Source organism: Phaethon aethereus (assembly GCF_964289735.1).
Source record: "Phaethon aethereus genome assembly, chromosome: 3".
Taxonomy (NCBI): domain Eukaryota; kingdom Metazoa; phylum Chordata; class Aves; order Phaethontiformes; family Phaethontidae; genus Phaethon; species Phaethon aethereus.
The window spans coordinates 103,299,180-103,429,018 of NC_138576.1; the positions used below are offsets into that span (position 1 = coordinate 103,299,180).

At 41.9% G+C, this 129,839-nt stretch overlaps 3 protein-coding genes across 3 annotated transcripts; all 3 read left to right on the forward strand.

Annotated features, from left to right (window-relative positions):
• Positions 1-61,360: 61,360 nt before the first annotated feature.
• Positions 61,361-81,605, forward strand: TRERF1 (transcriptional regulating factor 1; the record flags this gene model as incomplete). The annotated part of the gene is made up of 14 exons (XM_081998160.1): positions 61,361-62,737; positions 63,328-63,377; positions 64,118-64,268; positions 65,204-65,452; positions 68,874-69,240; positions 69,839-69,899; positions 70,669-70,808; positions 71,542-71,645; positions 72,845-72,920; positions 77,786-77,874; positions 78,696-78,809; positions 79,605-79,793; positions 80,282-80,490; positions 81,138-81,605. The coding sequence occupies 14 exons, from the start codon at positions 61,361-61,363 to the stop codon at positions 81,457-81,459; spliced, it is 3,498 nt and encodes a 1,165-aa protein (XP_081854286.1). The 3' UTR covers positions 81,460-81,605.
• A 3,769-nt stretch (positions 81,606-85,374) lies between these two features.
• Positions 85,375-92,285, forward strand: MRPS10 (mitochondrial ribosomal protein S10; the record flags this gene model as incomplete). The annotated part of the gene is made up of 7 exons (XM_081997141.1): positions 85,375-85,410; positions 88,910-88,968; positions 89,072-89,144; positions 90,147-90,286; positions 90,748-90,856; positions 91,834-91,923; positions 92,199-92,285. 7 exons carry the CDS (start codon positions 85,375-85,377, stop codon positions 92,283-92,285), a joined length of 594 nt encoding a protein of 197 aa, XP_081853267.1.
• A 10,125-nt stretch (positions 92,286-102,410) lies between these two features.
• UTP25 (UTP25 small subunit processome component) lies at positions 102,411-117,519 on the forward strand (the record flags this gene model as incomplete). Its single annotated transcript, XM_081997488.1, has 12 exons — positions 102,411-102,511; positions 103,657-103,696; positions 104,853-105,102; positions 105,876-106,091; positions 108,201-108,289; positions 109,672-110,082; positions 111,164-111,383; positions 113,414-113,616; positions 114,856-115,038; positions 115,671-115,790; positions 116,211-116,449; positions 117,273-117,519. 12 exons carry the CDS (start codon positions 102,411-102,413, stop codon positions 117,517-117,519), a joined length of 2,319 nt encoding a protein of 772 aa, XP_081853614.1.
• Positions 117,520-129,839: the final 12,320 nt, after the last annotated feature.

Below are 129,839 nucleotides of genomic sequence, written 5' to 3' on the forward strand. Positions count from 1 at the left end.
TCTAGGGAGAAGATTTTGTGTTTTCTTGTGTTGTGTGGTTTTTCTTTGGGATGTGTGTGTTTTTTTTAAAGAAGAATGCTAACTGAATAAAAATGCTTGTTTGAAGTATTGGTGACTTGGTAAGGTAAGGTCAGGTAGTTATTTATATTTTTTGTGTACTACTTGTTTAAAAACAATCATTCTAATATGAATTTTACATGTATTTTACAATATCTGCAGTTGTATATATAAAGCACAGAGTAGCACAACAAAAGTAAGCTTTAATTGTAGTAGATATACTGAATTAACGGAGATGCCTGGGGAAGCGAATTTAGAAAGATGGGAATTAAGACAGGTCCCTCCTTTATCTGAGCAGTTCAAAAGTCAGAAATCAGCTGGAAGTAAATTTTTAAGGCTAGTACAGTTTCAATATCTGAAAACCACTTTAACCAGATTTTGCATTTATTGGCGGAGCTATAAATAAATGCAGAATAATTTTACTGAGCTCCATGGAGTTTCTGCAGATCGGCATCAGCCCGACGTCTCTCAGAGTCTGGCCTCACTTCCTCCTTGGCTGGAAAAGCCAACCTAGTTCTTAAAAACTGTGGGGAAATTGGCTGGGCATTAATCTTAGATAACTGGGTTCTTGTTTTTTTGGTGTTGGTTTTTTTATTTGTTTTTATTTAAAAATATTTTTTTTCAGACAGATTGTTTCCTAGGAATGCTGTGAAAAATGGTTAACTAAGGAGTTTCCTGTTACCTGTCTTAGTCCCACTGTTTGACTCCAAAAAAGCAAAATACAGACACCCTCCCCAGCCTCTCAGAAGCCTGCCTAAGCCCTGCAGACAGCCTCTGCTCTCCTGTGGCCACCCCAGCCTAAGAACCCCTGAGGGGAGTTTGGAGCACAGAAAACTGAGCGGTTTGATAAACGAAGTAAAGGGGAAAGTAAAGTTCCCACTGGTTCAGTGTGGGAACCAAGAGAGAAGCAACAGGATTGGGTGTATGTTAGTCTGAAAACAGCATTAGGAACTTCCTTGGATGGTACACACTCAGCTTTTTTTGCAGGGAACTGCTTTTAGATTGCCTGGCTCTTTAGGCATTGATTGATATCATTTAATCTTGGGGAAGAGTGAGTCAGTTACCTAAAATAACATTTTTATTAAAGCCTTGCCCCAGTGTAAAATATTTGAAGTTTAAAAAAAACAACCAACACACACACACACAAACCCCACTTTTTTTTTTTTCCTGTTCTTCTTTAAAATTGTCTCAAGGGTCTGACAGCAAGCTGTGCAGTGGTTGTGACACTCACTATCTTGACTTAAGCCTGTATCAAGACTCCACTCCAGGGAGTGCAATCATGTGATAAGCAGAGTAGTTAAACACATCTTAATTGCTGCTTACTCGATTTAGATGCTTTCTGGGCCCTTCTCCTAGCTGGGTCTTGCAGGGTTGGGACCACGAATTGCCTTCTCCATACGTTGCTGGTGACCCTTGCCTGAACAGGGTAAAGAAAAAAATAGCATGCATGCTTGTAGAGACATAGCAAATTAGAGGGAAGTTCTCCTTCTTATTTTAACTCCTGGGAGTGCAGGTTTTATTGAATTCCTGTTAGAGGCTTGGTGAGATGTAAAGTGGACTTGTCCCGACTTCCTCCAATGATCCAAGCACTGAAGTGCTGCGGTGCCAGTCCTGTATTTCTTGGGTTAAGAAAAGTAAAGCGAGACAGCAGGAAGTGAGGATGTAAACTGTGCTTACTTCTCAGAAGCAGCAGGAAAATAATGACATCACCGTTTTTTCAATCTTTGAGCATTCTTAAACTTATGTAGATGTTTTCATCGTATTTATTTCATGAAGAAAACTGTATGTATTCCATAATGCTTGATGTGGTTGTATTCTTAACTTTTCACAGTGGTGGTTTATACAAACATCATAACTGCTTTGAAATGGTGTTTGTTTTATTACAGACCTGAATAGCTGGGAAGGAATGAGAATTACATATTTTGGTAACAGCAAGTACTGGCAGTATCTCTTCTCCGTCGTCCCGCCCCCCCCAGCGTATCTTCTCCTTTCTTTTATTTCTTATGTGAAGTCTGTGCATGTTATCAGCTGAAGTAGTAGGATATGAGGCAGTTGTAATTCAGCATTTTGTGTAGCAATCTATTTCAGAAAAAAAAGAGCTGTGAAACTTTATTAGAAGTTTAAAAAAAAAGTTGTAAAAGTTCTGGCTCTGGAATCCCACTTTTTTTCCTCTGAAATTTTTACTTGTTGGTGTAATTCTTTTCAAGAGGTTCTGCAGCTTTCAGAGGAAAAGTTATGCTCAATGAATATATACTGGGATAATACAGAAGCCTTTGTAGGATGTGCACTGACCGACCTGAGAGAGATAATTGCAACCTTTCTTAGTCTACATGTAAATGCACTTTGCAAACATTTTTCCATGCAAAGAATGTGAACCAGTTACATTTTGGAATCTACACCTATATGGAAAATGGACTGTAAAAGAGATGCCTATTTCAGGCGTTCTTTGACGAGTTCCAGATTTAAAAAAATTATAGCATATTAAATTATTAGGCATCTTTACTAGGGTGTAAGGAAGATTTATGCTGTAATGAAATACTGCTGCAACCCAATTTAGAACTTGACGAATCTGGTTTTATAGGGATGAATTGTAAGGAATACCTCGTTATTTGAGGGGAGAACTTTTTTTATTGTTATTTTTGGCACCCTGGTCTCCTCTTTGGTTGGGCTGTGCTCTGTAGGAGCTGCTTTGGGCAAGATGTTTCAGCTGAACCTTTTTCAAGGGAGCTGTGCAGGATGAAGTCATAATTAAGGATCATAGCCTGGCAAGCCTTTCTTACCACGTGTGGTCACTGATTTCATGTCAAATGCTTGCAGTCCTCATTGGTCCCCTGGGTCAGAAATGTAGGTCTTAAAAGTGCAGAGCTCTGCTTGATTGTCAGATACTCCTTACTGATAGTGTATATCTGATACTGTATATATATTAATAAGTAGCTACGCAAAATTTAGCTATACCAGAATTACATGTCTTTAAAAAAAGGAAAGCTTCTATTCTTTCCTTCTGTGTACAGAGCTCTTGATTGCCTCTTGTTTTAAACTCAAAGCATGCCCTTGTGCAATGTATTCAGAGTGTGACCTCTCCTTACATTGCAGCAAGCAATGGAGAACATCACAAAAAACCATCATTTGCTCAATTTATGAAGTCTACTCAAAATTTTGGGTAGCAAATGCCTCTTTGATCATCTTCTGAGACTGCATGTGGTATTCTTATGTTGCTGTTCACAGGTTCTCGTTTGGGAAACAAAACTGGAAACAAATTAAGTTTGTTTCATTTGACTAAAATGAAGAGCAAATTTTAGCTGGAAATAGCATTTCTTTATAGGGTAATGAGTTTCTTGTGTGCAGGGTTTGTGTTTCCCCTGCTGCCCTGGCATGCAAAGTGACTGATCTTAAGCAAATTACATACACTTGTAACTGCAACCATATATATGCATGCATGTGGGAGCATGTGACAAAGAAAAACAAAATGCAGGGTTTGAGCTCAGCCAGTAAATCTTTCAGGAACCTGTTCTCCTTCCTGGGAGAGAGAAGTCTCAACTTCTCCCGATGCTGTCAGTGTGTTACCTGGCCCTGTGGCTCCACAAGTGCTCTTTCTGGTGTGTTGTGCCTATCAAATTGGAGGAATAAGGCATTGCCAAACTGCTCATGTGGCCAGGTATGAGTAACAGAGTGTTTACATTTAGGAGAATCTTGTATTGAATACTTAAAATGACTCACTGATAAGCACAGCTTTAAAAGTTTAAGAAGAGTCGCAGTTTGTGTGGTGAATGTGCGCTACGTCGTGTGCTTGGCTTCAGCTATAAACCATTTGCTGAGTTTTAGAGAGACTGATGTTTAGTCTTTGCTCCCCACTCCCCGTTTAGACATCAGTAGCCAAGTGTTTTGCCTCTCTGTGTAGCCTCAAGTTGCACTTTTTTTCTGATGTAGTCATCAGATGAAATTATTTATAAAATGAGGACTTCCTTTTGGACTTTGTGTGTAAACAGTTTTAAATACGTGCACAGGCAGAGAGATTCTTGTCTGTTTATCCACAGTTGAAGCCCAAATACTAATAAATACTAACATTAAACAGTGGGTTCCCCCCTAGTCTTCATTTAAGTTCTCCCTTTAAGACTCAGATTTCTTCTCTGGATTACCTGGAGAAGAACTTTCACCTTGCCCGTGATCAAGTTACTCGTTGCAGTATGTCTCTGCTACCGTCGTTTATTGTGAGGGTAAGCGAGTGAACTCTTTCAGAGTCGTTCCTTCTCGGCAAGTATTAGCCTAATCAAAACCATGGCTGCCGTTGCTGGCACATGCTGTTGAGTGTAGGATCTGCCATCTTCGGACAATATGATGATTCCAGGTCTGTTAATTTTGGAATTAACGTTGAGAGCTGGAAGCCTGCTGCCAGCCTACCAAGGTGCCATTTAAAATTTGCTTGGAGCCAAGTTGGAGTTGGACTTTGATGCTTATTTGTAAGATGTCTCAATGGCATGCTTCTCTTGCAGCAGGGATTTGGGGGTGGTGGGGAGGCACTCTCCATCAGAGCTGGCTGGTGTTGCCTCGGGCCCCTGCAGGAGGGAGACACTCTTGTTGCTCTCTGCTGCATCTTTTTGTTGGAGACCGGGGAGGTGCCCATCTGAGCGGCTGCCTTCAGCTAGAGGGGAGCTGGGTAAGCAAGCAGGTGAATGCTGTAAAACAGGGACTGAGAGAGGTGCATCTTACATGGGTTTTAAAGGTATCGACTGCTACCAAGGCAACTTCATTTGTGTTTGTTTTACCTTTTGTGTGTGTGTTTGGCTTGTTAAACAAAACTTCAAACATCCTCTTGGCCAATGACAGCAAGGTTTGCAAATCAAAACCAAATCTGAGCATAGCACTACACTTGAGTGAGCTGTGCTAATCGAAGATGAGCTTCTGTTTCCTGCTTTCTAACTTCTCCCTCGTGCTCTCGTTTGGTGCATGTACAGTTCTGTGTGCTGACAGACATCTTTGAGACACAAATCAGTTAAAGAAGTGTGTGTGGTGGCACCTGCGCCAAGCTTGGTATTTCATGTGTTTGTTGGCTACCTACTCATGTTTAGGAAGTAGGTGTTTGGAGTCATGTAGGCTAGAGAGGATTCCTACATTTGTGAATCGACATCCGTAACGGCGTGGTCTTGGGCCCTTTTTGTGTGTTCCTATGATCAGACAAAAAATGTAATCTGCCAATAAAAGTAATCCCCATAAGAAGTTATACAGTGCAAGCAATGTGTGAGTAGAGTATTTTAGGTAGCAAATGTGTTGAACTGATATGATCCTAAATAGTCCAGCACTGCGGTTTGCATAAAAGCAGCCCCTTAAAGACCCTATGGTCTCATCTTCTGTCAGCAACTCAATGACTGACTTTCACTTTCCTTATGGTAAAAGAATCGATAGAGAAGATAATTTGCTATCAGTTCTCTCTCTCTCTACTTTTTTCCAGACAGTTTGGCCTCCACAAATTGTACATCCTCACTTTTTTCTCTGCGTGGGAGAGTACAGACTGCTGCTGGAGACAAGGAGGAGAGATTAACATTCATCTGTTCTCTCCTCACTCTCTTTTTCATAGTGTGGGTATAGGAGACTTACGAATGTGTGCTTATGAACGCTCCCTTTGGGGAGCGTTTCTAGTTATTGCCCTGATGAGAAGACCGCCGAGACTCTGGTAAGGTGGTGAGAGTTTCACGTTACTGATTAAACATGCACATGAAAAAGCAGAGTGCGGTGGCTCCCTAGAAGATGGAAGGACTGGCATAAACCTTAGGTCGCTCGCTTGGAGACATTTCCTTTTCCAGAGTCCATGCTCATTGAGGGCTTAATGCAAAGTCTGCCTCCTCGCTTGGGTCTCATGAAAAGTGGTACGAGTTTATTTTGCAAGAGCTCTGTTTTGAGCAGAGATATTTATTTCTTTGATTCTCACTCTGTGTTTTAATGTTGCCTGCATAGCCAGGAAATTTGATGTGGAATACAGGGAAACAAGTGGTTGTTTTTTGGAGTGGTTTTTTTTGTTTTTTTAAAAAAGTTTTTGTTGGTGTGAAAGCTAAAGCTGATATTGTACATGTGTGTACAGTCATACCAGTGGTTGATAACACTCAAGTGCAGGATCAGGAGATTTAGTTTTGCTTTGTGGCCTCGGCAGGGACAGGAAAGGTCCTGCAGACTCTTGTTTCTGAATTGCCCTGCTGCAAAGGGAGCTCTCTGCTGGTGCTGCCCTTCGGTATCTGGTCACCCTTCACAAGAGACAGGTACTGAGGTGGGCACGCACCATGAGGGGGTGATCTGTCTGCTTCCTTCTGTGTGAGCACTGGCCTCGGGCTGCCTGCACAGAAACAGCAGTTGCCCCAGTGTCTCCTGCTGCTACCAAATTAGAAGATCTCTTAATTAACAGCCAAGCATTCTTTCCCCACCTCCCCCCACCCTAATGGAGGAGTGGTTGATAGTTAGCATTTACTAATTTAGGACTGTGGAAGGTTTGTTCTCAATGAACTGCAATCAGGAGGTCCTGCTCTTCCTTCAATTAGTAGCCCCTATAGGACAGAGGGAAGTGGGCCTCTTCCCATGCTTTCCAGTGCTAGCCACTCTCTAGTGGGATGTGACGAGCCAAGTGCCACTGCCACGGTGGCCTGGAGGTGGTGGAGCTGCTGGTGTGGATGGTGGTTGCAAGAATCGCAGAATCTGGGAAACCTTAGAAGCATACAACCAACATCTTGCATGGGGCGGTCAGCGAGTACAAATGCAGTATTTTTTGAAAGATATGGTGAGGGTTTTACCTGGGGTAGCATACGTGTTGCTGACAGTGGCAGGGAATTTCTATGGAGCTGCTTGTTGAACTTCTGCAAGGATGTTCCTAACAGACATCAAGTGTGGTGAGGTCAGTACAAGAGGAACAAAACCTCCCATTCAGATGAAAGCAGGGGAAGGGAAACACTGCCACGTGTGGGACTGGTTCAGGCTAAACTGGTCTGTGCAGTAGTTTCTGCAACTCTTGATAAATATACTTTGGGGTTGAGCTTCCCAGCTCAGGCAGGTCTATGTTCACGTTCCAGTCAGGCTTTGGGAAAGCAGGAACAGCACCATCTGTGTCCCATTTCATTTGAAAAAGAAAACTTAAAAAAATCTTGAATGCCAGCCATCTGCTGATACTGCATCCAAACTCTATCCCTGTATCTGGGGGCAGAGGAGGGAGATGGTTTCTGTGGGGAGAAGCACCATTTGGAGTGGAAGAGCTGCCTGCTCCTGTGGGTGCCGCTGGATCCAGAAACCAGCGGAGGAGCATGTGCAGGATTGCTTGGCATCTCTGTCCAGCCACCTTCTGTAGAACTAAAACAGTTCTGCCCAGAGGGGAGAATCTGAATCCCATGCTGCTGCGGAGTCCACAGCACTTGGTTTATAGATCATTAAGGGGAGATTTGAATGTTTTGTGAAGTGGAGGCAGGGTGATGCGGTGGTTGGGAGTCACTATATTGATGGCTGAAGCAAAAAGATAGTCATCGCTTTTTCTTGTAGCCTGGTCATTGGGCATAATGTTGTTTTGGAAACAGATTCAGTTGTGGTTTTCTACAAGTTGACTGTTAAAAATAGGCCCGCTATCTTGATGGGAACTAATCTGAGCCCCCAGCCGGACGCAGGAAATGAGCAGACTCATTTTTCTTTCGTTTTTTTCATTCCAGATCTGTCCCAGTAAATGCCCAGTGAGTTTTGATTTGCTTATGAAGTGCTTTTTCTGAAGTCAACGTGTCATTTTTCTACGTTGTATTTCTCTCCTCCTCTCTACTATAGAAGTTGAGTGCTACTCCTGTCCTGATAGCTCTGTATGATTGTGAACACAAGGAAGGCAGTAGAGGGTTAAAAAAAAAAATCCATTAATTAAAATATTTACATTGGAAGCTGCAAAACATTTACTCTTTGAGTAAAACAAACTTCCCCATTGTTCTTGTATGATTGCTGCAGTTTCTCTGAAAATAGCCAGGAAGAGGTTGTGCTGTGAGGAATTTTACTGAGTTGGCAGGGGACGAGGAGGCTAGGGATATTCAAGTGGGCTCTTGGTCAGTGGCGCTCTCTTTCTCAAATCTTTCTGTCATATGGACAAAAGATCTCCTTTTCATAGAAAAACAAAGAAAAAACCCCCAAAACCCACAGTGGAAGTGTCTTGTTACAGTATTTCTAGTAATGCCAAAAAATAAATGATCATCAATAGAAGATGATAAAATGGTATTCACTGGATGAAATGTTTATTTTTTAGCACTTACTGTACACTAATGTACACTTAAAGGGGAGAAAGAGAAGCAACCTGGAGCAGGCAGTTTGGACCCTTGCTCTCAGGCAGCCCTGCTGACTGGTGACCCATCTGCCACTGTCCCTGTTTTGCTGGCGGGGAAATGGCAGCACAGTGTGGTGAAGGATGTCACCTTTTTGTGGTGCTGAGCACCTGTGGTTCCCACCAGAGTCTGTTGGCATCACGGCTGCTCTGTGTCCAAGGGAAGTGAAGCAAGGGTACAAATCAGCGACGTTAGACCCCTGAAGCCAAATATTTTCTTTGCATCTACAGACACTTTAGGCACAGAAAGCCTAGCATCACTACAGGAAAAGTAAGCAAACCTGAAAACTATTTGCTTCAGATCCTTCCATTCCTGCCATATCTTCCCCCAAATAACTGGATTGAAAAATAAGGGTTGGTTGTTTGGGTGGCTTATTCTTTTTGGGGTTGTTGGTTTTGTGTGTGTGGGGTTTTTTGTTGTTGTTTGTTTTTTTTAAATAGTACTCTCTCATACAGTATGTCATTTCACTTTTACACTTTTCTGGCCTTCTGCAGCCTGGCACTGGACTAACAGGCTTCTAGGGTTTGTGGGCAGGACTCTGGAAAGGCTCAAAGGGTGTGTGGAGGGGTTGGTTTGTTTGGTTTTTTAGATCCTTGCTTTTTTTTAGGTCCTTGATTTGCATTGTTCACTCTATGTGGACTCTTAACGCTTTTCGAAGTTGCCAGATGGAGGTCTCTTCTGCCCTAGTGACTCACAGACTGGCTGGATTGCAGGTCATGTCTCCTTTTCTTAATAGTGCCATGGAAAAAGTGTTTGTTCAAGCCTGAGTATATCATGACTGTAAATTTTATTGACAATTCCAAGGTTGCACTTCTGTTGGTTAGGTGCGCGGTACTCTTTCCTCTGATCCCAGGTATGCCAGACTGCGTAATGTTTACCTATATTATAGAAACATCTTTGCTGCATTGAAAGGTTGGTTTGTAAAGCTGTTAAGAAATTAAATGTACTTGTTCAGGGCAGGCGTCATTTAAACTCGTGCTTGTGAGCTTTGTTCCATCCATTTCTTGCATGCTTTACTGTACTTAAGAAAGGCTGCGTGCTGACAGTTTCTTGGCCTGGAGATAAAAGGTACTGCATACCCAGATTTGATACACTGATGAAAAATTGTCTCCACGATGTATAACGCTGCTGTGATTATTTCTAGCCATTACCACTGGTCTCATTTTACAACCATTCACATTATGTAATTTGATGCTCATTTAATTTAATGAGAGGATGCTGCAGACTTATTTATGACTCGGCAGGGCAACCTGTACGCTTTGGCCACCTCTGTTACCCTTTCCAAAGGAGGAAGAGCGTATTTCTTACAGAACACGTTACAAAATGTCTAATACCTTTATATGCAGGTTTCCCAGATTGCCGCAGGTGGAAGGGCGACTTGCCTGGGGTGTAGATTATACTGGAATGGCAGCAGAAGTTTAATTTATCTTTTTTAACTGCTTATTAGCCTTTTGTTGTAAGGTTATCAGGAGTTATTAATGGACTTTTCCTTTTGTTACAGATGGAATTTTATGACTTGCTGGATTCTGAATAGGACAAGGAGATGTGTCTGATAAGGTAAGAGAGAGGGTAAGATAAACATGTTCCTACACAAAACAGTCTCACTGGTTTGTTGTTTGGGTTGAAAACAACCATTTCTTTCCCTGACAGAACCCTGCAAATAGACATATTTAAGTTACATCTGCCTCAGACCCTCTGTTCTGTACAGCTTCTGTCCTATTCCTTTCTCCTTGTGAACTGATGTATAAAGTCAGAAGACAAAAATGGATGCTTCTCCAGGCATGGGGATTAGTAAGATAGTTCATATGTATCCTACTATTTTAGAGCTTTTTATAAAGTAACAGGTAAGGTGGAAGAGTTTTTGTTCAGTTTTGAGATATTGCCACCACCCCCCCCCCGCCCTCACATTTGAAAGGTAAAAAAGTCTTTGAGCTTTTAACTTATATGCTTTAAAACTTGTTTTTCCTGTTGCAGTATTTTAAAATTTGGACAGCTTTTATTAGGACAGTGTATATGAGTAGAAAACCTCTAGGTTTGAGTTTGAAATGAGTATTTGCTGTCACTAATGTGCTGAAGGAACCCGTAGGTTTGCTGATTTTTTTTTTTTCTTTTGATAGCAGCGTTTTTAAAAGGCAGTGTTTAGATACTTTTTCTTTCAGTTTCTGATTCAGAGGCTTCGCCTGGCAGAGAGCAGTAGATGTCTCAAACTCTTAGATGTTGGGATAACCATATTCAAACAACAGAGCCAAAAACAGTAGTAGTATTACATAGGGATTGTTGCTGTCTTGCAACCTACAATCCGTACTGTGAGTATCCAACTCTATCACTTAGGCGTTTCATTTTGTCTCTTCTGTCATTCTGAGCTCTGTGCCATTTACAGGCCTCGAAAACCCCTATTGTTCTTTTTGGCTGTTGGCTGGAAAATGTAGTGGAAACAGCAAAATGCATGATGTCATTGTATGAGGACCAGGACTAAATGATTTTTGTCCTTGGATTCAGAGATTTAGCTCTCATAGACACTCGAGAGGTTTGTTTGGTTTTTTTCCATTTAAGTTTTGTTTGCTAAGTAGGGTTACCCTTTGGAGGGTAGCTGCTCAAGCAAGAAACAAAAACTTTGGCTTTTGCACTGTGTGGAGTATGCAAGAATCAAAGGCTTGCTGCCTAGGTTTTTTTGCAAATGTTAGGCATTTTGTCCATTTAAACTATCCTCTTTCATGCCACTGCTGAATCGTGTTATGAGTATTTTACTTAATGGCTTACTCTCTACCTGAAGGTGGTCTTGTATGCATATAGTTGGTAGAATACAGCTCTTCAGGTGAGAGGTCTTGCAGTCTGCAGCACTGTTACACAAAGCACCTCACATGCATACCTTGCTTGTTATGTAAACGAGCTTCTTCACTTGCACGTGTTTGAACTGGTCTGCCTATGCTCCAAGAATGGGTAATTAAAATGGCTTTCAGGACTTCTTAGAGCATGTTCAGCCTGACCTCTCCCTGTGCCCCTCTGTGTGCAGGCGGTTGGCAGCCGTCCCATCGTGTGCCCGCCACCGATGTTGCTGCGGCTGGAGGCTGTGCGGTGCCCAACACGTCATTGCCGCTAGTGTGCATATACTCTCATTGAAAAGCAGCATGGCCAGGATGGGATAGGTAGAAATGCTGGTGTTCAGGCTGGTTTCAGCTAGTGAATTCAGTTGATTGAGAAACACTTCTAAAAATTAATTACTTCCGTGGCTGAATGTGTAGATAACTGTCAGTGCAATGCTGGGGACTTCTTTGGCATGCACATGGGATAGCACCTTAGTCATACTCACCCAGCTTGCCAGTGTTTTCCTAAGATGTTATGCCTCATGTATTATAGCATAATATACATTCTATATATGTATATAGTTTTAATTTTAAGTGCTGTTCTGCAAAGTGGGTGTTGATAAATCCGTGTGCTGTAACATGGGCAGCTCTTGTGGCACAGCTGGCTGCTGTTGTACTCTCTCTCCCCAGGTGTGCACGCTCTCCCCTTTCCTCATAAAATCACCACCAAGGAGGCTCTGTCTCTAGCAAGCTCTGCAGCTTGAGGCCATGACACCTTCTCTTGCCATGGCTTTATTGCCAGCCCCAGGCATGTACAAATCCTGAGCCAGATCCCTAGCAATTTGAGGACTGGCTTCAAAATGAAATTGTGGGAGGAACAAGTAGCACTTTCCCCTGGCTTTTGTCTTTTGTCTCTAGAAGAAAATATTCTGCCCTTGTTTTGTGTGATGCGTTCTCAGGGTTGAAATTGATCCTGAGCTATGAATGTATGTATCTCATTCTCCTTTCTCTGAGAGGGCTTCATTTATCCCTTCCCCAGTAGCCTGGGCTGGAGAAATGCCATTGTCCTACTCCTGGTCCTCCTGTGTGGCAAGAAGCGGCTGTCCTGGTCATGTTCCTTCTCAAGGCCACAGTTGTCGGGTGTTCCTCATTCTTTCAACTATCCCTTACTACTATGGCATCAGTGTTATTTTATTTATTTTATTTTTTTAATGTTCTGTTCCCTTCCTGTGTTCCCTCTCCCCATTTACATTTGGGTTTCTATCCTTCCAGACAGGCATCTGGATCCTGTGCCAAATGTGCCCTCAGGTCCTGTCTGTGCGTCCTGTCCACGCTTTCCCTTGGTTGCTTACACTTTTCATGGATATTTCCTGACCCATTCCCTGCTGTTTCTTTTTCTGGGGGAGTACTTCTGAAGCACTTCCGTGTTTCTTGCTGCCGTTGAAATTAAAAGGGTTGCTATCTTTTAGTCCCATTTAAAGCAATGAGAGATGGTCCAGTCTGTGCAGGGAGTAATCTTGTTTTAATCCTACCCGTGGTGACTTCTTTGTAATGGCTGGCTTTTGGCATCCATCCTATTGATTACATGGCGGGGTTGAATAAAAAAAGAGTAATAGCTCTTTTAATATGCCTGAAGCCTAATGATGAAATTATGAGACTTGGCGAGCTTGTAGTGATGTTGATAAGTGCCAGACCTCTCCTCCAATATTTTCTTTTCCTTCCCCCATATTTCCTTGTGCCTTTATCTTACTTCCTTCCAAGGAACCTGGGCCCTTTGTGAACTGCATGTCAAGTTTCACATGAGGTTTGCCTGATAGCTCGGATCATAAATATAAAATCATTCTATAAGGCCTAATCTATTTTCAGAGGTATGTTTAGGAGATAAAAATTACCCTGATCGCTGAAACAGCTTTGTGTCATTTTTGAAAGGAAATGCCAAGGCAGTAACTGTTATCAGGCCTATTTTCACCTGCCATTAGCTTAGACCTGACCAGTTGCAGTGCCAAGGTCACTTGCCTTAACAGTTCCAAATTACGTTGCCAATTAATACGGATAATCTGAAAAGCAGTAGGTTGATGTATATTCTATTATTAATAGCTGTTAATGCACTTTATAATAGCAATCTGTTTTGCAAACATTTTCTGCTTGCTCTTTTTTATGAGTCTTGGCAGTGAAAACCCTGGTTTAATACATGCAGAACTACAGTAACATGTTGAAGTATTTGTGATTTTTGCATTTTGGGTGTGTGTTTGCTGTTGTGTTTTCCTGGGAGTAACACTTGATTTTGATGAGACCAAATTGAGGCAAAGTCCAGGAATGATTTCTGTCTAAATTGGTACCTTGTGGTTTCTTTTTGTGTTAGTGCACATCAGTGCAAAGCTGTTGCTTAACTGTTCAGTCAGTTTTAATAATTTCCTTTGACATAGCATGTGAATATTTTTGTCTCCACAGAGTGATATTAGAAAAACTTTCAAAATAAGAAAGCTAATTTGAATAAAACAGTAACAGGTAATTCAAGTTCCTTTTCTTGTGTTATTTAGCTGTTTTGTCACAATATGTGGAAAGTACCTGGAAAGCACAGGGAGAAAAATGGGAAATCTCTCATGCATAAGGAAAAATCTCTAGATAACAAAAGTTTGCGGGGAGGAATATCTACATAAATGTAGACATCAAGGTAAATGCTTTTCCTTTTCTTTTTCTTCCAGAAAATTTGAATTTTTGCACAATCTGATGTTACAAGTTGTAAATGCTTAATTAACACTTCTAAAAATTAATTACTTCCGTGGCTGAATGTGTAGATAACTGTCAGCTTCAAAGGATCAAGTGAGTTGGAAGGAATGTCTAGAGAGCTCAGTATAGGCAGGTACCAGGCAGAATACAGAAAGCAGGGGAATACGTTCAACTACTGTAACAGAGGCCTAGACATAAATCTATATATAAATTAAGACTAATCATGTTACAAAAAGCGAATTGCTGTGCTTCTGCTTTTAAGGCAAAAGTGGAATACTCACTTCTCCCTCCCCATCTCTGTCACACTGGGTTTCCCAAGCTGCTTGTTATAAGAATTGTGCTGCTTCTGTAAAAATTGAGATGGAAAATTAACCTATTTAATACTTTTCAAATTAACCTTACAGAAGGCCACATTTTGCTGTAGAATGATATCCTCATTGTGAGCTGGCTGGTTCTGTAAGGTGTAAGTAACTTTGCACTCCTGACCAAGCAACTAAGAGAAACTGAAATCAGTACTGTAAAATGCACATTAAAACTACAGGGCTAAGATGGAAAGAGCCATTTCAGCTTTTGCTTGAGAAGCGAACCGATCTGAAGTTCCCCTTGGAGTACGTAAAGCACAAACAAGATGGGCTGTAGTTTAGCGTTGCAGGCTCTGGGGTACATGTTGCCTATCTTTCATCCACCCCACTCAGTGAGTCAGTGCAGGGTGCTAAACCTGGAAAAACTACTAGCTCGGACTTCTCCTTGGGGTTATTTTTCTGACCCGAATTCTCTGGGTTCCAATGGGCACGCAGGCACAAAGGGGAGCATCAGGGCAGACCCTGGGGGTTGCAGCTGTCCCTTCATGGTGGGCGCCTGCCGGAGCAGGTTGACAGGGTGGTGTGGGCATCACTGCTGCTCATCACTGAGCCCACCACCCTGGCTGGACGCGCCCTTCTTTCTTCCTTGTTTGGTGGTGGTGGTGTGACTGGAGCTCGGAGGCATGGTGTGGGGAGCAGGTGAACCCCCTACCTGGTGAGCATGTGGGGTACCAGCTCTGCGGCTGTGGGGCGGCCGCCAATTTCAGTGCTTGAAAATAGTGCTGGCAGCCAGGAACTTCTAACTGCAGCTCTGCTAATGACTACTGTTGTGGTTTTGGGCAACTCCCTTGGTCGTCTTTGAGTCAGCTCCCCTGTCAGTAAAAAGGGGATGATACTTATTTGTAACTTACTGTTGAAATGATTAATTATTGTGCTTCAGATGTCAAGGTCCTGCCATGTATTGTTACCATTGGTATGGAGTGGCCTCTCAGCTTTTGTTAAGAAATCTTGGCTCCAAAAACACAACAGGTTGTGGGGACTGTTTTGGGGTTTTTTCCTGTTAATTTATGAAACGGATTAGATTGACTCTCAATAACAAAATGCTAACTGCCACTACTGACTATTTGAATCTTGGCCACTATCCTCCCATTTTGCTTCCTCTGCCCAACTCCCTTCTTGACTGTCCACTCTTCGTATCGGACCTTTCCTAAATGCATTAAAGACAGGATGCCAGATGGAGTTAAAAGGGAAATTTTAATTGAGGCTGAAGGTGAAATCCTAGCAGCGAGGCTGAGGGTTTGCCGCTGGTGTAGCGAGGTAGAGAAATGTTCTGCTTTTTTCTCTGAAACCCATTCCACATGGAGGCTGTGTGGTTTCCAGGCTCTGGCTTGGTTGCCAACCTGAGATGTGCTTTTTTTTTTTTCTAAATCTAAAAATAATGTTGGGGGGAGACCAGTGAGTGAAAAGTAGCAAAATTCAGCTATGAGATTAAACTTAACTTAAAAACCCCTAGATATTTAAATTAAAGGAAAATATTAGTTAAGGTACCCAGACAGAGCTGTGAGAACAGCAGAAGCTTGTTTGCTGTTCATCTGCCACAAAAACTCTGCTTTCTTGGTTCCTGATTGACCCCCAGATGCAGGTGGTAGCCTCCTGCTGCTGTTGAAAGAGCTGATGTGTTCAGGAGCTGAGGGCTCTCCCTAGTCCACCCATTGGAATGGTGGGGTTGTATGGGGCAGGCAAGCTGTTGGTGTTCCTGCTGGGTGGGTGCCTGTCTGCAGCCCAAGATGCAAAGCCAACTGTGACTCTTACTCTGATTGCCCTCTTGATGCTCAGCCAATGCACCTTGAAATTAGAGGGGCTACTTGTGACTTGTGGACTTCATAAATTCTAAGGAATGGGCTTTAGTTTTAGAAAACATAGTCTGTGAAATACATTCATAGACTTCGGTCCCCAGAATGAGCCTCTGGTATCTGTGCATCCTGTCTTATTTGTGCAGATCATGAACTCTGACTGGGTAATTTCTACAGTGAGCCCATAACTTCTGTTGTTACTTTGAAGAGATGCCCACTCCTGACTATAAGTGACAGAAGGAGACACGTCCTAGTTGTTAATTACAATAATTTCCCTCTGGAAGAATTGTAGGCAATTCTGTTTTGTGCTATAGAAATTCTTATGTGCTTTGTTCACGGTTGTAGTAGTAGTAGTATGGCAAGCTTTTTTGTCACTCTTTATACATGGAGGGGTGCACTACAGTGCACTACAGTTCACATGTTCTTATTTAATGCAAGTTGCTATGAGTTAGAGGAAGATCTGGAATCATAAGCTTTAGTGCTCAGACCTGCTTGTTCTACTTGGAAATCACTTTATGTTCCTTGTTTAGCCACACAGAAATTTGAGTCTCTGACACCAATTAACATTAGCTAGAGCAGCAGAACAGTGGATCGCAGTCTGTCCTGGAGCTCTAGAAAAAGCCTTGAATACCCTGAACTGAGGCTGTGGAGCACTTTGAAGACAAATGCACTTTGATTTTAATATTCTAATGGTACGTAGGGAGCAGCCAGTGCTTCTGAAAAGGCGTGCTCCAAGAACTGTAGTGGTTGGAGTTACCTAAATGCAGAGGTCTGTATTTCTGAACGGATAACGTTGTTCCACAGAGGGGAAAATGTAAATGCCAGGGGAATTGTACAGGGTTTTAGTCAGCTGGGTAAGATAGAAAGTGGTTCTTGTGGATACTGCCTTTTGTAAGCTTGCTGTCAATGAGTTCCTGAGCATACTACACATCATATCAATTGACTGTAATTATGTACAGTCAGGCAGAAGAGATTAATTCTGAACTCTTAAAAACATTTTCCTCTGCCCAGCAGCATCTTTTTGGGGTCTAGTTTTGGCTAATGTATTCTTTATCTTCTGAGTAAATTTTGGCAGAGACGTTTAGACGTTTTGTTAGTAAGCCACTGATAACCATTATCCTCTTTGATAAGCCAAATACACAGACTTCTTAAACTCTCAATATAAGATGCATTTTCTGAATCTTTAGCTGTTCTTGTGTTATTTTCTTTTCTGAAGTGACTAGACCAGAAACGTATGTTGCCCTTGCTGTTATTGTTCTTGAGATAATACTCTCCCCCCACTGCTTTGCCTTATACAAAATAATGTTCTTATCCGTCCAGAGGCTGTTTCCTTGCTTAGCTGCAGATTTGTGCAGGAAGTTTAGCATCCAGATTGTGTCTGCTGTGACCCCCAGTCTTTTTTACAGGATCGTTGCCTTCCCAAACGCAGTTCCCCAAGGGTAGCTCTCACTGTTCTTTTTTTATTCCTAGGAGTTTGTAACTTTGTGTTATTGCTGTATTAAAACCAGCTGTTGTTCAGGTAAACTGCACCTAGCAAAAAAATATACTTTACTAGAAAGTAACCTGATTCAGTTTCTGCTTACTGTTGCTCCAGGTTTCTTGTTCTGTGCAGATGACAAGAAGTGATTTCATATTTTCTTTCAGATCCCTGGCAAGGGACAGCATCCCATCAGGCTCCCAAACTACCAAAGAAAAAAATGTGAGGGAAGTGGGGTACATGGTGTCATTAGAGATAACACTTACAGGATTTTTGAATCTCAGCAGAACTTCTTGTAGTTTGCAGTTTGGGTTTGTGTGAACATAATTACAGCTTTGAATTCTTTCTTTTAAATATCTCATGTATGTGGGGGAGTAGTTGTTTTGTTTTTGCTAAGTAGCATTTTTCTAGAGAATTGTATTCATACCACTTACGTTCTTTTTTTGATGGTAAAGTTTAATGTTGATACTTTTTTTTGGTCTAGTTCTTATGAGATTAAGTACCAGACAGTTGCACATTTACCATCAACTAATAGTCAAAAGGTACAGTCTCACAAAGACTTGGCTAAAACTAAATGAATGGCTCTCAATTTCCTGTGGGTGATTTATTTTTTTCTTCTGTGTGTATGTACTGCTTACCAATAAGGAATAGAGCAACTTTCCTCTTCTGAGATAGCTGTGTTGCCAACTTTTATACTGTTGAAGTAATTTTGTTGAACAGGAGGAAGAAGAAAGTTCGTAAATTGTCAAAAGGAATTCATTTACAAAGTGTGCCAACAGGGTTGGGTCTGTTTTTCCTCCTCCATTTTATCAGGAGAAAAAAAAGCTTGTTGCTTCAGTACTTCATTGGCCTTTTGCTTTCAAATGCTGAGCCTTAACAGTGTACTGTTTTCATGATTTATGATATCAGTTGCCTGTGAGTACAGTATTTGAACACACCTCTTGGAGATTAAAAAGGTCAAGACCTTTACTTCCGTAGGGATGTTATACATAGCCTCATTTTATGCATCTCCCTGCCCATTTCTGAAGTGACTGAACTTGGGGCAGTGTGGGAAGCCTGTGGGGACTGGAGTCATGGTTACCCCCCCACCAAAGCGATCTTATGGTGGCCAGGGAATACTTTGTTTGGTGTCTCTGTCATAGGCTCAGATGAATTTTGCCTCTAATAACTACTAGTAGTGTCACTTTGATCCTCTGCATTGCTAGTTTGAAAACTTGAGTGTTATTCGAACGATTGCATGCTTTTTCTTATACAAAGGGAAAGTGTACCCTCTGACCTTTATCCTTGCCTGTGCTATTAAAAACAGACAGGCAAATGAGTAGACTTGATTGTGTCCCACTTAAACTTCCTTTAGTTTTCTTGAATAGACAACTTGGAAGAACAAACTATCTCCTGTTCTTCTCCTCTCGGCTTTCTTCTGCTGGCTTCTCTAGAAGCATTCTCTGAAGTTGAACTAGTTACAGCATCAATCCACCTAACAAAACTCAGCTGAAGTAGAGCTTTTTGACACAATGCTAGGATGATATCCAACAAGCTTTTACTGATTGAAAAACATGAAAAATATGCTTGGGATGTACCTGTACAGCTTGCTGTGTAATTTTTTCCTTTGATCTTTTGGATGGACCATGCTGCCTAGAAAACTTCCCATTTCTACCAAGAGAGGCAGTTGGAAAACCCTTCAGGGGTGCCTGCGTTTCCTCTCTAGGAATAGATAAATGCGTGCTACATGTCACTTACTTGGACAGACCAGCTGTTGTTCCTCAGTTCTGGTCTAAGGGATGGAGCCAGACGAGGGTGTGTTCTTGTTTCTCCAGTTTCCAGACATGGTGTGAGGGAATGAAAGGGATGAGATGGCATGTTCTGAATACTCTAGTGAAGAGTGGAGGTTGAGGTGCTTTGTGGCTTGTGACTACTTGAGATAGAAAAGGGGTTGAAAACAATTGTTTAATTAATATTTCAACAGGTACTTAAGGGTCATCTGCAGGATAATCTGAAGTTCTGTCATTGGTTTCTGGTGAGACCTGTTACTGCATGAGGTTTGAGTAAAAGTAGCAATGGCCACCATTCAGCAGAACTGTAGCTGTCATTGGTTAATGACAAGGTATTCTCTTGCATTATTTGAGTACTTTTTTCAAAACAAGAGTGCTGTGTGTCCAGATGTCATGTTGATGGATCCTAGTGCGAGAATCAAAACAAGTAATGTTCTTTAAGCACTAGCGAGTCGCATGCAGTTAGGAGCTCCTGTGCTGGCTGTTATGCAAGACAAGTTCACGTTTACTTAGCATTCTGCCTTTTCATATGTGATACTGGTTTTCATTACTGATTAAAATTTAATTTATTTCCTTGTGTTTTCAGATGTTGCCATAATATTAAAGTGTTAATCCTTTTCTGGTTGCGTGTCCTCTTTCATGTATGTTTATGTTTACTTCTTATTAAAGAAATATTATGCAATTACATAAAAGTATATCTGAGGAGTAGTTGAAGGAGAGACAGACAGACTGACCTTCCCTGTTCTTTTTCTCCCATTTGAAACAAATTGAGACTTATGTGATATTTTACTAGCAGTCTCTTGCTTATTCAGGGAAATTATTCTTAAAGACCAGACCCTGAGAGTATTCTTTTCATTTGGAAGGTGTTAACATCAGCTTTACCCATTCAGCGAGCGTGGCTGGTACCTGGGACATTAGAGATGCAGCCATACAGGTGGTTGTTGGTGAGAATGTTAAGTAGTTTCTTTAGCAGGTGATGAACTTCCTTAATGATTTAATTACTTAATCTCAGGAAATCCTTAGGGAAAAAAAGATGTCTGGGAAGTTCTGCCAGAGACTTATGTAGGTGTGGTAATAGGGAAGGGAAGGCTTCGGAAGAAGTTAGGTGTGGGGCAGGAAGCGTTGGAGTGAGCGTTGGCCAGAAATGCTGAAACACACAATGAATTTGGGGAGGCAGGACGCGAGGAGTTCTGGTGGATAGACCCACAGCAAGTCACTTCAGCCAGAATGTGCCTCTGAGTTTCTACCTGTGTGAGATGAATTATAATACATGCCTTAGGAGTACTGTGAAGGTGCTAAATTAATGCTTGCAGTAGAAGATCACAAGATGCTTTTGAATAAAGCTTTACAAAGTGCACAGTGTTCTTACTATTAATACCAAATAGTTTGTGTGTATATTTTAAATGACAAGGAAAATGAAGTGTGCCAGATTTGTGGAGCTGGAGGAACGCTTGCTCATTGTTTTGGAAGAGATGGAAAGTGCAGATGGAGAAGGGAGGATTGGAATCTAAGGCTGGAGGAAAAAATCCCATGGACTGTCGTCATGGATGTGGTTTTGAAATCCTTCATCTTGTTGCCTTGTGTCTGTAAATCATCTTTGTAGGTGGCTGAGGATTTCTGAGCAAGGCAAGAGGGAAGAGAGTGTTCACTAATGCAGAGTAATGCACAGCAGAGGAAGCTGCTGCTGAAACACTTTATTTGAAGAAAATGTGACAAACCAGGAACTGGTATAGTCCTTTTCTTAAATAGGAAATACATGCAACCACAAAAGACAAGCACAGAGCTAAGTGACTGGCTGGAACCTATATTAGAAATCTGAAGTTACAAGAAACAGTCTCTCGGCCTATTTTGCCATTTGGATCATACTTCAAAAGCTGAAAAAAAGGCCAATATGCAACCCGCCAGCATAATAACAATTGGTGGCATTTTAAGCTGCATGTCCACAGTAGGGTCGTCCTTTCAAGTGATGCCTTTATCTGCTCTGCTTGGTGTCACTGAGATGTAGGCACTCCTCATAGTGCATGTGTGTGTGGGGGGGATCTTTGCTGTCCTGTCCGAGCTGTCTCTACCTGCCTTGCTCAGGCTTCACTTCTCTGCTGCAGGCTTGGTGTGGGCTTAGAAAAATAAGTTGGCTCACTTGAAGCCAGCTCACAGAGAATGGGAAAGATTCACGTTGTCTTCAGATGGCTGGAGGTTCTTGCTGTATTTCAGTTATTTTAGTTGGTAAGTGAGGTGTGAACTTCCTGTGAGCAGGTGAGAAGTGAAAGCCCTGCCTTTCCCACTTGGGATACTAGCATGCTTAGAAATGAGGAAACTGCTACCTTTAACTTTGTGATGGAGGTCAAAACACACACACACACAAAAAAAAAACCCCAAAAACAAAACAACAACAACAACCCCAAAACACACAAACACAACCCAACCCGCTCTTACTCAGAGAAGCAAGTCCTCAGCTTGGCTATTTAGGAACAGCTACGTGGTGTTCTTCTGATGGTCAAGTTGGCCGTCCTTTGTTAGTTCTGACCAATGAAACATTTTATTTTTAAATGAGTTCTGGTAGATATGTTCTTAGCTAACCAGTTAAATATCCTAGGGAAAGCTTTGTGGCTAGTAATTAATTCTAGTAATTAATTCTGCTGTTGAACTAGGGTTCAACAAATGGCTGCACGGGTTTTACTTAAGCAATGCTAACCTGAGGAGATGTGTTGAAATGTCTTTGACCTTTGTTAAAAAGTTAAAGCTCTATTAAACTTTAGCCTAGGAAAAGAACACCTGTAGGTCTGCATTATGGTGTTTCCGCTGCCTAAATAAATCCATGTGGGCAAAGTAGCACAGGGTACTTGGGTCTGGTGTCTAGACCCCTGCTTTTCAAGGGAGCCCTTTCATAGAGGCTGTAACATCAACTGACATCCAGCTTTGTTGTGACAGTGGGTTCAGACTCTTCTGCCCCTGCTCCTCTGTATGCATGCTACCTTTCCAGCACACCATTGCAGTGCTGGTGCCATTTGTGTGAAAGAGAAATTTCTCTTACTCTAGAAAAGTAAAAGTAGCACAACTATATCGGTACTTTAATAAATAGCAGTAATATTTATAGACAAATGATAGGAATTCTCCTTTTTGAGCTGCAAGCACAAGAAGGACTATATTGTGGCAAGTTGTTCTGACTCAGCTTCAACCATAGTTTTTAATAGTCATTAAATGCTTTATTGTATATGAAAAAACAAGAACATTTTTGTACTGGAAGAATGAGTATCTGATATGACAGCATAGAGCAAAAGTTTATTATGCATATACAGTTGAAATAAGTTAACTTGTTTAAACTGTATTGTAGACACAGTGATACTGCATTTGAAAAAGTTTCGTGACTCCATATAACCATATCAACATGCTTCCATAGTTAATTTCCAGCCTACAATTGTATTATCTTTTGTGTAATGGAACATCATCATATTAAGTAAACTAATGAACATAATGTTAATGTTGCTGATGCTTTATTAGATACTACATTTAAAAAAACCCACAACACAAAACAACAAATTGCAATCCTGCATTCACTTAATCAAGATATGTTTTAACTCGTGAAGCTTTTCTGTGAGGGGAAAGGCAAGGCAGCATTTAAAAATACTGGATGCACTGCTCAAAATGGAACAGTATACAACAATATGCCATACTGTTGCTTGTGAAGACATCAAATAAACACCCAATGCTCTTCAGCACTTCTCTGCAAAGAGGAACACCTGTTATACCAGGACTTCACCTTTATGTATGTGTATGAAGCAAATAGAGAAATCGTGGCAGTGAGTATAAATGGGTGATGAGGCAATGTAATTCTTTGGAAGGGAAACTGAGCAGTAACTACAAGTCTTTAGTTGGTAGAACTGAGATAATTTTACTTCAAGATCACCGATAATAATACTGAACAAAGTTATATCTTGTTACATTTGAAAATGCCACCAAAAATCAAGAGGTATGTCAAATAATGACTTGTGCTTGATCACCCAGGGGATTAATTTCCTTTTGGTGTGGACTTACCTGAGTAGTGTGAATGCTAGCACAGACCAGTCCGCCTCTGTACCTTACGCAGAGGGAAGGGCTTGAGACCTTCTGGATAGCAGTTATGTTGAAAGGAAGCTGGGGTGATGGTAAAAACCTAACAAAACACTGAGTCCTTGTAGCACTACTAAAAGAACAGATACAGTCTTTGGATGCAAAAGCCAAATATGTGTTCCAGGAGTATATAATATTACCAGTGTATGGTGGCGCAGAATCGCTACTGTAATACAGAATCCACTTCTAGCTTTAGGAAAAAATGCTTTAAAAAAAAAAAAGGTTTTAGGGAGCTGAGATATTAATTACAGTTGGAAAACCTGTTTGACTGTTAGAAATTTTTTTTTAAGTAAAAAGCCTAGCATGCTTACTTGAAGTGCCTGAGTTGTATTTTGCAAATATCTATAGAGCAGAGAAAGTACAAAGTTCTTCAGTTTAGTAGGAGGAGGTATAATGAGATTGAATAGCTGAAAGTTGAAACCAGATGAATCTGGGCTAGTTGTAACACACAGATTGTTAAGTAGGATAAATTACTCACTGAAACAACTCCCTTTGGATGTGGTGGATTCTTGATCACTTTCTTGTGAGTTAGAACTACGTGTTTTAGCAAGGGAAATTATTGCTGGTGTATATGTTCTGGACTTTAACAAGTAATCTATCTGCATGTAGGTCTGCAGTACATTTTGGGTGGAAGGTCAGAGGGGTGATCACAATGGTCTGGTATGCTTTCCGGGTCCGTGGGAGGTGGACAGAGACCACCTGAGGCTGTGAAAATGATGTACCAGCCAAGTCTGCTGTTTGTGCTCGTATCTGTTCCCAGTACCATCTCTAGTAGGCCGGTGAGGTTTTCTGTTTCGTTGTTCCTTTTCTCTCTTTGACAAATCTGCTGGGTTTTGGTTCATTACTCAAAAGGAAGGAAATGGACATTAAGTCTTACCTACCCATTCATGTGGAGAGGGGCATCTGTAGTTAGAGCAGGGAGAGTTCTGGGGGGCGTTTGTTTGTTTTGTTTTTTTTCAGTAGTTGAGTTTTTGGTTTGGATTTTTTTAGGAAGATAAAAGGAGTCACACAAATGAAGTTTTGCATCCATGCAGGTATCCTTCTGGACTAAAGAATGCTACAAGTAGAATAGAGAGGAAGATGAGCTTAGATCAAGGATTTTATGCAATATTTGCTTGATCTTTTGGGAAATACATGAATTTGCATGGGTCATGGAAAAGGAAAAGCTAATGTACCAGGGACCCTCCACTGTTAGGTGGGTTTTCTAGATTCCGTATCAGTAGCAACTGGATTTTTTTTCCTGGTGACTGTTTGTTTACACGTATAACCTAAAGTTTGTCTTAATCTAACCTCAAATGAAGGGGTGTTTCCATTGCTTTGTCGAACTTCTGGTACACTTTGTGCAGTAGGTGTTGCCCTGTGTTTCCATAGGGAGACACCAGTTGAATTACTTGCCTGCCTCCAGATTTGCCTCTTTGAATTGCAGCAGAGGACACAAGGCAGAGCTGCTGCACCTGGGCAGTAGATCCAAGTTGGCAATTTTATTTTCACCCTTGTAAATAATATCAAATTCGTATGTGTAACGTAATGTCTTAAAAACAAGCGAATCGCACTTCTTATCCCCACAGGGGCAATGCTTCTGTAGAAGTCTCTGTCTAAATTGTGTTGGTGGGGAGACCTTTTGTGGAGAAGAGTGTTATGTTTTTAATGAAAATTCAGTCTACTTGTTGCATTTGCGATGTCATGGCAGAGCTCTGTTTCACTGAGTATGCGGAGCTCGGTGAGGATGGTGGAGAAAATGCTACTGCCTTCACTTCTGACATGCATTGAGTGTGAATTATTTATGGTACTTCATTGCAAATGCAGTGTTCTGTAGTATATTTGTAAATAATGAATTCTTTATGACAGGACATCTATGTCTGTGGATCCTGTGTCACAGAACTGGTTTTATAAATACACTTGATGGTAAGTTACATACCTTTTTCCTAGGCTGCCCTGTAATAAAGTGCTTTTCTATTCCTGCTATATCTGTTATCCATTTTGACTCTGACTCATAAATGAACTACAGATAGATACATAGGTAAAAATTTGTGCTGTTTATTGTTAGTTGATACGGTGTTAAGTTCATTTTATAACAAGAAGAAGGTTTCTTTAAGCATTCTGATTTTTGTGCTGTATAAAATCAGGTTACTGGAAGACTTGTGTCATATAAATTAAGTTTGCTTCTTCTAACTTTCCTGAAGAGTACATATTTTTGTAAGACAGTACTCTTTTTTTTTAATTATTATTAATAATAACTAGTTTCTGTTTATGCCAGTGGTCTGTGGAGATAATGAAAATGTGAAGTGCAGTGTGCAATTCAGAATGGTCATACAAGAAATGTGGGATGATTCCCGGTTCGGCCCAGTATGTGACTTTGAGGCTGACCTCTTCCTTTGCTTGTCTGTGCAGTTTGAGTAGGACTCACTTGAAGGCTTGATTTGTGTAGGACCCTTCTGCAGCCTGTTCCCTAACAGGACACCAGCAAAACTTCTTTGGCTTTTTAGGACAGTGGCAAGACTCAGTGTAACTGTGTACCCTTTGCAAAGTGTTAATACTGCCCTTCAAGCATCCTGCCTAGTCACTCCTTCCTACAGGGTTGTGGAAGAGGCTGCTTTACGGGTTCCTGCTTGCAATCTCTCATGTGAGCATGGGGAGCATTTTGGTGGTGCAGGAGAAGCTGCCACCTTGGGGGACCGCAGATTTGCAGCCCACCAGTGGGTGGATGAAGGGGTCAACTTTGCCTGTCTTGACTGACCCACTTGCGTGGCCATCTGGTGAACCAAGCCACTGAAAAGATCCAAGTTGAAAAAATAATTTTCCATGAGGAAAAGGTTTGTTTGTCTCACAGTCTGTTTCAGTAACCTGTTTTTCTGTGGTCCACAGCCGAATCCTGTAAGCTCAGCGAGGAAGCAACTGGCTGGGGTCAAAGCTGGGAGCTCTGTAGGGTGGATGGGCAGCGGAGCCCCAGGCACAGTGGGTGGCTGGCTAGCCTGGTTGCTGGCCAGCATGGTCTGGAGGCATGTTAAGAGCGACTGGGGAGGGAGCAGCACCGTTACCATCTTAGCCAAGTTTGCTGAGCTGATGTGATGTGTTGGTTACAGTGCCACATGGATGAGATGTACCAAGAGGGGAAAAATGCTTTTGTTTTCATATGCTAAAAAACCCAAAGAAATGCTGTATTTTTCTTTTGTAAAGAGAATAGGAGGTCTTCCATTAAATTACCTCCTGCATAGCCTCCTTCACTGGTGCATGGTGCACAGGCAGCAGTGTGCTGGTCTGGTGCCCTGCCATCCTCCCCTCTCCCACCCATCACTTCTTCCCCCTGACCCTTACTCCCAGGAACTTAGTACCAGTTACCAGTTGTCAGTCACTCAGTTTTGCAGCTAATGTACTAGCAAGCCTTTTTAATTCCCTCCAAAAGAGAAGTTAATGCTGGATGCCCGCCTGCCCCTGCGTGGCTGCTGCAGTTGCTTAGCAGCCAGCGGGAGGCAAGGGGAGGTGTGGCTAGCCCCTCCTTGAATCATCTCTTGAGAGAAACGAGAAGACAGTTATTACTGGTTGGGTTCATTAACATTTTTTTTTCTTCTCGGTCTCTCACACGCGTGCGCACACACACACACTTACTTGCTTGCCTCTGCTCAGCACTTTCTCATGAGCTGTGAAATGGAGTCTTCTGCATTCAAGCAACCCTTGCTCCTCGCAGGCTCACACCAAGTAATGCAGTAACCGGTGTGGGTGACTGCAAGGTCTTGGTCCGTACTGTCGCAACTCTACTGCACACATGACTTACCATCTCTTGAAAGAATGGGGTTGGTTAGGTGCTTCAGCTGTTGAGCTCGTGGTTTTGCACATTGGCCTCTTTCTTAAGTTTTTCATTTTTAGTTGCAGGGTGCTTGGTGCTTCTCACCACTTTTCCTCGCAGGCTCTGACAGAGTAGCTCTGCTCAATCTTCCTTTGATAGCTGGAGACGTCTCCAAGGATGCATGCCCCTGCCTTGGCCAGGCTGGTGCAAGGTGGTTGAGATCTCAGGTGGAGGGTGGGTTGTGACTGGGGGAAGCTGAGGTGTGTTGGGTTCCTCTGAGGCTGCCCCAGGGAGTGAACACAGCCCGAAAACACAGCGGGTGGCTGAGGGTAACGCTGCCTGTTAAACTGCCAGAGCAGCTTTGGTGCACATGAGGGATGGAGGCACAGGTCTCCGAGAGAGGACTGGTACAAATATGTCACTTGTAGAATTTTGCTTTGTTCCAGGGGGGTTTCTGTAGATACAAGCTGGAGAAGAAAGGATGAAGAATGCCTCTATCACCTGGTATATCCAATTAGCTAACTCACTGCTTATCTTGCCATGGTTGTAAATGCCAGTGTAACGTACTCTTTTGGAGCAGGGACTGTCCACGAAGTGATACAGCTGCAGGATCCTTATATCCTTCTCCTCCAAGGATGTTTATTTCTGACAGGCGCCTCTGACTTCAGTGGAAGTGAATGATGCAAACAGAGAAGCTGCTGGCTCTAACAATCAAATATCAGCTGGTTTCATGTGTCATTATACTTTTCATTTTAAGGCAGGTTCCTAGACAGCCACGAACTTAGAGTTGGAGGAACAAGCACATGATTTATATGAAGAAATGTAGCAGGTAGTGCTTAGATTTTCTTTTTAAAAGGCTAATTGTGTTAATTTGCTTGAGACACAATTATCTCAATGGGATTGATTTGTTTAATTAACTCGGGATGCCTGCAGGTTAAATAGTGAGTATAAATAGAAGGACAGTGGGGAATGCATCATTACTGTTTGTATTGCAGAAGGATTGACTCATATGTAAATGAAGTGCTGCAAGCCTGCCAGGCTAACCTAGTTCTGGGGTGGTTTCTAGATACAAAAATCTCTCATGCTGTCATGCATAACACGGGGCTTGTACACTCAGGATTAAGTTGGTGAAGAGCGTACACTGTAGTACTAATGGTAAAAATACTTTGCGTATGAGCGCTTCTGTGAACGCGGCGAAGGGATAGTGTCTGAAGGAGGCGGTTTGCACCAGACCACTGCGATATGCTGCCCGCCCTGATGCAATCCAGCTGCTTCTTCAGTGTGTCGGCCCTCTCTTGAGAAATTGGTGCAGTTTCTTTTTCCAAACATTGCAAAGACCACTTCTGAAGAGAGAGCGCAGCTACCCTGTGTCTAGCATCCTTAGGCTGAAGCCTCGTGACAAAGCTTTCTATGTTCCCTTGTTCCCGGCTTCCTCTGCCTTACTGTGTGGACATACCGCTCTGCAATTCTGCAGAGGATTAGGTATCTTAGTGGACCAGTTCTGCAACCTGTGTGTGTGCTTTGCCTACTTTTTGTGAGGGCTGTACATGTCCTTTGTCTGAAGGTGGACTGTTATGCTCAAGTCCCAAAGGAGATGTTCTAAGCCTTTTCTGTTCGTTTGGTCCTGTTCCTGCTAATATAGAGAGGCCAGGTGGCTGTTTCTGATCTTTCCTCTACCTGAAGTAAATTACTTGTTGTCACGAGCTATATAAAACTGTAGTCTTTATCTGAACCTTTCAGAGGTCTTTGTCATAGCTTTTGGCAAAATATTGTGCAAACTGAGCACTGAATAAAAGTAAAATATAAAAAGAACAACAGAGCACTGCCACAGAACCAAACCAACTAAACAATCGCACGTTTCCTTTTAGCAGCTCTAAGTGTGGCGCAGTCTCAAAGATGCCCTTGCTTCTGCGTGAGTAGAGTGTATAGGAGCACTGTAGTCTCTTGCACAATTCGTTTTTTTATATCCTTGATAATTTATCTATCTCCTGTTAGTGTGGTTGCATTGAAGTTCTGTCTCTTTCTGCACAGAAATCTGTCTTTGTCCCAAACTGTTCTTGTCCCCGTTTTATGAACCTTTTACTACATCTGCTATCTCAAGAAGAGATCTGATGATAAGAGCTGAACACAATACTCTGATGGAGAGCACACTTCTGATTTATGCTGTGGTGCAACAGTGTTGCCAGTCTTTAGATAATCATGTGAATGCTTTCATCTTTAAAATGGAAAAAAAAAGTGTATTTCTAAGTTGTATCTTTGCATATCTAGCTGTTTTTCATTTGCTTGATGAAGACTTGATTCAAATATTGAGTTACTCCAGAACTGTTAAACCAAACGATCAGTTTTGAGTGCTTCACATTTTTCATTTAAATGCACTTTGCTTTTTATTGATTTGCAGTGGATTTAATTTGCCCCTTGGCCTGCCCTTGCATGGTTCATCTAGAATTCTTTCCAGTCTTCTCTGGTTTTGACCAACTGTAAATAATTTTGTCATCTGTGGATTTTAGCAGATCTGTTTTTTGGGGGGAGGGGAGAGGAGGTGTGGCCTTCATTCATGCCTTTCCAGGTGGATCTCAAGAATATGTGAAACATTGTTATCCCAGTATAGAGCTGAGGGCATCCCTCCCTTCATTTTTTTTTTTTTGGCCTTATTGAAAGTGGTTTCTTTTGTTCTCATGAATTTTTGTGTTTCTCTGCTGCTTTCTAATCTGCATAAATGCTAATAAACCTCAATTTTCTTAGTAGCGTAAAAGGATTTTGTTAAATATTGTTTGCAAGTCCAATTCCCAGCGTTTTAAAATCCATACTTATTTTGACGAGGCAAAAACACTCATGAATAGCAAAGAGAAAAGTATGGAAGTGTGTATCTGTTGGAGAAACGAGGCTTGGAAAATTGTATCCTGTTGGAAATACTGGAACTAAGTGTACCGAGTCTGTAGCTCTTCCACATTCAGGACACTGTTGCTCCAGTCTTTGTTTTCATTGTTCGTTGCTATATCCTAATCCTTCATTTAGGATCAGTCCATTTTGAATGCAGAGAACTCTATTTTTCTGTCTTTCAGACTATTTCCAGTGACAGTAATTGTCCTGCCTTATTATTTGCCTACCTGAAGGAGGGTTGTGGTTTGGGTTTGAGGGTGTTTTGGTTCTTGTAGGAGGTCCCTCAGCTTTTCCACCTATGCCTTCTGCTGAAAAGATTCCCTTTCCGTACCTTTCACTTGAAGCCGGGACATCTATATATGTTGTAGACTGCTTATGAAAATATTGGAGCCCTAGAAGAAATATCATACTACTTCCATCTTGCCATCAGCCCCACTGCGTGCTGTTGTTCTGTGGTCGAGGCAGAGACTTCAACCCTTCTGGTGTTTAACATAGATGCTGTTTTGTCCTAGTTTGTAAATATGTGTTTCCCTCCTGCCTGTAAAGTGAGGTGTATCAGGCCTTTGACTAGAACCAAGTTTACCAAGTAATGCCAGTTTATCTTTTTTTTTTTCAAATAAATACTACAAAGGCAAGTGATAGGGAGCTTTTGTAACTTGCATCAGTGATCTCCCAAGATCTGTGGTTGTTAGGAGGGGTTTGATTCCCCTTCGTAGCATCCTGTTCTGTTTGGGTTAGTGTAAGATGGTAATATCTGAGGGTGATTTGAGATCTGTCGAAGGAAACATTACAAAGAAACCTTCTTAAAGTTTCTTTGAAGCTGAGGAGTTGGGGAATAGCAACTTTTTTTCCCAAGACACAGTTTCTGACCCAGTTATGTAGATTTCAGTTAGAGGGCTTCATTGATGTAAACCAATTTTTTTCTGCCTTAAAACCACTGGAGGAAAAGGTCTTTGTACAAGGTTTGGATTTAGTTTGGTTTTTAATCTGCTACAGTATTGAGGTATTAAATAACTTAATACCGCAAGAGCTTATTCTTTCCAGTACGTGGCTTTCCCTGAGGAAAAAGTCTATGTGCCTCCTCAGAGGCACTTTGAAAATGATGCTACGCGGATACTCAGGGATGCACACACATGTGTGCGCACACACTCAAACAGCACTGAGTTTGACTTTGAAGGCTTGGGATGATGAGTGGGTAAGATTGTGGAGGAGACACTAAGCTGGTCTGGCTGGAGACTAACACTGTATTTAACTTGAGAAATCATGAAGTAGCATGCTTTTGTAATGTTCTTATTTTATGTGTTCAAAAGCGTACTCAGACATACATATTTTTCCAGTGGATGTTACTTATAAATTACAAATCCCTCACAGAGAAAAGATACAGCGTTCTCTTCTACAAAATTACAAGAAAGTTTCTTCCAAACTTTGCAGGACAGTTAGCTAGAGCAGTTATAGGCATTTTGTTCCTTTATATTATCTTAAATCAGGAAAGCATACTGCTGCAATTACAGCCTCACAGGTTTCTTAAAGGTAGGTTCAGAAATCTGTACAATACATTATAGCCAGATTAGCATAGGCCAGGTGAGGAAAACTGATTATGAAAGACAAATTAGGCACTTCAGAGGCAGTTAAATTGTAAGTGGAAGTTACTGTTTGTCTTAGAGTGGACCCATACAGGAATGCAAACTGAGTAACACAGCTGGATGGAGAAGCAGGTTGCATGTGGTGCAGGGCCTGCTTGGCATGAGGCAGTACCAAGATGACAAATAGCAAGAAGGCCTGGAGACGGACTAAGAAGTACATTGATTCGAATTCTGGGTTTATTTTTAAAAATAAAGTCCTTCAGGACGATGTTTGTGATGCTGTCAAGAACGCATCAGGAATGTGAATGAAAAACTAGAAAAGACATCTGGTAGAGAAAAAACATCAAGAGAACAAGGATGGTCTGGAAAAGGTTCAAGCAATGTGCTTTTGGTTTTTGATATAACAAAGGCTATATCTTGCTGCTCTCGAAGTAAGCCGTGCAAAGCCCCAACTGTCTTTTTATTGCAGAAATGCCCCTTTTCCTCTGTGGTATTTTAGAAAGCCACATCTTCAAGCAAAATTGAGTTTGACTTGCTTTTGTCTTTATATTGTTGACATTGAGTTACCTGCTTATTGGATACATGCTTGGCATGCAGGCCATCTAAGATGGCCATCTAAGATGCCACCAGGGGATGGCATCCTTGAAGGATATTTTCCATGTGGTCATAAAAATAATACGTTCTGAAATGGAAAATGTTGTTTCTCCATATTATTTTATAAGATCTAAGTATTTTTTTCCCCTGTTGCCCACACTGAAGTGTAAAAAATAGATTGACTGAAAGGCTATCAAATAAAATAACTATTCACTTCGAATCTCATGAGATTTTTATCCCTATATCTTCAGAAATGTCAGTGAAATTTATCTTAGTCCGGGATTCTAACAGGGTGAAATCTCAAAAATGTATGCTTTCATTCCCTTCATCCTTTTTTTTCCCCCCCCCCCCCCCAACCTCCAGTTCTATGCCAAGTTGTGCCTCTTCTCCCTTCCGTTGGGTATACCTTTGCCTAGTGCTACTTGTCCAGATGAGTTTGGGCTTGGGATACACAGGCACATCTGCTTCAATAAGCCAGCTGTTATGGTCCTATTTGTGTGTATGGATTTGTTTGCCATAAACCAGCTTGTTTATCGTGGCTGGTTTGTAGGGACTTGGAGGAGCTTCTTAGCACTACATAAGATTCTGTGCAAGAGGAGGTGGGTACAGTTAGGAATAACTAGTTCATAAAGTAGGACGAAGCTGTTTTTACAGGAAAACTTGCTCTATTTTGCGTCTGTTCCTTTTGAGTGATGGGGGGGGGAATCATGATTTTTGCTTTTAATTCTGTGAATTCCTGTAATGTTCAGAAAAAATGTGAATAGAATTTACAAGATTATTGCAAGATTATGCAATGGTCCTGTATCTGAGAGCAGCTTAGGGGAAAAAAAAGGCCCTGCTACTTTTACTGTCACTTAAATATGATATGAGAGAGAGACATTTCCCTCCCCTGCTTCCTGCCTCCTTTTATGTGCTTTGCAATGTGAATATACTAACATCTATTTGAAGGTTATTTTTGTCACCTAGGCCTTCTCCTTCGTATCTGCCTCAGAAGCAATGCATGCATCTCAGCAGTATGTGTTTGTTTAATCTAAGGAAGAGTGGAACTTGTTCAGATGGCTGCAAAAGCAGGAACAGTTGTTTGCCTGAGAAGATGATGGTGTGCATTTGTTTATCTCACCTTTAAGGTGTTTTGTAATCACTTTCTCCCAGATCCAAAACATAATTTCCTAGGAGATAGTAGTTAATAGATGCAAATACTGTGTGAATTATACTTGCATCAGTCATCTTGTGCTACAACAAAGGAAGACAAAGAAAATGGATAGTGGTCCTTGTTCTGCAGTGTGTTGAGGGCCCTTCACTTGCCCTGAGGTAAACAAAATGGATAGATACAATAGAGTAGAAATTCTTTTTTTTAGTTTTAATTTTATTTCCTCCCTCAGCTCCTCACCACTTCTGGTTTTGCATAGATGTGATGGAGCTGTTGTTTTTGAGTGTTAAATAATATACATACTTATATAAGAACAAGCTCTATCCTTTTTTTGTGGGAGTGGAACTGTGTGTTAGGATTTCTTTCAGACACACGACAGCAGCTTTAAGGGCTGCTGAGATTCTCACAAAATTTCTTCCTTACGGTGCTGTCCAGTGGAAGAGGTCAGCTGCTCGGTGGCTTGTATGTGGTGTGGGAGGTGCAGCTCGGGAATGTGCTATGTGCCATTCAGCTTTTGCTACCACGGTGGTCTAATAGGACATGCAGCACTTCGGTACGTTCAGCGGTCATTCTAATTTAGGTGGTTCTTATGGGTGGTTTGGTGTGGGTGGGCAGCTCTATGTGTTTGGGGAATTTTCAGCTGCGTAGGTGGGTTTGGTGTGTGTTAGTGTTAAATACAATTCCAGAGGTGGCTGTCTCGTGGTTCTCCAGTATAACAGCAGGAAAGTATTGGATCTTTGTTTGCATTGCAGAAAGTTTTCTCTCCTCTGTCTTGTACCATTGCGCCTGCCTAGTTGCAGCCTCCTTTCTTGTAACCTTGTATTCATGAGCAATGTGTTGTAGCCTGTCCACAAACAAAATGACACCAGGTCCCTGAAAAGCTGGTACTGGTTAGCTGTAAAAAAGGTTTAACTGAACTTACTGCAGTTGTCAGCAATATCAATAATGGGATGTTTTGAGTTGTCCTAAGTTCATGCTCCTGAGTTCATTAGGCCCCTTTGCAATCAGTAGAGACAGAGCATCTTTTCTTTAGCCCAGCTCAGCAGGAACTGAATTTCAGTGCTCTGGGTCACCTTCTTTTCTGGAAACGTTTTTCTTTTTTCTTTTTTTTTTATTGGCTGTATAGGAAACCTGGAGACTTGAGCCAACCAAGCTGGCATTGGTATCAGTTGCACCCACAGTTGTCAAGTAGAATATCTTCAGAGGGTGATAATGAAGGCATTGATCTGAAGTCCTGCTTAAATAGTTTGCCCACTGCAAAATACTTTTTACAGTCTTGAAGAAATGCTTACATCTTAAAGAAATCTACATACCTGCATTTCTTGCTCTTCTAAAAGCAGTAGGCCTTTGTGAATTGATAGAGATACAAGATAGATCCTGAATCTCCTCGCTGTTAAAAGCAGAATACAAATTGAAACTAACCGTAATCAAATGGGTTGCATGACAGTAACACACATCACTTACTCCTTTCAGTGAAGTGCTTACTAGTGTATGAGTGTCTGTATACAGACAGATCCCTCCTGTGCTGCTAAACAGCTGTTGGTAGGCATTTTCTATGATATTAGAAACTTTTCAAAACATTCTGCCAAACGGAAGCCCAAAATGTTCTTGTAGGTATTTCTTCCCTAAGTGAACTGACAAACCAGAGGAGAAGAGCATTTGAGAGAACATGCAAGTGTTTGATGCAACCTCGTGAATTTGAAAAGATAGCAAGTGTTTTATCTGGCACGATTTGGAGAAGTGCCGTTAAACCAGACAAAATTTGTTTTGTTTCCATTTTAAAAATGAAATAAATTGCTGTAGAAGTTTTTCCTCTATGAGGTTACACTTTTGAGTAAAAGCTCAACTTGGATAGTGGCTAGCTGGAAGACTAGTCTGTATGAGGCTGTCCTCAATAGGGAAATGTTGGGAGAAATAATGTGGCTGAAGTCTACGTGACCCTTTTTACTGAACAAGCAGGCCTGCTGTTTATTACTGGAGTTTGTCATTTGTGATTGTAAACTATAAACTGAGGAGGAGAAGGATGTAGGTGGTGTAACTCCAACCTGTGCTGTTGTCATCTGAGGAGGGTATGGCACTGTCTGCGGGGGGCTGTGCCTTAACCCTGTCACCAAACTGAATTTGGTGGCAAAGTTGAGGGGTTGCTGCTCAAACATGCAAAGCCAGTCCTTATGAACCTGCCCTGGTTTCAGGGAGATGTTCCAGCCGTTGTTGGGAAACCTTAATTGCACATTGCCTGCTTGCGTATGCTAGTTTCTCCCACCTGTGCATTTTTCCACTTGTCCTCTCCACTGCTCCCATTTACCTCCTGCATGCTGCTCTAGCTGCAAATTAGTGCAAAGGGGGCTGCCTGGGCAGACCCCAGTGTTGCCTCTTAGGGCTGCTTTTCACTGTGTCTGAAATCGGTAAATATAGATTTGCTGAGCAGGAAAGAAAGATTTATATCTCTAATGGTCATTTCTTGGTTTTGAGGGTGGAGAGAAAGTGTTTAGCTTATACATTCCAATCCAAATATAATTTAAATTACTATTAAAATGATATCTTAAGAGAAATGTTTATATATTTATGGAAAAGAGCTATTTCAGAGTTCTTTGAGGTAAATGTACTTGTCAAAGAATTTGAGTCATGTGGTCTTTCTGAATGCATTTGACATGATCGTTATTTATTTGTACTATTTGTTTCCTGTCTCGTTAGATATGTTAACAAACCACTCCAGGGTTACCTTTACTTTTATTTGCATTAGAAATTGCACCATGAAGAATGTTCTCATTGGATTGCCTGCTGCTGAGCCAAGAGCTGTAAATAAAGTGGTTTCTAACTGAAATACAGGAGAACCACAGAACGATTATAATTAATGCACCCTCTGGTTTTTCTTTCTTTCTTTTTTTTTATATTACCACACATCTGTCTTTATAAAGTGAACCAAGTTTCTCTTCCTCCTAGTTACACTTGAAACAGTCACTTCTTGCTGAACCAAGTGCTCCAGACCTCTGTTTGACATTTATAGCCTCCTGCCAGTTTATCTACCTCTATTAGTGTTTCTGTATGCTTTTCTGGGTAAGTGAACAGTGCTAGGAAGAATACCTGAGGCTGCTTGTTTGCCCCCCCTCCCCCCCTCTTTTTTAATTACAGAATCCACTGATGGAGAAGAACACTTTTAGACAGGTGTAAGGAAAAGGTATTTTGTGGGAAAGTATCTCTGTAGCATCGTGTGATCTGCAGGCAGATGTTACTGAGAAGTGGTTTGCCACTCGTGTTTTAATGCAATACTCCATCTGCTGTCTAGCCAGATCTCTTTCTGAACATGAAAGTTTTGTGCCAAATGTAACATCAAATCAAGAGAAAAGAGGTGGGCTGTTTTCTTCAGTACACCATAAATGTTAAAACCCAATGTGTCTGAGAGGGTGGGTAAATCCAGATCTCTTTGTGTATCTAGTTCTTTACTTATTTTAAAACAGCAAAGATGTGTAACTCCAATTGGTTGTTAATTTGGAAGCACATAGACAAGTATTCTTTTTATCTGTAAATGTCTGTTCTGTTGGTTTTTTAGTTAACTGATTGGGTATTATCTGCTTTGTCGGTGATGAGAACTCTAGGAATAGTCTAATGTGTTGGATTCTTGCCTCTTCTGATGAATGTTATTTTTACCCTTTTTGCAAAGGCTGGTGCTATGCCACTAAATAGATTTAATTTTTTTTTCCACTCAATGTTAAGGAGATGCAGTGAGTATGTCATCCATTCTTAAGATTCAGAATTCGCAACAGGCATGTGTTTTGCTCTAATCATCTACAGTTACAATTTTTAATTTTCTGATTCTGTTTATTGACATGGTACTTTTTTGTTCAGATATGACAGTCAATCATTCAGAAAGTTATTTGATTTACAGGGATGACTTTTTTCTTTTTTTTTTTTTTTTTGAAGCACCCAGGCAGCAGGGGGAGAACTCTTTTTCTTACTACTTAGCCAGATTTAGGAGTAGGAGCTATGAGGATCTTTCCTTCCCCCTGCTTTTTAAAAACAAAGCAGATGCTAACAGCCCTGTGAGACCAGAAATGGCAATCTGCGGTAGACAGGTAGTTGAGTCAAAACCTGAATTGTCAGGATTTTCCATCTTTTGGAAAGTCCTAAACTGAAGGACTTTATATAAGACATGAACCCCCTGGAAATTGACATTCTCAAGTCCAGAGCAAGTTCCCTTTGATATTAACCCAATACTCAGGAGACGGTTTGCCCATTTCAGGCTATGGCTCAAATGAAAACTGAAGTGAGCCTATTGTCTTGCTAAAGATTTTATTGAGCATCTTGTTGTTAAGGGCCTATAGAAGCTGAGAAGCAGAAGTGAGATCTGGAAGAAGTAGGTGATTGTAATTTAAAGTATCTGAAAATGTTTAGGTGATGTGAACCAGAAACCTTTTGCTGACTCACTTGGGGGCATATAAAATGTGCCAGGCTCTTGCTTGAGTGGAAGAGCTATACCCTGGACAGAAGACCACTAAAGTTATGTCCACAGAGTTATGCTACCATTTTTCCCCAAGTTAAATGGACTGTGTAACCCCCTAAAGAAGTAAAAATAATGATCAACCAGACTGCAGAATGAAGCTATATGTCTGTTACCAGGGAAGTTGCAGAGACTGCATTCACTGCTCTTTGTGCTTTGAAAAGGATGAAGACTTAAGAGAATTCCCAAATTTTATCTTTCTCAACAAACTCATCATAAGCCTCAAATTAGAGAGGTCTAAGATCTATCCATCTCAGGATTTCATGTCACAAGTAGTCCTATGTTGCCCAGAGAAAGTTACTAGTAATGTATGATTTACTATAAGAAATATTTTTTTGGTTCAGACTAGCGAATAAATTATCAGAATCTCATCTTCAGGTTCTCCTGACAGGAATGGGCATATCAATTGGAAATAAGGATATAATCATTTACCACATGGATCTCCAAGACCATGGTCTGTAATTGTATCCTAGTTTGCTGATGAACAGAGGGGCATCACCAGCTGCCTCAGCACTGCCAGTATTTAGCTGTGCACAGAGAACCAGAGAGACATTTTTCTTTTTATACAAACATGGAAAGATTGTCTCCATTCACCATCAGCTCCTGATGTATTTGTGGCCTGCAATAGGTCACGTCTGGAACGACAGCGCTCCAAAGAGCATCTGAATGGAAGAGCAGCCTCTGGGTTGCGGATTCTACTGGTACACCAGGGACAAAAAGAGAATTGGAACTGGCCAGAAGTAAAGCACACCAGGCTCGTGCTCCTCTGTTTTCAACAGTTGTTTGCATTGTGCAAAACCACTGTAACAGTATTTGAGAAAAGACGGTTTCTTATCTGCGTGTCAGTGGGCTGGCTCAAGAGAAGTCTCTGGGGAATGATGGCTCAGACTTGCAGGGCTTCAGAAAGTTTGATAATTCAATCATAGGTCTCCCTGTTATGGAAGACTACTTTATACCATCCCCCTTTCTGGTAAGGGCAGCAGATCTCAAAGGAACAGGGTGTTACAGATGGTCTATTCAAACCATTTCAGCCTTGCAGAATTCAGTGCCTGGAGTTAATGAGATTACAGCTGAAACTTTCAGTGTGCAAAGGAATTTCAGTCCATTATTGAATCTAGACCTGGGTAAAGCTCATATGCAGAAGGTGAAAAGAGATGCAGCTTTTGAGATGGCTAGGGACTACTGGAAAATACACCAGCAGGACAGTATGGGACCACATAGGCTTACCTGAGTCCGGCATTACCAGAGTTGTTAATGGAGGGGAAGATGAGGTAAAGAATGCCTTAAGTTTTTCTGTGAGATGGTCTTCCTCTAGGCCAGTGCCCAGTAGGAAAAGTGAAAAGAAAAATCTATAGCAAGGTTCTTAATATTTAAAAAAGAAAATGAAAAAATTTAAGCTCACTGCAACTCTTTACTTTTCAAGGATAATATAACAACATGAATGTCTAAAGATGAGCTGGTACAGCATCTGATACACAGACTCTTTTCTGTAGCTTGAATTTGCAGTCCAGGAATGCTAAGAACATGGCAGAAAACAGTACTCTCTAGATTATATTTTGTCTCATGCAGTTACTTCTTATCCAGAAGACTTGCCTCTGAATCTTCCATAAGGACAATTTGATTTTTAAAAACTGTTTTTAGGTAGGTCCTTTGCTTATTAAGAAAACAAGCATTGCTTTGCACAAGCCAAAATCACATTACTGTTGTTCTGGCCTGATTCTTGGCATCTGAAGGAAAACAAATGTTTTACATTAGGTATTTGGAGGTAACTTTAAATCATATATGCAGTACCTTCATTATATATTATCCACCTTCTTATCAGCTTTTAACTGCAGCATGTTAATAAGAAAGGAACAAATGTAAGGTGATACATACATTGGAGAAAATCTTTTAATAACACTGTAGCCCTCCCCATGAGGTCTCTGCTTGAGACCTTTGTCAGATGAGACTGCTATTTGAACATCTACCTTACACTCATGCAGGTTGATGCTTTCCTCCTTTGGATGAAGTCTTGGGGGAAGGCTCCTTTTGAACGCCGCAGCACTGTGCTGTGTTCAGTTGCCGTATGCCTGCTGGCAGTCTTGAGGTTGGTAAGGGTGAGTCCTGACTCCCAGGTAGCACAGTGCAGTACACGTGACCCATCTGCTTTTTTTTAAGGGAATTGTTTTCTTTTTCTTTTCAGTAATATTACATAAGTTTTCAGTAAAAGTAACATTATATCAAATTTCAATATCAATATTTAATAACAGCTATTCAATTGATTGAATAATTTCTACGAGATGACTTTTCTTGTGCTACTTACATCAGTCCTAAAAACCCCCAACCAAACCACAAACACACACCACCAACAGCCCCACTGCTCTAAAGAGGCAGTTTTGAAGCCTGCACCTAAGTTAGGGACCGTGAGGCTTGACCAAGAGGAATAATGGTGTTTCCTGAACATGGATGCTGGTGGTGTGCCATTTGAGCTAAGTGCAGGGGAACAAGGGCAAGGCTCAGCATCTCTTCAAGCACTTCGGGCTCCACAGTGGTAATGCCAGCCTTCACGCTAGAAGTGTGCCGCCATGCTTTCCGAGTGGGAATGTTTTTCATCATGGCAGGGGTTCTTGGAGACTTGTGCCCCTGCTCTACCTTGCCTTGTGCCTGGCTATGGTGAAGCTTGGGGAGATCTTTAGCTCCTGACTTGGGGTAAGAGAGGCTGAAGCACTGCCTGCTCAGGTTTATCTGGTATTGCATGAGCTGCTCTTGCTTCTGACTTGGCCAGCACATTTGTAATGCCTCTCACCTTTAATTTCTGCTGCAGTTGTGTTTGCCTCCTGTTTTAATTGTGTTTTTTAAAATCAACTCAGAATCCCTCCTCACTCCCCTTCTGTTGCCCCAAGTTATGTTTGCTGGTATTTGTGGTGATGAGGGTTGTTAGAAATGGCTTTATCGGTTGCATATTTCAGTTGTGAAGTCCACAGTTGGAACTAAAAATACCTGAGGTTTGTGTCATTACTTTTAAATCCTCTGGTCACGTTGCTTGTAGCCACTGTTTCTTGGGCAGTTCCCAAGGATGCATCAGTGGGGAGGTTAGCATCTATCCTGCTCAGAGTTACAAGTAGCTTTTCCAGTCAGATCTCTTGAGTAGATACTCCAGAGAGTCTTGAATCTGCTATAAGTGAAAAGCGAACAGAAGGGAAACCATGAGTGTGTCAGCAGCACCATCTTCTTTCCAGAATCCTGTGATAAATCAGATAACACTGTTCTGAGAATTGCTTGCTTAGTAATTATTGAAAAAACATTACCTCTTCTTTGTGTCTGTAATTAGCATTTCAGCTTGAGTCTAGGGCTTAATGATAAATGAGGCTTGTATGCCATAGGTTCAGTAAATGATGAAAAACTAAAGTCTGTTTGCTTACTCTCTTCCTCCATAAAACAAACAAAACTGAGCTGATCTCTAAATAGAAATGGTATCAGAAATGATGTGGTCTAACGTTTTTAGTTCTGTTTCTCCATTTCGGATGGCTCCATTGGGTGGCTCACAGTACATGAAAACAATGCAATAAATACACTAGGTCCAACCTTAGCTAAGATAACCATGGAAAATCCTTTTATGTGTTTGTAAATCAGAGGGTAAAAATGCATCTCCTACAAACTGGTAGGAAAATTACAGAGTAAGTCTTTTTAAAGCATAGTCTTGGAGCAGCTTAGATTTCCAGATAGCACACTCTGAAGCTTAATATCCACATAAAACAACTGATGAAAAATGTTGATGTAAAAATATCATGTATCCATTTGAGATAAGTCTTTCAGAGAGAGAGAGAGCGCGCGTGCGCAGGCTGAAAAGCTAAGGCAAGCTCTATGAAGTGGTACTGAGGTTCTGTCTGCTGTGCCAGCTTGTGGAGTTTGAGACTCAGAACTTGATACGTGGGCAATCTGAACAACACCATGTCTGAATACAAGACTTGCCTAGCATAAATTCTGCTCAGATGTGTTATCTAGTTTGTTTAAAGATATGAGCTTGTTCTAAAGATGTTGGAGGTCTTTTGCAGACTGTTCGGAGTCTATGTAATTCATAGAGGCTTCTCTAGATGACAGCAGATGGAAATCACAGACTTTAGCAGAAGTCTGATGCCTCAAGAAGAGACAGAGAAACCAGTGAGCAGACTGTGGAAGGTTATTCCAGAGGCTCAAACTCAATGGCTGGAGTAAACAGGACTTTCCTAATGTCCACTGCTACCTCCTAGCAACCAAAACTTTTATGAGGTTCAGTTGGTGCAGATCCACTTTCTTGGAAGGCAGTTATGCATAATGCATGCTAGATTCAGGTCACTGTGACCTCAGACAAAATTGGGACTTGAAATGAGAGATGATCCTTGGGCTCCCTGTTGCAGAGCTCCCAGTTCCTCTACCTTCGTGCAAAGCACCATGCCAGGATGGAGCTGGGTCATGGGGAAATGCAGGCAGAGCCTTGTGGTTCTTGAATTGTCTGGCACAGTAATTCAAGCGCTATGTGTGATAGTGCTGGAAATGGTATGAAATGGTCAGGCATCCATTTCCTTCAGCTGGAATTGTGACACTTAGTGACATTCCATTAATTTTGAAAGATGACTTGGTCAACCTGTATGCAAGGTAGAACCACAGATGACAAGCAAGTTTATAACCTTCTTCAAAGTGTGTCCTACTTAAAATTCATTCCCAGGAGAAGATCCTATGCTGTTATACTGTGCCTGCTATAGAGAACGCTTCCTTCCTGGTGCTTGTTAGGTGTTCTCTGGAAACTCCTCCCTATTGTTCTGCTAAGAAACAAGCTGGCAATTTTGTCAGAAATAAACCTTTAGCCACCAATTTATTTAAAAGGCCCTTTCCTTAGGTGCTCTTTTCTTTTTCCCTCAGTTGCCCACAAAAAAACCCAAAAAACCCCCAAAACAAACAATAAAAAAACCCCTCACCCAAAAAAAACCCCAAGCACCCCACCCCCCCACCAAGTAATTCTCCTTAGCCTACCTGGGAGGGGAGACATTACACTAATCTGTGTCTCTGTTTATATTTCTCTCAGGTAAATGTTAAGCAGGATGAACTTGCTCCTTCCAGGATGATATGTGTTTACTTTGTCACTTCTGTGTCAATAAGGTACTTCTGTAAGGTGTCTTGTGTGCTTTGTCACAAGTTGGCAAAATTGGAGAGAGTGGTGTGCTGTTGGACCTGTGTTTAGTGTGAGCGATACCTTGAAAGCGAAGTTAGCGGGGCTGGGAACATGCATGCTCCAAAAGCTAGGCGATCTTCTAAGAGAAGTTGTAGAAGCCAGCTCTCAAAGCTTCAGAGGCTGTGTATCTGTACCTGTAGGGTTATAGGGCAAAATATTCATAGCTCATAGGAGACCTTTTGGGAGTGTTGTTGTTATTCTTGCAAGTATTAAATGTGAAATCTGAATTTGTTACAAAAATGTGTCTGTAAGTTGTGCTTAGCCATTCTCCCTTGCCTGCAAGCTGAAGGCACCATGGTATTAAAAATCATCATCCCTTCCCCTTTTCTGTACTAATTCTGGTTATGTTCCTTTCTGGAACTAGAAAGGAAACTGAGGATCAGCAAATACTCTACAGAAAAGTCTGTACGAGGGAAAAGATTTCTATAGGGATGGCTAAGAGCTTTGAATGTAATGAAGAGGAAAATACTCAGCGGAGCTAATACTTGTGGGGAATAAATTCTTCACAGAAAGTTGAGAAAGCTGAGTGTCAATGTTCCTCTGAAAATGGTAAAAGTAATTGTAAAAGCTGAATGGTGTGGCATTTAATTATGTAAGGAACCAAAGGGGCTAAAAAAATAATAACCTGGTATATCAGAAAGCAATTTAAAATATAACCTAGGGAAAATGGAATATTTCTGTCACAGTAAGATGAATTCCACCACTGGCTGCATTGATTTCATGTCTCAAGTTTTGTTCCAAACAGGTCTTTAACTATGGGGGGAAGGCATGCTTTTGTTCCCTCCACCTCCCAAGCCAAACCATTCCTCTTCTCAGCAAGAATGGTGAGAAAAATTTGGATAAATATACAAACAGGACTTAAGAATTTAATTAGCTCTGTTGGTTGTTCAATCTCCAGTTGTCTGATTTAATTGTCCCTTTCAAAGAGATCATTTGAAGCAGAGCTCCATATGCTCTGTGAATGTCAGTAAACTAAGCTTGTTAGCGTACAGTGTGAAGGCCAAAGCTGAATTCTTGTGGGTATTCACAGCCTTTAATAAATAGCGCGGCAGTGCCGAGGAGGAATCGTTCCTTACACCCACTCGCCCTTAAGATGTTTCCCTTCAATTCAGAAATGAATATTCAGTTGAAAAGTTGTTATACATCTTATGTCTTTCAAAATATTCTTGGCACTGCATAGGAGTCTGTCTGCAGAGGGGTGGAATGGTTTTTTTGGTTTGTGTTTTTTTTTGTTAACTTGTACCTCCTCTCTTGAAGATCTGGAGCCAAGCACTAGCTGTAAGACTTACAGGTTTGTTTGGGGTGGGGATATATTTTTGGCGTGGCAGTGCTGTTTCCTGAGCTGAGGAACTCCTGCTCCATCTTCTTATGTTAGTGTGGCACAAGAGGTCCAAGCATTAGGTTGTCAGGCTCTTGACAGAAGATCTTGCTGTGAAGTGTTCTCAAGTCTGCCAAACTGAAACAATTAGGGCTAAAGCTTGTTATGGGGGAGTGCCTGCTCAAAGGTAGGTTTTTTTTTTTTGGAGTGTTTGGGGAATTTCATTTAGGATAGTGGCAGTTTTCCAGTAATTTTGCAAAGGGAAAGAATAGTTTGAGGGTTTTTCAAGGAAGCAGGGTTGTCTGACGTCACTTTTGGTGATGATTTTGTTTGAACAGTTTCAGTCACCTTATAGTTTAAAGAACTGAAATTTTGCAAGAGTGTAGGCTTAGGGTATTAAGAAGAATGACGAGAAGGGCTGGCTGAAATGTGTTGCAGGAGAACTCCTTGTACTGAATGACTGGATGATAAAATGCCAGAGGAAATTGCTTGTAGATAAATGAAAGCAATACTTGCGGGCTGGGGTGGTCGTGGTGTGTGTGTGTCACAACATGGGGTTTGCCCTGACAAATGCTGCACCAGGTGTTACTGCTCTGGAAGGAGACTTTGTGGTTGTCCTGTAAAAATGGCAGCATAATGATCAGTAAAACAAGTGTCAGTACTTACTAGTGAAGGAACAGAAAACAAAACAAAGCATGAATGTGCTGCTGCATAAACGTGCAGTTGCTCTCCTGTCTTCAATGTGTGCAGCTCTGGTCATCCCTGTCTTCTCTCTCTCTTCCCTCAGTCCACAAAATCTTGTAAAGGCGAAGAAAAATCTGAAGTATGGGGTGACAAAAAGCCACCAGAAGTCCTTGGTCTGGAAAGTACTTGACATGGAAAAGAACTGCAAAAATGATGAATGTCATGGAGGGGTTGGGGAGTGAGTGTCCACTGTCCTTCCTGGGAGATGTGCATGAAAGGAGTGTGAGAGCTGTAAAGGGGAAGATGATGGTTTCTCGAGCAGCTCAAGCTTGTACTGCTGGCCAGGATGCTACCCAATTTCAATAAGGAGAGGACAAGAAATGATTGTGTGGTAGGAGGTATAGGTTGTGGACCTGAGGGAAGAGAGATGAATAGAGGCAGAGGAAGGAGACTGGCTAGGTACTGGAGCAGTGATGCCTGGCATGACATAAGAGAAGAAAATGCATCTTGGAAAGGGAGTCAGTTTTGGAGAAAGGGCTGGCTTAGGGAAGGAAGAGGAAAGGAAAGAGGCAGATGCGTGCAGGAGTTGTAGGAACGGGCAGGCAAACCTTTGCCTACACAAACATGCTTGCTTACAAGGTGGGGATGGAGACAAGATTGTTGGAGTGAATATGAGGTTCTACTGTTGGCGAATACCTTGCCAACTCAGATGAGTGTCCTGCTAGTGTGCCTTCCCCTGGTGGGTGACAGCCTATTTCTGACATAATTTTACTTTATTCAACTTGACTGGTCTGTGTAGAGGCCACATTAGACTGACAGAAGAACCATTCCAGCTTTTAGACAATACTGTGTAATGAAATATCCTTTTTAACAGATAAGATATTGAGCCAACCTCTTTCAAATTAAACACCAGAATGGAAGTATACTTCCATAACTTCATTTTAGCCTCGTTTTATGAGAGAACTGTAAACTGCATTTATTTTTTCCCCTTCAACAAAACAGCTATCCAGCTTGGTGCATATGATGCATTTGCTGTGAACATAAATGAGACTCTTTTGAGGGAGGCTGTGTTGGATCCACAGGATCATTGGATTATCTGCAGCAGTTGTTTGAAGTTATGTAATGAAAGATGGGAGGAATTACAAGAAAGAGTATTTTCTCCTGGATGGGACAAGATGAGCCCTGTCCGAGGGAGCTGGATTATATTCTGGCCAGTGCTACAGAGCAGCTACCTGATGCAGTCACTCAAGGCATCACCAGTTACACCTGCGGTGGTCTCTTCTAGTGTGAGCACCCATTTGCTTTGTGTGACTGGTAGGCATCTGACCAGTAGCTCAAGCTAAAAGTGTTTTAAACACAATGTAACATTGTACAGTATCTGTTATCTGAAGCGTTGGACCCTACATCTGAAAAACTAATATATTTTGGAATTAATAATATATCTGTGCTATAGCATCTCATCTGTAAGATGTGCCATTTGTCTAAGATTTGCTGTGGCAAGAAATCTAATAAAGTATTCCTGAAGCATTTCGAAGATGTAGAAATGAGCATATAAAAATAATCTTGCATGAATCAAGAGTCTTGTCCCTAAGAGAATCTGAATTTCTAGAGTTTCTCTAAGAAATAAGGTACAACTAGAAACTGGAGCTGAACATGGACCAGGGAAGGTTGACAAAATCATGAAGTGGTGGTAAAAAGAGGACTTGCAGCATGTGGGAAGAGGCTGTGTTCTGATGTAGTTAGGTGAAGCAAATTAATGGTACATGATTGATAATAGTTCTGGTACTTTCAATTTTTTTGTTGCTGGTTTTACCAATTGATATTACAGTGTTTTGTTCGTATTGCTTGTTTAATATGTGTACTCTGTTCTTACGTTTCTGTTGTCGTTTAACCAGCAACTAAGCACTACGTAGCTGCTCGCTCACTCCCCCCTCAGTGGGATGGAAGAGTAAAAATGAGAAAACTCATGGTTTGAGATAAAGACAGTTTAATAGGTAAAGCAAAAGCCACGCATGCAAAGCAAAACAAGGAATTCATTCACGAATTCCCACCAGCAGACAGGTGTTCAGCCATCTCCAGGGAAGCAGGGCTCCATCACGTGTAATGGTTTCTTGGGAAGACAGACACCATCACTTCGAACGTCCCTCCACTCCTTCCTCCTTCTTCGTCCCAGCTTTATGTACCCACCATGATGTCATATGGTATGGAATATCTCTTTGGCCAGCCTGGGTCAGCTGTCCTGGCTGTGTCCCCTCCCAGCTTCCTGTGCACCCCCAGCCTTCTCACTGTCAGGCCAGCATGAAAAGCTGGACAGTCCTTGACTGCTCAGCAACAACCGAAAACATCAGTATGTTATCACCATTTTCTCATCCCAAATCCAAAACATGCCCTCACACTAGCTTCTATGAAGAAAATTAACTCTATCCCAACTGAAACCAGGACAGTTTTGTATCTTAAGGAGGCTTACTTTCTCCTTTTCTGCTCTAAAAATAACTAAATACTGTTTGATCACCACCAACCAATTTAAATAACAGGATGCTCTCTGTCATCCTTGTTGTAACAGAAATAATGACATATACAGTGGAGAAAACTCTTGTGTTTCATTGATTTAAAGTAGGTGGAGGTTTATTCCTTTCATGGGAAGGTTATCAGCTGGTGTCTGTATATGGTTAGGTAGGCAAGTGGCCACTGGGCAGGAAAAAAGAAATCATAAATAAACTTTCTTAAAATTTTATTTATTGTATTTTATTTTAGTATTGGATGCTCTGATGATGATCTATAGGAAGTCTGAGTTCCCAGTTTTAACACTTCAGTTAAGTTCTTAATGTCAAACGATATAAACATCTATCCCATTAAAGTAAATATAGCTATTCTGGAATGGTGTATGTCCAACATTTCACTTTGGTAGAGGATATGTGTATCCTTGTCTTTGATCTGTATTGTTATTTTAATATCCAAAATCTGCCATAACATTGTCGTTGGAAGTACATGGCCTGTGCCAGGCACACTTGACTTGCCCATGGAGCATGTGCATGGCCTTCCTTGGTGTCACTGCTCTTCATGGTGGTTGAGTGGGGCATCTTCATCGGCCAGACAAAGGTTCTCCTTGTTCCATTAGGCCTCAGAGCGGTAGCAGAAGTTCGGGAAGGGCATCAGCATCTTGGAGCACAATGTAGTCACAGTGGAGGCTGAAGGACCTCTAGGAAATGGCTCTTTATGTCAACCTGCAGCCACGGGGAGCTGAAACGTTGCAACAAAAATGCTGCCCCCACGCTGCAGCCGCAGTCTCATGCTGCAAGTAGCGTAACTGGTACTGATGGTTGTGTCATTGCTCCTAGAGCAGCACTGTGTCTTTCTTCCCCTTAAACTTGCTCTGTGAAGGCTACTGCAGGACTAATTCAGCCTTCATCTAGAAATCTTCCTCTTATGTGTTGCAGTAACTTGCAGCTAGGTGGAAACTTCAAGTTTCTGAACTGTAATGTGGCTGGAGAACATCCCTGTTCTTTGGTGTGTTGCCTAGAGTTTTACTGCCACCCTTCATTTTATCCCTAGAAAAATACCTAGTTTAACTTTCCGTGTGAAGCTTTGCTGATCAATATGTTACAAGCATAGTAAAGTTCAAGAAATTGCCTCCATTACTATCTTGAGATGAGAAATTGATTTAGCTGCATTTTTTCTGTGCTAACCTGTCTGTGCTTTACGTTCCCATGAAAGGTATTATATGCTCCTTATTTTCCAGCATCATCATCAATCCTAATGAAGAGAGAAGAATGAGAATTTATATTATGTGTATGGGATAGCTGATCTCTGACTTGGCTCTTAATTTGTAAATGCTGCTGTAGGCTTCACTTCCCAGCTTCTTACTGTGCTTCAGTTGTATGCAGAATCTAGGGGCTGGGATGGGAGCAAAACTGAAGAATATGGCGGAGGAATATAAAGTTAAATTGCTTTTTAATCTAAACAACAAATGAGATGCTGATTAAAATTTAATGAAAGGAATTAAAACCTCATTTGTGAATTTTATGTACTTTAGCAGTGTTTGGTCCTGCGTTAATTACATTGGGACTGTTTTCAGTATTTATCAGCCATCAGTTCACTACCTCTGGCTCTAAAATGCCCAAAGTTTTATTCTTCACCTCTGTATGAGCGCTTTACATGTATCTGCTAATTTATGTACAACTGCGTATGGGTGTAGCTCTAATGATGAAGGTAGTGTAGTGGGAAAAGCAGCTGAAACAAATAAGAAAAACAGGAAAGGGTTTTCTCGGGCATTCCTGTTGTTGCTTTTCTTAGTGTCCATCGGCCTGGCCTCTGTAGGAAGATGCAAGGGATGGTTTGTCTGCAGAATACTTTGGCATTTTTTACGTTTAATACTAGTGTTTGTTGCTCCAGAGCAGATGAAAAAACGAAAAAAAAAGCAGAACTATATACTGTGACTTTGGTCACTACTCATGATGTAGCAGGGTTTTTTTGGTGCAATTTAAACATCTTGGCAGGTTCTAAACAGCTGTGTTAAACTGTGGTGAAAAAAGTTTGCTCTTTTGGCTCTGCTCATGTTAACCTTAGGTTTTCTCTGTGTCTCTAAATATTTCCTGTTACTAACACAAAGCAATGGTATACACCTGTCAGTCATCTGGAAGATTCAGGATGCCTGTTACAGACCTAAAGGTGTTAAATACCAGTATAAAAATTGTTAGCTAAAGCATTGAGTACATGTGGGCTTATTAAAACCTGTCTTACTTCAATGAAGTTGAAATTTCATGGTTTTTGCTGAGAAAGGCCATCAGCAGGTAAGATGCAAGCAGGTAACGAACAGTTTGCTTTCAGGGATGTCCGTAGCTTTTCAGCTCACGTTTGTAGCAAGACATGGATGTGCACACGTTCTAGTTACTGGGACTCAATGCAATAATGTTGTAAGCAAAAACTTGGATCCAATAAAATCCGTGCATCCCTGTGCAATGCTACCAGCATTTACCATCAGCTGAGGTGTTCTGTCAAAGAAAGATGTTTTGGGCAGGTCAGGCTTTGTAAGGAGCTCTGCTGTCTCCCGTGGCATGTGTTTTGACGGAGAGGTTTGGTGTCTGGATTGTGCTGTGGACCTTTCTGTTTCCTCTGGGTTTGGGGGGAGGTGAAGGGGGAAGCAGAGGCTGGTGTTGGGCAGGGCAAGGGAGCTGCTTGGGTTTGTCTCCCCTACCTTGCTGGTGGGTTAAGGGAGGGCACCACTTCTGTGCAAGGAACTGCTAGGCTTGGGGGACAGCTGGTTGTATGTAGTAGTGTCACAGTGCTTGGGATCTTTACCAGGTATTTTTAAAGAATATTTCAAACAGGTGAATCTAGTGTGAAGGTGAGAGGAGGAAAATGCTGATCGAGGCCACTGAGGTTATCTGTGTCCTCCCACAAGTGGTTGTTTATACAGTTTCTTTTTAAGCATGGAATGACTTTCCAAAACCTGTCAGGACTTGATGTGAATCAGGAGTTTCCCATTGACATCAGTGAGCTGTGAATTGCACCTTAAGCTTCCAGGCTTGTTTCATAGAATCAGAATCATAGAATACCAGGATGGAAGGGACCTCAAGGATCATCTGGTCCAACCTTTCTTGGCAAAAGCATGGTCTAGACAAAATGGCCCAGCATCCTGTTCAGCTGAATCTTAGTCCCCAGTGTTGGGGCATCCACCACTTCCCTGTGAGATTATTCCTATGGCTGATTGTTCTTATTCTGAAAAATTTTCCTCTTGGTGTCCAAGTGGAATCTCCCCAGGAGTAACTTGTACCCATTATCCCTTGCCTTTTCCATATGACTCCTTGTAAAAAGGGAGTCATCATCTTCTTCGTAGACACCCTTTAAATACTGTAACATGGTGAGAAGGTATCCCCTAAGCCTTCTTTTCTCAAGGCTGAACAAGCCCAGTTCTCTTCGCCTTTTCTCATGTGGCAGGCTTCCCAGTCCTTTGGTCATCTTTCTGGCCCTTCTCTAGACCACCTCCAGTCTGTCCACATCTTTTTTTTGTATAGTGGGGACCAAAACTGAACACAGTATTCCAGGTGTGGCCTGACAAGTGCTGAGTAGAGTGGGATAATGACTACTTTCTCTGCTGGTGATGCCCTTGTTGATGCAACCCAGCATCCTGTAGGCTTTCTTTGCTTGCAGCAGCACACTGCTCACTCATGTTGAGCTTGTTGTCCATCAGGATGCCCAGGTCCCTTTCGACACAGCTGGTCCACAGACAGATAGATCCCAGCGTGTGCTGCACTCCTGGATTGTGTTTTCCCGGGTGCAAGACCTTATGTTTGTTTTTGTTGAAAGGTCATAAGGTTCTTTTTAGCCCACTCTTCCAGCCTACCCAGGTCTTCTGCAGGGTGACTCTCCCTTTTGAAGTGTTTGCTTCCCCATTCAATTTGGTGTAACTGGCAAACTTCATCAGGGTACACTTGATCCCATCATCCAGATCACTTGTGAAGATATTGGACCCAGTATCAATCCCAGGGGAACCCCACTTGTTACAGGTTGCCAGTTTGAAAAGGAGCTATTTTCCACCACCCCTGTCAGCTAGTTCCCCACGCACTACACAGACCACTTGTCTAGACCATAACACATTAGTTTCTCTAGGAGGAGGCTGTGGGAAACGATACTGAAAGCCTTGGAGAAATCCAGGTAGATAATGTCCACCACTTACCCCACATCAACCGAGCAGGTTACTTTGTAGGTGGCCATCAGGTTTGTCAAGCACCGTTTGCCTTTGATGAATCTATGCTGGCTTGTCCCCATCACATGCTTTATTTGACTTGTGATAGGCCTCAGGAGCATTTGTTCAATAACTTTCCCAGGGACTGAAGTGAGACTGATGGGCCTGTAATTTCCTGGATGCTCCTTTAAGCCCTTCTTGTAGATGGGGGTGATATTAGCTTTCTTCTGGGATGTTCCCTGATCTCCACAACTTCCCAAAGATGATGGAGAGCAGCCTTGCAATGCGTCAGCCAGCTCTCAACACCCTTAAGTGTTCAGGGCCTTCCCTAAAAGCCATCTTGGCAGCAGCACCTACAAAACCAAATGTGTTGTTTTCATTTAAATAATTTAAGATGCCTTGCCTAGATACCTCTTTTGCTCTGGGTGACAACCAGATTGTATCTCCTGCACCTTTGACTTTCATTAATCCCTCCCTTCCTGATTGCTATACCTTCTCTTGTTTGTGTGACATTCATCATGTAGATTGCAAGCTCTGGGCCAGCAAATCTCCTCTCCATAAGGGCATCCAGCCTGTCTTTGGGTTCTGTCAAAGCAGTGTAAGATGATGTGAAATCTTTATGGTTTCTGCAGCAGAGGCACAATCTTGTTTTATTTATTGCATCAATATGACCCATTCTTCATTTTGCAGTAGACACCAAGCTGAGTAAGAAGAAAAGACGAATTCACTCGTATTTCAGTCTGTAATTTGAAGGACTGTGGATGTATCAATCCCAGAGATTTGACAATGAAGCAGTCTCTCACTGTTGATATGGGAAGGAGGTTCTTGGTTGGTCTTTAATGGAGTTATAGTGCTGGTAGATGTCCTCTGCAATAGTGACTTGAAGAACGGAGTAGTATGGAGTTACTATATTGAACAGAAGTTAGTATTTGGTTGTGTTACAATAGGAAGCTCATTCTTGCAAGTCTGCTCATGGTTTGGGACAAGCTGGTGATATTTTATACGATATTTTATATCATGCGGGGGGAAAAACTAACTGCCATTATTTCACTTTATGTTTAGATACATCATTTTGAGACCACAGAATGAAAGCAGCATGAAATGTTATGGCGAAGACAGCACAGCAAGATATACAAGAGTCTCACAGATCCTCAAAAATCAGGTAACATTGCAGCATCATATGTCCACTTTCTATGAGGCTGGCTTTTTTAATGCTTTTTGACTGTTTTCCAAAATTTGGGCTTCTTGAGTCTCTGTGGCTTTATTGATGGACTTCTCAAATATGACTAGTTGTGTGTTGGCTTTGTGTCCTCTAAAACATTATTTTATGAACCACAGGATGGATGATACAGGAGATCTCCACACATTTAAGCCTTTCTTAAAGGACTACCTTGGCTGTATTGTCTCATACAGGCAAAATGGACATTACATTAATTTAAAAAAAAAAAAAGCAGCAGCCATGGTGGTCAGTTCTGCATAGCCATTAGATTTTACTTGGCTCCGTGGCTAGGTACCAACATGATGTATTTTACAGGGGTTGATTTTTCAGAGAGTCCTGCAGCTGCATTTCTGAAAATTGTCTCCTTTGGGTGAGAGACTGGGCTCAGTATAGCTGTTCCCTCCCAACTGAAAGCTTGGCTATATGCTATTTTCCACATACTACTACTTCTGCCTGTTGTTTTTTTTAATTGTTTATTTGTCTCAAGATGCTTCCTTCTTGCCTGCTTTTGCAAATCCTAGCATATGTTCTCCAAGTGTTTCACGGTATTTACAGTTAAAGAAAAAGGCAGTCATATTACAAGCTTCAGAGCGTGAACACTGTAGGGGTCAGGAAGAAACTGGTTAAGTGCATTGTAAGGATGCTTACCTTGTACTAAAACTGTATGCTTATCATGGCTGTGGTCACAACAATAGCCAATTGATGTTTGAGTGGAAAGGCATAAAAATTTTCCCTCCTCCCCCAAATCAACAGCAGTGACCAAATGCTGTAACGTAGCCATATATGATGTGGGCAAGGTCTAACCTATCTGTCCTAAGATCTTCATGCTGGGGTCTTGTGATATCTGCAGAACTAGGATCTTGCTGGGGAAAGACAAGTCATTCAGTTCAGTAATAGAAGTAAACTAAAATATGAAATTGAGGGCAACTTTGATAATAGCACATGTTCATTTTCCAGGAAGATTTGAGAGTATTGCCCTTGATCTAGGACGCAGCAGAATGTACTACAATTCATTTAATCTAAGCAGTCAGTAAACCCAGACTGGCTGAAGAGATTTCAAATCAAGTTTCATAGACAGATTCAGCCTTGATCCAAATACTCAGTAATGTGTTAGTGAATATTAAAAAAATCACTGTGCTTATCACAGGTGGTCAGCCTCTCTCATGCTGCTTTCTGTATGCTTTTAGTCAGTCATGGAATATGCAATTCAAGTGCTGTTCTGGCCTTAGTCAAGGTTTGTATTTTATTTTTATTTTTAATCAGTATTGTAAGGAGATCGCATCATTTTCTATCTGCCACTTTTATGAAGAAATGTGATACCTGCTTCAGTCACAGTTCTCTGAATCCTTCAGAGTACCTCGAAACTGTAATGCCAATTCACTGACAGCAGAGGTAATCAATTTTGTTGAGGCAACCTTCATTCCTTCAGGACTCATGGAACTGTGTCTCCCTTAAACTAAAATGAGTTAATGGCTTTATTTAGAAATCAGCCTCCTCTTCTTGAATAATCAGAATTCTGTTAGCTTTAGGAAAAAAGTTTTCATTACATTACCAGTGCCTCAGAATGCGTTTTCTACTTATAACTTAGATCAAAAGGAGTGGAAGATGTTTCTGCTTGTTTGTCTTCCTTTCTCCTCCCCCTTTTTTAGAGATTTTCCTGAGATGATAAACTGTTGGTTTTGCTGGTTTTGTTTTTTTGTTGCCTTTTTTCTTTAAACTTCATTGAAGTAGAAAAATTACACCATTCCTCTCCCAATGCTGTCATTGCTCTCCCCTCCCCCAAGCCCAGTGTGTTCTTTATTAAACTGAATTAGGCCATTCTAGTTTCTCTTAAGAGTGGAAATGGGAACAGCTTAAATGAGCAGCCACATGAGACTCAGCAGCCTTACCAACTGCACTGCAGAAGGAGCTCAGCTGCAAAGGGAATGATAATTTTTGAAGGATTTGTGCAACTGTTGAAGAATTACCAGCATCAATATTAAAAAGCAGCTAATCTGTTCTTTCCCCTTCCGTTTTAAGAGTGTATAGCTTTCTTACTATACTCAATATAAAATCAGCGTACTAGATATTTTGCATCCTTTCCATCCTCTTTTCACTTTTGCAATTATTGCTTATGTTCTCATATACTAAAGTGGGTTTTTTGTTGTTGGTTTTGCCTTGCCTTGGGGTTTGCATGCAAATACGGGCGCAAATTTGGGATCTCTGCCATTCAAAGAAAGCCAAAATTGAAGTGCAGTAGAAAACATAAGAGCAGTTGTATCCAGGATTGGGATGAGAAGGTTTTCAGACCTGTAAGGGTTTGTCCTTGAGATAACTGTGGAAAATTATTGTTGGTCCTTAAATCCATATTGCTATTTCGGTGTTTGTTCTAACCAAAATAGCCATGATCCTGATACATTTTGACCCTTGTTTTCAGTCTCTGCCTTGCTTTATTGCTATATCAGATGTCTTCGGGGTTTCTGTAGGTATTAAAAAGTCTTATCTTTGAGGTGTTATCTTCTCACCTCTCTTTCCACTCTTCTCTCTGCTAGTTCACCAAACCGCCTTGCTTGGCATTAGAAATTATTCATTCTGTTGCAGCACTGTGCTGCTTTTTTCATGTGCTTCTTTCCTGTGCCAAAAAAAACCCTGGAGCTGAGGCTTGAACTGTGGCTACAGGAGGAGTTAACAGAGACAAACCTGGTATCTAAACAGCCTGCCAGAGCACAGGAGTCTCTGAAATATGCCTCTCTCTCTGTCTCTCTCTCTCTCAATTCTGTGCTTCTCAGCCATCCAGCATCAATCCTGCAGCAATCACATCTAAAGATGTAGGGGTAGTGCCAGCTTAGCCTCTGGAGCTGGGTTTGAGTAACGCAGGTGCACCAGTTCTTAGGTACTCTCCCTTGGTTTTTAAAGCCACTCTTCTTGGTGGGTTCCTGGTGGTGGCTGTATGTTGGTAGTGCCCAGCTAAGATCATGCCTGTCTGTGCCTGTGCTGTCGCTTAAAGGCTGGATTACAGTCAGCCCATGTGGCAGGGGCTGCTGGTAGCATCAGTGTTAGCAGAAGGGAGGCTATCAGGGAAGGAACTGCTGTATATTCCCCTGTCTGTCCTAAAGAAAATCAGGGCGCAAGACGTGAATGATAGCTGTCTTGATTTAGGAAAAGCTTAGGAGAAGATCTCACAGTTTGTTTTTATTGGCCTGTTTTGTTATTCCATTCTCATAAAAAAAAGGCTAAAAATTGAGTAAGATAAATCCTGTTTTGTTTAAAGCTAAGTGGGGGGAAAAAATGAAAGGAAGGAGAGGAACAGAGAACTTACGGATTTGGATTTCATCTTACTGCAGTTAAAAATGAAGCTTATATTCTAATAGCTGGAATACAGCCACTTGAGAAAGTCCTGTCTCAGCCTGTGTGACTGAAGGGCGGTAAGGCATGATTAAAACGTGTCTGCAGTGTTGGGAGAACACATAGCAATGACACATTTCTGTAAGCAGGCATGCTTTCAATTAAGTGTTATAAAAACCAGTTTAGACTGTTAAGAGTGGTGATTAAACTTGCTTTAACTGACATGTTACTGTCCTGGAGGGAGGGACATGAGGAAGGATAGTGCCCCAGCAAATGAGCATCTGCTGATACTGTTGCTTGTGAGTAGCTGCAGGTGCTCTGTCTTGCAGAAGCTGATGGAACATGGAAGTCTTTTTTTGCATCTGCCATCTTATTCAGTCGTCTTTTTTTTTTTGGGCTAACTAGTAATTAATCTATAAAAGCATGTAGATTTTTGCTTAAAGTGACAGCTGAAAAACTTGAAATAAGTTGGACAAATGACAGGATCCAATTCCCTTTTGATATGCAGCCATGCAACCTACTGAGGCGGTTTAGATCAGTGCTATAATAACTTTATTGCCTTTTAATGAGTCTGCTTCCTCCAGCATCTGCTCTTCTACACTCTTTTGTCATCCCTTTCCATTAAATCAGTTCTGAAACTGGCACTGGGTGGCATTCAGTCCTGGCTTTGCAGCCCACACCCAGCCCAACTTTCATGCACTTGCTTATTTGGAATGGATGTCTTGCTCTGAAATTCATGGCGATTCGGGCAGTCCAGTAGTGTGACTGTGGTGTGATCTGTTGTTTACTAGAATGGAAAAATTCTTCAGGTTTCAGCTTGTGTGGTGTGTGATGGAGCTGGGAATGGGGGGGGGGGGGGTGTTGCTTTGTTTTTAAAATATAACTACTATCTCCTTGATATTTCACTGCCTGTCATCTTCTCTAAGTTCTTCTGACTCTCCAGTGATACAGTTTATGAAGGAGGAAATTCAGATCACCTTTATTGAAGACTGATAACATTGGCATATTCTTCCATTTCATGTTTACCAGACTTAAGTTATGGCATGCTTCCAGGAGAGACTACTACTTGTATTGCCTTACAGTTGCTTGTGTTTGAAGAGGGAGACAGTTGGAGTGTGTAAAGGCATTTCAGCCAGCTTGGCATGTCTCTGGCTTTCAGTCTGGATAATGGAGCTGTGCAAGTTGCAGGGGACCATGCTGAAATGGTGAGAAAAGAGTTGGAGTGAAACCTTGTCTCTGTTGAAATCAATGGAACTCCCATTAGTTTGAGTCCAGATTCCATCCATAAACTTAAGTAGGATACTTCTCATTCTAGGCAGTCTACTGAAATGCTTCTGTCCTTTTGCATTTGTTTTCATGTTTCTTTACGTAATGATAGCGTAATTGGGATATATCTGCAATGTCAGAAATGTAATAGGTTAAGTAGCATAAATGTCTGTTGGGAAGAGAAGAAACACAGAACTGCAGAACCATTGTTGCTTTAAAAATCCTGCTGGTTTTAGTTGTTTGATTTAACCATTTAGTAGCTAGAGCTATTGTTGTGGTAAATTGCAATGATGTTTAGTGTGAGTGCTAAACAAAAAGGAGAGAAAAAGCACCCTTTTCTTGCTATCGCTGAAAGAAATAGAAGTCATTCAGTATGCTGCCAATGGCTTCTCAGTTGGCCAAAGACTAACTCTGGTGCCCCTAAAGCCTTAATAATGTTGTGTGCAGCACTGAACTACTCTGTTAGATTTCAATCCAACAAGAAATGTATACTGTTAGCATTTTGTTAAAGCTGATGGCAAATGCTTAGTGTATACAGCATCGAGCCCTTGAATTTAAGCCTGTTTAAGTACTAAAAAAAAAAATAATCTAGTATCTAAGGCATGGGTATATTACTGATTATGCTTTTATCGATGTGCCTATCTGTCTTTTTTCTATGTGACCTGAAGGTAGAATAACAACGCTTTTTAAACATTTGCACTCTTCTCCCTCCAAATCAGTGATGCTTTTGAAAGGAATATTTTCATCTTTCTTCTTCCTTTTTTTGGGGGGGAAGGGTAAGGGGGGTGGGGTGGACAGATGTTGAAAGCAATGCAAAATTTTTCACATGTGATTGTCGTAGTGACTGAACTTTCCAGTCCTTTTGTGACTTGATTAGTATTTTAATATAATAATTATTTATTTATTATATTATAATAATATAATATTATAATTTCCCCACATTTTTACAAATGTTTCTGTGTAACTGTGATAACTCTGTAATCTATCTAACAGACAGCAGGATGTCCCAGCTCCCAAACTAGAGGTGAGTTGAGGATGCTGGAGAAGAAATCTGAGTGCTTTTTTTTTTTCCTTTTGAGAGAAGGGAAAAGAGGTTTTTGCTAATGCCTCAGATATAAAACCTTCTTGACTGTTTTCTAGTACTCTGAGAACTGTGACAGGTAACCCCCAGGTGAAAGGGTGTAGTAAGTGAAATTTGGTTCATGCCCAAGGGCTGACGTTTTCTCTGGTGACCACAAAACTAGCTGTGGCTGCTGGTGCAGGCGGTAGCATCTGCCACCGTGGTGCTCCTGCCTGTGGGAAGGGTAGGGGGTCAGGGGTCTGGCTGGCCACTTGGTTCATTTTTATGCTGAAATAATGTTGTTGGCTGCCTTAAAACAAAGTGTTCGTACTGTCCCCTGAAATTCGTGTGGTCTTTTAATTGTCTCTTGGAGACATTGATTCTTGCTCACTGGTTTGTATTGTTATTATTTCTGGTCTTTGACTAATATTTGTCACTTCAAACTTTAAAAAGAAGGACCAAAACCAAGAAACTTGGCATAAATAACACTGTTAATAGGTGAAACGGGACTTACATCCTATACAAAAGGCGTATCAATGGATTCATTAGTGCCCTGTTTTCATGGGAAGATGTGTTCAGAGCATCTCGGCTGAGCTTTCTTAACTTGGCAGGTATAAGAGGAGATGCATATTCCTGTGTAGGATCCCTCTCTTCCTCTAGAAGTTGATGGCCTTTCAGTGTGAAATATCACACAGTGTTTATTTTTATGCCCTTTGAATGTTCTGTGGAGGCTTTGTTTAGTTTCCCTTCATAATTTTTAATAGGAAGTCTTTGAAGTTGGTTGTGGCTGAAAAATTCTGTTGGCAGCCGGACCACTCATTGTTGACTGCTATCTTTTTTTTAATTGTACACCTATAAAAATCTGGAAGGGAGTGTGTTCAGAGAAACTATGAAGCAATGTATATTTCTGGAAAGCGGAAATAAACTTGCAATTATTCTCAGCCATTATTTGTCACATTAAAATGTTACGTGCTAACGGCTGCAGATGGTTTACACAAAAACTGTGTACACACTGAAAGCCCTCTTCATTGGGAGCTATGGTTTTCTGTCATACATTATGCTAGAATGGAAAAGGACTTTTTTCTGCCTGCAGCTATGTATTCCTCTTATTTGCTGTTGCAAGCGCAGACCTCCTTAATATGCATCTGGTGATGGTTAAAATTTTTGCCATCAGTGACTTCACATTTATCCATCTAGATCAAGTATTCTTCGAAGTTTAAAAAGGTACGTCACTACTCAGGAGTCCTTGGTGGAAAGCATTATGTTTAGAAAGGCAGATGTGAAGGAGGCTGAGTTAAGGCTGTTGTGTGATATTTTTGTGCTCTTGTTCAGAATCAGCGTTTATGTTAAAGCATATTTATGTGTGCATAGGCATATTGTACCTCTGTGTACGTGGGTGTTTGTAGACACAGTGATTGCTTCATACTGTGGAATAGTAAAACAACACTATAATGTGCCTATGTATTTTGTTTTATTAATTGAAAACAGTACAGACATCTGTAAAGTGTTACTTTGAATTACAGTTTATACAGTAAAAATGATAAAAGGTTGCATTCCATATAAATTAGTCTGTTAAAATAATGCAAAGTAAAGAAGTAAGGGTGAGAGAGTAAAACAGAAGCTGGAGTTCAGCACTCCTGATGTGAGTGATCAAAAAAGCTTTCCATGGGCTGGTTTGGTCTTAGCATTAATCACATTCCACATAGATGTAGCAAACAAATCTACGTGCACAGATGCAGTTGGCTAATTTATGTTTGTGACTTACGCTCATTGCCATGATAATAAATAAATCAGTGTTGCATCTTATTCTTCAGTGATGCTCTATTTTCATACCACCGGTGGAAACCTCCTGTAGATATCCTGGAAGTTGTGAGAATCTATGGAAGGCTCTGTGCAAATCCCAGATTGCAATGAACTTTTCTGTGTGTCCTTTTAGATGCTGATACCCGAGTATGGTCAGCTTTGTTCAAAGCCATGATTGTCTTTTACCTGCCTTTTCAGGGCTTTGTGGAGGCACCCGTGGTGTCTGCAGTACTTGACCTTGTGTTACAAAATGGGCGTGTTGCTTTTGACAAGAAGGTTGTACCACACTAGGAACATGACTTGGCTTGATAGTCAACTGTCTGACTAAAAGTAGTCATGAGGGAGCAGTATGTGGCCAGGTAAAACTGATTCAATGTTCGTATACTTTAGGGGGAAAAAAACATTTTTGAAGAATAAGCCTTTATTGGTTTGGCAAAACGATTTTATCAGAGCACTAGAGAAGAGACAGAAAAATGGGATGAGATGAAGCAATCTAACTGCTCTGGAATAGCCCTGCTGCAACAATTTTGCATCTGATTATGTGTTTCAAACTAGGAGATTTTACAGTTTCCTTTGAGGCAACAACAGTTTATGCAGAAAGCCAGCACTTACCTTGTCTTTCTCTTACTCTGCAGGTGCCTGGCACACTGAACCTATTGATCAGTGTAGGATTTGTGCTGTGGTCCATTTATTGAAGATGTGAAGCAACGTCAAGTCCGAGATTTGGAGTTACTGACAGACTGGAGGAAATCTTAGTCCTTGTGATGCACATGGGCAATGCCGAATTATAAGTAATTCTGGCTTTTTTTCCCCTCCCCTCCCTTCCCCTCACTCAGCTATCTCAGGGTTCATAGAGATTTCAATGGTTTGTGTGCCTGTAAGTTTGGAACAGAAGTGACCAAAAATGGGGGACCAGCAATTGTATAAAACTAACCATACTGCCAATAGCAATGAGAACTTGTACTACCAACAACACCAAATGAACTCACTTCCATCTCTAAATCATACCTATGGGACATCTGTTATGGATGCGCCCCAGGCATCCCCTCTCTCCCCCCAGTTTCCCCAAGATTCAAGAGACAGTATAGCTTTGCCTGTAGGTTCAAAAAGTCTTGGGTCAATGGATACATCTAGACAAACCAGTTGGACACATTCTGGCTCAGGAAACCATGTCCCAGTGAGGAACAATTTGAATAATCAAAGCGCAATGTGGAGCCCCCTCGGGCAGGGGGAGTCCCATGATGGATACCAATATTCTTACTCTCAACCCAGTGAAAATCGATCGCAAAAAATTACCAGTGGGGTTCTGCATAAATTGGACTCCTTTACACAAGTATTTGCTAACCAAAATCTGAGAATTCAAGTCAACAACATGGCTCAGGTTTTGCACACCGACTCTCCGATGGTGGATAATTCTGGTGACAGTGCGCTCAGGCAACTGCTGTCCCAGAAGCCAGCAGTTGAGCAACAGCCTGTAACTTCCAGTGTACAAAGATATCAACCACTGCCACAGCAAACGCACCAGAATTTTGCAAGCACACAGCAAAAGCAACAAATGCAAGTGATGCAGCACCAACAGTTGTACTACGACTACCAGCAGCATTTATCACAAATGCAGATGCATTCTGTGTTTCAGCAGGGACAGACGCACATTCAGCAAATGCAGTCCCAGCAGCTCTTACCGCAACAGATGCAGCACTTGCAGCAGACTCAGTACTACACTCAGCCACAGCAGGGACATCAGCGGCTCTCGATACAGGAGATCCAGCAGCAGCAACAGACAGCTCGGCAGGAGCAGCAGCGGCAGTGTCCAGTGCAAATAGCTCAGTATTACCAAACGCAACCTGTCATGCAGCAGTTGCAGCAGCAGCAGCAACAGATGCAGTTGCCACTTCCTCCCTATCACAGGGAACCCGATCCAAAGACTATGCATGAACCACACCAGTACTCTCAGGATCCAAGTCATCCTGTGCAGCTTATCCAGTTGGGAGCAGTGCCTCAGTATTGCTACCAAGATCCCCATGAACAGTACAGGCACTTGTACCCGCAGAGTTTACTGCAGCAGCAAGATCAGCAGAAGCAATATTCGAGTGAGAGCAGAGCGCCATCTCTGAACTCCCACGTTGGCCTCACTCCACCAGCGACCACGGAGGATCCCGCACGGCAGGAGATTAATTCTGTAGGTAATGCTGTTCCTCATCGAACTCTTTTGCCATCCTCGGGAGTTCATCTGAACAACAAAAGCTCTCAGCAAGACTCTCCCAGTGCCACATGGCCTCAGGTAGGTAATATTTTAGATCCGTGCTCAGTCAAACTTGTTTTGCAGAAGAGTAGCAAGGTGTGGAAACGAAACGGTTGCAGGAGAGCTGGAAGGTTAGGATGCGAGCAGTGGGTGTCACTGGCATGTTTTGGGGAACTGCATTAACAGACTTCTCCAGCTTACGTCTTGGGGTTTGCTTCGGGCCAGGCTGGTGGCAGCAAAGAGCTGCTGCTGCTTCCCTTGCAAGAGGCTTTGGGAAGTTCTGCCTCGGTTTCTGGGGCAGAGGGACCCAGTTACAACAAAGTGCTCTTGCTAATTTTTCAAAACCTGAGGGCTCAATTGTTCAGGAAGAGTTAGTCAACTCCCTCTTTCCAAAAGTAATACTTCTGGGTCAGAGCAAAGGCTTCAAACAGCAGGTGAGCATAAGAAAACTTGCACTAGCCATGCTCACAGAGGCGCTGATTTGGTAGAGACAGGTAAGGCTCTCAACTCAGGCTTTTAATATTAGTAAAATTGTATGCAAAATGCAAACATAATGCTGTGAGGACCTTCATTTATGCATTAGTATTTCCTGAAAAATTCTTTTCTCTTCCCCTCCCCCCCTTTGATAGCAGGTACAACTGTCAGATGGCAGACTGCAGCCACTGTCACCAGAACAAAGGTATTTTTAAAAGATTTTTTTTGTCCTTTTAATTTAAATGTGAGAAATACAGAGGAGTGCTGCAGTTTAGAGGGAGGGGAATGTACTCTGAGTAGGTAATAGTTGTTGCTTTCCTGGAAATATCTTTAGTTTTGTGCTTTGTGGATTTAAGTTTGTGTGATTTGTACCCTCCCCCAGCAATAAAATCAAATCAGTACTTTGTCTTTCAAAAAAAGAAAGGGGGGACGGGACAATGAAAAAGCAGAAGCAGGGAAGCAGTTTGCTCTGTCATGCATTTGTAAGAGAAGGGATGATGTGTGGTTTGGATTTGTATTTTTGGCAGCAGGGATCTTCTGTTTTGCTTAAGGTCTCACCTCTGAGGGGCTGAGGTGTCCTCCAGCACGGTTGTCTGCTATAATTAGGGTCACTGTATCCAAGTTAACTGCTGTCATGAGTGGTGAAATGTAGGTATGTTGAGATAGATAGGTCTCATGGGTTCTTGGACTTCTCCATACTAAGGGCCACGTTTTGATAAGCATGTCCTACTCAAGACTTTCCTTCTCCCCATCTTGGGAGCAGCTTATCTAGGTTATTGCCCACGTATTCCACAGCACTCACCCTGTGCTTACTTGTGGTTTCATAACCATCTAGCTGTAAAATTTTATTGACTTCCTTGATGAAAAAGCTTCCTCTGCAACAAAGGGAACATGCCAAACTAATGTCTCTTCTTCTGTTCCATGCAAAAAAAAAAAAAAAAAAAGTGGCCAGAACAGAGAAACACTTCCTGAGAGACCTGATGCGAAGAACAAGCTAATGTGTTCAATATGCTTGAAGGAGTTTAAGAGTTTGCCTGCTCTAAATGGTCACATGAGATCACACGGAGGAGTAAGAGCATCTCCTAACTTCAAACAGGTAGCAGTTCATTTTACTTCAGTATCTGGTGCTCTCCTGTCTGTGTTGATGTTTGCTTGCTTTGCCATGCTTTGTGTTGCTGTCAAAACTTGTTCTTCTCAGTGCTGTTTTGTTATGTCCTATGCTGTGTAAGTAGAAATGCACATAATTCTGCCAGTTTGTAGGCCAGAAGTCTTGCTTTAAAGTCAAAGGCAGTGGTGGAGGACAGAACAGTGGCCCTCTCTGTTTCTCTACATGTTACAAAAACACCCCACAAAGTCTTGTCAGGAGCATCTAAATTCCACCCCCCTCCCATGTTTGTTTATTATATTAGAAATATCAGGAACATGAAGTCTTCCTTATTTTCATTTGGACTACTTGCATGACTAAGGGATGTTTATTGGAAGCCTTCCCAGTCTTTAATTGAAGGAGCAAGATTGTTGAATCTTTGACAGCTTTCTTCCAAAGTGTTGTAGTTCTATAGGTATCAACAAATACCAAACCAAAAAATGTGAGTTTGAATTGTTCTGCATAAAAATAACTTGCCCTGTCAGTCATTCTCTCCTGATATTTTACAAATTCTGCCCTAGCGGGGAATACCACAGGAAGGCAAAGAGCTACCAGAGTTATACCATCTGTGTTTTTGTTTTTAGGTGGGTGATGGAGAATTCTGTCTTTATAGTGATAAAAAGAGCACATGTTTATCTCCCCTCCTGCAAGTTACCTTGTAAAGATGCTTAATGTGGTTATTTATCACGGAGGATGAATCCTATGTAGGAGTCATAAGTAATCTGCCAACGTAATTCAAGGCAAATAAAGAGTCCAAGAAGCAACGCTGTTGTGTGTTTTGTAACCCTGGCCACTTCTTTTCAGCCACGGTGCATACACTGCGTAGTGTATCGATCCAGAAGTAGCCCTCCCTCACTTGGGCTGAAAGCCTTTAATTGTCTGTACAGGATGAAGGAGAGAAACCACCACAGCAGCCGCTGCCTAAAGAGGTGGATAGCCTTGCGCCCATCGTCATGCCAGTGTCTGTCCCTGTAAAGCTTCTGTCACCCGAGCCCAGCACACAGCCCTCTGCCAGCACTGCCACAGTCAAAGACAAGCCTGCCAACTCTGTCTCAGATGATGAGATGCCCGTTCTCGTGAAGATGACTTACTCTCCACCGTGCAGTCCAAAAGCGGCCAACCCCTGCTCATCCTCTGTGAGTGCTGCATTTCTTGCCACTAACTGTGCTGTTTTTGTTAAATCCCTTTGCTTATAGTGCTACTACTTTCTAAAATGTCCGTATTTTAGAATATTTTCTGGAATCTTAATGATGCCTAAGAAAGGCCTGTAACATCACAGCATTTCTTCCTCAATCATTTGATGATATTAATTTTCCCTTTGCTGGGAAATCAGGACCTCAGTTGAAAATAAATCATTTGAAATTGGAATGTGATATTCTCTTATCCCACTAGAACCAAAGGGATTTAGTATCTTTTTACTGTTTTTGTTTTTTTTTCCTTTTCAGGCTGCTTTGTTTTTATGTTATTGCTTAAACTCAGCAGTTTTATTTCTTCCTGTTTTTTAAAGTCAGATATATGTGCTTCCCATTTCAGCTGAAGATAGGAGGGCACTGTGCCGTGCTTATGTGTGCTCTATGCCAATATGAAGCTTGCCGACTCAGTTCTGCAATGAAGTAATTTTTCCCTTTCTGTCTGAATGCATCAGATCTAAAGCTTAATCACTAGGAGTTCTGATACAGGAAAAAAGCTATGCTTTGTGCTTTCATTTCGCTCATAAAACTGAAATTGTCAGGCAGCATGATGAATTGATGAGTACTTGAATGAGATGTGAGAATGCTCTTTATTGTTTTCCTGAAAGAGTCCTGGAGCAAGTAGTATTTATTTCACGTTCCAGCGCAGGAATAGATGCTGCTCGTTCCTTCAAATCCATGCTTGCAGACTATGCCATGATAAGAGATTACTGGGGAGTACTGTATGGTGTTACCTGTATAATGCAGAGAAATATGCTTGTGATTACTTTTTTCCTTCTCATGAGGCTGATGGCCAAATGAGGGGACAGCATATACCTTCATGGGTGACTCCTTATAAGTATTTGTGTATTTATTATACACACACATCCCCCCAACCCTTCCCTCAGGCATACACACTAATTTTAAATATATAAAGATCTTTTACTTTCTTCAGACAGAAGTTTTACACCTAAACTTCCACTCTACTGTGGAAGACAGCATCTCACAATACTTAGCTTGTAACTCAGCAATACAATTTTTCTTTTCTATTTCTAGTTTCTGGGGAGAAAAGGGACAGTCTTTTCTGAATCCTTGAGCTCTGAGTGGGAGATCTTCTCTAGAGACATCAGAGTAGGTGGCATGGGCTTGTATATTTCTGCAATGTATGTAAAGTGACTGTGATTAAATCTGCCAGTGTCTGGCTACATGTGCATTCATTCACTCAAAATTATGCTTCCAGTCTTTATTACTGCCCAAGCAAACTAAACTCATGCAGTTTCCTCTATGGATCCTAGCTTTTATATAAGCATTAGCATTGGAAACGTTCAAAGATCAAAAGATCTACAGTTCCCTCCTCTTCTGTAAAGAGATTGTGCCATTAGAGACTTTTTTTTTTTCTAATACCAAAAAAGCGGAGCTGTGTTGCATTTATTTATACCGTGCTTTGAGCTGTCCAGAGAAGCTCCCACAAAGCTTATGACATCAGTAAAATCAAACAGCAGAAGGAAACTAAATATTCAGCAAGGCTACAGGACTGTGATCTGAAGCTAGCAGTCAAGCTAAATCCATCAGGATCTACTCAGAGTGGCTGTATTGAGGTGCGGCAGCAGAGCCCACAAGGATGCAGTCTTGGATAACGAGAATCAGTTCCTGGAGCTTGAGAAAAGTATTGGGGTGATTCTGCATTGAGAGCCCATGGACATCAATATCTCCTTTAATATTCAATGTGATCTTTTTTGGGTAGTGTTGGCATAACCACACTGAGGCTAAGGTATACTCTAGGTGAAGCAGCATGGGAGACGAAGGTGTAGAGGACTCCTGAGATGTTGTCGTGGTTAGTTAGCTTTATGCTAGTGAGAAAGGAGTACCAGCTCTTTCACATTTAAAGAGCAGAACAAAATGAGCCCTTAATCAAACACTTGCATCTGACCTTCTGCACTGTTTTTTTTTAAGGTTTGGTTTGCTTGGAATTTTTTCCTTGATTTTTAGTGTGGGTTTTTTCCCCTTTTTCCTTTTTGAACAGTAAACGTTCACCGCTGTGATGGACTATGTCTGTGGTTACAGGTAACCCTCACCCTTTCACTGTTCTGAATGTCCATTATCAACACAATTCTCTGTAAAGCTGCATTTTTTCCCTGCAAAGGGAAAACTTTTCCAAAACTTTTTTTTTTGAGGAAAAAAAATGTCAACAGCTGTTGGAGGGGATACAGCCATGATCTAACAGAGGACAGGACCTTTGTAATCAAAAACATTTCCACAAGCTGGAATGTATTAACATAAGGGATAAAGGGTGACAGCGCTAATGCTCCTTTAACATGATTTTTATTGGGTGAATGTGATTCTCAAGAGCCACCCCTGGTGTAAATATGTATGTTGTCTAAACATACATTGTAGTAATTTACTTTATGTAGTAGTAGAATTTATCAGATGATACAGACATTCTGGAGTAATTGTGTCTGTCAGAAAATTTTCTTCTGCTTTCCAAGTTTATCCTAAAGATCTACAATCCGAACATGTGAAAGCAGTATATTTAATACTGTGTTCATCTACCAGCTTCTGTGTGTTCTTAAAGCACAACCTGAGAACCTGTTTCTTTCTACCTCACCCCAACTCTCAGAAATCCAGATTCCAGGCTTGCACAAATTATGAGCCTTCTGTTTCTGTGGACTCTAGGGATTTATTGTTAAATGATTTTTAACATTCCAATTCTAGAATTCTAGGCATGTTACAGTGTGTGAATTTGCTAAATGGTCATCTACTACCCTTTTTCCTCCAAGGAAAGAGGAGAGAGTTAAGTTCAAGATTTGTTGCAGCTGGACTGTACTCAAGCTGATGGGAATGTAGTGATAAGAGGCAAAGAATTTGAATTTATTACATTTTTCTTCCTGCTGCTGAGTACTGCAGTAATTTGACTGAGCTCATGTGCATGGAAATGCATTGGAAAACATCACGTATAAAGTTTCTAATAAACTGTGACTGGGTAACAGTCACAACAGCCTTTGTGTCTGTGTTCAGGGCAAATAGAAGTGCCCAGCGTGTTCAGGTGGAGCTGAAGAATGGTGCGGGAGACTCATGGCCTGGGAGGGCCATTCCCTCCATTTTTCAAAAGCTGGCAGCAGCCTCTCCATGTCTGTGCCTGTGGCTCAGCCCTACCTTGACCCAGAAGGCTTGCTGAGGGAGGTGAGGGTAACCTGTCCTGTTTTTCTCACTCCCCTGCAGTTTCTATGTAGCACCAGGTACTGTACTGACTAGGCTTATTATGGTGGTACCTGAATAACTGCCTGGTGGTAACAGCTTTTCTTTGGCTGTTGCCCTAAGCTGAAGGGGATTGTGTGCAAACAACACTTAAGCATGCCTAAATGCTAAAGTTCTGCATGTTTTCATTTAGGAAATCAGCAAAAAACCTTATCAAAGTGCTGTAAAATTGGAAGAAAACTTCAAACCGTTGCAGGACAAGAAGAAGTATCGGCATAGACCTGAACCTCTCTTCATACCTCCTCCTTCCTTCAACTTCAGCATGTCCCACTCCGGTGCCACCCTGTACCAGAGTCAGCTTCGCTCTCCCCGTGTCCTCGGAGATCATCTGCTAGACCGGACGCATGAGCTCCCCCCCTACACTCCACCACCAATGCTTAGTCCAGTTCGGCAAGGGTCTGGTCTCTTCAGCAGTGTTATCACATCTCATAGCACTTCACATACTCAGCTGCCACTTACTCCACTGACACCTACTCCACGGGTGCTCCTGTGTCGGTCTAGTAAGTGTTGCATTTACAGAGTGGCAGTACGTAGTAAATACCACTGTCCTCTCTTCTTGTGTTACCACATTGATGATTTTTACGTGTGCTCACGTGCATGGCTGGTTCTGCTGCTTCACAGGAAAAGTCCATCTTTATTAGGGTTTTTGACTTGGATTTTGTAGAGGTGGTGTTAAAGCATAAAGTGAATAGAGCAGCCTAACCAGCGAGTAAGGCTGTGATCTTTCAGTGTGGTGTGCCTCAAGAAAGGACCATGATGCCTCTAGTTGCATCTGGGCTTTCAAAGTGGAAGGAGATGATGTGGTTTGAGATATGGGGTTCATTTTAAGTATTTCTTGTTCATTGCTTCGCAGCAAGAAAAGGTGTCTAATCATGCAAGATCAGGTCAGTAGAACCCTCTACAAGTTAGGATATTTCTGTTACTTGTAACAGACTGTTTCTGTGTAAATATTGATAAAGGGTAACTTTTGCTTAATAGACTGGAGTAATGCTGATGTTAACAGGGAGGTGTCAGTGCAGCCTGGGAGAGGGAGCATCAGCAGCGATATAGTTGTTACCAAAATACCCTTTTAAACTCAAACTCCAATTTTTGTTTCAGATAGTATTGATGGAAGTGTCATTCCAGTGACGCCTGGGCCTGGAGAACAGACTGTTGAACCGTAAGAAAAACAATATTGTTTTTGTCACTGCTTTTATAGACTAATTGCAGCCTAGAGCATGTGGCTTGAAGCGTTTTGAACTGGGCAGGTAGTGTTCAGCTGCCTGAAATCATGTTGGGCTGGATGTGTTTAAGGTTGCTCTGGATAGTGGCTGAGGACATTGGGAGCAAAGTGGCTGTAGGAGATGTAGATGTTGTGGCTCAAAAATGCTAGGAGAGCTGAGAATCGCTGAAAGTGGGGAAAAAAGGGTTAGTGATGGCTGGGAAGAGGGCAGGGCTGTGAGGAGAACATATGTTGATCCAGTACTCTTGCTTTTAGATATAGATGTATTTACTGTGGAGCTTTGGAGAGGTGTTACCTGGTAGGTTCCCCAGGGCAGCCTGCAAATAGGATTGTCCCTCCGCAGCAATATCTGTTCTCTCTGCTGAAAAGTGCCATTCTCTATGGAACAGAAAATTATTGTTTCCAGTATCTAGCCTCTTTGCTAGTCAGCACACATATAGGCTAGTTTGTCTTGTCCATAAGGTATGATGTCTCAGTATAGTTTAAGTTACGTATTGAAATTTTGGGTTCCCCCAACAGATTAGTTCTCTCTAATACTCGAAGTACTTATCCCACTGAAACTAAAGCATTGCGTAAAGCAGTCTGACACAATTTCCTGCCACTCCAGTGTAGTAAAAGTTTTGTTGGAAACAAAGCAAACACTAATGTGACTTCCTTTTTTTTCTGTACATTGTGTAGTTGAATACTTATTTATTTGTCTTTATAGACGGATAAATATTGGGTCCAGGTTCCAGGCTGATATTCCTGAGCTGCAGGACAGATTGCTAATGGAGAAAGATGTGCACAAGGCTACTTTGGTTTGGAAACCATGGCCAGAACTGGAAAACAAAGCCTTCCAACAAAGAGGTACAATGATTTGCCACTTTAGAAGTTCAGACGTCACCCTGTGCCTGTTGAAGAAATTCTCATTGATTTCTCATGTGTATACTGTACAAAATGTTCAAGAGAGCATTAATTACCAAGAATGCAGAGCAAGAGACCAGAACTGCAAATTACAGATTCAGAGTAGCAACATTATACAGTGGCACTTAAAGCAAAGTCTGGATGAGCTGTTTCCTGGTAGCCGAGGGGGAAATACTGTTGCTGGGAAGTGGTTTTTTTTGGGTACTGGGCTGCATGGTAAGGGCAGAGATCACAGATGAGAGGCAGCTGGTGGCTCCTGGGCCTGTCCTGTGACCGTAACTGAGAGGAAATGTGATGGGCTCAGTGGCTTCTACCAGTCCTGAGTAGAGTTCGTTCCTGCTTCCAGCACGATTCATTTCTGTTTCTCTACCCTGGCTGGAGCCTTCCTGGCACAGCAACATCACTGACCTGTGCAAGCCACTGCCTCACAGCCAAATCTCCGCCTCTGGCTCTGCAGTAGCCTGTCCCATCCCAAGCATGCACTCTGCAAATCCTGTCACATCCCCTCCTCAGGGAGTGATCCTAAAACCAGGAGATGAGGTCCTGGGGAGAGAGAGTATGAAAGCTGTTGCCCTGAACTACGTTGTCTTAGAGTGGTGTTACAGAATCCTTGGCTCTGGATGTTTGACTGACAGGCTACTGTATTAGAAGTAAAATGTTGACTTTTTTCTGACAGTGGAAGACCTTTTAAATATGAGCTGTTCCAGTGTGTTACCTGGTGGAGGAACTAACTCAGAATATGCTTTGCACTCTCTCTTTGAGGCGAAAGGAGATATTATGGTAAGATAAGCTGAGAGGGGAGATATAGTCCTCTTCTGCAGATAAATTAGCATGCTTTATTAAATGGATTTAGATATGGTTATGTAAAAAAGATTTCTGATTGATTAGCAGTGATGCTTTAAACATCCTGTAACATTTTTGCGGAATGACTTTTCCCTTTCATTCTGCAATAAATTTAAATTTCAAAGCATTGCCTCTCTGAAGGCTTACTGTATATTTCATATAGATAAGATTACTTAGTTTATAGCCTTGGAGCTTTGAATGTCTCACAGTGCTTGCTCCAGCCCTGATATTTCACAAGCTTTATATTTGGTCACAGAGAGCTTAGTCCTCTTCTAGCCCTTATAAAAACCCTTTTTTGTATGAGCAATCACATCTACTTATTTGTTCAGAACTGTGAGGTAATTGCACACAGTTCTCGTATAAATAATGCATTTCAAATATTTGCATTAGTTTAGTGATGGGAATGTTATTGACTAGGGTAAAACATCCGTTTTGCCCAGTGTTAGGGAAAGACAAGGTCCTGTACCAATTCCTGGAAAGCCAATTTAAAACAAAATGCAACTGTACACAGGGCTGGAATGAATTTCACAGGGTTGTCTTAATACAGGGTTTTTTTTTTAGTTTGTGTCCCTGTTTGCTTAGGCTCTGTTAGCTGTTTCTGAGGGGTCTGAGGCAAGTGACTGAACTTAACTGTCAGGACGTGAAATTTGCTATACCGGGGGTCTGCATTGCCATGGGAAAAACTTTAAGGATTCACAAATAATCTGCCTCCCTTATCCAAAGGAGGATTGACTGTACTTGCTGTCATTCCTGACAGATGTTGACCTAAACAGACTTCATGCTATAAATATTAATGCTATCAAAGCAACCATTAAATATTAGTATTAATTAACACTATCAAATCAAACACTATAAATGTATTTGTAAGTTGCAAGCAGAAGGGAGGGAAGCGCTGGAAGTTGCTAAACAATAGCCACAATTGTGCTCATTAAGGCAGGACAGGTGTGCATTAGGTGGTCTTCTGTGAGGTACAGTGTTAATGGGCCTTGGAGTAATGTGATGTGATTTCATATGACAAAAGGTAAAAACGAGAAAAAATTAATTCATATTCTCCTATCAAATAGTCCTCTATATGCAATTGTATGCAGCAGCTGACTGCATTTGCTAATTCTGTTTTTCCCTGCTTTTTCATTTAGGTTGCTCTTGAGAAGCTGCTGTTGAGAAAGCCAGTGAGATTGAAGTGTCATCCTTTGGCAAATTACCACTATGCCGGTAGGTTTCCTTGTGATCTCTGTAGCTGCTGGTGTAGAGTCCAAGGCTGGCATCCCAGGCTGGAGCATGGGATCACGCTGCACTCTCTGCTGTCTGCTGCAGGGATGGCAGCCTCTAATAGACAGGTGGTGTGGACAGTACTGCGTGGTAATTCCGGAGCCTGTTGTGACAAGTTTGGCAGTTTTTCACCTGACTGACGATGTACAAAAACTTTGCATCCGTGTTGCTGTGTAGGGTTCTACAGATCTAAAACTGCCTTGAGTAATTTTTTTTTTTCCTCGTCTGTTAAACCAAACTTTAATTTGTTGATCTCCTTTGAAAACTGCTGCTACTCGTAGATTATAATTTACTAGCGGTACAGTCCTCATTTTCTGGTATGTAAACGTCTCCCATTATGCCTGCCTTTTCTGAGGTGGTGGTGCATGATAAATGCATATGATAATCATGAGCATCTTTCCAGAGAGACAATACTGTAACTCTTGCTAGTGTCTTAGTACTGAATGCAGAGCCTCCCTTTGCATGGATGTAGCAAAAAAACCCCCAGGTCTGTGATGGTGACTTTGACTTCTTTAACAAACACAGCAAGAACTGCATTTTGGTGATGAAGCAGTAGTGCCCTGTGAAATACACAATGTGGTGTTAAGCCATTGGACTTGAGTTATGTCACCTAAGCATAGGCTGCAAATGTTTCTTCTCTGCAGCCTGCCATGTTACTACATAATGCTTAGTGGCCAGCAATGGCTTGGACACACAAAATAGGGTTTTACATAAGAGATTTAAGAATTCATCTCCAGTTTAGGCTCAATAGGAAACAAGCCAAGAGTCTTCTGGTGGTCAGTCAGTCAATCGCAATGTCCAGGAGCATATACTCATTTCCAGTTATAGTCATTGTGCCACAGAAGTACAGAAGCAAGCTACTTCGTGGCTGTAGCAGCTCACTGGAAAGATTCCCAAGTAACAAGGACTCTTTTGTAAAGCAACTCCTTAACCCCTTGGCCTGAGAACAAGAACAGAAACATGTTTGATGGCAGCTGATAATGAGAGTGAATAAATGTGAAGATAAGATTTTCAGTCTTGGCTGGGGGAGGTGCCTGGTGCCTTTGATAACAGCTCTGTTGCAGACCAAAGGGTGGACATGGGGGTGGATGGAGGAGGAGGACGTCAGCCAGGAACTTCAACCAGGGTCTCTTGTCTGAAGAGATGACACGGAGTCATCTCTTGATGAGATGACTGTATGAGACAGTCCAGGGCATGAGAGCAGAAAGATGAGGAGATATCCCAGCAGCATTGTCCTCAGTGAGCAATCTAATTAGCAGAGCAGATAAGAAATTTCTGCCTGTGTGGCATAGAAGGAGGGACAGTCTTTACTGAAGCACCTTCACAGTAGTTTCAGAAAGAGTTTTACTGTGATGCAGGGAGGAGCCAGGAGAGACTGATTTGTTTAATCGTTCACATAATATGACAGTAATCTGTGTTAACTAGCACTGACACCTGTGGACATCAGTGTATCTGAAGCAGGAAAGGAAGTTTGATTCTGCTTAATCACAGCATGAAACAACATGTCACCAGTCTGGATTTAAGTACCATAAAATAACAAGAGAGAACAGTACTTAATAATGCTCTTGAATGCAATGTGTGATTGCAACTTACATTGACAGCCATGCTCTAGCACCATGCAGCAGCTCTCGAATAATAGTTTATTTGAGGTTGATCATCAGCCACACAAGGCATGTGGGAATTTCTCACAATCTAGTGCATGAACAGCTTAATACAACTTCAAGTGCCATTTGTTTGGGTTAACTCTTTGGGCTTTCTGCTCCTTACTTGGAAATCACAGCTCTCAGGCACTGCTACATTTAAAAGTGGAATAGACCAAAACAGAGCATGGCACTGAATCATGAGAATTAACTGATACCACAAACAGTAAATATCCAAATGTCCTTAGCGTTGCCCTTGAATGAGGGTACAAGGGAATAGCTCACCTGTTGGCTCATGAGGGAAGCAAGTTGTAAAACTTGAAGCTTTTCTGTTGTGTGCCAAGAGGACTGGGCAGGCTGACCCAGGGCTGCTTGGAAGAACACCCTAATCTCTGTGTACTAATGCTTTGCCATCTGCCAGGATGGTGTTTTAGGGAAGAGAGAAAGAACATGTACCTGATACAAGAGGAGTGCTGTTGCAAACACTTGAATTGTTTTCATTTGAACAGTGGCATTTCTCAGGTCTGAAGTTTTCCTGCAGTGAGAATTGCGGGAGAGATGGTCTCTGAAGTAACATGCTTCAGGCAGTCTGAAAACTTCTTGTACATACTGTGATAGGGTGTGGATCAGACCAGCATATGCTGTAGATAATGGATTTGAGCCACCTCTCACAGGGGGGCTCCCTGTGTGTAGGTTTAGACCCCTTGAAACCCACAGATTGGGCCCAGAGTCCCCAGATTTGTAGAAGATATTGTCAGTTAATCAGTGCAAAAACAGCATGGCAGATGATTAAAAAAAAGTAGAATATATATCTAAACATAAAGATCAGCTTTAAAATTTGGTCTGTATTCCAAAGTCCAAAATTCATTCTTGCTGCATTGCAGATATCTCTCTATACACGTTCTCTATATCTCTCTCAAGCTAACAAGAGCAAAAGTGGTTTCCCAGCAACCAGAGTTAAAAACAGCTTTTCTTCTGTTTCTTTTCCTACACAGGATTTATTCTATTAATTAGGTTACTTCCAATTAACCTGCATAATCTTATAAGGGTCTCTGCTAATACCACCGTTTTTGGGGAAACTCTGTAAGGCCTGAATCCTCCATAGGTGTATAATAAAATTAGTTCATGGAAGTGATTTCTGTGCCCTCCCCCCCCCCCCTCAGCAGGGTGGGGTAGGGGCAGGAGAGCATGACTAGAGAGGCTTGCTGAAAGCTAAAATCTCTCCTTTGATGTTGTCATGCTTTTTAAAGTTACACTTTGGTATAGTAGAGCAGGCTCCTGGACTGAAGCAGTACATTTACCCCTGCCCAAAGGGAGGGTAAATGCAAATAACTGACAAGTTGTGTAAGAAGGGAATGATGCTGGTTCAGGGTGGGAAAGATGGTAAGGCAGTGTCTCAGAAAAAAGATCTTTGGGTGATAACAGAATAAAAAAACTTGTGGCTTGAAGCCAGTGCCTTTCCCTGATGCTTAAGAGAGCTTTAGTGTATAAATCTCCGTGGAAATAACTAATGCATGCTTCTATCTAGTACTGGAAAAGCCTGCAGAAAGCAGGCTGCAGAAAAGTTAATTTTGTAGATTTCAGCCTATGACAGAGTGGTGAGATACCTGCTCTAAGCTTGTGAGCCTGGGAGTTGAAACTGAAAAGCAAAACATTTGCAGTTGTTAAAAACATCTTTATTTTTTTTTATATAGACATAAGTAACCTGTAGAGTTCCATACCATGCATGGTGCCAAGCTCAAGTTAATTGAATTCAGTGCAGAGGCAAGCATTTCTATGGAGAATGGTAACATTGACAGGAGTATTAGGGGTTTCTTTTGATAAAAGTTTTAGATGTTACAGAAACTCTCAGACTGAAGTAGAATTTTGTCATAGTGTAAGTAATTTCAAAGGCATCAGCTTTATGGCTTCTTGCATATCCTTCCTTTAATGTTTGTAATGCTGCCCACTCTTACGAACAGGACACTGCTTTGATGGAGTAGAGCAATCCTGTGTTCCTTCTGTTTGACTAATACCGAGGAACCACAAATTCATTCCAATTTAAATGTTGGTTTCTTCATGGGCAGTTAGGCCGGTGAAGCAAACACAGAATAACAATATTTGAAAGTTTTATACACAGCTTCCATTAAATGATCAGAAAGCACTTTGTGCATATTGCACATTGCTACAATCTCTATCTACTTGTGACCTCTATCACAGAGGATTTAGGTGTCTTCAAGCCTTGCAAGTGAAGACCTGCGAAAGGACCTTAGAGTTACCATCTGGAGAACAAAATGATAGATGAACTTCTGTGTAGCTGAATGTAAAGTGGCATATAGGGGAATAAGCAATACTAGCTTTGCATATAAAATTATGAGCTCTGCGGTGATACTCTCAGTTAGTGAGACCTTGGGATAATAATGCTAGTTCTATGAAAGCATCAGCTCTGTATTTTACAACAGCTTAAAAAAAACCCACAACACAAGTCAAATGTTAAGAGGATAGAGAACATGGCGATGCCACTGTGCAAGTCTGGATTGCTTGTATGTTAACTATTACGTGCCTTTCTGGTCCCTTCATCTCCATAGGAATGTTTTAGTACTGAAAAAGGTTCAGGGAGGTACAACAGTAATGACCAAAGGTGCAGGAGTGACAGAGAAAACATGCAATCCTGAATAGCATGGAGATGATGGTCAAGATTTGGAGAATGAAGGGTCATCTAGTGACGCTACTGGGAGCCAGGAAACAAAAGGAGGTGGCTTTTCATGTGGAGGGTCTACTGAACTATGAAACTCCTGGGCAAAGGATGTTTTGGGTGCAAGAAGCTTAATTGGTTGAAAGGAAGAGCGGGTCAGCACTTGCGAGGATAGTTACTAAATAAGCAAATTGCAACAGACACAGGAAATCCCCTGTGCCAAAAGTGGTCAGAGGTCAGCAAAAATTAGGGAGAAGCATTGTATTTGCTTGCCCTGCTCTTACTGTTTCCTAGGCAACTGCCTGTGACCGCTGCTGGAGACCAAATACAGGCTAGATGGACTGAAGGTCCGAGTCACTACAGCCATACTTGTATTTGGGTAGCAGCAATCACTAGCATGTGCGTGAGGTTTCCCAGTTTGTTTTGGCTACTACCTCAACATAAAGGTCATGGGTTTTTATTGTTTATAATGAATTCACTCTTCTTTTTTTAAGGCTCTGACAAGTGGACGCATCAAGAAAGGAGGCTATTCAAAGAGGCATTGTCCACCTACAGCAAAGATTTCATATTTGTACAGAAAATGGTAAGGTTATTTCTGTTCTATCAATTGTTTTTTTTTCCATTTGCTGCATTCTGTTCCCCTTCATTTTTCCTCCGGTGCCAGACAAGCTTATTGCAGGCATGGAGCCAGCAGTGGTTACAAGAACACCATCAGGAGTAGTATGTTGCATTTGGTGTACCTATGCATGCAACTGCAGCACCAGTAAAAAAAAGTTTAAAAAAAAAGATAAAATCTGATCCTCTTGTTATTTATACGTAGAGGTTTCCACACCTGGAATCAAAGTTGTGGCGTTCCATGTGTGGGACAAGTATGGCGCTCTGCTATCATCTTGGTGTCCGCTGGCAGTTTGTTAAAAGGTACCTGAGTCGCTGGCACTGAGCCTTGTGCCAAAAAGGGTTGAAACCTGTTAATAAAGAGAGAATGTGTTTGGGCTTAATTTTCATGTTCTGCCATAAAGCAGAAGAGACAAGGTGTATACATCTCAGGGCAGAATACCTTACTTGTTAGCTCAAATGTTGAAAAACATTTGGGTTTATGGGAATCAACTCTTAATTACTTGAGCTACAAAAGTATGTTGTCAGTCATTTTCTGACTAGACCGTAGAGAATCCCAGAGAAATGTATTGAAGCTGAAAGAGTCAACACAAATTTGACTGAAAAACAAGAACTAAAAAAAAATTATTCTACAAAACTATTCCTGTTGTAGTCAAAACTGTCTGGTGTTTTCCCCTTCTATTTGAATGTTCAAGAAATAAAGCCTGCCTCTTGGAATATCTTTAAACTGTGTTGCATGAAAGGAAAAAAAAATGAGATTGGACTATTTCTGCAATTACTTAACTACAGGTTAAGTCTAAGACGGTTGCACAATGCGTAGAATACTACTATACCTGGAAGAAAATCTTGCGTTTGGGACGGAAACACAGAACACGTTTAGAGAAAAAGAGAGAGGAGTGTCTGGTAAGTCTAAAAGAATATGAAGAAGTTTAACACTAGATAATGTTTATGTTTGTTCTGTTTTGAGGAAGAGGTTGAACTAGATGACATAGGTTTCTTCCAACCAAAGTTATTCCGTAATTCTAAATTATGATCTGTATGAGCATTCTGTGACCTCTGCTACACCAAGATTTTGTGTTCCTGGACTGTAATGGGATAAAAGTGTTTTCACTAGTGCGTCATCCAACTCTAGTCCAGCAATTATGGCTTTTGCTACTGATGAAGCAGGTAAACCTCTGTAAATTGTTGCTGTGCCTGTGCGTGTATGCTCCTAAAGGCTGCTCTAATATTCTAGTACAGATACCATTTACACAGAGTAGCAGTGCAATTCTTTGTGTGCAAGGTCTGTATTACAGATAGTCCTAATATACATCGTTTGTTTGGTTTCTGGTTTGTTTTGTTGCTTGTCTTTTTAAAAATGTTTTTTAATTTGACTGTGAATATAGTGTACATTGCCATTCCAGCAGTTGGGGGAGAGTATTGCACCTTGGTGTCTATAGACTCTTAGAGCCACAGCTCTGTAATACAGATGGAGGGTATTTTGAGCACTGCAGTGAAGCTTCATGAGATATAGCTTGTCCATTAAGGTGTGGTAGCTCCAGCAAGACCAGAAGTTCATTCAGGATGGGAAAAAATACTGAAACCTGGAAGCAGATTTGACTAAGCAGCATGCTTGTCCAGTTTTCCCTATGTAATACTATCCAGTACTGTCTGGCTTTGACCATATTTCTAGTATTTCTTAAATGCACTGTCTTTCAGACAAGTGGAGAAGAGGAAGTGTTAGAGGAAGATGAGGAGATCGAAGAAGACAGAAAGGAAGAAAGGGAACTGCAGAAGTCTCCTGACCCACCAGCTATCCCTCTTGTTGGACCTATAGATCTGCCTGCCCTTCAGAGTCTTTCACTTTCTTCGTCCTCCTTCATCTGTGAAATGCCGAACTGTGGCGCTGTATGTGTGTTTTGTATCTTTAATAGCAGAGGGGTTGTGTACTAGTGAATTGTGATTTTTGGAAATCGGGTTTTTAGACTCTACCTGGCCATTGATATCTCCTGACTATTTTTGGACAAATCATTTTTGCTTGCTTTTAATTCCCACATCACAAAATACAGGCAATATGCTGATCTGTACGTTAAATTGTATCCTGAGATGATGTGTTGATTAGAAATACTATGTGGTAACAGCTCTGATTACTATTTTGTTATACAACTGTAATTATAGGATAGCTCATTGGTTTGTTTTTGTTATGTCTAAGTTTCTTTAGAGGGATACAGCTGAGAGCAAGCAGCATATTTGACCAAGTAGATTGTGTGTATTAATGTGTACGGTTGTGCTATTGTAATATGCATTCAGCATACTACTTCCTTCAGTTCCTGTTCCAATGCAGTATTTCTTGATTTATCTGTTTTTTAACTTCCTTCCACCCTACTCTCCATCAGGTGTTCAGTTCCCGACAAGCGCTAAATGGCCATGCTCGCATTCATGGTGGTACGAATCAGGTGACAAAAACCCGATGCACCATTCCAGGCACTAAGCAGAAATCTGGTACGCAGAGCGGATACTGCTCCATCAAGAGTTCACCTGCCCACAGCACAACAAGCGGTGAGACCGACCCAACAACAGTTTTTCCTTGCAAGGAGTGTGGCAAGTAAGTGACTATCACTGTCTGCAGTATCGCATCACATTTGCCTATTTATATCCCAGTTTAATAGCGTTGTGACAAACTCTTTATTTTACTCTGATGGTCTCAAAAGAACAGTTTCCCCTTAGATCGTGTGTCCTCATGCCAAAACCTTCAGAGCTTGGCTTGCATGATGCTTTGGATGCTTCCCCTGTAGTATTTACTCCAATTTTGCTGAATTTACCTGTTAGAATTTCAACGTCTGACAGTCCAGCTTCCTGCTTCATCGCAGACTTGCATGTGATGGTGGGCAACTTTCTCTGTGTTTCTGTACTTGAGTTTGTCCATCCTGAAGTGGGATTTCTTCAGTTTTTCCCCTGTTTGAGATTGTGGTGAAACTAAGTACAGGGAGAATTAGGGTATGCGGCGATACTGAAGCAACTGTGGGAGTTACAAAATACTTCTGGCAGAGTCCGAGTAGGCCATTTTGATACTGTCAGGATGCATAAATCTGGTAGTCTGTCCCTGAAATTCTCACCATGCCATTTCAGACTTTGCTGACTTCTATTTCAGGACAAGGAAGCAAATGTACTGATAGGTTGTTGAGTCTTTTTCGGCTCAGTTCATCAGAAGCAATGCATTTTTATCTAAATTTCTTTTCCTTTAAAATTTAGGGTATTTTTCAAAATCAAAAGCCGCAATGCTCATATGAAGACTCACAGACAACAAGAAGAACAGCAAAGGCAGAAGGCTCAGAAAGCTGCTGTGGCAGCAGAAATGGCAGCCACTATTGCGAGAACTACTGGGCCAGTTGGGCATAATTTGGTCCCTCTGGATCACATGAGTTTGGTTAAACATGTTGAAAATGTCGGTGACATTGACGACGATGTTGTTCAGGAGCTGGGTGATGTCATGGAAGAGAATGAAGTCATGGATGCTGACCTTTTATTGGATGATGAAGATGCAGATCTACTGCAGGATGATGCTGAGTTGTAAATAAAGTTGTTTGATAAAGACAACTACTGAGCACACCCTGAATGGATCAATCAGGAAACCTGGACTGCTCGTTTATTCCCCACTGATTGTAAACTACCTGTTGAAAATGATAATTCTTTTATTCAGGTCTAGAAAAAAATCTGCTTTTTTCCCTTTTTTTTATTAATTTGTGTTTTGGGGGAAAAAATAAATAATTGGTACAACTATTCTTATAAGGTGTTTTTATCTGAGCTCATTTTGCTGATAACTTCCAAGGCCACTAATTAGAGTTCACGGTTCTGCTATCACTTCCCTCCAGACGTTCCTGGTAGGATCTTTAGCCTTTAACTCTTCGCAGTTTCATTTTACCCTGCTTACAAGAATGATCTTCACACACTTCTAAGGGAATACTTTTTGCCCATACTGGATCACTTCCAGCATCTTCTAGAGACTAAATGTCATCTCTGTTAAGGAGATGATTACATTCTTTGCCTTTGTGCTGTCATTTTAAGGGAGGTGGAGAAAAAAAAAAAGATTTAACTGAAATAATTACAGGAGTGACTGTATCATCTGTAGTATCACAGTACTTTCTCAGTTCTGTCTTGCCTTAATGCATACATGTTTAGGCAGTTTGTAAAAGCATTAGTTACGCGGTATGTTTTGGAGCTTCCATTTTAGCAACGTTTTGATCTGCTGATTTGAAGATGACCTAATTCAAGGATTGAAGAAAGATGGTAGTTGTGCTGTGGTTCACATCATCTGATGGGAACACTGAATCAGGAACATTGCCTTGGTAATCAGATTGCACTGGAAATCTATTTTGCTGTGACAATAAATCACACTGTTGAATGGTCATCTCAGTGGTTGTAGGAGAGTGTATGCTTGAGCAATGCAGGAGCTTGCTCTCTCACCAGGCAGATACAGGGAGACGTTCTTGCCTGTGGAGCAGAGACTGATGGAGCATATGCCTTCAGCATGTGTCAGTTATTACCTGTAGGCAGGAAATGTTGTTCTTGTGCCATTTTCAGTCCTCATTACATCAAATTTGACTGTTGTTTGTTTAGTAAAACATACTTGAAAGGTGAGTTGACATTGCTGTTTAATTACTGTTTCTCCTCCCTGAGGTTCAGGTCTACATGCTGGATATCTAACACCATTTATATAAATCTAGATTTGTCTAAGTAAATAGGATCTCAAAAGAATTGTACCTTGCAGAATTAAAGAATTAAGGAAGAATTGGAGTTAGGTTGAGTGGACCTTTAATTACAGAATAGAAGTACTGATCTTAGAGCTTTCACAGGTAGCAGCACTGATTTTTTTTGTGGATTTTGCACAGTAGAAGAGTATTGCTAACTTAATAAAATATTTTCTAAGATTGATTTCAGATCTTCCAGATTTCAGGGTGGTTTGGTTTTTTTATGGGCTGGGTTTTGTTTTGTTGGTGTTTTTTTTTTTTTTTTGCCACAGTCCTAACATCTTAAGCAGAATCTGAAAGATGGTGGATCTCTACTGTCTTTCTTCCTTGTGTAACTATGCAAAATGAGGGTAAACCATGGTACTTTTGTATAGGTGTACCAGACCACACAAGTTCAAAACCGGTGGCACTCATGGCAGAGAAGTGCCTTCTCTGTCAAAGCCAAACATGTGAAGCCAAATGACCTAAGTTTCTACTTGAGGTCGAATGTTCTGATACTAAAGAACAACCCTTCAGGAGAATGGAAATCACTTCTCAGTTTCAGGTTAGTGAAGTTCCTGTGTATGTGGTATGTTCTAGTGTTTTTTGGGGTTGTTCCAGAGGGTTTTTTTAGTTGGTTTTGACCAGTGGTTGGAATTTCACTCCCTCTGCTGTGTAAGGGGTGATGTTCTCAGTTACTGTACCTGTGACTTTCAGGAAGTTGGGCAGCAGCCGCCTTTTCTTTCCCGAAATGCCAGTCAGCATGCTCCCCAGCAGTTCTTGTCCATGCTGTGACATGTCAGTTCTACGGAGGCCATGCAACGCAGGTTCAGCAGACTGGGTGTTCAGCTGTATACTGCCAACTAGATCCACTGATAATAAATTTTGTAGATTGTGCAAGTCTTAGTGGTTTGCAAAGTGGAGGCTTTTGTGAGCTGTAACTTGTGTTGGCTTTTAGGAGCCTGTGTTACAAACAACCCGGTAGAGTCTCCTCTTTCTCTTCCAAACTTGTATCACTCTGAACTTCTAAGGACTTTTCTGAGAAAGGCTGCTACACTGGAAAATGGAAACGTGTTTTCAGATTCCCCTGTAATGGTGGGAGAAAAAACAGAGTGTTTAAGCAAATTGATAATTGAAGTCAGTGAGTTCTGCTTGAAGACAGAGAAATATAGTAGAAATTTGTGAGCTTGATTCTGAAGAGCAGCTCTGTATTAAAGAATCCACAGTGGAATTTTTCTAGCAACAATTGGACAGGTATCTGTGCTAAACCTAGTATATATAAATATACATACACATATATGCCTGGTTCTGTAACATTAATTGGGTGCTGTTTCATTGTACAGCCAAGAAGATAATAGAACAATGATAACCAAAGAAGTTATTCATAAAGGAAACAAAAAGAAATGCACATTCCTTAAGCAGTACACAATTTAGGCCTCAAACATTGAGTTCATTATTATTAAGTGTTGCATTGGCTGATGTTAAACAGATGCTGTTCTGCCTATTTGTACATAAGTTGGACATAGTTTTATTTTAGAAAAGTTGTTTTCTTGCTGATGGTTGATGGAAAACTGTTCACTATTGAACTTAGTCCTCTTTGATAAAACCTGTACATATAGAAAACATATTTTATGAGAAAGATCTTATTTTCAATATTTAACTGTTATTTTATTAGAAGATGGTTGTAAATATTTTAGGTGCTTTAGTGTAAAAAGCAGACTGTAATTTAGGTGGCAGAGGAAGTAACAAAATAAAAATATGCATTTGATATAGCTTGTGATCTATGCTGGTTTCAGGTTCCTGCTGTTAGCATTTGATTTGCACACAGCTTAATTTCAGGTTGCTACCTACCTGAATGTGTGTATTAGGATGGTGTAGTGGCATGAATTAATACTTGTTTATTCCCCCTCCCTTTAAATATTTGGTACTGACCAGAACCTGTATAATCTGCTATTTATATGTGTAAAAGGAAAGGGGTTTATATGACACTTCCAGTCATTTTTATACTTTGGTAAAACATAATTGGCTGGGTTTTGCTAACAGGATGTATACTTATTTTTAAGTATTTTTAAGCGGGGGATAAAGCTGAACGCTAAGTTGATGGGTAATTGTTTTTCAAAGGATTCCTGAATTGTTCCAGGCCAAAAAAAATTTGATGTATTCGCCTCTATACAGTTAGGTTTGGTTAAGAGTTGTGGTAAAAAGCGTTCTCGGGGCAGAAAGCTGAAGAATCATCCTTTTACCTCTCAGCTTCAGAAGAAAATAAAAAATAAAAATCACCTGCCCTGCCTCGGGGTCGGAGAAATGAGCAATTCCTGCTTTCTTCCCTCCGGGAGTGGAGGAGGGAAGCGTTTTCTCCTGGAAAACGGGAGGGAGAGCGTGTGTCAGGGGGTGACGGGGGCGATCGTTGGCGGGAAGCGGTTTGGGCGCGGGCGGAGGGGAGGAGAGCCGTTACAGCGCCGGTGCTTCACTGAAGCAACGCTCGGGGAAGGCAGAGCCGGGGGTGGGGAGACGAGTTGGGAGCTCGTATGGCGCCGTCCGGCGCCATACGAGCTCCCAACTCGTCTCCCCGCCCCCCACCCCCGAGCAGGCCCTGCCGCACGGTTCCGCAATGCATTCTCTTCCCTAGCAGGGTTGCTTGCTCCTCCATGGCGGCGGGGGACGCTCTTCGGCCGCCGGGGCCTTTGGGGAAGTGGGGGAATGAGGCCGCTCTTCTCCTTCCGGGCCGCGCGCTATGGTCGGCGGGTTGGGGCGGAGGCAAGATGGCGGCGGGGTGCTTGTGGCGCCGGCTCTGTCAGGTGGGGTGTGTGGCGGGAGAGGGAACGGGCAAGCCCTGTTATCCTCCTCTTCCTTTCCTTCGGCATTTTCACTCCTGCGGGGAGAGGGAAAAGGGAGCTAGTGTAGCGCTTCACCCCGTCCCGCGCAGGCTTAGCCGCACGACTGAGGGCCGGTGCTCGGAGCTATGCAGACCCCGGCATCGCCTCTGTGGTGCGAGCTGTATTGGAGCCGGCCTGCCTTCTTCGGTGGGCTTCCGCGGGCAGGGGGGATTACAGGTAGCTTTCTTTTGACTGCGGGGAGGTTGAGGTTTTACAGCGTCCTTGGCCGCCATCATCGGCGTAACGGGTCCTCAAAACGCTTTCCTGCAGTCCTCTTTTTGCGGCGATTACTCTGGGTGTAAGGGATGGTGAAGAGTAGATGACTTGGATTTGGAGGTCATGTGCGAAGCCTGCTCCTAGTTTCAAAGTTTCCAAGTTTCAAATCTTGACGTTATAAAGTAAAAAAATAGGAAAACATTTTAGACTATTGATGTTTAATGCTGGTTTTGACTTTTTAAAAGTGTTTGCTTTCTCTCAAGTTGAGAAAACGGTGTTGGGGGTTTCCTATTAATTTTCTGAAGCCCTAAACTCTCTTCCTTTCTCTATGTGTTGTGTTCTGGACTTGCTCACCTTCCAGGCATCAGTCTTCTCCCGAGTACTTCAGGATCTCTCAGCCAAACAAAACAAAGGCTATCTTGCATTAGGAGAGGGATAATTTTGTTTCGTCAGGAGATTGAATTCTATTATGATGCAGTCTTCAGTGTCTTTTCCATCTATTATGATGGCCGTTAGCAAGGGTGCATCATGTATATTTAAATCGGAGAATAAAGCAAGCTGTTAAAATATACTTTACTGCCTGCTGAATGCCATCTTTACTACCTAGGGTACTCAATGCATTGTTCTGTCAAAATTTGCACAGAGCACCTATTTTATTTTACAAAAACTTTTGACTTGATGCATACATGCATCATTAGTAACAAAAGGAGACGGCATGTTGTGGGAATAATATGCACAATCATAGAATATTGTGAAGGCTGCAGAGCTTAGTATGTGGGATAGAACTCTACTGTTTCATCATGTTTTGTTTTATTCATCTTTGTTACACAAAGACTGATTTTTTTTTTCTTCCTTTCCAAAACCACATAATACAATATGCTACGAGTGTACATATCTCTGCATGCAAATAATAAATCTGTATTACAAGGTCAAGCAGTAGAAGTAAAAGAACACATAGCAGAGGCTGCATACACACAAAAACCAAAACCACGTACAACTCTTAGTTACAATTCCAGTCAATAGTCTTATATTTGTTATCTGAGTCAGATTGTGTGCCATATACTTGCACACACAGTTTAAGCCCTGCACTGAATATAATCTTCTATGCTGATGGGCTTATCTGCTCCCTGAAATTATGTTAGATGATGATGTTACTGTACTTCGTATCGGTGTTGAATGAAAAGGAAGCAGTATTCTGACTTAGGAGGTAGAGAATTGAGGTGCAAAGATCAAGATAGTTTTACCAGACATATTTCTTTAATTTTAGGTATTAAGCCTCAAGTAGATCCCAACATGAACTTTGCAACATTCTGAATGGTCATCAACTGTAGTGGCAAATTTTCAGTGCTCCTAGAGTTGCTTGTTGTGTCACGCACTTAAGAACACCAGTGCTCATCTGAACATCTGGATTTGAGCGGCTTGCCTCAGGGGAGACATTTGGCTGCGCTTTACAAACAGTCTGCTTTGTAAACAGGAAACTCTCCTGCCTCTTCCTGCAGTCATCTTCCTTATTGGATGCAGAGTTACTTCAGAAAGAAGCTTCAGTCGCTGCTGATCTATAATTAATATATAATGCATACCGGAGAAGGTTAGGGACCTAATAGCATCATGTAGTTAGTTATGCATATCCATGAATGGCTATATTAAGATTACCTGGAAAAGTGTCAATTCTGGCTGTTTTCTTATGTTTTGATTTTACAGTCACCTCTATGACTGATATGTGGGATATCTGTCTTCTCTTGTAAACCTATGACTCCAGCTAAATATGAGTATCAAGGGGCTAGTAAGTAGCTAATTTTCATTCAGCATTCTGCTGAAGCCTTGAGTGGCTCTTAAGCAAGTGAGAGTTCTGATTCCTTCCCCCCCCCCAGGTAGTCTATAACTTTACCAAATTCAGAATTAATGGAAGGAAGCCAGAAGCCATGTAACATTCAGAAGGGAGTGATTTTTTTCTAGTATGAAAGACACTAATGTTGCATCTTGATTAACAGTTGTATTCCCTTTTTAGCAGAGAAAAATCGTGTTATCTTTTAAACACGGTTCAAGAAGGCCAACAGCGTCCTGGCCTGTATCAGGAATAGTGTGGCCAGCAGGAGTAGGGAAGTGATTGTGCCCCTATACTCAGCACTGGTGAGGCCGCACCTTGAATCCTGTGTTCAGTTTTGGGCCCCTCACTACAAGAAGGATGTTGAGGTGCTGGAGCGTGTCCAGAGAAGGGCAACGAAGATGGTGAAGGGTCTGGAGCACAAGTCTTATGAGGAGCGGCTGAGGGAACTGGGGTTGTTTAGTCTGAAGAAGAGGAGGCTGAGAGGAGACCTTATCGCTCTCTACAACTACCTGAAAGGGGGTTGTGACGACGAGGGTGTTGGTCTCTTCTCCCAAGTAACTAGTGATAGGACAAGAGGAAATGGCCTCACGTTGCACCAGGGCAGGTTTAGATTGGATATTAGGAAAAATTTCTTCACTGAGAGAGTGGTCAAGCATTGGAACAGGCTGCCCAGGGAGGTGGTGGAGTCGCCATCTCTGGAAGTATTCAAAAAACGTGTGGATGTGGCACTTCAGGACATGGTTTAGGGGACATGGTGGCGCTGGATTAATGGTTGGACTTGATGATCTTGAAGGTCCTTTCCAACCTAGTGATTCTGTGATTCTGTGATTTACTTGTTAGAAGTATTTCTATTTCAGTGTTCTCTCAAAGGTGTTCAAAATCACAAGGAACCTTTTTCTGAGAAAACGGGAAACTTCAAGATAAATTCAGAGGTTGAATTTTTGCTTTCATAGGATATTGTTTTGAATTGGTTTTACAACACAAAGTAATAGATACTGTACTATGAAAGTAAAACTAAAGAGAAAATATTGTCATATATAGAAATGGTATCTGATGCCACACAAAATATATTTTTCTGCTAAAAAAATACTTTGTGATTGATGTTCAGGTGCCTGGTTAATAATAGATGTATGCTGTTACATTGTTCCCTTAATGTGTTCCTTATTTTAGGTGCTATTGTATACTAAAATACATTTCCATGCTTCTGTTTTCCTGTGTTTTCTGACAGAACAAACTTTCTAGTTTGGTAAATCAATGCCTAGGAACATGTTATGCTCTGGTGTGCAAAAAAAGTAACCCTTAATAAACCTGTATTAACTGGCTACTTTCTGGTTTGGGAATAAAAAAGGCAACCCAGAACCTATTTTTTTTATACAGGGATCAGCTTTTCCTGTCAATTATGCAAGCAGAATCGTGCAAAAGCAGTGTTTTCTTCCGTAAGTATAAAAGGTTCTCCTTCTTTCCACTTTTCCTCCACACTCCCAAAAAAATGCAACCTTAACAACTTATTTTATGCTTTCCCCATTACCACACTTCTAGCAACTCCCACTTGATGGGAGCACGGCTGGCTGGGTCCCATGTTGATACACTGGAGCCTAAGACTAATCCTTTGGTAAGTGTTTCATAGAATGATATTTTGTATATTGTCTTAATAATAAAGAGGGTTTACAGGAAAACTTGAATTCCTTTTTTTTTCAGCTTTTTAAAATTCTGTCTTAATCATGTCAGATGTGCTGTAGGGAAAGAAACATTTTGGATTATTGGTATTAGAGATACTTCCCCCTGCCCCTTTTGATCCCCATTTGGATCAAGAATCCAAATGCCTTGATTTTGACAAAAGACTTTAGAAACACCTGTTCCAATATGTGTAATACATGCAGGCAAGCCAAAATATTATAGGCAGTATTAGATCCACAGTGCAGACCCAGCCTTCCTGCCATGTCTGGTACGTACTGGATTTACTGTACTTAACTGCCTGGGAGTAAACCTGTGGGAAAAATCAGTGCTTCCCGGACAAGTCAAGGCTTTTTAGATGATCAGTGAGCGCAGGCCATCAGAAGTTGAAGCTCTAACTCGAAGTCACAAACTTGTACCTGGACAAACAGAAAGGATAATATGCCTGGGGAAGCTTACTGTTTAAAGTAGCCTTCTAACTGACTTAGTAAAGTTGGAGTTACGGTTACTGTCCATAATTTTCTAGTTACTGTCCATACCCAGGCAAAGTCTGAGAATTTTGAGTGTTCTCACATAGCTATTTAAAGTACAAATACTGCTGCTCCATACTTGCTTTAACGATGAGTTTCATTCTTGCCTTTGCAACTGTTGTCCTCCTTATATTTATCTGGCATTCCCTTTCCTTTTCTGATCAATAAATTCTACCTAAGTGTTCAGAAGTTGGGTGTCTCTTCACGCTTTTGCCTTCCCTGATAAGAGAGAACTGTCAATCAAGGTCATGCTGTCAGCCTCTTGCAGATAAACTAAAATAAGCAGCTAAAAGTGTGTGGGTTTTTTCCTCTTTTACAAATGGGGCACACAGGCTAAGAAAATATTCAGTGTGTTTATTATTTAAGGAGAACATGAAGTGCTAACTCTTGTCCTTTCTTTAAAAATGCAGGTATCTCTTTCTGATGAGCCAGAAACACTGTATAAGAGATTGTCCCTTCTAGTTAAAGGCCACGATAAAGCTGTATTGGACAGCTATGAATATTTTGCAGTGCTTGCAGCTAAAGAACTTGGCATCTCTGTTGAAAAGGTGTAAGTAACCAACCTGTAGAGTGATGTGGTGTCAGATGCTTCTCGTGTCATCTACTGTAATTCAGGTTGTGTGCTTCGAAGCATTTTCTTTTTTTTTTTCAGAAGAAAAATTTTTTTCTCAGATGATAAATCTAGCGCTTCTTAGATGGCAACACAGTGATGAGAAAGCAGCAGCAGTTCTACACTCAGCACTGCCATAGTCAAAATGCATTTTAACTACGTGAAGGATATTGACAGTACTCTTAAGTACAGTTGTCGCAAGCTTCCCTGAGCTAATGCTGGTGAATACCTGAGTATTAACCATGCCCATGTGGATTAATAATAAATTGTACCAGTGTTTAACACTTCCTTGTAGATCTTCTAAACGTCAAATAAGAACAGTGATTTCAGTGTAATCTTTCAGATAATTTGTATTGGCATCCTTTATGTAAAATGACATTTTCTTTTTGTGCTTTGTTCAGACATAAACCTCCAAAGACAATAGAACGATTTACACTCTTAAAATCTGTACACATTTACAAGAAGCACAGAGTTCAGTATGAAATGAGAACACATTACATGTGTTTGGAGGTAAGAAAGAGTGTTCTAGCTGCACAGTTCAAAGATGTTAGTAGATGTTAGTTCAGGGGTGAACACAAACTTCCTGATTACTTGGGTTTGGGAGGAGAGTGCAGGGAAGAGCAGAAAACAGCTGACCTAGATACATGAAGTGTAACATGAGTTATTTTGAATGTACTTCTTCTACATGTACAATGTACCCAAATATGTAATTTTTTAATTAAAAGGCTGGTTTTGACCATCATATTAACAGCTGAAAGAATGATTAAAAAAAAAATGTAGAATATGTTTTATGCTCTTGCTTTCCGAGGATCAGTGGGATGGAGGTTTCTCAGGGAGCCAAGAAGATGCAATTAAATCATTGTCATTACCAGTTACTAAGGGTTCTGTTCTTTGTGAGTTTTTCTGATGTTTTTGAACACACGTACTTTGGCCCTATGCAACATCATGTGGCAAACTAAAACTGCGTGGGGGAAATATAAGAAAGGAAGCATATACAAACCACTAGCTGTGTGGCTGATGACACAGACTTATGTATGGTTTAGAATGCAGCTGTGGTTGACTTTCTTAGAAGAAAGGTCTAGTGCCAGCATTTTGTGGCTCCTGGGTGTCTTGCTGTATATTTGCACAATGCTTAACAAAATGGGACTTCGCTTGAACATTGAGAGTATACAAAAGCTGCTAATTCTTGCATAACCTGTAATTCATTTCATCTGATGCTTGCAGTGTTAAGATCCACCACTTCCATCATAATCAATGCCTGTGATCACAGACAGTATGCCCAATTCTGTGGGTGAAATAACTCCTTTATACTTGCGTCAGAGTTGTGTACAGCTCAACTGCCTCTGTTCAATATTACGGAATCTGCCTTCCTGTAAGATGTTTCATCCTGTAGCAAGAACTAGAGAAGTTAGGGCAAACATTTTTTTTGTGTTCTGTTTGAAGTATCAATATACTAGTTCATTAAAAAAACATTATTTCTGTTGTAGTTAAAATACCTAACAAGCAGTACTGCTGCAGTTTACTTGGAGTATGTTCAACGAAACTTACCTGAAGGGGTTGCCATGGAAGTAAAAAAGGTAAGTTTCCATCTCACATTATTAACTGTTACAAGACTAAGTACTGATGCAGGTACCAAAAAATACGGAAGTCTTTAGAAAGTCAGGAACGAAATGCATGGAGTTTGGAAGGAACATTTTCCAAAGTTATTAAATGGTAAAGAGGCTGTATTGCTTGAAAACGCCACTAGGTGGCATTTTTAATCTGATAAATATCTCAGACCAGACTAAATAAAGCAAAGCAGTTAGATGTTAAATAGTTAGTATAATAAATGGTTGCTTTGCTTTCCTTTTAGACTAAGATAGAGAAAATACCTGAACACATTCAGGAACCAGTTTGGGATACAGTACCTCAAGTAGAAGAAACTGAAGTCAAGTCGTGAACTCACCAGGTACTTGGCTGTGTTAGTGCTGAAATTAGTTGCTTCTATCAACCTAATTTACTCAGACAGTCTACTGTTAAATAAAAGTTCTCTTATAAAGTATTATATAAACTCTTGTTTGATCAAATTATTCTTGCTCATAACTCCAGTACACGTAGGCTGAACAGCTATAAAGTGAAGAAGTTTGTACTCTTGTGATCAAAAACTATGGTCATCTATAATATGTTTGTAGAAAGATAAAATGGATCTTTATTTTTATATATATGTATGTATATTTATATATATTATATATATAAAAATAAAAATATATCTAAAAATTCACAATCTCTTTGATACTAAATGGCTTCTGAATTCTGAAATACTTGCAAAATCTACTTCCCATTTCTGTGATGTTTAATATTATGGAGGTCAGATTGTTACACATTTTTTGCTATAGTTCCTTTGAAGTAACTGAATCCCGGGTGTATATACAGCTTACCTATTAACTTGTAGTAAGTCAAAACCACAATCTTAGAGGACACTTAAGCATACTGAGACTTTTCTAGGCTCCTGCAGTTCGAATAGCCTCATTTCCAGTCTTAGTAACTGCTTGCTAACAGAAGAACACAGTGATCACCATAGAAATCTGAGACTTCCCCAGGCTTCTGTCTCTAACTCAAATGAAGTGCTTGTTGCAAAGCAAATGGATACTACAAAGTGTCATTGTGGATAGGACTGACAGCACATTAAGTGTTTTAGTTCACTACAGGGAAAGGCATAGCCTTTTTCTAAACCAGCTGGGTTGGTTATTGTATAAACCCAATCTAGCGGGACACTGCTTGTGCTTAGAGGGGAAAAACAGTACAAATAGCAAAAGAGTGCTCAACTACTTTGAAGGTTAGTTCACCATGAATTGAAGGAGATAATACTACTAGGTGCAAAGTCATCATCAACTTTACTTTCAGATTGCATTAAGCACTTCTACCTTTACTAGGTTAGCAGGAAGGATGCAGCTGCAGGAATCTGGTTCATTGTTAAGGGAGTGACTTTGATTTGACTGCTGTTAAAAGAATTTATGGAAGGAATAGCCAACTGAGTCACAGGAGAGGCTGGATCATACTTATCAAGAGCACTCAAAGCTTTATACAGTCACAAAAGAAAAGATGCCCAGTGTTATTGTCACAGAGAAATGAACAGTCTTAATGGGAAATTGTTGAAAGACAAGAGACCAAGCTTGTGCTTGAAGATTGTCTGCATTTTCTAGCTGTAGAGAGGCTCAAAACTGTTTTAGGAGGGATGTTTCAAGGCAGTCAATATAGCTGGTATCACTTGTGATAGGAAGGAAGCTGCCTGTGCATCTTCTACAATACGCTTCAGAAAAAAAAAAAAGTTAATCAAAGCCCTTATGAGAAGACACACTGCCTAGTTCTCCCTTCAAGGTGTTTGCTTTCCTCAATTTCAAGCTATTCTTCCTTTCTCTCATTCCTAGTATTCAGTCACAATAGCATTTCTTAAAGTCATGTCAGACACTATATAGCGTGAGGGAAGAAACTGTGAGCTGACCTCGCTAAATAAAGCTTGGTGCTTCAGAGGAACAGCCTCTTTCAAGTCTGTATTATATTTTCTTCAAATTTGCCCTGTTTCCATGCTTTAGTTTGGTATAAGCCACCTGCCAAGTTCAAGCTGTATATAGTGTTGAAGTGTGACTGTGCTCAATACTAAGTCTTCCTACATCTTGGTTTGATGCATGTTAAGGTTAAGGGGTTGTCTTTTACTGGTGTTCTACTCTCAGCCTACAGTTTTTGGCTAAATGGCCAGTTAGAATGGCTTTTCAGTTGGCTGAGAATTTTATTTATCAGACCTAAATAGGAACGAACTTAGAAGACAGCTGCAGAAAGTATTAACCCATGTAAGCAACGCCCTGACAGAAGAGATGCTTGATCTTGGGAAAGGTGTATTAGTAGAGAATTTCTTGCTTCTAGCCTCATTGTATGTTGGGGAAAGACAGTGTACGTTTAAAGAGATCTCTGGACCTTAACTATATTGACAGAGCCATAGCTAACTGCCGTCACTGATCATCTCCACCTCGAAAAAGCAGAATGGCCTATGCAGAGTCTGACTGTTACAGACCAATATTTACTAGCACTGCTGCCTACTAACCTGATAGACACCTAGTGAGGCTGAACTTCTCATCCTTATTTTTCCCTGTATAAAACTTCCTTCCTTTTAAGACTGTGATCCTTCCCTGCTTCCTCTATCCTCCCCTTCATGTTTAGGGGTTTCCTAAGGCATAGCAATATCGTTGTCTTTATCTCTAGTTATGTATTTGCATAGCACCGTAACTGTGTAATGCACTCTGATCATCTTTTTCCATCCACTAATGTGGCTTCTGACTTTCATAGCACATTCCTGATCCTCACTTATAAAACTTCGGATAAACTATTTTGTTGGATAACTATTTCCATTCTTTAATTCTTTTCACATTCTTTTACTACATGTTTTTTGAGTTTTGCTTTCTGCCACCTTTCTTGGCAAGTGCTAACAACAACACTCCAATCGTTGCTTTAGGTCTTGTCTCAAGTCATCTATCTACCTACTGACGATCTCATCTGATTTTCAATCAGAAAATTTTAGTTGGATTTTAGAGGAACTTAATAAAAATGGCATGCTTCATACCATTTATAAACATCAGTGTTTGAGCATTGTATTGTGTTCTTATGAGTAAGACGTCCAAAGCTTAAACGAATCTGTCTGAAGTGCCTACTTTTGCATTCATACAGCAAAATTGCCAGAATTGCCAATTTCATGCCCTGAAATAAAGGCAACATATACCTCACAGGATGTTCTGTGCCTCTCAGCAAAGTATTCCTGCCTGCCTAGGACTCCAATTTGAATCTGAAAGAGTCGAACCACTGCCAGTACCACTGTATGTGTAAACTAGCACTTCCACCTTATGGAGAGAGGGTGAGGTTTTCAGACATGGAACTGACCTAAGTCCTTAGGATCAGCTTAATATATCTGTTTTTTTAATAAAGGAAAGATGGATGAAAAGACTTGACAGCATGCAGTAGCAAAGCTTGACTTTCAATATCCAGTAACCTGCAGTCTCGCCCTATAACCAGGAGAACAGATTCTTAATCAGGCTGCTCTCACCCCAGACTGATACTTCATTAGTCCCATCTAGCAAACAAGTTTAACACAAGTCAGTCAGAGGAGATCTTGAAATGTTTGGTTAAGCTAATGCTTTGTCTTTCTAGTTGGGGTTTTACTACATATAAACTTAGGCAACAATAAACCTTCAACCTAATTACCTTTGCTTTTCCTCCCCCCAGTTCAGGTTTCCCTGTAATCTTTGTGTGGCATTCAGGGATAGACACCTCTAGGTCTGAAGTCCAATCAAGTTCCTCCTACCCCTTTGCACATAACTATTCAGTTCTAACCTGCTGGTATACTCTCACTGAGCACTTTAGAACACCTGTAATAGAAAAGAACTGAAAATACTCAGGAACGCAGACAGACCAATGGGCAAATTATTTGATAAAGTTTTCCCTTATTCAAAGGCCAAGGTAGACAACCCAAACTATTTGCATTGACAGAAAGAAAATGGTGCTTTTCTGAGTACAGTTCCTCACTGTTAGAAGGCTGGGTTATGACCATCCTCAGGCTTGTATGGGTGGATGTCTAGCAGTCTGCCAGTGTGAGAAAATACTTTCCCAAGGGTGGTAGAAAACAGATGCCAATATAAAGCTGTTACAGAAATCCACAGAGTGGTAGCAAATACTAAGAAAAGTATCATGAAAGCCATTTCCAGGTATGACAGTGAAACCTCTTCATTCCATCAGTGGTTAGACTGTCTCAATCTAAATAGGAACTGTGCTAAATATTGGCACTGAAAATATACAAGTTTTTGAGTCCATTCAATCTTTAAAATCCTTGGTGACTGCTAGTAAGCTGGAGGTGGATTTCCTTCCACAAATACTTTGTGACTAACAGCTGCCAGCCTACTTTAGATGTCAAAAAATACACAGACCAATATATTATGTAAATAATACAATAACTGTTTATAAAATTTTCAGGTTTGTGGAATAATCTAAAACTAAATCCAGAGCATTCATGTTACTTTTCTTTGAGACTTTTAACCACTTAAAAGTTGTCAGGAAGGCTCTGCTCTGCTCAAAGGCACTTGTGGCAGAATCCTATTACTTACGGATTAAAGATATTTTAAAAGCGGTATAAATTACCCTGCATTTCCAAGATACCCAATGTTCATTTGCCCTATGACTGTATCTTTCAGTACAAAAAAAAAAATTGTGAACAGTAATTTCTATACCATTTAGTAAGGTATTTATTCTCAGCATCTCATCAAAGTGCTCTAGAGCATGTATTTCCCTTTCTTACACATGCCAAGGGTCATCAGTCATGCCTAGAATGTCACTTCCAGTTTGGTTTCTACAGTTAGTCTTAGTCATAACACCAGCACGCCTTAATTGTCATGTTAACCTTAATATGGCTATACAGCAAGTTTCTTGCTTTAGACGCCTTTCCTGCTAGTCTCTGCATTTCATGTGCTGCGAAATTAATTAGTATCTATCTGTTATTACAGGGAGCACTGGAAATAAAGCAAGTCCAAGGGAAAATCATTTACCCGGGAAGTTCTGACATGAGAAAGTTTCGCTCTTTGTGTAATATAAAGCTGTAGTTAAAACGACTTCAAGTATGCTATTGTCTTAGATCAAACTGCACTAAAACAGGCAGAGTCTAGTATTTGTCCCTTCAAATTAGAAATTTGGGAATAGAACCTTGCATGCTGATCATGGCTTTTCCTGGCAAGCGTCATGAGGAAATACCACCCTTCCTCTAGTTTCCATGCTTTTGCAGACACAAAAATAGCACATCTGGCTTTTAAAAATATCTTTCCTGTCATAAAAGTTGGGGAGATTTCTTGCTCCTATTTAAATAGTTCATCCTTAGGTTTCCTTCTGACTAGTTTGCTGTGGTCTTCTCAACTTCAGGGCTTTTTTCACTCAAAAAAAACCCCAACAGTATTCACCCTTGTCCATTTGTGTGGTGAAAAGTGGATGTTAATTTCTGACAGTCATTCATAAGCCAACCATGATAAATCACGAAGACCTTCAGAGGATCCAAGTGTATGACAGTGTATCAGTGCACCAGGGAATGGAGTGCCACTGTATGTCCATGTATACTTGGTACTTCAACTGACCCAGTTTCTTCAAGATACAAGAATCGGAGAGGTATTTAATTTACCGTAAGAATATTAAAAAAAACCGCCACTTTTAATACAAGCTATTTATTTGTTCAGGTAGGTGTACGCAGTGCATGTAACAGTTCTATAACATTTTTCCACATTCTTTTTTACAGTAAGGGGACAGCATTATGGGATTTGGGGTTTTGCATTCCTCTGAAAAAGAAGTTACTCTCTCCCTGCTCAATCCAAAATTCCTAGTCCTTTTAACAAAAAGTAGTTTCCTTTGGAAATGCTATTTATTGGATTACAAGAAACACGATTGATAAAAAGTACACATTTTCTTCTTTCTACTTCAATAAAATGCCACTTCATAGCATCAAAAAGCACACAATCAGTGTATCACATCTGCTGATGCAAGGTCTTTCATACATCAGCATGTTATTATCACTCATCTTTCATTCCATCCTGCCATGTAAATATTAACTCTTATTTGCTTCAGTATTAGACTATGTTTCCAGCTCAAAATAATATCTTTTTTTATGTTAGTTACTGAAAATATTCATATGGCTTTTTCCCTAAGCCATTAGAGTACAAAAGTTTCACCTTTTGCTCAGAGAAGGTTAAAATATCTACATTATGGAGACACAGTGACATCATAACTTAACACCACCACCACGACTCCAAACATGTACAGCAACTTCGGATACCTAGAACTGATTAGAGCCACTTTGGCCTGTGGTGGTCACACTACTAAGAAATTAAAGAGCAAAAGGTTCAGTTTGCCATCAAAAATCAAATGCAGTGGTGAAACTTTCAGACCAAAACAATCATTCTGTATTATCCAAGAGGGAACATAAAAGAAATAAAAACATAGATTAGTTCAGTAACTACCTGGGAGAAAAATGAATTCTAGTATTTTAAACAGAATCAATTTTAAACTGACAGATTCCTCCCTAAAGTTGCCACCCACTCAAAAGCAGAGAAAGTCATCATACAGATTTCTTTCCTCTCTTTCTGTAGTGTCTCATTCAAATCTATACCTTTTACTTCACTTTCAAACATTTAATTAACCTGTCCCAATGCAGGGTGTCAAGAGTTGGAAAACCTAGCCTAACGTTCTCTCTTCAAACCATTTTCAACAAACTGGGCATGGCTGTACTGCAGAGCTAGTGTGAAATGCTGAAGAGAATGTATCCATTTGTCTGGGCATCCACAGAAGGTTTAGGGCTGTGTCTTCATCCCCTTCTTTCACATTCAGATTTCTGTTTCTGGCATACAAGCTGGAATGCATGTGTCTACTAAGCTGTCAGTTAAGCTATCTACTGTATTATCTCTGCTTCTACGTATATGTCTCTGGGTTTGGGGGTGTTTTTAAGCTAATGTTGCTGTAGTCAACACATAGATTCAGGCAGCTTATGTGGTTAGTATACCTTGGATCCTTCTAAAATGCCACCCTCTATGACCTCCTCTCCCCGTCCCCCAAAGCAGAAATTTTAAGAGACATTACATTTTAGATGCTATCTTATTCTCCATATTCCATATTTTTTTCAGTGTGTAAGCCTGGTAGTTCTTTAAAGAACATGAAGTTCATTGCAGTGTTTTTTACATTAACAATACATTATAGTAACCGCAGCATAAGGAATTACAGCGTAAATAAACGTATCAGCCATTTTAATGTCAAAAGAATTGCAACTTGGTTTTCAACACCATCACTTTCAATGCGGGCAAAAAGAAAAAGTGGCAAAGCTGTTTCGAAACTCTGTTTCCATCAACAAAATACGGCTAAATAATAAATTAGGCTAAATATGGCTATTTGAGAACAGAGGTTTAATACAAAAGTACCCAGCAGTTCTATTCTTAGCTAAATTAGTTTTGCTTAACAATAAACAAACAAGGAACTTGCACATGTAAGTAAAAAAATAATTGCCTGAATAACTTTTTGTTGAGCATTAATGCTAGAGAAAGAGGGATAAATAAGTTTTGAAAACGCATCACCTTAAACATGGCCATACTCTGCTCTTTCAGTAGGTCAGCATGCCACCTCCAGTTAGCTTCAAAGGGTGATTGCGTTACCCTTTAGAATATAATAGCATCATTTTTTCACCAAAAAAAGTTGTGCCCCATCCTGACAGTCCTGCAGCTGAGCTGGCCTGCTGAAATGGGCAGCTCCAAAGGTACTTGTATTCTTGTGCAGGGAACTTTCAGTGAAAGTTTGGGGGGGGGGGTCTGTGATAAAAATTTCATTTTCTATTTTAAATCAGCAACTGCCAAACACTATATTTGGCCATAGCTCTGCTTTTTTGTTTTCACTGGTATTTATTTTCTTGTTCTCTACATTTATGCAAATAGCACATTAAGGCAACACATTAAGCACATTGCCAACAGCGTCCTGGCCTGTATCAGGAATAGTGTGGCCAGCAGGAGCAGGGAAGTGATTGTGCCCCTGTACTCAGCACTGGTGAGGCCACACCTTGAATCCTGTGTTCAGTTTTGGGCCCCTCACTACAAGAAGGATGTTGAGGTGCTGGAGCGTGTCCAGAGAAGGGCAACGAAGATGGTGAGGGGTCTGGAGCACAAGTCTTATGAGGAGCGGCTGAGGGAACTGGGGTTGTTTAGTCTGAAGAAGAGGAGGCTGAGAGGAGACCTTATCGCTCTCTACAACTACCTGAAAGGGGGTTGTGGCGACGAGGGTGTCGGTCTCTTCTCCCAAGTAACTAGTGATAGGACAAGAGGAAATGGCCTCAAGTTGTGCCAGGGGAGGTTTAGATTGGATATTAGGGAAAATTTCTTCACTGAGAGAGTGGTCAGGCATTGGAACAGGCTGCCCAGGGAGGTGGTAGAGTCGCCATCTCTGGAAGCGTTCAAAAAACGTGTGGATGTGGCGCTTCAGGACATGGTTTAGGGGACATGGTGGTGCTGGATTAATGGTTGGACTTGATGATCTTGAAGGTCCTTTCCAACCTAGTGATTCTGTGATTCTGTGAAGGCAATGTTAAGGTACTTGGCCTTTTTGTAGGTGCCAGCTGTTACCAGGAAAGCAGTGACGTATAGAAACTGGCAATAGAGAATATTAAGCAAGGATAGACTGAGATGAAGGAAGAAATGAACCCTTCACATTGCTTCAGGCCAGTATCTTAAGTTATGCATCTTTCTTTTTATTATATGCCACAAAACAGCATACAACAAATAAATCGGCATTCAACTTTATAAGCTATATGCTACAGTCTGTGGTATAGCTTACGCTAAGTAACTTATGGCAAAATGATTCATAGTTTAGCTCTGTGTGTTTGGATAGGAAAGAGTATGATCGTTGCATTTATTCCGATTAAAAATATACACTAAAATGAAAAAAATGGCATCTCACAAGGGAAAAGGCAAAAGTAGAAGTAGAAAACCAGGGATGAAGAAAAGCGGCTTTTATAAACCACGGGTCTCTGGAACATGTCATGCAGATAAAAGTGCTGAAGATACACAGGTAGCAGCAGCAGACTTCTGCTGAACAGGGTTTAATGGTGGCTGTTGACAGAATTAGGTCAGCAGAGCAGATTACAAATAATTCAGGCTGTTTGCTGTGGGTTTTTTTCCAGTCTTATTGCTGGAATCAAAGACAGCAGTGCACAGGAGATCTGTAAAATAAGCATTGATGGTGATACCTTACCATGCTACCACCTAGATGCTCCAATGTAAGTTAGGTGATTTCACTTCTTCAGAAATGCATGGTCAGCTCGTGACTCAGTTTAAAATGTGAGAGTTGAGGGAGTGATTAGCAACTGTGTTTCATTTAGAACAAAGCTGCGGAAAAGCTGTGGAGCAAGCCTGCAGGGCACCAGGTTCTGCACTCCCCCTTGCACTTCCCTTCTTTGGGCTGTAAAGCCCTGGGCTGCCCGGGGAAGCAAGTAGATATTCATGGGCAGCGGTGAGGGCCCGCTGCTCCGGCCTGCAGTGAGGGCCTTGAGAGTGCCAGGCGGGCTCTGTACACACCTGCTCACTGGCCCCCACTACAAGGAAGGGGATGCGGCCTGGAAAGGCTGAGCTGCCTGCCTGGGCTACCTGTGCTCCCGTGGCCCAGGTGCCAGCCGCCGGCCTGGTGTAGAGGTCTTGCTGCCAACAAGAGGGGCTCGTGTCCTGGCGATGGGCTTGGGCCTGCCGGCCTGATGCAGCCCTGTTGGTACCCCTTGCGTGGCGTTCGTCCCGCACTGCTTCCACTCTCAAGGGAAAACACTGCTTTTAACATGTGCCCATCTGAACCAGCCTGCAGCACGGTGCCGCACCCTGCCCGGGATGTTACCGAGCCCCTGTGTTGGCGTGCCTGCAGTTGTCTAACGAGGCTGAAAGGCTTCGACACAGATTGCAGAGGTTGGCCTGTAGATGTTACTCGTCTGGGCCCTGGTAACATGGCTTCTAAGAGGCATTTGTGAATGGCAATGTATGTTAAGTAGTTGACCAACAGTTTAATCCTGAATATCATATGCTGCCTGAGCAGGGTTCTGGCCCGAGGGGTGGAGAGGGGGGAGGGGAGCTGCAGGACGGCTGTGATGGGGCACGAGGGTGATGCTGCAGCCGGGATGGCGGAAAATGGGGGACAGTAGGTATTAAGCTACAGGCACAAATCTTGCAAGCAGGTAGAAAACCATCCCCGTTGCAAAAGTGTGAATAAATGATCACAGAAGCAAGCGCTGACATTCAGAGCGTCACAGAAAAGTGCGATTAATGCTTTTTTAATTGGTAAGCGAACATCAAAATTGGACCTCAGCTCCTCTGCCGAAAGCAGGACGGCGGCGGGGCGAGGCCCAGCTTAAACCACCTGCCGAAGGGCGTGCCGGAGTGCTGGCACAAGCCGCCCGGCCCGGCCCTGCCGTACGGCAGCACGACAGCGGCGCGCTACGAGCGTGCCGTAAAGCGCGGCGGAGCGGCCCACGCGGGTGAGCGCGGCGGCCGGCATGGGGAAGCGGCGGGGTGAGCGGGAGCTGCTGCGCAGCCTGAGCAAGAAGCAGAAGAAGCACCTGCGGGAGTTCGGGGAGGAGCACCCTTTCTACGACAAGTGAGTGCTGGGGCGAGCTGGCGTCGAGCGGCCGCCCGCCCTGGGAACCGCCGGGAGAGAGCCCCGAATCCCTCGGCCGGCCGGGGCTTCCCCGCGGGGTGGGCCCACCCGCGCAGGACCGCCGTGGGAGCCGTGGTCGCCAGCATGGGGCCGGCTGCCCCGTGGTTGCAGGCCCAGAGAGCCCCGCTCAGCCCGATGGCGGCCCGGCCAGTGGCTGCTCCCTCACGTACCCTTCCTCGGGCTCCTGGGGGAAGGAGAGGCCGTGCGGCTGCGTTTTGCGCTGGCGCCCGTCAGCTTTTGGAATCTCGAAAGAAGCAGGGAAAGTGAAGAAAAAAATTGGGCTCAGGTTTGTTTGAAACAACTGCCGTAAAGGCTTCTTGTGCAGCTTCACGTAAACTTGCCAGAAACACGCTGCTTAGCCTAAATGCTGTGTGATTTGATGATGTAAAGTTTTAGAAACCTGTCAGGAAGACGGTGTTGCCTCACCTGCGTAGTTTAACGTTACATGCCGTTAGTAGCCCGCAAATAGCGTTAGGTGTTATTTGTGTGTATCCTGGGACCCTCCCGGCATGTGCTGCTTGGGTGGAAGGCAGAGTCCCGGGGAGCCGAGCCCTGTGCAGTGACACTGTCCCACTCGAGGCTCTGCATCTTCGTGCAAGAGTTGAGGTTATTTTAAGCTCAGCTTGTAGAGTGTCTTGGTGGCAGAATTGCAGTCCCAACACTGGCTAATTAATGCTGGTTTTCCTGTAGTACGTGTCTTTTCCCCACTTCATTGATGAATATTTAGTGCTAGAGGTAGGCTCTTGCTCTGCTTAGCCTTGTTATACAAACTACCCTTTTGTAGTTAGATTGCTTAGATTCCTTTTAATACCTCATCTTCTGATTAAAGCCAGATTTTGCTTTAAAACATTTCACTTCATGATCAGTTATAATGCTTGAGCGCTTGGTCTTCATATACGGAATGTAGCATTGCTTGAGAGGATAGCCTCCAAGGGTAAGTGCCAAGTCTGTTTCCTTAGGGAGAACTGCATGTTGCTTTGGTTTTAAGCTTTCTTTTAACTGCTCTAAGACTTCTGTAACTAATTTCTTTCATCTTGTGTATAACATCATTGACATAGTAAGATATTTCAGTACTTCCTTTTCAGGGTTTCTGGAAGACCAGAAGCAACTCAAATCTGTGAACTGGTAATGTATATTTATTTCTTCCTTACTTCATTTTTGCGTAGTTCAGTGAAGTGAAGCACTTAGCATTTCATGTTACAGAGTTATTCAGGCTGATTAAATTGCTCCTTTTAGAAAACTTGCTTTTAAGAGAAAAAAATGAATGTGATTTTTGTGTGGCTCTGAATTGTTCTCTACAGTGTCTAACTCAAAACTAATGCCATGAGAGGGCAGAAGCAGCAGGAAATAACATAGCTCTTCTTGGGTTTTTTGCATATTATTTAGTTACAGTGAAAAGTAAATCATGCTTTAACTCATTTTAATAATGTTAATAAACTTAGCATTGCACAAGTTAGGAGATGTTTCGCTCTCTGTTGAACTAAGAAATATGTTAATGCTCGTTCATCTTCTTCAGATTGCTAGTGCTTTACTTTTCCTTCAGTCAGGGTTTGTTAACCTCCTTCATCATCAGATTAATAAAAGACTTCAAAGTTTTAATGTGGAAAAATTCAGTATTCTGGTTCATTTGTTTTCCTTAACATTTGTGCATTAATATTGTATTTACTGATTTTTTTTTTTCCCTCTTTGGGCTGAAAGGAGCTAAAAAAGAAGTAAATGGTGCTGTGCTTATACTCCTGTTTTCACTATAATTTTGGCTGTAACCTGGCACACTGTTGTCGGTTTGTGCAAGCCCGGGGCAGAATTGACTCTGAGTCTGGCTTGTTAGAAGCTTAGAGCTTTACAGCTGAGCCAAACCTGACAGACTCCCTGGTGGACTATCGTCAACTGACAGTTATTTCACTTATCTTCTTGAAAGCCAGAAGCATTTTCAGTATGCTCTGTCCCTTGTATGTGCACCCTCCTACAATTTTTGCTCGGTGTGTGGTTTTCTTAAGAAAATCCAGTGCCAGTTCAGTAAATGCCTTGTCTGTGGAGATCAAGTGTCCTCACTCAGCTGAAACTAAAAGAACCAAATTTTGTGATGTTCTAAGTAAAATTAGTGCAGCATGAAGCATTTCAGCCTAAGTCTACCAAGATGATTTTTGAAAAATTCAATTGCATCTGCATAAGGGTAGGATGGGAGAGGGAAAACATAACACATGAACTAGAGATGAAGGCATTTGCCTGCTGCCCAACAGTGTTACTATTGTTGCTGTTACACTTGTGTTTTCCTTTCTAGTCTGAGAATTCTGATAAATCGAGTGCAGAAAGCGATTCGGAGACTGAAGTGGAACAGGTCTCTGTATATCATAAGCTCCTGGCTACCCTGAAGACCTCTCCTGAGTCTGAGAGTGAGGAAGAGGAAGATGAAAGTGAATCAGAAGAAGCTGGGGAAACTGAGACAGAAATGGACAGTGAAGGGTCCCAGGAGACTGGGGAAGTAGATGGAGGTGAAGAAGATAAAAATGATGTACCAGACCAGGAAGAAGGTAGTTTGTCTTTTCCCATGCTTTGGTAAATGTTGTTTCAGTTAGAAAGTTTGAATAACTTACATTGCCAGGATTGTGGTGTAGACTGGCTTGTTGGATGTGTGCTCTTCTGGAGTGGAAGCTCTGTTGTTCCATTGCCTTTGTGTGGGTGGGAGCAGCAGCTGCTGAAGGATTTAGCAGGGGAGAGGGTAGCTGTGCTCTTTTTCCAGCAGAGAGCCCACTGCTGCTTCCTCAGATGTTGTTTGTGCGGCAGCACAGAGGAAATCCACATGGAGCAGCATGCCAGGGGTTCTCACCCACTCACGGGAGACACAAGCTGTTTCCTCACACAGCATCTGGCTTGGCTGCTGCCACTGAGAGGAGGGGAAGGTTTGCCTCATAGCAGAGGAAAGAATATATAAATTGGAAGGAAACCACCTCTCCTTTATGATGAGGCATCCTCATTCATGGAAGTCTGCAAAGAAATTCTGGGAGAGAGGAGGCAGCTTTTTATTATTTTCAGTTATTTGGGATCTTTGGAAACTAAAATTTACATTCCCTGAATAGGTTCTTACTTTAATTTTCTCTGGGGAAACATATGTTGTGTGTTATGTAATTTATGACCTACTGTCCAAAAGTTATCTTTACTGTAGGATACCAAGCTTGATTTTATCTTTTTGGATAGAGTATTGGGAGAAAAAAAATTTGGTAACTCAAAGGGAACAACCTAGCCAGCAAGGCTGGCTATAGGCAGCAACTTTTCGAGGAGAGTATAACCCATTTCTCTCTCTAACAAGTCACAGCTACAGACGCAGCAGAGCGGATGCTTGGCCAGGAGCAGGCTGATGGCACGGATACCTCCTGTGACCCAAGTCACAGAGTAATTGAGGAGTTTACTGATGTGAAACATGAATCTGAATTTAGCTTGGAAACCAATTTCATGGAAGAGGAGAGTGGAGATTGTAATGCAGATAAGAGAGACAGCAATTCTTCACAAGCTTTTTCAGAAGGTAAAACAATATGTTTGTGTTTAGGGATCTGCCTCTAGAGGAGTATCCATAAATGGGTAAATTATTAAACACCCTAATGATATGTTATATAGCTTTGGAGTTCTTCTGCTATGTTATTCATTGTATTGCCCACATGTGAGCTGGTCACATAAGGGACACTTAACACTCGTGCAGATGTGTAGCTGAACCATTTGTTTTCTGCAGCCCCTGTGGACTGGGATTTGTGCATAGTTTCTGTTGCGACCAATAAAGCTTGAAATATCAGCAACTAGAAATGTGCGTGGAGGGGGTCATCTTGTTCTGTTGCTTTAGTAGTAGTTAACAAAGCCAGTGTAATATGAAGGGCCCTGCAAACCTGCGCTTGACTGTGGAAGATACTCTTGGCACAGACACCACAGGAGATAATCACAAAGCTGGCCTGTGAGGGCATCCTTCACAACTCAGTGGAGTTAAGAGGTGAGATTCTGGGAAGCTTGGGGCAGCCACAGTACTTTAGACAAATGCTCAGAGCTCTCTGAATTTTGAAGGTTATTGCAGAGGAGTCTGCACCAGGATCAGGAAGTCATGAGGTATCTGTGGGGTATCTTTTAAGGGTGTGGCCCAGAATCTCAACACCGCAGCGCACTGATGGCTGCAGTCCGAGCTTCAGTGTTGAAGTTGTCCCACCACGTGTAACACAAATAACTATGTGCACGGGTGTGCGATTGTTCAGTGATATGCCACACATTGGCACTTGCAGAGCTTCTATTCATATTTCATGCTCTGTGGTTTTAATATCAGATGGCATAGTTTAAGAGCGAGAAATATGTTTGTAGCATCCCTAGTGATGCTGGCTTGTCATCTTGGAGCAGCAGCTGACATTAGATCTGTGAGGCAGCCTAGTTGATACATGAAATGTGTGGAAGCATCAAAGGGCCATGTGATAGAAAAAACAGCTCATTCTTGTTACCATGAGAATATTACTTAGGCTGTTGGCATTGCATTTTAATGAGAACCATAGCTCTCCAGCTGCATGCTAAGTATCCTTAACAAAGCTGTTAAGCTGTGTTCAACCGACAAATGATGCGCTACTTTTCAGTGGGTTCCTGTAGCTTGGAAGTGGCTTTATAATCTATTACAGAAAATGAGTCACCTAAAATAGCAGAAAGGGGGTGGATATCTAGTCTGGTCCTGGGATCACTAGAATTCCTGAAAATGCTTCACGTTATTCCCTCTACTTTATCTGACAAATGCTGGAATCAGTAAAACTCAACTGAAGAGAGAACCTGTATTACGGTTAAATGATATCCTGTTCATTTGCATTGCTGGGAAGATACTCTCAACGGTACTGTAAGAGCAAATGTCTTGACTTTTGTCTGGGTAACTTGTGTGTGGGCTAGATATCCTTTGGCAAGCATTAGTGTTTGCTAATTAGTTTTCTTTATGCAGTGAGTGCTGCTGTGCTGCAAGCAGCGTAGAGAGCTTGTTTTTCAAAATAAGCTTTGCGTGTGACTTGTGCATGTCAGCGTCTTTGAATATAATATGATTTTACAGTTTCTTGCCTTTCTGTTCCAAAAAGAACTGCTGATGAGAAAAATCAGACTTTTGCTTACTTCAGGCAATTTTTGCCTCCCTTCCCCAAAACCTGCCTATCTTTCTCTGCTTTACCACAAACTGTATTCATATCATTGGCCAAAGATGCAAAGTCCTGGGCAGAACTGTTTCTAAATTAATAAGGGCAGTAAGTTCACTTGGGTCTTTACTACTGACAGCCTATTTCACCTGCAAGGGATCGATGTGCCAGAGCTTAAGGCAGAAAATTGCCACAATGTTTTCTACTACATATTGCTTTCCTGTCCAACATTTGTTTTGTGATTGAAAGTTCTAGTACTTCCATAAGTGCTTCTTTTTTTAAAGCAATCTGTCAGATCTGTTCTCTATGTTCTTGTAGAAAGAATCTGACATCTTTTCTTTCATCTCCAAGTTCTTTGAAATAACTAGTTTTAACTGTGGTGTTGGCCAGCATGGAAACTTTTAGTGTCATTTGCAAATCCATTCTGCAACTTGATTCCAGTATTAGCTGCAATAGTTCTCAGGATGTTTTGTTGTTGTTGTTGTTGTTATAAATAGATCCATTTAAACAGCACATGGACAAAGAACTTGAAGAAAAAGAAGTAGAAAAAATGTCTATGCTTCCTAAAACTTCAAGTCAAAACAGGGTAAGTGTTCTGTAGACATCCAGAGTTCCTACAGATGCCTGGATTAAAATAAGTCTTTTTTTTTTATACAAGTGAAGTAGATTCATAATTGTTATTATTAACTGTTGGCACTGGAATTGTCAAGATTTTGTTGCTGTGTTGTTGCTGAAGTGTTTTCTTCTTCACTTAGGGCTGAGCAAGAGTTGAAATCTAAAGTCTGCTGTTATGTAGGCATATGGCAACACATCTGAAAAACATAGCTTTAGAGTTTGATCTGTAGTCCCAAAACCACAGATTTAGTACTCTTGACACGAGGTGGAAACGGGACTGGTTTCTTAGTGGTAACAGGATGATACCAGGTATGTGCTCTGCAGCTGAACTTGTGAGGTGACCATGTACAGTCTTAAAAGTACTTGTGATGCACTTTCATGTTCTAGCTTCAAGATGACTGTATCTCTTGACTACAAGCCAGTAAAGAGGAATTTAATACTTACAATGTTAATACTGGAAATAGTAGGTGAATTACAGTATCAGAGAACCACCTCATTGCTTGAGAGAGAATATTGGTTTTCAAAATACTCATTTTTTAGACAAACCTTTGCTTCCTAACTTTTTCACATCTGATTTTCTTTTGGACAGTTGCCTTGCATTCTGGTCAGCCATATGCTGGGTGACATTCATTGGAAGATATCCAATGGTTAGTCAGTCAGAGAGAAAGCTGTGATTTTTTAAATTATTTTTATTTTATTTTTTTCTTTTCTGGAATATGGTGGCCAAAAATACCAGTGTCACCTGAAGCAATGCATGATATATCTTTGCTTGGTGTAGCTACTTTACAGAGATAGATAGGGACAACTTACATGGCAGAAGGCTTAAAGTGTAGAGTTTTCCCCTGCTACACCGATAGCGTTTGCCCTCAAGTCAGGCAGACTCACAACAAGATTGCATTTAGCAACTGATTCACAATTTCCTAATGGGGTTTCATTTTCATCTTTAAACAAAGTATGTACCTCAGTGTGGCTCGTCTGTAAGTGTAGTCGGATGCCAGGGTTCTCATCGTGTCCCTGGTTTGTGCCACTGGCTTGCTGGATGGATTAGGAGGGAATGACATCCTCCCCCTTCTGCTGTTTTCTCATCTGTAAAGTGAGGACAGTTACAGACACATCACTGCAAAATATATCCAGATCTACTGAGCTCAAGCTTATTGTTTTTTACCCTCGTAGACTCTAAGGAAGAGATGGCGTATTGAAAAAAAAAAAGCTTTCAACTTGTATTATGAAAAGATAATTTCTCAAATTTCATTAACTTGATTAAACTGCCAGCTGCAGTGATGTGCTTTTAAGTGTACTAAGTTTGGTACATATCACTCCTCTTTGTTGTTGTGTTTTTTTGGTTTTTTTCAGTGGCCAAGGCTGGGCCAACTAACTTTTTCTTCTACTTTGGAGAAACATAAAACTTTGAAAGCAGACAAAGAAGTTGACGTGAAACAGCTTTATCTTCACAAGCCGTTAGAATCCACTTGGCCAAAAGTGAATAAACAATTTCTGTCCTCAGTGAACAAACAAAGTGATCCCTCTTTTACTCCGTTACAAAGAGAGCTCTTCTGTATCATGAATACATACCGGGACTTGTTCTATCCAGAAAGAAATGCTTTAACAAATGGAGAAGAAATCCGGCATGCTTACTGTTTGCATGCCTTGAACCATGTTCTGAAGGCAAACGCCCAGGTGCTCAGCAACAATGCCAAACGAAGAGACCGGAAGCCAGGGACAGACAATGATGACTACAGGGATCAGGGGCTCACTAGACCTAAGGTAAGAGAGCTTCGTTAATGTGATTTCCCCCATCCCCACCCTGGTTGTCTGATCAGGCTGTATAAACATCCTGGTAGTTTATCGAAAAGTCTTTCTGTTGCTGCTCTCAGGTGACACGTTCCTGGGCCTGGGCCTTTCCACATCCCTTTATCGTGCCTGGAAGTTGTCTGCCACAGCCAGGGCAAATACGCTGTGAGAAGCAGTGGGCACAGGGTTGTTAGCCAGCCTGTTTCTGTGCTGAGCCATGAGTCTGACTTCTCTTTTTCTTTGTCTCCCTATCAGTACAGACTGACATGTCACCTTTTCCTGCTTCCATTTCTAAATCTACCAGTACAGAACAGTGCCTCCACACTGATCTTCAGTGCTAGTTCAGGTAGCGTAGGCTGTCACCCAGTGTGGGATTTCACAGAAATTTTTTTGTCCTTGGGCATTTGTAAGGACTTGCCTGCCTGGAAAGATCCTTCCAAGGGAGACCTCAGGGAATCCCAGTCCCATTGTCAAGGCCACCCATCACAGTTGGTGGAGCGGGCCTGAAACCAAGGCTCCCTGGATTCACAGCACCCTCTAGTCGATAACCGGGTGGATTCAGCTAGGGCTAGCCTGTCACTGGTGGTGCCAACTACCTGTTGAACAGATTCGGAGTTGGGTTTCATTGTTTGCAGCACGTCTGGCAAATGCCTTTGGTTTCTGTGTTGACTCCCCAGTTAGATATTTGTATTTCAGAGTGCTGTGCAGAGGCTGTTGCCACCCATCCAGGAGCCAGTTGACCCTGTCTGTGTATTGTGGGAGCTCTTGCTTACTTGGGGAGGTAGGGAGAACAGGAGAACATGCTTAGTTTTCAATTCCCTGTAATGGTACCCTGGGTGTGAGATGAGGAACCAAACTGAGCTGCTGGCCAGTACCTGTCCATGAGCACACTGCATCCCAACATATCCTCCCCCCTTGCTGCATGTCAGGATTGCTTTGTTTCCATTATTGGGATGCCCATGGGGGCAGATCTAAGTAAAAAAACTTGTTTAACATACAGTTAACCGTGAATGTTCATATTTTATGGGTTACTGTGTTCTGTTGATCTGCACAGGTACTGATGATAGTGCCCTTCAGGGAATGTGCTTTACGAATTGTGCATATTTTCATCAGCCTTCTTGAAGTGAATGACAAAAGAAAAATAGATGTAAGTAATAAAAAGCGCTTCAAAGGGGAGTTTGGCTCTGACCCAGAAGAGAAGCCCCCCAACCTGAAAAGACCTGAAGATTATGAAGCGGTCTTTGCTGGCAACATTGATGACCACTTCAGAATTGGTAATGACCTACTTGAACAGATGATTTTTAGCCAGTAAGGAACTGAGAAGTAACAGGTTCTTCCTAAATGTCTAGGAGTTACAGGGCTGGAAGTTCTGGTGAGACTCTAGGCTCTGTGGTATTCATGCTGGCTTTGCACTGGCAACCTTGATTTTTCTGAAAATCTTTCTTGCCTTGCCAGAACTTAAAAAGGAAGAGAAAATATAGAAGTAATGATTTTCACAAGAAGTTCAGAATCACTTAGAATGCAATGATTGCTTTATCGTCACAGGACTGCCCACACCTCATTTTTAAAGAGGACAGCCTTGCTTATGCAGCGAAGTCTTTCATGTTATTGAAAAAAAAAATCTTTTGGGTTTAATCAGCCTATTCACAATGTCTCTTGTAATCGGTAATGGTTGGAACAAAACTAAACCACAGTACTGAGCAAAGCAGTTTTCTACCATGCTGCCCATGGTTATCATGAAAGCAGGGGGGTAGCCAGCAAGTAGGACTGTTGGACAAGCATCAGATTTGAGACTATTTCATAATATTGTAATCTTGTGCTGTTTTAGTAACTCAGTATGCAGAGAATTAGCTAGTGGCTTGGTTCCTGGAGCTGCCGTGATGAGTAGGCAATTTTTCTAAATTAACTTGACAGATCAGAGGCTTTTGAAATTATTGCCCCTTGAAAGATAAATTGGCATCCCAAGAGGTTTAATGATACAGTGGAAGATGCAAGCAGGTCCCACTCAGTCTTTCTTCCTTCCCCAGTGAATATCTCTCTGGCTGAGAGCATCTTACTTTAGCATAATAATTTTCCTCTCCCATGCCACAGTCTGCTTGATCCACTTAACTATGTGTGAAGAAATGCTTGGAGAAACTTTCAGTGCTGTTACTTGTAGAAGCAAATCATAGAAGCAGAAAAATTCTTTCTTGCTGTACCTCACACTCTGTTACTTCTGCACAAAGATCTAATTTAAAGCACATTTGTTATGCCTTACTAAAACCACCCTTTGACATTTTTAAACAGAAAAAAGACTTGGTGGTGTTAACCTGTGTATATGCTGTGACAAGTGCTATCTTCTTCCTGGAAATTCAACCAATTGTGCCTTCCACCCCCCAGTTTTCTCACTGGGTTAAAATAGATAGCAGGAGAGGTCTCTGCTGATGTCTCTGTGAAATTCTTGCAAGTGCCTTCAGCTGTGCCTGTGGTAGCTGGCTTCACACAGAGAGGGAGAGAAGTGAAGACACCTGTGTGGGGCAAACTGTAGTGGGATGATTTGAATACAATCCAGACTACCTGGATTTTTAAGATCAGAAAACTGTGGGTCCTAGCAGGGTTGCTGTGTAGTTACAACATAAGGAATCAAAGGAGTTTTTTACCTCCTTGTTCTTTGTTTAATATGAGAGGTGATGCATCAGCTAGTTCAGCATGTACACTGCAATGTGTGGTGTGAGAAGCAGTGCCAGGGAAGGTGCAAGACTGGTTGTGCTTTCAGTTATTGTCACATGAAGAACCCTTTGTGTCTTAGTAGCAACTCTTGTGGCCATGTGAATAAAGGCAGTTTATAGTCAAGAAGGTCCACACTGAATCTTTCATGGTGGAGTAACATAATGGTTACTGTAGTACCTAATGGCAGAGACCAAAGTCCAGGATTTAGGGAGAAGGGAATAGTTAATCATTTCTGCTTTTTCTTTTTTTTTTCCCCTTAAGTTCTTCAGCCCCCTTCCACCCTTTTAGCAGAAAATCACAAATGAATGTGTTTCAGTTAAAAAATGTTGTCCCGGCTATGAAAGATCTGGAAAAAAGTACTACTGAAACAGTTTGCTGAACTTCATGAAAATCTGCCAAATGCTTGTCAAATGGGGGTGGGTAAGCACTTTTCAGGGAAGAAGAGTTTCAGGCATTTTGGTTTTGTCCAGCAATAATCATTTGTATGTGTTAAGGGAGAGGAAGTATAGGGAGTTACTGTTACCAGAGCCTGCTGGACGGAAATGGTTGGTAATTGACCTTAACTAAGAATATGCTGTTGGTTGTTGTCGGACAGGCATTGCGATTCTTCAAAAGAGTATGAGATTATATGCGCCATTTTACTCATCGGATGTCATCATTGCCTCTCCCCTGGGTATGAGGACTATTATTGGCGCAGAGGGGGAGAAGAAGAGAGATTTTGATTTTCTGTCATCAATAGAAATTCTCATAATTGATCAAGCAGATATTTACCTGATGCAGAATTGGGAACATGTTCTGGTGCGTTTTCCGTATGTATTAATTTTTGTGTTGTACTGTGTCTCGTTAGTCTGATAGAACTTAGTTTTGGCCATGAACAGTATTGCTATTTTTTTTACTGACTTGATTCCAGACATGTGTTCCTGTTCCTTTTCCTCCTGCCACCCTGATATTTTCCTTGTACTAAGAATATTCTTTATACAGACTTTTGGGTAGTATTCAGCACCTGTTCTCGATAAATATTAGTATTTGATGCTTTAGTGGCATATTTCATCAGAGCTTTTTTTTTGTACAGTTCTAATTATCTTTCAGAATGAGATAATGATGGTTCCTTAAATCACATCTGGGAGAAAATACGCCAGCTGTCTGACTGCCCAGTGCCTCAGTCAGATTGCAGTGTGAGGAATCTCCACAGCCTAATCCAGGTTCCTCCAGAAGGCAATAGGAGCTGGTGCTTGTCTCCACTGACTGGAGATACCAAGCATTAGTCATGTCTGAAGTTAAACAGTGTGAGGATTTTCCTGTACATATAATGAAAATACAGCTCTTGGATTGCGGCTAGTATGCAGTAGTACCGATGCTTTTTGGCTTTTGATTAATAAAAGTTTTCAGGATTGAAAGGTTGGGGGGTTTTTCCTACCTAGAAACACCTTTGAGGTACCTGGGCCCGTGCATTTTGACAGCATGATGTTACTGTAGAATGTGTCTTGTTGCCTGGGGAGTCCCAGGAAAGGCACATCAGCCTACACTATATCCAAGGAATCAGTCCTGTAGCCTGTTTCCTGCTTTTCCCTTTGGGTGCGGCTGCCTGCCATGCAGTGGCAGTGACGCCAGTCCAAGGCATCATTCAGTGAGGCCAAAATGAGGTTAATTTCTTCACTTGCACCCAAACACTCCCTGAACGCAATGGGAACTGCATTTGAGCTTCTTTTAGCTCAGAAATGTTGGGCCCATTGACTTAAATACAAACAAACAAATAAATCCATTATAATTGCCCGATGGGAGGAGACTGGAAGCAAAGGTTATTGTTACTGATGACTAAAGAGATGGCAGCTTTCAGTTCTGTGGCGTGAAATCCAAGTAAATTACTCTTGCTGTGATCAATAAATTCCAGACAGTCGTGTCTTGGGAGATTACTACTCTTTTATATTCTGTGCTGTCTTGCTTGTCCCTGCCCCCTTTCTTGCTGCTGTTAAGGCTCTGGCAGCCCGGGTGCAAGGCTGTCAGTCTGTAGCGATGTGTTTCCATCTCTCTGTGCAGCACCTGATGAAACACATTAACCTGCTGCCTCTGGATTCCCATGGGGTAGACTTTTCCCGAGTGCGAATGCTGAATCTCAATAACTGGTCCAAGTACTACCGCCAGACGCTGCTGTTCAGCGCTCTTCAGGATCCCCAGATTAACTCTGTCTTCAACAAACACTGCGTCAATTACGTGGGGCAGGTGAGTTCACAGACAATCCGAAAGCCTTCTTTTAAATGCTAGTGTAAGGGAGGGGGAGAGGAACAGAAAACCCAGCATGTGGAAAAATTCCATAACTCAGTTGTGGAAAGACTGTGCCAGTCATTTCCATTATCCAAGGATTTCAGTCTGAACCTCTGTGACGCTACATGACAATTTCTAATGCTGTGCCAAAGGCATGAAGAACTCTTCTTGCAGCGACACTTACTTGATGCTTTCCTTTCATGGGTAGCTGTTTCATGTCAGAAATCATATTTTGCTTTTTCTTAATTTGACGTGCACAGGCTATCTTGGTTTATTTATTTTGTGGTTAAATGGAGGGTTTGCCTGCTTTTTTTTTTTCCTCCTACTGTATAAGTACAAACTGCTATTACTTTGAAAGAAACAGGAAAAGTAAAAACCTTAGTTGTCCATCTCAAATACATGGAAGTCGGGGCATAAGCATGTATATTTAACATCTGGTGTGTGTCTATATGAATGTGGTTTTGTATTGGAGCTTTCTTAAAAACAGCCTTGGGCACTGCATGCGGGTGCGAGTTAGGAGCAGAAAGCTGGCTGGAGTGTGGCTGCCTTTGAAACGCTGCTTCCCTAAACGTCCTGCTTTCGTCTTGCAGGTGGCCGTCCGCAACGTACCGCTCAGTGGCTCCATTAGCCACGTTGTGGTCCAGCTTCCTCATGTTTTTCGGAGGCTGGAAGCTGAAAATGTAACTTCTGTAATAGATACAAGGTACTCTGTGTTCCAGGCTGTTTTGCTATGCCCTAATGACTGCAATTTCGAATTTAGTTGAGCATACTGTTTCCTGCAGAGCACAATGTGATTTCACCGTAAAAGTACACCTTCATGAGTCTTCAACTGCAGGCTAGGCTCTGCGCAGGTGGAGGGGAATACTGAACTTCTCCTTGCCAAAGGCACTGGAGAATAAAGTCTGGGAAAGGAATACCAGTCTCTGCCGTAACTGTGTAGTGCTGACAAAGCCTTTGCCTTTTATCTTCTACACGTGTAGGAATCCTGTGAAGTTAAAGAAGGAAAAATGTAGTCAAAATCTGCTGTAGCGTGTTGTCTGATGATATTCCTGTTTGAGGTCATATTGGTATTGGAAAGCTAAATGCTAACTCTGTTTAAAACCTATTTGTTTTCTCAACTGAGGTTTCAGTTTTTCATCAACAAAGTTTTGCCTGAGTACCGCGACGCCATCATGTCACACACGCTCATTTATGTTCCATCGTATTTTGACTATGTGCGTCTTCGAAATTACTTCAAGAAAGAGGAGCTGAATTTTACTCACATTTGTGAATACACTAAAAAGGCTGGTGTCTGCAGAGCAAGGCGGTTCTTTCTCAAGGGAGAGAAGCAGTTCTTATTGTTCACTGAGCGCTTCCACTTTTACAAAAGGTGAATCGTAGACTGAGTTTTCCTTTGAGTTGCATGTGTGCTGTTTTGGAAGTAGAGTCTGACCTTAATCATAGGTGGGCTATGTTGCTTTTTTTGAATCTGTTGGATCTGTCTGAGGACTTCTTTGACTGAAGTAAGAGCTTTTCAGTTTACTTTAAAACCTTTGCATGTTGTCGGCAGTCCCTTGTGGAGACTCGAATACTTTGGTATGCATCCGGCTTTATTCAGGAAGTTCCACTGCCTGCCAGGTGGCCGCTGCCAAGTTCCACTGGTGTCAGGACAGGATGATATAGCCTGCAAAATGTGATTCATTGTGCCTTTTATTTGTGTTCATCTGTGCCACAATAATTACATAAAATTCTGTAAAAAGGTACATAATTGGTTCAATAATGCAATACAGCAAGCTGAGGCCACCTGGAAAATTTGCTGCGTCCTGACCGGAGCCAGTTAGAAGTTCCTAACAGAACATTTTTCTTCTATTAGCAGAAGATGTTTTGGCAAATACAAAAAGTTTCATGAGGCTCAGTCTGATCAAGCTTCACTGTCTTAAAATCCAAGCTAAAGAGGCTGAATACTGCAGAAATTGGTGGTGGTCTGTACTTCAGAGGAAGTCTTTGTGCCTGGTGGTGTTGGATATTCTCCCCTTAACTTCCACATGCGTGTCAAGTTTAATCTTCAGTCTATGACACGGGATTTGTAGATTTGAGTTACAACTAATGTGCGTTGAATTTAATGGAAATTGGAAGAACTGAGATAGGATTGGCATTTTAACATGCACATTTTGTAACAAAGTTACTTTTTTGGTTTTTTTCCCCTACTACAGGTATACCATAAAAGGCATTAGGAACCTCATCTTCTATGAGTTACCAACCTACTCCCACTTCTACAGTGAGATTTGTAATATGATGAAGGCCACGGACAGTGGAGTAGATGCTACTTGGACCTGTACTGTGCTCTACTCCAAGTATGATGCTCAGAAATTGGCTGCAGTGGTTGGCATAGATCGCACAGCTCAAATGCTACAGTCCAAGAAAAATGTGCACCTCTTTGTCACAGGAGAGAATGAATAAGTGATATTGCAGACTAGACAATTGAATGCACCTGGATTTTACTCCTAATGCACTTTTTGATGTTGCTTTTTAAAAAAGTATTAAACTTCTTACTCCTTTTTACTAAATATTCTGTTGAAATTGTTCATATAGTATTAAATTTTATATTTCAGTACTCTGTCCAACAAGAAATGAGAAATGTCATTCCAGAAAGCAGGGATTGGGGGTTTCTTCTGTATAGAAACAAAATCAATCCAGAACTATTATTCTTGTGTATTGAAAAACTCACTGGTCAGTAAAGATCGATGCTGTGATAAATAACTTTTGATTGGATTGCTTCACTTCATTTTCAGGTGTTGCAAACTTGCCACCTTTTATCAAAGGCAACTTTTTCCTTTAATCTCGGGGAAAAAATGGTGCCCAAGTATTAATGTGGTCACTGTTCTGTAAGCCTGCATAAGGGAGGTGCAGGCGAAGGCTCTTCAACTCAGGCGTACTGTTGAATGACGGTTGAACTCGCTTCAACTTGACAGTTGTGAGAACTAGAATCCACGAATGTGCAGGGGTAGGAGCTATGGTTTTGTGTTTTTTCCTGAGTGACCTAAAATGTCTCTGCCTCCTGTTTACAACAGCCCCTCTGGCCGGTCAGTTTTACCAGGAGTAAGTTTTTTCCAAAGGAAAATCAAGAGCTGAACTTGGCAGGGAGACGAGCCTAGGCCTGCCTAGCCCCGCGGTCGCCAAAGCAGCGTGGTGGAGTACACAACCGTGCGGTGCAGTTGCAAGTACCTGTGCTCTTGTATCTCACAGCATGGGTGAGGTTTGGTTGGCTTTTCTTTCCTCTGAATGGTTGCTTATGGACAGCATGGAAACAGTATGGAAGCATCATGGTGCTGCCTCTTCTTTCTTTTCTCCTCCCAGCAAGCTAAGCCTAGTTTAAAAGGAGATGAAAGTAGAGAGCGCCGTTTTTGTAAGCATGTGTCTAGGACCATGGGAAGATTCTTCTGTGGAGGGGCAGGTGAGGGTGAGCCCAAATGCAAGAAGGAAACGTCCATCCTGTGATAAGCTTTGAGGGAATTCTTGTCTGGGAGGTTTAAGTAAATATACCATTTACTTGAGTAAATGCACAGGCACATACTTTTAGCCAATTTTTTTTTACCATATTCTTGGTTCCTGTATTTCTCAGAGGCTGTGAACTTGGGTAGTAACTGAAGTCCTGAAATCATTTAGTAGACATGTGAGTATGCAGTCTCTCGCTTTGCATTTTAAGTAATGGTTCCTGTTATGTACCTCTGCCGGAGCACACAAGAATTAAAAGCCAGCCACAGCAACGTTCTCCTGGTGAATATCTGTCCGCTGTACGGCAGAGACAGCAGTAGCAGCAAACAAAGATTCTTCTTGTACGGCCTAGGCTTGATGTGGGAGAATTGTGGCTGTGCATATGAATTCAAGCACACAAAATAGGATTAAGGAATTTTCTTTCTGTGCTGGATGTACTTAGCAGAGATGAATAGCTGACCTCAGGAAGCTAAAGTGGGATAGCTACTTAGGGAGATAAAATAATGCAGTGCAGCTACTGTTTAAAGAAGCAGCAAGAGTTTTCTGCCAGAGCCTTAAGTACGCAAGGATTTTTCTGCCCTGGCTGAAGTGAATAGCAAAGTGCCTTGATGGGAGTAGGGCTGCACTGTAGACCGAGACCCTCGTAATTTTTCTGTTGACTACCTGGGTTTGTTCCGAAGACAAGCATACTTTGAAATGTGAAATGTATATGTGAGTGTTAGGTTTTTAATGTTGATTACTAACTCACTCATTTCCATAGTGTGTAAATGCCTCTGCACTGCCTCCAGTTAGTGCCCTGAGATGCAGGCACGCAGCTGACGTGTGCTTGCCCTCGGAGAGCTCAGGCGTGAGGTTTTTCTGCCCTAGCAAATCTTGCTTGCTTTAGTAGGGAGCCTCGTAAGCCAACGCAAGAAATCCTGCCTAGGAGGTCACGCTAGCGGATCGGACGGGTTTGGTGGTATGGGGAGCCTGTCTGTGCTGGAGTGAAGGCGTTTCTGTTCCCTGGTGCTTCCTGCTACCCCTGTGCTGTGGTGGTCCCACACCTCGGGTATTGGCCCACTTGATAGGGGAACTGTGGTGAGCTGGGGAGAGGATTTGGTCTTGTTTGAAACTTTCCTTCACGCCCCTTTTATCTTATTTTAAACAATTCCCTGGTGCGGTTCACAGCCCTTGGCTTGTCCATGAGGATCTCCGAAGACAGAGAGTTACCGGGAGCTGGCGAGTGCTATGGTCAGAGTTTGGCCCATCCTGGGTGCATGTTCATGGATACCAATGCTTCATGTGCTGGAGCAACTGCTGGCTCCGGACGAGTTACTTAAGAAACCATCTTATAACGCATCTTCCTGACGATAATGCGGCTTTCAGAGAGGTGGCTGAACTTAATGCATTCTTGTGGACGCTCTTAGTCAATTTTAGAAATGGATATGTACCTCTGGGGTTTGTCTTTTTTTTAATTAATACTTCTTTTTAAAGTTCAAATTCTGACAGAAATGGAATAAGACGTTAGTAAATACAATATTTTACTTTTTCATACTTGACAGTATGCGAACATGGCATGGCAAGTTTTTTGCAACTTTTTCACAAGAATGCCCCAATCATGAGTAACTACTCATCTTGAGGAAACAAAACTAAATCCTGTTCATTTTGGCATCAGAGCCATCCCTTCAAGGGCTGGTGATCTTTCTTAAGAATCCTTTTTTTGTTGACATTTCAAGAGAATCTCGGAATAATGAAAACTAATCCTGTATCCTTTTTATTTTTTAAAGGCATTGTAACGCCGTGTGAGGGTTGACTTGCATCGGGTATGCGGCTTTCCAGACATGGCAGCTAACATGCAGTAGTGCCGAAGCATTAGCAGCCAGCTTTGGGGAATTCAAACACAAGGGTAAAAATAAACTGAGATTAAGATGTTAAACACACATTGCTTTTCAGCATCTCCCATCTCTCAGGAAATCCTAGTCATTGATGACCAAGAGGAAAGACATACTTGTTTCTATAGGTAGATTGTTCCTTCAGCTAATGAGCTGATGTAACAGCTCCTTTTTTCACTAGTAAAACTTCATCAGGATAATAGGTTTGTTACGTTTTGTTGCCCCTTTCAAAGATAACAAAAAGGCAATGTGTTTTTTTCTTCCTTCTGCAAATGTGTTTGTAGGATAGGAGCCAGCCTTCTGCTGCTGACTGTATTAATGTGGAGGAGGGAGGGAAAGGTGACTTCAGGACAGTCTGTCTCCAGCGCTGGGGAGCTGCATCCCGCAAGGAGGCAGGTTGTTAGTTTTGCAGCAGTCATTGGGAGACACGGGATGAATCACGTGAGAGAGAAACTGGAGCATTCCTGTTAATAACGGCAGAATTAACAATTACTTTACAGTTGTGCTGTCACAGGCTGCCAGGATTTTTCAGCTCCATGTTAGTCATGCTCCCGTGGCCGCAGCCCCAGGAGCTCCTCTCCAGGGTTTGCGATTGCTTCGGACTTGGTAGCCAAGCGTGTCTGATGAAGCAGTTTGCTTTCTGATGGCGGGGATTCAGAAAACATATGTGGAGGTAGGAGGGGGCTGTGCAAAGAGGGAGAGGGCAAGTGGCGGACGGCAGTGCCTCCCGTGAGGGAGCCTGCTGGGCCGCCCGGCCGCTGTCCTGCCCAGGGACCGACCTCCACGGCGGAGGGCTCCTCTCTTCGCCATGCCGGTCTGTTCAGAGACCTCCTGCAGGTTCTGCACTGGGAAGGCAGCCAGTGTCCTGGGGAAGGTCACTGGGGTGAGGCGTCATCTTTTCCCCTCCCCAGAGACGCCAGGTGACCGTTAATCCCATAGAGAAGGCGAAGGTGCTGCTGCCAGGCAGGCACCAACGCTGGCTGAGTTGTGCCGTGCAACAGCCCAGGACTAGGAGGGCAGAAAGCCAGAAGAAGCCTGACGGCAAAACACCGCACGATAGATGTGTGTTACAGTGGCCAGCTCTCAGCCTGGCCAACAGGACCCTTTTGCCCACACAAGATCCAAGACATAGTTTGGTCCCTGTGGCTTTAAATCTCATCCCCTGTGCTGAGCTTCACAGTAAAGGATAATTAATTAACACAGGGCTGGTTACATTTTAATTAACCATTAGCTTCAGCAGTGCTTGGGGGTTGCTTGTTTTAGCAGGTAGACTGTGAGTTGAGCTGAGGCCACCAACTCTTGGATGGATAAACAGCTAATGCATACGAGCTAGTACTGTGAATTAGTTACCTGAAATGGGGCTGCTGAAATGGTCGTAACATTGAATGGTATTTAAGAAAGAAATATTTGATTATGTAAAAGAGATGCAGGAATCCTCAGTAAAGGACAGGAGAGAGATCAAGGTAAGGTACAGAGAAAAAACAAGACACAGGACAAAAATAGGACGGTAACCTTGGAGCAGTTGACAATATAATTATGTCACTGCAACTGAAAGCAGAAATTTGGCCTCAGTCTTTCAGACAAAACAGCAAAATCACACTGAAGTCTTAAGTGCTGCACGTGACATTACATTTCCTGGGTCAAACTCTTACCACTGAACCTGGCCTAAATCTAAAGAGATGTTGCCGGAATTGCTAGAACAGAGGTTTATCAGGATGCTGTAAAGTCTGTTATCAGCCCCTCCTTTACAGTCTTACAAAGGGGGAATTTGGTAGCGGGGCCCATAACTGAAAAACCGTTGCCAGTAGCTTGTTATTACTAACTAAAACCAGCAATCTCCACGTTATTTACTTGCCCTGACTGACAGGTTTCAAAAGCCCTCATTGCCATTTAATTAATAGGTTATCAAAGAATGAATATTTAGCTTTAATAATGCTTTTTTTTTTTTTAATCAAAGCAGGAAAAACTGAATCAGTTTTGCACCAAGTCATGAGCATAGACATAAAATGGCTAAATGGGAACCAGTTAATACAATTTATTTGTACTTTTACAAGGTTTTTGAGAAGCTCCGTCATGGGGAGCTTCTAAAGAAAGTGTTTGGTGAGGCTGGAAGGATTATAGCAGCTCATCACAGCAAAAAGCTCTTAAATTACCTCAGTGCCGTCTCCTCTACTGACCATCTCTATAGCATGAACTATTAAATTTCCCTCTCCAACACTATTCTGTGTGTTGGTCTGGGCACTTCCCCCATTCATGAGCTTAACCACATCATTAGCACTCCCTTAGCCTGGGAAAGAATTTGAAGGGAGGGGGGCATACCTAGCCTTGCAGCTGTTTGAGGCTGGGGTCAACATGGTAGACCTGTCCAGAAAAGACCTTTGGAGCATCAAGCAATGGATGATCAGTTGGGGCGTGCCTTTTTTAAAAGAGACCTTATGGTTTCCTCTAGCACAGCCAGTGCTGACAGAAAACTTGAGCGGCTGGAGAATAAGCCAGATCTTCTGACAATTCATGTTCCTCAGACATCACTACGACTTAAAATTGTCTGCTTCTAGCATGGTCTCACTCTTCCCTTGTTACATTAAATGACACGATTAAATTAACTGAAAAAAAAATGGTTGAGATTGCAGGTCTGTAGCTTGACTTACTGCTGCGCTGCTGCTCGTTACCTCCCAGAGCAGGGGAAGAGCTGGTGGTAATGAATGCTGCCGCCTTCTGCTGGTCCAGATCTTTCAGGCTGCTTTGTACTTCAGTTCTCCCTCCCCTTCTCCCGCATTGGTGGTGTGAGCAGAGTTGGGTGGAATGCTTTTAAATGCTGGTAAAGTGCAGCTAAACCAAGAAGAAGCCCCAAAGGAATAAATTAGCGTCTGAATTAATTCCTACAAGCTACAAGCTGGAAGCTTTCCAGTAGCTTCGGAGGCTGCTTGCTTGAGCCTAAAGGAGGGAGAGATCGTTCGGAGATTGCGTTGCAGTGTGGAGGCTCTCGGAGTGCTTGCGAGCTTTGTGAAGCAGCTCACCTTAAATGCAGGCATTGGTATGTTTGGTGGAATTAGTCCATGGGAGACAGGGAGCCCGTAGACATGAAAGAGGCCGCCTTGTCCTCATAGATGAGAACTGAAGCAGATGTCAGAAGCACAATAAGGTCCTGTTTCCAAAGAAGGGAGTCCAAATGACAGTGCTCAAAATTTGAGCACCTAAATACTCCACACAAGCTACTTTTTGGGGGGAAAATATACCAGGGGAAGTCTGTGTTAGTTACTGGAAGAGGTCCTACAGCATGGGGAGGTCCCACACTGGAAGAGGTCCCACAGTAGTTCTGCGAGCAGCAGGGGACAAGGTGCTTCTGGCAGTGCAGAAACAGCCATCAGTGTGAGCAAGACGGCATGACTGAGGCAGCAAGCTACAGAGCACCGAGAGCAAAGCTTCCCAGTGTGAGAGGGCTTGACTCCAGGAATTCTGCTGCACCTCTTTCAGAGGTACAGAACAGCCAGAGAGTGGAACAAACTTAGATGCAGGGGTTTTTTCCCCAAGCTTTGTGAAAGGCAACACGATTAATGGTATAAAATAACTTTCACGTGATCAGAGCCCTGAGATGCTGCTTTTTTTTTCCTCAGTTCGATGCAGTTAGGTGTCCTTTCCCTTCTGCCGCCTTCCGCTTAAGAGAGGAAAACAGTGAAGGGCCTCTGTCCTCGAGCAGCAGGTGAGCTCTGAGGTTAGCACGGAGTGGGCTATGAAGGAGGGTACAGATAGAGCCTCCACCAAGCAGGGGTGGGGTAAAAGAACCACCCCTCAACTGCCACCCATTTCCAATAATCAGATCTACTGCCAATTTAAGGAGGGCTGCAGCACAGCAAGGGGGTCTGGATTTGCATATGTACTGCTTTTCCTTTTCATTTCCCCCAGTCTTTCCATGTTTTTTTCTTGGAGGAGGGTCTCAAGCAGAATTTGGCAATGCACAGAAGATGTACAGAAATTTTACCCCTGGTGGTAAAACCACAATGATTCTGCTCTCTCTAAAGCAGAGAGGAGGAAAGAGCAGCAGAAATCTCAACAGTCTGTGGGAGACTAAGGTTAGTCTTTTCCCAGTATTGTGTTTTACTAAAGTTGTTGAAATAAAAAAAGTATATTCAGCAGGTAACAGAGAAGCATCAGTGATGATATTGGCTAGAAAGCTGTATCCTTAAACTTCTCATCTTATGTGGTAATTTGCCAATTTCTTGTCACTAGTCAAGAGAAATGTAATGTCTTCAGTGGGCAAAAAACTAACACCTTCCATTTGCCGCTGATGAGCAAGGTGGCAGGACTTTTCAACAGCATATGGAGCACCTAATAAATCATTTTATTAGGCAAGGTTTAGAGCAGTCAAACCCAAAGGAGAGTTTTTTGCCTGGACTCACCTTCTGCATGAGCTTTTCAGACACTTGTGCACATGCATACTAGTACATTAAACATATTGAGATATTTGGGGTAGCTTGTTTCAAACTCCTTGGCTCCCTGAGTTTTTTCAATTCTTGGATACAGCGGGTCATTGAAGGCAGGTACGGAGAGTCTCTTCTTGTGGTTTTCCTCCCCAGGTACTCTGGCTGGGAGGTTCTGGGACATCTGCTTTCTCTTAGGTGGCCTACCAGGACCTCCAACGGTGTGTAAGCTACCCTTGCTACAGGAAGGGGCAAAGCAAGGGTAGACTACAGAAGTGCCTCCAGTGCATTTAAGGTGTTCCTTGTCCCAGTGTGGACAGGGAGAAGGTGGTCAGTAATCGGATCTTTTTCCACCTGCTCCCTGGAGCCAGTCAGTAGGTGTGTTATAGTGAAATTATACTTCAGAAAGTGTCACTGTGCTGAGGAAACCATTTTAATGCCAAGGCAAAAGTTGAAGGCTAAATCAGCTCTTAGGGATCTTCTGTTACCTGCAGAATGCTTGGCTCAGGCATTTTCTTGTGTTGTGCTCCCTCTACCCCCACCCCTTCCAGCATGCGGATAAGTTCCCGACTGACCTGTCAAACGCGAATAATGATGAGAAGTCTCAGTGATTCACGGCTAGGACACACGGAGTGCTCCGTCCTCTGCTCATACTGTGAGGCAATTAATGCAATTTGTGCTGTTTGGCTGAGTGAACAGTTTGAAATGAACCATTGAGCCATCTGTTCCTCCAGCTGACATCAAGCATGTCAAGAGTAGCAGTTAGCTTTTGCTGGGAAAGAAATATCTCACTGTCATTAAGGAAAGTTCAAGAAAGGGGGTTGGGGGGAGGTGTTTCTTCCCCTTTTACTATCTTTAAAACAAACTCTTTTTTTCATATTTTCTTGTGGATCAGGCTGTGTGCCCTGGAGGCTTTTCTGGCCTCTAGCCAGGCTCTTGGGAGCAGGGAAATGGCTACACTGAGCACCACCTTCTCTTGCTTCTTGCATGTGTTTGGTGGGAGAGGGAGGTGCTCACAGGGTCAGTTTTATGTGATTGTTTTGCTCTTGCCATGCTCTGTTCATCTCCGTAGGCTGCTTTCTTGAGCTGAGGAGTTCAAGAAATCAAGTCTCCCTTGAAACCAGCTCTTGTGAGGATTTTCAAAAGGTCTTTTGGAGGTCATATTCCATCTTCTGCAATTATTAGAAGATAAAAGGAAAAGTCATTATCTCATTAGTAGTAGGAAGACCAGAAAAAGGTTTGGCCTGTTTCTCAATGGAGAAGCGCTACCTACAGATGACCCTGAGGAACTGGGTGTTTGATGCCTACTCTGCATTTGTGCTCACTGAAGGAGTTACAGGGAACAGACGGCTAGCGCAGCTAACGCTAGAGGCAAAGGGATAAGGAAAGCCTGAGACAGGGAAGACTTAAGAGAAAACTTAAGCAGAATATTTTAAGATTAACCGGACCTGGTGGACTGCATCCCTGAACACAAAGAGATGTGAGGCAGGGTTTCTGAAAACTTGTATGGACAGACAAGATACCAGCAGATTGGGAAAAGCGAAAACAGTGCCTGTCTTTAAGAGGTATATCTCGGGCAGGGGGAGGTAGAGCAAAGTTAGGGAACGATAAAGCAGTTTGCATCAGCTCAAAACTTTGAAATTCCCAAAACAATTTAAAAGCACCTACAAGAGAATTTCTTAAAAAAAAGAAAAAAAAAAAAGAAAAGAAAAGAAACTACATCACACCAAGCTCATTTCCTTCCAGGAAAGAGTGACCACAGGAGAAGCCATAGATGCGCTCTATTTTGATTTGCAAGGCTATGGCAGTGTGGCACAACTTTCCCTGTTAGAAAAGCTAGGAAATCACTGGAAGGCCTGAGGGAGGGGTTTGATGCCCAGCTGGACAGGTAGCATCTCTGGAGGTCAGCAGTGGCAGCAGACTTTACATCGCAAGCTTTCCATTATAGTCTGTTCTGGAGCAAGTCTTTAAATGGGTTTGTTAGTGGCCACTGCTGGACAAAGGCCAGTGCTTATTACATTTGTAAATGATAAGAAGCTTCAAGGTCTTTAAAGGGCAGGATTTGAATTCAAGATGTTATCAACAAATAGGAAAAATGGCTTGGGAAAAGGAAGGAAAAAAAAAAAGAAAATAAATTCAACCAGGACAAGATCAAGATCATGGTTTAGGCTGGATTAATCAAATGCACAGTACAAGGTAACAACGTATGCTGCTTAACAAAAAGATCTGCAAAAACACAGCAAGGTGGTATTGTGGACCACAGATTTAACAGGAGTCCATAGTATGGTGATACTGATAAAAAATAAATGTAATTCAGAGTTCTTTACTTTTGTAGGAGTATAATCTTTATGACTTTTGAAGTAATCCATCCCCTTTACTCAAAAACGTTTGACCTTGTCAGGCTTCGAGTATGCATCTAGTCTGGGACGCTGCACTGGGAGCAGGTGTGGGCCAGTTAGTCCAGGGAAGACTGGAAAACAAACGAGGTGACTGAAAGGTGAAACGCTTAGGACCCCAGGTGCATAAAACCCTATTGCAAAGAGCAGGAACATCTGCTTTTTTTTAGTGGATAGGGTAAACAACAAGGAAAATTAAGGTTCAAAATTAAGAGAAAGTGGTATGAAGGCACAGGAATGAATTGCTCGGGGAGGTGGCATTTGTGTGAACATTGCTGCTGCCTTGGCATATGTGGTGGGTTGACCCTGGCTGGACGCCGGGTGTCCAACAAAGCCGCTCTGTCGCTCCCCCTCCTCAGCTGGGCAGGGAGAGAAAGTACAACAAAAGGCTCCTGGGCCAAATCAAGGACAGGGAGATCTCTCAGCAGTTACTGCCACGGGCAAAACAGATTCAACTTGTGGAAAATTAATTTAATTTATTAACAATCAAATCAGAGTAGGATAATGAGAAATAAAACCAAATCTTAAAACACCTTCCCCCCACCCCTCCCTTCTTCCTGGGCTCAGCTTTTCTCTCAATTTCTCTCCCTCCATCCCCCCTGAGCGGTGCAGGGGGGACAGGGAATGGGGGTTGCGGTCAGTTCATCACGTGTTGTTTCTGCTGCTCCTTCCTCCTCAGGGGGAGGAGGACTCACACTCTTCCCCTGCTCCAGCATGGGGTCCCTCCCACGGGAGACAGTCCTTCACAAACTCCAACATGAGTCTTTACCATGGGCTGCAGTTCTTCACGAACTGCTCCAGCCTGGGTCCCCCCACGGGTGCCATCCTTCAGGAACAGGCTGCTCCAGAGTGGGTCCCCCACAGAGTCAAAAGTCCTGCCAGAAAACCTGCTCCAGCGTGGGCTCCTCTCCCCACGGGGCCACAGGTCCTGCCAGGAGCCTGCTCCAGCATGGGCTTCCCACAGGGTCACAGCCTCCTTCGGGCATCCCCCTGCTCTGGCATGGGGTCCTCCCTGGGCTGCAGGTGGGCATCTTCTCCACTGGGGACCTTCATTGCCTGCAGGGGCACAGCCAGCCTCACCATGGTCTTCACCCACCACAGGCTGCAGGGGAATCTCTGCTCTGGCACCTGGAGCACCTCCTCCCCCTCCTTCTGCACCAACTTCGGTGTCTGCAGGGTTGTTCCTCTCACACATTCTCACTCCTCTTTTCAGCTGCCTGGGTGCCCCAGGGCTGAAGGGCCCCAAGGGAGGAACAGAGCTGGGTTTGCTCTGTGGTTTGTGAAAAGACGCCTGAAGAGCTTGGGTTTGAGTTTTGAATTGAGTCAGGTGGGAGAAGTCCCAGGGAAGGCCACTCTTTATGGTGCTCACCTACCCACTGTCCTGCTGCAATTGCCTCAGCAATGTTTTCCAAGTGAACACCACCTCACATTGTTGGAGTTATAGGGTCATAGAATCATTAAGGTTGGAAAAGACCTCTCAGATCATCAAGTCCAACCATCAACCCAACACCACCATGCCCATGTTCTCTGTTTCTAGGAAAGGACAGACATTTTTAGCCGAACAGCTCTTTGCTGGTCAAATGAACCAGGGTTCCTCCTTTACTGTGCTAAATAGACAATAATTTAACCAATTTTTATGGTCCATTATCCTATATAGCAGGAGAAAACGAACTACTGTCTTAAGCAAATAGATACTAGATAACAAAATAATTTGGTTTTAATGCAGAATTTATGTTCATCAAGCCACATGCTGTCATTTTTCTGATATACCAAGAATTGCAGCCAAACCAAGTTACATGGCTCATCTCTGTTTTGTGATCATTTCATTTGTTCCTAATTAGTATGTCCAACATCCTGTAAACCCAAGCAACAGCATCTGAGAGTTTTTTTTTCTCTCTCAGTAGTCAGTAAACAGGCATCTGGCTGAGACACGCTTGGCACTTTTTAAACCAATAGACAGTTGTGTTTTATGGGATTGTGGCACACTGGGCCAAACTCCAGTCCCACTGGAAATCCCTGGTCCCGCTCCAAGGAATCCAGGATAAGGACAACAGAGATGTCACAGCCCAGTGTTTTTATTCTGGTAGGTGGATCCATCCATGCCTTATTGACAGCTCTTCACTGGTAGACAGGACATTGCTCTAAAGCTGTTCTGGCAGGTAAGGTGTGGACTTAGGTGCTCCATGCCAGGCTGCGAGACAGCAGAGGATGAGGGAGTAACTCAACATCTAGTAACTAGCCTACTAACTGCTCTGTTAACTAAAGACGGTGGCTTTTTTCCAAAAGTTGTTTCTAAATAGCACCCAAAGATATTTTGGTTGCCTCTGCACTTGGTATTTCTTATAGCACAGGCGATCCTTGTACCTGTTTATTTGGAGAGCTGGCTGGGTTTCCTTAACAGGTGGCACTTTGGAAAATGATGAAGAGGCCAACTGTGCTGCACTTCCAACTCGAGCAATTTAGGATGAAATGTTACAATTGTCTATCTATTTTAGTAGTTAAAAAAATAAAATGTAACCAGTTAAGTAAGATTACCCACCTTTGGCATGGGCTTTATGTTATTCGTTACACTCAGCAAGGTTTTGTACTTAATTTTATCT